This window comes from Euleptes europaea, chromosome 2, assembly GCF_029931775.1.
Source record: "Euleptes europaea isolate rEulEur1 chromosome 2, rEulEur1.hap1, whole genome shotgun sequence".
Classification (NCBI taxonomy): Eukaryota; Metazoa; Chordata; class Lepidosauria; order Squamata; family Sphaerodactylidae; genus Euleptes; species Euleptes europaea.
Window position 1 is genome coordinate 12921218 of NC_079313.1, and position 121896 is coordinate 13043113.

Here is a 121896-nt window from a genome sequence, read left to right on the forward strand (position 1 = left end):
ACCAGAGATTAACAGGATAAGGGAAATCAGTCTCCAAATGCTGCTACAGCCTACGAAGTATCCCGGGAGCAGAACTGTTTTTTTGCTTCCCCTTGTGTAGCTGCATCCAGTCCCACATCTGCTCTGAAAAGGCCCCTGCCCACCCCTCGCCAGTCTTGGAGATGCCTGGGGAAAACACGTAAAAGCGATTTTATCAGTACTTTCTCAGATTGAGATGCACTGTTTCTCATTGGCCGAGCCTGTACAGAATAATTCTAACAAGTCTGTTTCATGGTTCAATAAGGAATGCCTAGAATATAAAAGACAACTTAGAACTTTGTTCAGGAAAGCCTGCATGAATGTTTCTCATGACAGCTGTGGTGATTTTCTTGTATCTAAAAAGCTGTTTCAAAATCTAGTTACGGAGAAGAAGAAAGTTCACTTTCAACACAAATGGTTCCAATTGCTTTCATCACTTAAGTCTCGAGATGGCAAGACTTTTTGGCGGGCAATTGCAAACTATGCTAACAATAACTCTCTACCTGAAGTTAGTATTCCACCCCAAATTTGGGTAGAACATTTTTCTAAGCTATTCAATTCTCACACCAATATAATGTTAAATCCTGAAGAAACTATCCCTTCCACTATCCCTAGATGGCCAGCTGTTGACAAGGAATAAATTATTGAGTTAATAGGTAGCCTGAAATCTGGCAAAGCCCCCGGTCCTGACGGCCTCCCCGTTGAACTGTTTAAGAAATTTTCTGATTGGTGGGCTCCACTACTTGCCAAATTATTTACATCTATTGATTTGTATGGTATTTTGCCAGATTCTTGGCTTAACTCAATAATAATCCCAATTTATAAGAAAGGTGATCCCACTTTACCTGAAAATTTCTGCCCCATTAGCCTTTTATCAGTTATGGGCAAATTGTATGCAAAGCATTTAGAACAGCGTCTTCTTAGTTGGGTAAAGGATAATTCTATTGTTGGCCCAGAGCAAATCGGCTTCTCCAAAAATAAATCAACTCTGGATCATTGTTTGATTCTTGCTTCACTTGCAGAAAAATATATGAAACTAGGCAATAAGAAATGTTATGTCGCCTTCATTGATTTAAAAAGTGCCTTTGATTCAGTTGTCAGAGATAAACTTTGGACTAAGCTGATTAAATTGAAAATTGATCAACGTCTTTTATTCCTTTTTAAAAAATTACATACATCCACAACAAGCCAAGTAAAGTACTCCTCAAGTGGCGGACTTACTGGGAAAATTCCATCTAATAAAGGAGTGAAGCAAGGATGTATCTTTGCCCCTCTTCTCTAATTTATATCTTTCAGATTTGGCATGTGTTTTGGAACCTATCAATGGTCACCCACCAAAGCAGTGCCTATCCTCCTATATGCCGATGACACTGCAATTTTATCCTTTTCTAAAATTGGACTCCAATGCTATCTAGGGGCCTTTGAGAAATATTGCCATCTAAACCTCCTTAAAATTAATTATTCTAAGACCAATGTCTTAGTTTTCTCAAAGAATTGGTCGCCCTCTAGTTGGCATATTGGTAAGGTCAAAATTCAACAGGTTATAAATATCTGGGTATTAGCTTTAATTATAATCTCAAATGGGCAGTACATAGAAATAGGACTGCCAAATTAGGGAGAAATTCTTCAAATCAGTTAAAGTCTTTCTTTTTTTTTAAGGGCAATCAATTTGTCCCCGCTGCAGTCAAAGGATTCAACTCAAAAATTTTATCTCAGATTCTGTATGGCATTCCTATTTGGATCAATGCTTTTAATCGTGAATTAGAATCTGTCCAAGCAAATTTTTTTAGACAAATCTTGGGTTTCCCTAAATGTGTCTCTTACCATGCAATCTGCTCTGAACTAGGCCAAAATTTGATTGAAACCAAGTGTGAGGGTCTCTGTCTTTGTGTCTCTGCTTTCCATCACCTGCGGTGTTATCAGTGAACTCGTAAAAGCAGTTCACACCTTCTGGTCTCAGGCGCCAGGCCTGATGGCCCATGTATCTTCCCCCCCGCTGTTCTTCCTGCCAGTACTCCCTCAGGCCGGTGCGGCCTTGGAAGTGTGATAGCCGCACCAGACTTCCTGGGATCCGTCTGATGTTTTGTATTATGCCAAGCTTGTAACTTCCCATAACAATAAGTGTGAACCCCAGTGCCCCAGTGCCCTGGAGTCAATATATTCTGTAAACCCGTATAGCCCCTCACTTGCAACTTTCTACCTGTGCCTGTCTCATCTCCTGAAGGCTTCAATAAATCTATTGTTTCTGTATCAACGTCTGAGCAACTGATTTGGAGAAGCAAACTCAGAGAGGGGGATCTCTCACATTAAGTTGCAAGTCCTTGCCTCTCGGACTGCAGCTGTACCGCTTTGGACAGAATGTCAGCCGACGAGGACACCACCCCTAACCCCGATGCCCCCAAGGAACCGGACGAGCCGGAGAAGCCGGACCCGAAGGAGGAGGGAGCCAAGCCAAAGAAACCGAAGGGTCGCGCCCCCGACCAAGATCGGGACGGACGTCCCCGGGGGCTTACTTATTGGCTGGACTCTCCCAAGGGCTGGTCGCTCTCGCGGACTGCGGCGAAGGATCGCCGGTTGGCCTTCCCCAGCACGGGACTCGAAGGGGACCCGGCCCGCAAAGAGGCCCTCATGGAGGAAGAACGAAAGCAGTGGCAGGAAGACCGCCGGGCTATGCAGGAGCAGATGGAGATCATGCAACGCGTAATGGGTGAGATGGCCACGACCCTAGATGCGCTGAAGTTGCAACCTCCAGCCGGTGCTCCCCCAGACGGGGCGCCGGTAGTTCCGCCCGCAACCCCTGCCCCCCCGGCCCGTCGGGACCTGAAAGTCACGTATGACGGGTCGGGAGACCAGTTGACCTTTTTTATGGTCCAAGTAGACATTTTTATGCGGGAACAAGGCCGAACCTTCGTTTCTGAGGAGTCCCGGGTGCAGTACGTGGCTTCCTTACTGCAAGGGGAGGCGGCTGCCTGGATGGTGTTGCAGTATGAACTCCGCTCGCCGGTGCTGCGAACCCTGGACGAGTTCATGGTAGCACTCCGAAACCGTTTTGAGGACCCGACTCTGGGTGAGCGGGCTAAAGCCTCCCTGATGCAACTGCGCCAAGGGACTAAGTCGGTGGCGCAGTATGCAAGTGAGTTCCAGTCACTGGCTAGCCGAATTCTGGACTGGAGTGAAGCTACCTTGGTACAATGTTTCAGGGAGGGTCTCAACCCAGACCTCCAACATTGGGCCTTCATGCAAGGGAACCCCCCGGATGTGGAAGGTTGGGTTCGCCATGCTGCTGACATCGAGAATCGCAAACAACTCCTGAACTTGTCCAAGCAACGGCTTGGGCGAGACCCCAGGCCCCGAGGTGACCGTGGCCGGGAACTCCGGCAAGGGGGTGGCGGGGGTCTCTCGGCCGCAGAACGCCGCAAGCGGTTCGAGGCCGGCGTCTGCCTGATCTGCGGGGGAAAGGGTCACTTTGCATCGCAATGCCCCTCTCGCTCAGGCCGTCCGACCCCCCCCCGCCAAACCCAGGCCGAGCCGACGAAACCGGCCGCCGACAGCCAGCCTCGCCGCAGAAGTGGACCACTGAGCCGGCGCTCCGGCGCACCCTCCGCTCTCCACGCGCGCCCCCAGGATGGGGCATCCGACTCTACGGTCCCATCGGGGTCCCGGATTACAAATACCGTCTTTGATTCGGACGGCTCCCCGGAAGCCACCACCCCGTCCCCCTCTTCCAGCGAGGAGGAAGAGTGGGAACAGCCGGCAAAAAACGCCGTCGGTCTGCTGTAGAGGGGGCTCCGCAGCAGACCGTCCCTATCGTTGTGCAAGGAGCTCCACCGATGGTAAGCGCCCAAGAGGACAATGTATTTGTGCGTGTTCATCTGTCCCTACCCAAAGGGGGTCCCCCGTTAGAGGTCCCCGCGTTGGTCGACTCGGGGTGTGCCCGCACCATGATAAATGAGGAAACTGCCAAGAAGTTGGGTGTCCGGCGCAAGCGGCTTCCGGGACCCCTCCGTTTTTCCCAAATGGACGGGAGTGACTTTAAACGGGGCCCTGTGACCCACAGAACTGCAGCCGTGATTATGTCCGTGGGGGAACATTGGGAACGGTTGTATTTCACCATCGCCCCTATTGTAACCCCTGTGGTGTTAGGGATGAACTGGTTAAGGGGACACAATCCCTCCATTGATTGGGTTAAACGGGTGCTTTCCTTCCCCGAAAACCCCTGTGGGTTGCATGACAAGGAACGGGTACTCAGAACTCCAGCCGCCGCACTGGTAGGGTCCCCCGCCCCAGTCTCTCCTCAATTACCCTCTGAGTACTCGCAGTTTACTGATGTTTTCGATGTTAGAGAGTGCGACGAACTGCCTCCCCACAGAGAAACGGACTGTGCCATCGCGATTGTAGGGGAAGGCAAACTGTCTAAGGGAAAGGTTTACCCCATGAGCCCTAGTGAAAAGACTGTATTGCGAGACTATCTGGATGTCAATCTGGCGAGGGGTTTCATACGCCCCTCCAAGGCTCCTTATTCAGCCCCAGCTTTCTTTGTAAAGAAAAAGACGGGAGATTTAAGACTGTGTATTGACTTTCGCAGACTGAACGCAGTCACCCAGTCTAATGCTTACCCCCTCCCTCTTATTCCTGACCTTCTAGCACAATTAAAGGAGGGCCGAATCTTCACCAAACTGGACTTGGTAGAAGCCTACCACCGCATTCGCATCAAAGAAGGAGACGAACCCAAAACGGCCTTTTCCAGTTGTTTTGGGATGTTTGAGTACCTGGTCATGCCGTTCGGACTTTCGGGGGCTCCGAGTGTCTTTATGCAATTAATTAATGAAGTTTTGCATGATTTACTGTTTCGGGGGGTGGTGGTATTTCTCGATGACATTCTTATTTACTCTGAGACCATGGAAGAACATGTGCGCCTAGTGCGAGAAGTGCTCCAGCGGCTGCGGGAGCACAAACTGTATGCTAAGGTGTCCAAGTGTGAATTCCACCAACCTTCTATTACATTTCTGGGGTATGTGATTTCCCACCAAGGGTTGGAAATGGACCCCGCCAAGGTCCAGGCGGTGCGGGACTGGGAAACCCCCACTACCCGCCGCCAACTTCAACAGTTTTTGGGGTTTGCCAACTTTTACCGGAATTTCATTCCCAACTTTGCCCAAGTTGCGCTTCCCCTCACTGCCCTGTTGCGTACCAAGGACAGGGGGGCTAGCGCCGCACTCCCCTCAGCCCGTCTGCAATGGTCTCCCCAGTGCCAGCAAGCTTTTGAACGTTTAAAGCTACTTTTTTCATCCGAACCCGTTTTGGCTCACCCGGATTGCACCAAGCCCTTCGTGGTGCAGGTGGATGCCTCGGATGTAGCCATGGGCGGGGCCCTATTGCAGAGGGATGAGGGGGGACGGTTGAGGCCATGCGCCTACTTCTCCAAGAAGTTTTCCCAGTCCGAAATCAACTGGGCCATTTGGGAGAAGGAGGCAGCAGCGGTCAAACATGCCCTTACCATATGGAGACACTTCTTAGAGGGGGCCGAGCTGCCGTTCGAAGTGTGCACAGATCACAAGAATCTTGAGGCTCTCAAGGGAGCTAGAAAACTCAATGCCAAACAAATTCGGTGGGCCCAATTTTTTGCAAAATTCCGGTTCACCCTCAAACATGTCCCTGGCAAAGAAAATGCCCTAGCTGATGCTTTGTCACGACTTCCCCAGTATCGCAACGATTTCGATCGCCCCGTCGACTCCCTGTTCACTCCCGAACAGCGAGGGGAAGTCCCTGGCTTGGCCGTCACCACCCGATCCCAAGCCCGCCAACCGGAGACCCCCCCTACGCTCAAAGGTATCCCGGAAGCATTCCAACAGCGACTCCGGGACGCCTCCTTACAGGAGGAGGAGCACCATCTCCTCCCCACTGGCTTGGAACGAACCAACACTTGGTGGGTGCAAGGGGGGAAACTATATGTCCCATCTTCCCTTCGCAAAGAAGTATTGGGACTTGTACATGGGGCCAGGCTAGCGGGTCATTTTGGTTTCATAAAAACGCTTCACCTGGTTCGAAGGCAATTCTGGTGGCCCGGTATGAGATCTGATGTAGAGTTGTATGTGCGCAGCTGCCCCACCTGCGCCACAGCCAAGAAACGGATGGGAAAACCCCCGGGGCTTCTCAAACCGCTTGAGAACCCCTCCCGTCCCTGGGAAGTCATCGCCATGGATTTTATCACCGACCTACCTCCAAGTCGGGGGAAAACGGTTCTCTGGGTTATCACAGACCTCTTTTCCAAACAGGTTCATTTCGTTCCATGTGCAGGTCTTCCTTCAGCCCAGGGCTTAGCTAAACTGTTCATCACGCACGTCCTCAGGCTACACTCGATCCCGAGGAAGGTCCTCTCCGACCGGGGGGTCCAGTTTGTTGCCAAATTCTGGCGGGCTTTCCTAAAGTTAATGGGAGTGGAGGAACAGGGCCTTTCTTCCGCCTATCACCCCCAAACGGATGGTCAAACGGAACGAGTAAATGCGGTAGTAGAATGTTATTTGCGTTGCTATGTAAATTTCCACCAGGACGACTGGGTCGACCTGCTGCCATTTGCCGAATATGCGTACAACAATGCGCCTCATTCCTCTACCGGCTTTAGTCCCTTCCAAGTTATATACGGGACGGATTTTGGCCCTTTCGGTTCTGCCCCCGTCTCGCCAGAGCTCCAGTCTACCCCTGATCTTCAGGAGTGGATTCAGGTGGTTAAATCCACCTGGCCATGGTTGCTCAAAAATCTGGAAAGGGCAAAAAGCAAGTACAAGGAACAAGCAGACAAACACCGGTCTCCGGGATGGGAACTCAAGGTGGGGGAGCAAGTCTATCTGTCCACCAAAAACCTCCGCTCTCTTCGCCCCTGCAAAAAACTGAGCGACCGTTATGTAGGACCTTTCCCCATTACCAGAGTAATCAACGAGGTTACCGTGGAACTGAGTCTCCCTAAGACTCTCAAGGGAGTTCATCCAGTCTTCCATATAAGCCTCCTCAAACCTTATGTAGCAGCTCCCCAGTTCCACCCCCCTCCCGCTCATGAGATTCCTACCGTAGTAGGAGGGGATACCCATTTGGAAATATCCAAGGTTTTAGATTCCAAATGGAAGAAAGGGAAACTGTTTTACTTTGTTCGCTGGAAAAACCTTGGCTCCGCTCATGACGAATGGGTGGCCGCACCCCACATGGCAGCTCCTCGCTTGGTCCGAGAATTCCACCTCGCTTATCCCGATAAGCCTCGTCCTCTCGGAGGGGGGCCTTAAGGGGGGCAGAATGTGAGGGTCTCTGTCTTTGTGTCTCTGCTTTCCATCACCTGCGGTGTTATCAGTGAACTCGTAAAAGCAGTTCACACCTTCTGGTCTCAGGCGCCAGGCCTGATGGCCCATGTATCTTCCCCCCCGCTGTTCTTCCTGCCAGTACTCCCTCAGGCCGGTGCGGCCTTGGAAGTGTGATAGCCGCACCAGACTTCCTGGGATCCGTCTGATGTTTTGTATTATGCCAAGCTTGTAACTTCCCATAACAATAAGTGTGAACCCCAGTGCCCCAGTGCCCTGGAGTCAATATATTCTGTAAACCCGTATAGCCCCTCACTTGCAACTTTCTACCTGTGCCTGTCTCATCTCCTGAAGGCTTCAATAAATCTATTGTTTCTGTATCAACGTCTGAGCAACTGATTTGGAGAAGCAAACTCAGAGAGGGGGATCTCTCACACCAAGGCTTGATTATTAACTATTCGATATTGGCTCAAATTGTACTTTAGAACTGAGTGTGGCTCCCTCTTACCATTTTTGTTAAAAGAAATTCACAATATCTCTTGGGACCATACAATTTTAACCAAAATAAGATCCATTGGTGTTTCTTTGGAGGATTTGGTTTTAACAACTAAAGCCCACATTTTAAAAGTTATTAAACAATGTTTGATTCTGGCTTAAATAGTAGCAGTAGAAGAAGAAGAGTTGGTTTTTTATATGCTGACTATCTCTACCACTTAAGGGAGACTCAAAGCAGCTTACAATCACCTTCCCTTCCCCTCCTCGCAACAGACACCCTCCACCGCTCCAAACCACCGCTCTTAACCACTACACCACGCTGGCTCTCAGTAGAGAAAGTAGAAATATAAAAACCAACTCTTCTTGTGGCGCTAGGCAGCTAGAAACCATAATTTAACACATACAGAATAATTTTTTTAAAAAAACTAAAAAATGCCCATAGCCCACACCTTATTAAAAGCCCTAACAATTAAAAAGGCTTTGAAGAGCCTTCTAAAACAGTGCATGCACCCTCCACAGAGGGCCCGTTCCGTAGGGTGGGAGCTACGACAGAAAAGGCTCCGGCTCTGGTTGATGCCAGGTGAGCTAACTTAAGTGGAGAAATGGCCAGTAGGTGGCAGCCTGAGGACGGGAGTTGGCACATGGAGAAGTATGTACAGAGCTTTTAGATATGTGGCTGTTAGACCTTGAAAGGTGTGATGAACAGGTTATCTGGCCTCTAGTTGTCAACAGCCACTCCCCCCCCCCCCAAGGCCCGGGCTGATTTGGAGGCCTCGGTAACATCTGGAGGTAAAGGAAACGTTTGGCCTTAATAAAAATCTGTACTTCAGAGCCCTCCAGTGGTAAATTTTAGAAGATGTGTTAGTCTTGTATAGAATCTAAGAAACTTTTTTTCCTCTTTTGCTGTGAAGTTACAGTAGGGTTACCTGTTGGGGATTAGGTTGCATGTCAGACAGACAAGGGTTAATATTGATTGTATAGGATGCTGACCAGCTGTATCAGGTGATGTAATCTGCAATGTGTTAGTTAGCTATTGGTCCGTGTGAAACTTCATTGAATACATGGTTGTTGTCACGTACACAAGTAATCTGTATTTTACTGCTTTCTTTAGATCCTTTGTGTAGAAGAGGAAGCAGTACCCCAGTTACCTTTTGGATCTCATCTAGAGAGGATGGGGTCCTTTAGAAATACCAAATGCATAGGCTTAGTAGCTGCCAGAAAGCATTCTGGCAAGTATAGGAAACTTAGCTATGTAGAGAGGATTTATTGTTTTAACCTCCCGTGCACCCTTTCCCTGATTTTAGCAAGTAAAGATTGTTTTATGCTAAGACAAAGGACTTGTCTATTTTGTGTGTCGTATGCTTAAATTGACTTTCACCAGCCATAATCACACGATCCTAAACCTCTGATTAAAGATAGGAATAAGGTAGCAGAATCCAACATTACCAGGTCTTTCTTTGCCACTGGCAGGAGGTTTTTGGGGCGGAGCTTGAGGAGGGCGGGTTTTGGGGAGGGAGTTCAATGCCATTGAGCCCAATGGCCAAAGCGGCCATTTTCTCCAGGTGAACTGATCTTTATCATCTGGAGATCAGTTGTAATAGCAGGAGATCTCCAGCTAGGACCTGGAGGTTGGCAACCCTAAGTTACAGCTGACCTATGGCGACCCTGTAGGGTTTGAAGGCAAGCAATGTTCAGTGGTAGTTTGCCTATTCATAGCAACCCTGGTCGTGATGCTGGCAATTGCAGACCACTTCTGAACCTCACTTGCCTTGAAAACCCTACGGGGTTGCCATAAGTCAGCTGTGACTCGATCTTGAATAATGCCCCCGAGCCTTGAAAATAAATTCCATACACTATAATAGACTCGGTTTTTGGGGAGGGGGGGAACCTGGAAATAGCCAAATACTCATTTACCAGTATGGCTATTTGGTTTATTTCAGTTTACCCCCCATGAACCTGAACCCGAAATTTACTGGACAAAGTTTTTTGCACATCCCTAGATGCTACCCTGTGTCAGCAGAGGTTGGGGGGTCTGCTGAGTAACTTAGCTGCAGCAAAACGCATTATTTCTAGATTATAAACCTGCCTGAGAGAAAGTGTTCTTTAAGCAGCTGTTGTTTGAAACCAGAGAACCCACAACTCCTGGTTAATATTTATATTCTTTCTGATTTCTTTTTCCCAAGCAAATCATTCTGTTCCCGTCAGTTTACCTGATTATCCCTCAGTTGTCAGCCTAGGCTTTGGTAGATTTATACCAGGCCCAAATTCCATACCCACAAGCCCCTTTTTAATTCCCCACTGGGAACCACAAGGGTGGAGTTGGCAGGAAATTGTATTATGGGGGGGGTAGATTTTGGGGAACAGTGTCTAGTCCTCAGGTAATCCGAAACTGCCCCTTGGCCATATTAGTATGTCTCTTATTTTGCTGCCCTCACTGCCCTAAGTATACCATCTAAGGGAGCCATTTCCCCTGCTGCAAAAAGCTTCCTCTATGCACCAGTCACAAATAGGGTTGCCAGGTCCCTCTTTGCCACTGGTGGGAGGTTTTGGGGTTGGGGCCTGAGGAGGGCGGGGTTTGGGGAGGGGAGAACCACCATAGAGTCCAATGGCGAAAGCGACCATTTCCTCCAGGTGAACTCATCTCTACCGGCTGGAGCTCAGTTGTAATAGGGGGAGATCTCCAGCTAGTACCTGGATGTTGGCAACCCTAGTCACAAAGTATGGCCTGGATTCCACAATCCACAGATGCAAATTTGTTCCTGGGGTAGTTGATGGGGAAGGAGGCAAAGATCCTTCCGAGGTCGGTCAAATGAGGACCCAGCTTGCTGGGGGTAAAGGGAAGATGACTGGGGAAGACACTGGCAAACCACCCCGTAAACAAAGTCTGCCTAGGAAACGTCGGGATGTGACGTCACCCCTGCTTGCACAGGGGACCTTTAGCTTTGCCTTTTAGATATAAGAGGCAGGAAGGAACTCTTTATCCTTTCCCCCCTCTCCACAGCAGCCTCTGGCCCACACGGCTATTAGATCACACAAAAGGATTGCTGTGGGGAGGGGAATGTGGGAAAAGTCTGCAACCACCAGACCCTTCCACTAATGGATCGTGGGATCCTGCCCTATATGAAGTTCATAATGTTGCACACACACATGCACATGCTGTTGAGTGTGTCTGTTTCTAGCAAATGAAACCGTGACCTTTTTTGGTCAGGAAAAGATTGTGAAGGGTGACGGGAGAATTTTCAATTCCCCCTTCTGGGTTCTAGTAATTGGAGTTTCCCTGCCTGCTTCTTACCAAAGCAAAGCCAGAGAATGTGATAGGAAAGACAGACCTTTTACATGCAAGACACTCTTAAACAATACACCAAAACATATAACAGTGAACCATCCAGTTTATTGAACTTACAAGAGAAATATAAGGCAAAGAAAGAAGCAAATACTTGATTAAATATATAAAACAGAAATTAACATACCCACACACAAGTTGACGTACAGACAAACCGTTACAGAGGCCTCTGGGTCACTTCCAAAGAGAGAGACAGAGATGGCAACCACTTAATGGGTCTGTGGTCTCTCCGTGGAAGGACGATGGGCTGGCATCTGGACCAGCCTTTTATAGCCCAAACCGTGAGAGTCTCAAATGGCCACCTCCTTTCAAATTCTTTCAGGAGATGAGTTTTCATGTATCTTGTTTGGAAACATCCTGTTCTCAAACTCAGTTTCAGAGCCTCTGGCACTGTTTGTTCATCAGCCTGTGTGCATAAACAAATTCCCCCTCTATGCAGATAATTTGTTGCCGGTCTTATGACCTTCCTGTCCTTGAACATGATTTCAGGCACCTAATGTGCTTTTTGGTTGATTAGCTCTTTAGTAATGCAATTTCCTATACCCTCTAGATCAGAGTCTAGTGGAGAGCTGGGGTTAGCTGTTTTTAGAAAAGTCATAACCAGGCTTTCTAAGCTATAGGTTAAAGTGGAAATGTGGTTCTTCTTAAGCCAAATATTAATATGTTTAATATTAAGAATTCTCACCACAAAGGGGAGACAGGAAAATTGGAAATATGCAATTTGTTTTCCAAAACAAGTTTATTGATAAGGAGCGCTCGAAACATCCTAGAAACATGGAGTCATGTGATGCAGGAAACAAGTAATGCAGCCATTTCCCCACCCTCCTAAAACTCAGCCTAAGATTCCTACCAAATGAGACCTTCTCATTAGGACATTAGGAAGAACTTTCTAACATATTGTCAAAGGCTTTCACGGTCAGAGTTCATTGGTTCTTGTAGGTTATCTGGGCTGTGTGACCGTGGTCTTGGTATTTTCTTTCCTGACGTTTCGCCAGCAGCTGTGGCAGGCATCTTCAGAGGAGTAACACTGAAGGACAGTGAGAGACACTGTCCTTCAGTGTTACTCCTCTGAAGATGCCTGCCACAGCTGCTGGCGAAACGTCAGGAAAGAAAATACCAAGACCACGGTCACACAGCCCAGATAACCTACAAGAACCAACTTTCTAACAGTTAGAGCGGTTCCTCACTGGAACAGGCTTCCTTGGGAGGTGGTAAGCTCTCCTTCCATGGAGGTTTTTAAGAAGAGGTTAGATGGCCATCTGTTAGCAATATTGATTCTGTGACCTTAGGCAGATGATGAGAGGGAGGGCATCTTGGCCATCTTCTGGGCATGGAATAGGGGTCACTGGGGGTGTGGGGGGGGGAGGTAGTTGTGAAATTCCTGCATTGTGCAGGGGATTGGACTAGATGTCCCTGGTGGTCCCTTTCAACTCTATGATTCTATGATTCTATGTCCTCTACAGGAGAAGGGGGGGACTGCATATGCCCCATACTGGCCTTTCAGTAACATTATGAGTCCATCTGTGGCTGGGTCTGACATTCCTGTCCTACAACTCCCCATCACCCACCAACACACCAGCAAGGCACTGGATCTCTGGCCTCTCATTAGGGTTGCCAACCTCCAGTTAATTAATAGCAGAAGATCTCCTGCTATTACAACTGATCTCCAGAACTAACACTGGGAAAAATGGAAAACTTTATATGAATGGCCATCTTGCTTTATAAACTCATGGCACTGATGACAGGTAGATGATGTACAACGAATCCAAGCCAAGGACAGTGCCAAGGATTATCAGGAAGGGAGGTAGCAGACTTTTCAAGACATTTAAAACTTTCATAGTGAGGGCTAGAACCTTTAGGACATGAATCAGTAACAGAACGGACACCACACAGGCGCTGTTTTTGAAAACAACAGAAAATAAAAACATTCAATTAAAAATCCCACTAGTTCATAAAACCAGTTCATTTGAAAAAGAGTCCTGAAATCTCCAGTCGATCCTCAGTCTTCAGGCGTGCATTGGCTAGTCAGCTTCCGGAGTGACTAGAGCAGGCCTGTCGTCCCGTTGCCTGTTTTTCAGGAATCACTAGAGTCCAGTAAATTAGTTTATCAAGTCTCAGCAAGTTCGGTAACCTTAAGAGAAGCAGGCTTCATACAAGAGTGGTGGATCCAAAGCTTTAATTTGGCAACCCGGAATGCAGAGGGAGTCATAAGGAGCCACACCCAATCGCCTGGTTTTACAGTGCATAAGTTGGTGTTCAGCACTTCCGGGAGCCCCCCTTTGGGTCCACCTGTAGTAAAGAGATAAGACAATTCTCCAGAGCCATTAGTTGTTTTTACAAAACAAGATTTTCTTCACTTAATATAAGTTCTCCTTTAGGCACTGAGTAAATAAGAGTGATCAATCACATACAAGTTTATAAGGAAAATATTTTACTGACCAGGCAGACAAAAGGCTGCTAAGGCAGATGTGAGTTCCAGAAACATACATGAGTTTGGGACCACTGGGTGTAAAGCCACTGTGGATCTGTTTCCTGGACTGGGAAGTGCTTTTCAGGCACCATTTTTAGAGTTTTGAGAACAACACCCTTTAACCTGGAATAACAGTACAGCTGGCACAGGCCCTTAGGAACATTTAAACTTTCTGCAATGAAGAAGCACAGTTAGAACAGACATTGTTTACAACAGTGAGAAATAATATACCCAATTAGGTACTGAAAACCACATTTTTCAGGACAAACATTTTTGCAGAGAGATCATTGTCTTTGGTAGAGACTCTATGATTAACTGTAACATTTACAGTACCTGAACTGTATACTTCTGGCATTGGAAATTGAATGAAATTATTTTAATCTTATATAGTTTTTCACCAAACACACGATGGTTTTTTTTTTAATGTTGTTTCTGATTCAGGATCCAGTTTTTCCCTAAAAATAGAATTCTAAAACAATTCGGTTATTATATTTTTAACTTTAAACACAAAAACATATTTTTATTTTGTATACTGTGGGTACCTGCTTAAGAAATAAAAGACACCATGTATATTAACGTTTTTATATTAAAACCAATATAACCATTAAAACAAGACAAATTTTTATTACACCGTGGGCATAGGATTAGGAAAACATATTTGGAATCAATATTACTGTAAGGTCTGCAGCCAGCAACAGAGCCCTGGTGAAAATTACTTGGGCTTGCGTTATTATTGCATATTTTAACTTGTAAAGGCTTTCCTACACAAAAATTATTATCGTCAGTATACTTTCAGACAGTCATGGGTTGGTTCCCTTTCAGACACTGGGAGTAAGGTGGCTGGGCTGGGGGTTTATGGGTTTTTAGAGTAAAGCGGGGATTCTTGACCCAACAGCCTTTGATAATTAGCCAGTAATTTTTAGAGTTTATTTATGTTATAACAGAATGGGGCACTTAAATGAACAGAGTTTGCCCAAGAATAAACTTGTTAAACTTTTCCAGAACAGTTTTGCTTCCCTTTTTTAATATAACTTTGATATATACAGGACAAAAGAGGCGGCAGCTAGAGTTCCAACCCAAAAAAGCTTTGTACTCAGAGATCATCTATCAGATCCCCAAACATAATTTTTATTTACCGAGATCATCAGAATCATGGAATTGAGTTTATACCAGGAAGAAGGGAAGGCATAATTGATAGCAGACTCCTTTTGCAAACTGGCAAGCTGTAACCAAAACGGGAAACCTGCCTTTAAATACTGGGTGACTGCAATGTTTGGTAAGCTCGTGCATTTGGAAACAGCTTAACCAGAGGAGGGGCCACGAACTCGGCCAAGCCAAGACTGCCGGTATTTTGTACTTCAGGACTGGTAGATGAACATATTTCCCTCCCTTTTTAAATAAATCTTATAAATAGAGTGCAATTTCAACATGGCCATTTGTCGAAAGTTCACTCTTTCTTTGAATTACAAAATTGCATTTTAAGGAGGTTTTAAATTTTCTGAACGACACATAAAAATCTGAATAAGCTTTTCAGAAACAACTAAATATCAGTTTCACAAAATACTGAACTTCCAATGTTATTTAAAATATTCTTAAACACCTGCATAAACACTTGAGGTTTTCTTTTTTAAACATCACACAATTTGCTTTATCTTAACCATAAAAGATGCTGAAAACACAAGTCTTACAATACATTTTTAACAATCCTATAGGACTGAGCCTGTCTCAGCCAAAGCCAGTTTATACATTTTAACCAGAATACAGGAGAACAACATCCAGCCCTTGTAGTTTCATTATTACTATTTTTTCAGAGCAAAACATCAACTCCCAACTTCAGATATTTTTTTACTTCAGTACAACCTCCTCTATTTCTACCACACTTTTCTTTATTCTTCTGTGCACAGAACATCCCCCTTTTTATCCAACAACCAACTCCTTCTTATTTCACCCGTTTCCCCACTCTTTCAGTTTTCTACCTTCTAAAATCCATTTTTCACACCAATTCATTACAACCAGAATCTGACAAGCAGCTCTTCCCCTCTTCCTTCTTTTTACATCTCTTACAAAATTATTTCATTTGTTTTATACCACTGCACCAAATTACACCTCTTTTCCCCACTTGTCCAACCAAGCCCAGCTCCCTTGACATCCTTGAATCCTCTACCTAATCATAAATATACAGTCACACTTTCTGAAACTCGCTTTCAAGAATTAGCTTCTTGACACCTTAAGAGTCCATATGCACATGAACATATGAAGCTGCCCCACACTGAATCAGACCCCTGTGGGTACCTGCTTAAGAAATAAAAGACACCACGTATATTAACATTTTTATATTAAAACCAATATAACAATTAAAACAAGACAAATGTTTATTACACCGTGGGCATAGGATTAGGAAAACATATTTGGAATCAATATTACTGTAAGGTCTGCAGCCAGCAACAGAGCCCTGGTGAAAATTACTTGGAGACTAAATGATACCCTTCTAAATAAAGAGACAGACCTTAACAAGGGTCGTGAAGAACTTAAGGAATTTCTGCAGAGGAATGAAACACCAGGAATGAGTCAAGCAACGATCTGGGACTGTTCGAAGGCCTATATGAGAGATATCTTTATTTCAATAAACTCAAAAAATAAAAAAGAAAGGGAAAAAAGATGACTTCATTAATTATGCGGGTGACAGGAAAAGGGCCAATGAACTTTTCACTCAGTTTTTTGGAGGGTCGCAGAGATTGTAGATTTTTGGTGGAGAGATACACTTGATCCCCCACCCTGAGCATCTTGCCCAAGTCCAATTTGCCCGGAGACCGATGCTTGTCTGCTTGGGCCTTATACTTTCTTTTGGCCCGTTCCAGGTTTTTAGTTAGCCATGGCCAGGTAGCCTGGATGGTTTGAATCCAGTCTGATAACTCAGCACCCCCCTCCTCCCCTGACACATCTACCAGCCCAACGGGGCCAAATTCCTTGACATACACAATGTGGAAGGGGCTGAAACCTGTGGATTGATGAACAGAATTATTATAGGCATACTCTGCAAAAGGCAATAGATCAACCCAGTCATCCTGATGATAATTCACATAACATCGGAGGCAACATTCCAGGACAGCATTCACTCTTTCTGTCAGTCCATCTGTTTGGGGGTGAAAGGCACTTGACAGACCTAGCTCAACACCCACCAGTTTGAGGAAAGCTTTCCAGAACCTGGCCAGAAATACTGAGATTATTTTGCGTGGGAAGCCATGATATTTGAATATGTGTGTCACAAATAAGTGACCCAGTCTTTGGGCAGAGGGCATACCTGCACAAGGAATTAAATGCACTTGTTTGGAAAAAAGGTCTGTAATCACCCACAAGACAGTTTTCCCTTGAGTTAAAGGTAAATCAGTCATGAAATCCATGGCAATAACCTCCCATGGACCTCGAGGTACTTCTAACAGTTTCAGCAGACTGGTGGGCTTGTTTGTTAAACGTTTTGCAGTGGCGCATACTGGACAGCTGCGGATGAAGGAGTCCAGATCAGAGCGCATACCCACCCACCAGAATTGACGACGGAGCAAATGCAGTGTTTTAACAAACCCAAAGTGTCCAGAAGTTTTTGCTCCATGAGCTAGTTCCAACACCACTGCTCGCAAAGTTTTAGGCACATACAATTTACAATCTTTGACCCATAGTTCCCCCCGCTGCTCAAGTCCTGAAGGCAGTGCATTGTTATTTTTTTTGGTTAGGCACTCACGAATCAAAGTGTCACGGAAAGACTGGGGCAGTCCAGCCGGAATGACAGGGTCGTTCTCTGCTTGGGGTTGGGGTGGAGAGTCTCTGCTAGTATCCTGGGATGGCGGTGGAGGACTAGGAGGGGCGACCCCTTCAGTGGGTTGCGGAGAGTCGCTCTCAACCTGGGCTTGCCGCGCCTGGGCGCGCGTGAGGACTGCTAAGGTGGGGAGAACACCTCTTTGCTCTGGACTAAGCAGGGAGTCAGTGGGCCGTTCCACCTTAACAGGATATTGAGGAAGTCTGGAAAGAGCATCAGCCAAGAGGTTTCTTTTGCCTGGAATGTGTTTGATGACAAACCGAAAGTGAGAAAAGAAGTCTGCCCATCTGATCAGTTTTGCGGTGAGTTTGTGAGTCCCAGTTAAAGCCTCCAGATTTTTGTGATCTGTTAAAACAGATTTGTGAGTCCCAGTTAAAGCCTCCAGATTTTTGTGATCTGTTAAAACCTGGAAAGGAGTTGGGGTAGCTTCCAGGAAATGTCTCCAGATGGTTAAGGTGTGTTTTACAGCTGCTGCCTCCTTTTTCCAAATCGGCCAGTTGAGCTGCGATTGGGAAAATTTCTTGGAGAAATAGGCACATGGGTATAACTGGCCACCGTCTCCCTCTTACAGGAGAGCCCATCCCATGACCACTTCAGAAGCATCTACTTGAATAATGAAAGGGCAGTTACAATCCAGATGCTTCAGTACCGGCTCAGTTGTAAACAAACGTTTCAGAGTCTCAAAGGCTATTTGACAGTCTGGGGTCCATTCTATTTTAGCGGAGGGCTGGGTAGCAGTAATGCCTTTCCTTTAGTTTTGAGTAAGTTGGTAATTGGAAGTACAATCTCTGCAAAGTTTTTGAGGAAATTGCGGTAGAAATTCGCGAAACCAAGAAATCTTTGCACTTGCTTGCGAGTAGATGGCGGCTGCCAGTCAACTACTGCTTGTACTTTGTTGGGATCCATGGTTATTCCTTGGTGCGAGATCCTATAGCCTAGGAAGGTTAGTTCCTTTTTATGGATTTCACACTTGGAAACTTTAGCATAGAGGTGACTAGGGCAATGTGTTCCTCCACATTCTTAGAGTAAATGAGAATATCGTCTAAATAAACAATTACTCCTCTAAATAACAAATCATGGAGGACCCCATTAATCATTTGCATGAAGACCCCCGGGGTCCCTTTTAATCCAAACGGCATTACAAGGTACTCAAACATCCTGAAGCAACTGGAGAAGGCAGTCAATGGTTCATCCCCTTCACGAATTTGTATGTGATAGTACGCTTCAACCAAGTCGAATTTGGTGAAGATGCATTCTTCCTTTAACTGGCTTAGGAGATCTGGAATGAGGGGAATGGGGTAGGCATTTGTCTGGGTGACTGCGTTGAGTTTGCGAAAGTCTATACATAGTCTTAGGTCACCTGTCTTACGCACAAAGAAGGCAGGTGAGGAGTGGGGAGCTGTGGAAGGGCGGATGAAGCCCCGTGCCAAGTTCTTGTCAATAAAGTCTTTCAACACTGCCTTTTCTTTGGGATTCATGGGATAAATCTTGCTCTAAGTCAATTGTTCCCCCCCTCCACTTCAATAGCACAGTCTGTGGAGCAGTGAGGGGGTAGTAAATCACACTCTTTGACATCAAAAACATCTGCAAAGTCCTGATATTCGGGAGGTAACTGTGGGTCAGCATCCTTTACCGTTAGGGCATAGTTTAGGATGGCTACCTCCTTTTGGTGCTGTTCGCATTGCGGTTGGGTGAATTCAAGTGTTTGGGCTGCCCAGTTAATGATGGGACTATGCCACTGAAGCCAATTCACTCCCAGGACTATTGGAAAGTGAATGCCGGGCACTATAGTGAAACGGATCTGTTCCCAATGGTCTCCCACTCCCATGGCAATTATGCCCGTTTGCCTGTCAACCGGGCCCCCCTTGAAGTCACTCCCGTCCATCTGCGAATCATAGGGGTTGTGGTAAAAAGTTAGCTTTTACGTTTAGGGTTTTAAACATGTCCTCACTGATTAGGGTACGTGAACATCCAGAATCCACTAGAGCTTTAACTGCTACTTGGGGACCCCCCTTATAATGTTGTAATATTACATCAAGAAACATTGTGTCTTCTACTTCTCTCACCATTAGTGGAGCTGTGGGGGTGCAGTCACCTCGTTCTGCAGTGGTGCTCCATTCACTGCAGACCTTGCTCGTTTTTTGCCGGTTCTTGGGCGGGAACGAGGTTCAGGGCGGCTGTGGATCCCCAAGTTCCGTCTTCTTCCTCCGATGTATCCACGTCGGCGGGACTAGCGGCAATTGTAATCCGGGGCCCCGGTGGGGCTTAATTTGTAATTCGAGCCCCCGATGGGGTGAGGAAGAGCGCTGGCATTGTGAGCAAACTCGTCGGAAATGGGGAGGGCGATGGGCGGTTTGCGCCCGCCTGGTGTAGTGCTCATGCAACAGTTCTGTCCGCCACCCCGGGGATGGTTCTTGGCTTGCAGACTCGGTTTGGGGTGAGCAGAACGAGTAGGGCAATCAGCAGCGAAATGCCCCATCTTCCTGCATGTGAGGCAAGCTCCTTTTTGGAAACGTTTGGCTCTGTCCGAAGCAGGAGCTGTTGATTTCTGAGGTGGAGGGGCGGCACAGTCTGGCCGTGGACCTGTCTCTTTTGCTCGGTGCCTGGAAAGAGTGAGGGATTGCCGGTGGCTTTCCACTTCCTCCGCAAGTAGGACCCATTCCTCGAGAGTAGGTGGATCTCACTGCATGCAAGCCCAGTATAGGACTTCTGGGTGCAGGCCTTCACGGAAGTATTGCACTCGAGTAGCTTCACTCTAGTCAGTAATTCTGCTGGCTAGGCGTTGGAATTCACCAGCGTATTCCTGGACCAACTTGGTGCCTTGGCGCAATTGAAGGATGGCTGCCTTAGCCTTGTCACTTCTGAAGGGATCCTCAAACCATCGTCTTAGGGCCCACATGAAACCATTTAAAGTTTGTATGGATCTGGCCCGTGAATCAAATTGCTGGGTCATCCAATCCGCCGCCTCCCCCTGTAATAGTAAGGATACATATCGCACCTGGCTATCCTCAGTAGGGAACCACTGCCTCTGCTTTCTCATGAAGCTGTCAACTTGATGTAAAAAATAGGGTAACGCTTCTGCAGCGCCATCAAAAGTCACGTAAGTCTTTTAAGGATGCATGAGGACAGGGCGGCGGGTACTGCCAATGTGGAGGGAAAAATACAAAAAAACTAAAATAATAAAGCAAAATTAAAAAAATATGGTCTTGAGTCCTAATGTAAGTCTGGGTCCACCTGTCGAATCCCAAACAAGAGAACATCCAAAGAGAGTTGTCTAAGAAGCCATTTATTTGGGAAGCATAAGATGGAAAGCAGCAACTTACAGGAAAAAGGGACGAGGACTCAAGTGGGGAAAAGGCGGGAAGGTTGAACACATATACATCAGAAGGGCGCCATTATACATCAGAAAGGCACCGTTAGACATTAGGCTGACTCTGGTTCCCATGAGAGATTACAGCTTCAGTCATAACAAACTGCAGAGCTACTCGTCCTTGACTCCAGCTGCGCTCCCAGCCCGGAGCTCACACAGCTACACAGTTATATAATTGAAGGTGTAGTTACTTTTAAAAAGAAGGAACTAAAGCCTCTGGTTTCATTAAGCTTATGTTTCTGAAATACACTGACAGATGGCAGAAATGTTCCTTTAGCCTATATCAAAAGGCTTAACAGTGAAGAGCTCTACTAGCCTTTTAGTAGAGAGCTTCATCACTGTTTTTAATGAAGAAGCACAAAAGCCCTCTTCATATCTTATCGGCTATAAACAGTCTTCTTGCCCGTCCAATGCCATAAACTGTTTTTTCACCCTTTTAATGGCTGTATAAGTCTTTTCACCCTTCCAATGCCATTATAAGTCTTTTCACCCTTCCAATGACATTATAGGTTCTCCAGCCTCCAAGCCCCAAGGCTTGACAATGTTAATTACTGCAACTTTTGTGTTTTTTGGTTTAAACTAGGGCTGTTGATTCGGTTCGTCCCAAACCGACAAACAGCCGAATTTCCCCCGATTCGGCTGTTTTTCAATTCGAGATGAACTGAACTCAAAAAAGGCGGGAAACGGGGGAGCCGAATTTGCTAACTTCGGGGGTTCAGCGAATAAATTCGGCAGATTCAGCCCCCCGTGCCTTCACGGGGCTTACATGAAGGCGCGGGGGGGGGGGGGCTTTAAACAGATCTGCGCCTCCCTGAAGGCCGGCGGGGGGGCCGAATTTTCCCCCGAACTTTGGATCTCGCCCGAATTTCAGGGATCTGAGCGGGGCAGTTCGGACTTCGGCATGGCCCGAATTCAAAAGGGCCGAATTTTGCCAAAGCCGAACAGTACCGAATTTTTTTTTCAACAGCCCTAGTTTAAACATGTAACCATAATACTATTGCTTCACAAATGAATGTAATGAATGCGTATTATGCTGGAGAGGAGAATGATGTTAAAATTGAGTATATATAGTGCTCACAAAGCTATAAAACTGATTGTTTATAGTTTAGTAAAATGGACTAAAAGGAAGTCCATATAAGGCATGGGTGAAGGACTTTTTAGTCCTAAGAAAAAGGATTCCTCAACCTAAGAAAAAGGAGTCCTCAACTTAATTGAGGAGAACTTCTCAGCTAGCTTTGCTCTGAGTCAGCATTTTTAAGGGGTTTGAAACAGTATAAATACAGGCACAGTAAGACTAGATCAGAGTGTCGCCGAAGAAAGGTGCCGGTATGTATGGTTTTGATTATTATTCTAGAATGTGACTTAGATACTTTATGCTAAATCAGACTTATTTGAAGTTGGATTTTAAAACTGAATGATATGTAAGACTTGCTTGCTTTATTGCATACATTGTAAAATACATTGTCACTGCATACATTGTAACAAAGTGTAAAGATATTGTCGAAGGCTTTCACGGTCAGAGTTCATTGGTTCTTGTAGGTTATACGGGCTGTGTAACCGTAGTCTTGGTATTTTCTTTCCTGATGTTTCGCCAGCGGCTGTGGCAGGCAGCTTCAGAGGAGTAACACTGAGAGACACTGTCCTTCAGTGTTACTCCTCTGAAGATGCCTGCCACAGCTGCTGGCGAAACGTCAGGAAAGAAAATACCAAGACCACGGTTACACAGCCCGGATAACCTACAAGAACCAAAGTGTAAAGACTTTGTATCTTGCATTTACACATTTGTACTGTTAGTATTTCAATAAAAAGACTTGCTTTTTAAAAGTACGTAAAGTCATTGAGTCCTGCTTAGTGAGTGACTGGCTGAATAAGATAACATATCACTTCTCAGGAAGTGGTCCTTTCTAAGAGCCTAACACTTCAACAGCATGACCCGCTTCAATTCTTCTTGGCTTCCTTCTCCTGTGCCGTCTTCTTCGCCCTTCTCGCTGTCTTCCGAGTCACTCCTCACGTCTTTTTCCTTTTTTAAAATAGTAGAGTTTTATTTTTAAACACAAATATAAACAATAAACAGATTATGACATTATATATGGAGCTTACTTTTTAAAATTCCATTTCAATTATTAACTTATTTTAATTACATTGCTCTATGTTCTCAGTATATTTTCATATCGAATAATATATTTATTCTTAAACATGTATTGCCCAAATCTTTCTTATTCTATTTTAATGTAATTCTTTCCTTAGTTTTTAGCCATACAGTTGGGGGGGGGGGGGTAATCTATTTTTCCTGAAATTCTGAAATTGATCTGTTATGTATAATAGATGTTAGTTTTGCCATTGTTGAGTATCCTGTTAGTTTATTCATCCATTCAGTCAAATCTGGGTATTTCTCTGCTTTCTACTTTGCTGCATATATCACTCTTGCTGCCGTCACCATGTACTTAAATAATTTGTTATGTATTTTGAGGATATTGTTTGGCAAGATATTTAATAACATATTTTTCAGGTCCAATATAAACTTAAGTTTTAGTATTTTTTGCATTTCATCATTTATTGTTCCTGGGCGGGGGCTAGTTGTTAAGACCCTTCGCAAGAAAAGTGTTCAACTGGAATCTACAGGGTTTCAGTCATTCTTTATTTTAGATCTGCATAAATCCAAAACAGCTCAGGGTTACTCACAACCTGAATAGATGATATCCGCAGTCCTTTTCTAGGTGAGAGTCCTGTTTATAGCTATCCGTGAAAACATAATGGATTCACACACCTCTCTATTCCTCAGTCTCATCAACAGTAAAAAAAAAAAGGCGCCTAGTTTTCCTGGGCGAATTAGAACCTAACCTCTGACCAATCAGTGAACTAATACAGAAACATGTGACTACTGAGTCCCCCTGACTACAATAACTAGCATGCACCTTTCTTAATGGGCAAGTACTATTTCCTAACATATTACTAATACAAAACATGAACTGCAAACTACACATACTAGAAAGCTACTAATTCTGCCTGGGGGCAGCACATTTATCATTATCATTTTCTTGCTTTCTTACATGTCCACCACATATGATAGAATCTTGCATCTGTATTCTGGCATTTCCAGCTGTTCCTGTTAATGTCTTTTGTTAGCTTTTGCTATATGTTTAGGTTTGATGATACCATCTAAAATCATTTTGTACCAATTCTCTTTCAATAGTTGACATTCTGTAAACTAAATTTCTTTAGTCCAAAGATTCTCCCACTAACTCGTATGTATGTTTCCTCCAAAGTTTTGCATTCAATTCATCATGCAGTTTTTTATTTGCTCTGTTTCGGTATCATACTTAGGGTTGCCAGGTCCCTCTTTGCCACAGGCGGAAGCTTTTTGGGGCGGAGCCTGAGAAGGGCGGGGTTTGGGGAGGGGAGGGACTTCAATGCCATAGAGTACAATTGCCAAAGCGGCCATTTTCTCCAGGGGAACTGAGCTCTATCGGCTGGAGATCAGTTGTAATAGCAGGAGATCTCCAGCTAGTACCTGGAGGTTGGCAACCCTAATCTGAGGGTGTACATCAAAGGGTACCCAGGGGCTGGAAAAGGGTTCTCAACGGTTCTGCCCTGCCCTGGATAGTCCAGGCTGGCCTGATCTTGTCGGATCTCGGAAGCTAAGCAGAGTACCTGGATGGGAGACCGCTAAGTAAGACCACAGTCGCTATGCAGAGGCAGGCAATGGCAAACCACAACTGTTCTCTCTTGCCTTGAAAACTCTACGGGATCACCATAAGTCAGTTGTGACTTGTCGGCACTTTACACGCACACACACACACACTTTTTCCTGAGGCCTCTGCACATGCTCAAAGGCATCCCAACCATACCCCAGAACTTCTTCACAGAATGCATACTTGCATCCACTATTGGTCAAAACATTTATCTAACTATTTTGATGATGACATTTAGCATTGGTGTGGTTCTTTCAGGGTTCAAAGCTGTTCTCATATTAACCTTTGAACCAGCCCTGTAAGGTAGGCCGATATTACTATTCCGCATGTTGCAGTCATGGGTGGGGCTGAGGGGGGGCAGGTTGCTGCTTAAAGTTATTCTCAAAAATTGAACCAGGAAACTGAACCCTCCTGGGAAAACACACTTGCTCTTTCCCAATACAACAATATTAAGCAAAGGACTGAATTTTTTAAATATACCGCAGAAAGGAATTGGGCTATGGAAATCAATCTTTTCGTGTACTAAGGTGTCACAACTTCATAAACGGAATTACATTTTTGGAAGAGAGGTTGACCCCTCCCTCAGTTTAGCATCTGGATTTAGCCCTGTGGAGAGGGGAGAAATAATAACAAATGCTTCTGAGCACATATAGAGAATGTATTCCCATGCGGAGAGTCCACAAACCACCCTTACATATGGTTTTTTTTCCAAAGACCCATGATTTTTTTATTGGTCTTTGATGAGAATCTCCTCCTTTGACAGCTCGCTGCACCTACCAGGCCAAACGCAAGGAACTTGTACACCAATTGGATGATAAGGTAAGACCAGAAGATGTGTAGCAGCTGCAGGACTATCAGGAGAGCCATCATGACGTAGTAGCCAAAAAATGGTTGGTAGAGTTCTATGAAGTAATAGTATGTGTGGTAGAGCAATCTGGGGAAAGAAGGGGGAAACATGAGAGGACAAAGCTCTCTAACACCTTTGCCTTTGTCAGATCTTTGGGGAAGTACCTGCATTTGCCCATCTGTGATGCTCTTTAATTACTAAACAAAGGGACAATATTGTAGAATGACCAATATAAGAAGTCACAGCATGTGCAGCCAAAATTATTAATAATAATACATAATGCATTTCTGGGAAGAGTGTTATTATACACTCCCTTTAAGTAACTTGTGAATCAACTGAGGAAGTCACACGAAATGGCTTATACTGGAATACCATCTTATCTCAAGTTGCATACAATTATATACTTGGGTGCTAGCCCTTTGGAACCTTAGGCTAATTGCATTACAACATGTTACAGCGAAGCTGCCAGTTCTCCAGACAGCACAACAGCCATGTTTCTGCTGCTATTCCTACACTTGAACATCAGAGCAAACTACTAACCTTTCATCACAGTTCACGACTTTAACTCTGGGTAAAGCTGCAGCTGTATTTATTCACTTTAGAACGTTGTGTTGTATTGTTAGTTATTGTTTTGTATCTTGTGCGAGTGCTCAATGTTAAAAGTATATTATATATCAATATAATATTTTTCTACAGCACACCAGTATATTATTATCATTTGTAGTATTATTATTATTGTAGTATTATTGTCATTTGTAGTATTATTAACAATAATTGTAGTATTATTATTGTAGTATTATTATCATTTGTATTATTATTATTAATAATAATTTTGGCTGCACATGCTGTGTGCAGCATGCCAATTACTAATTACTGGCATGCCAAAGGTCTGTGGTTCTGCCCCATTTGGAGGACCTCCCCAGACTTCTTCTCCTCAGCTGAGTTTCCCCCAATTTGGATCTCCCTTTGTAGAACCAACATGTTAGGAACCTCAGTTGATCTCTTAAAAAAAATGTATACGTGCTGTACATGCACCCATTGCCACTAATGTTGGCTCCTTCAGTTCATGTGCTTCTCCCACCCTACACATTCTCAACGCTCCTTCGTGCATTGACAAAGCAAGGCAAGAAAGTAATCTGATGTGACTCTACGTACAAAGGTATCAAGATTCCTTCAACGCTCTATATTTCACCTGTGCCCAAGGGAGGAAGTGTGCATCAGTAAAACACCACACACAGAAGAATCTCAGATGTCATCACATGTACGATTACATCTAGTTGCTTTTTTGCACTGCTTCAGCTTTCAAGTACAAGTACGTGCAAAGCAGTAAAGCAGACAGGGAAAGATGCTTGCATATTGAATGTGTGGCAATTTTGCTCTTAAAACTGGATACTCACACTATGCTATATATATGATTGGAGTAGGGCTAACAAGAAATGTCTATCATATTTAGCTGCCCCATCACATCTAGCTGCCCCTCAGTGCCTCATAATCATGGCTGGTCCTCTCCACCTTCGTTCATCTGTCTGAAACCCACCAAAGGCGGCAGCTTTAATGAGACAGAAGGGGCTCAGCGATGGGACCCAGAACTGAAACTTACTTGTAGGGGTAAATTACCAGGCGGGTGACGAGGAAAATGATGGTGAAAACAATAAACAGAGTGTTACAAATCCAACGCCATTTCAGGTAGTTGAAGATCTTGGAGGGCTAGGAAATGGGGACACAAAAAGCATAAAAAGTTTTTTTTAAAATACCTTTGATGTACAGCAGCTTCCAGACAGACAAAAGAAAGTCCTCCTTCAGACAGGGTGCATTCTTTATTTACTTTTTTTTTACACCCAGCCTTTCTCCCCAAGGGAGACCCAAAATGGCCTTCATCCATTTTATCATTAACTTGGTGGAATTCCCTGCTGTAAGAGGTAGAGTTTCAATCACTTAATGAGAGGACTGGATACGTTCATGGAGGAGAGATGTATACATAGCCATGATCTCTCAACTGAACCTCCACAGTCAGAAGCAGTATACCTCTGAATGTCAGTTGCTGGGAAGAGTTGACAACAGGAGGAATCTTGGGCCTCTGCATCCCAATTTAAGGGCCTTCTGGTACATCTGGTTCACCACTAGGTTTGCCAGCTAAGAGCAAGAGACTGGGGGGGGGAAGGGTCCCATGATGCCATTTCTGGCTGCATGACCAGAAGTGACATCACCGAGTTGCAGGACCCTCTAGGACTCCCTAAAACAGGTAATCTTTAGTGTCCCATCCTACAGTGATGCCAATTCCACTTATGCAGCCAGAAACGGCGTTGTGGGATGCCGTTCCAGGCCCTCCATTTCCCCCCTGCCACTCATCAGAGTTAGGGTGGGGCAACAGAGTGTGGGGGCAGAAATTCCCTCGCCCTCGGAGGGCTCTTGGCAACCCTGTTGGCCAACATGGGAAATAGGATGCTAGAGTAGAACACCAGCAGTGGTGTTCCTATATCCCCCTTGCACATAGTAAGTACCGTATATACTCGAGTATAAGCCGAGTTTTTCAGCCCAAAAAATGGGCTGCCCCCCGGGCCGCGCCGCCACCGCTGCCGCCGGACCCTCGCCGCTGGAGAGCCCTGTAAGGTAAGCCTGCGGGGGGGGGGAGGGGTTATAAGCCGACCCTCGGCTTATACGCGGGTGCCTAATTTTCCCCCATTTTTGGGGAGAAATTAGGCACCTCGGCTTATACGCGGGTCAGCTTATACACGGGTATATACGGTAAGTATAATTTATTTGTATATGGCCATAGGCCGTTACAAAACATCGTGAAAAAATGTCACACATTATAATGCAGATGAACACAGTAAAAGAATAAAATCTAAAAAGGAATTTACAATAATATGAACAGCCTAATAACAATAAATATTAATAAAACCAGTTCGTAATCCACAAATAAAATCATTTTTTGAAATCTGCTCTTGAAGTATCAGCTTTGGCCCTTATTTTCCTTGCTGCCAAGGCATACAGTGATGTTCTATGGCAAAGTTTCTTAAACTGTGGGTCCTGATCCCATATAGGGTCGCGTAACTGAATGTGGGGGTCGCAAAAAAATTTGCAACAGTAAAAGGTTTCTTTATTTATTATCAGTAAATGTTTGATTTGAATACCTATTTTATATACCTATATACCCAGGGTCATGTAAAAATTTCTCAGGCGAAAAGAGGTTGCAAGTGGGAAAAGTTTAAGAAGCCTTGTTCTATGGGAAATATACTCATCATAATCTGATAGCAAGAATATGACTTTCTCCTTCTCAGAATGGAAATTTACACCAGATAATATCCCATCGAGAAACTTAGTTCTAGACTGCACATAAAGTAGTATGTAATGGGGTAAATCCTACCGCACTCACATGTCACAGATACATAAGCATTGGTCCTCAGGAATTTGTTAATACTGGCCGGCCAAAACAGCCATTGGCATGGTTTCAAACCGTAAAGATGTAAAAGCTGCTCTGAGGTTATGGTTAGAAATCTTAATTAAATAACGGGATCTAAAGGGGTCATTTTTAAATGATTTAAACCACAGTGCAGACTGTGATTTCAGAATTAATGTTCTATTTATCAAAGCATTGCACTTATATACCCAGTCTCTAAGTTGAGAGTTATCTACTGAAGGACTTCAAAGGTCATCAGGGATGGAATATCGTGACAGTCAGTTATTGAGAAAGCCTGTTCACGGTGAATCCCTAGAAAGCATAGAATCAAATGATAGTTTACTAAACAAATTTGATTTATCCGTTCTGTTTCCCCCCCCCCCCCACAATAATTTTAAGACAGCAAGATGGACGTGGGCCCTGAGAGAAGGTAAGCCCCCTTGCACATAACTATTTATTCTTACAGTGGCAGGTTTTAAAGAGGTTCTAGTCCCTCGAGTAACTGAAATGAAGCGACATGGTGTGCATTGCGTTAGAGTACTCCATTGCTTCTTGCTTGTAGGCTAAAAAGATGTATACCTCCTGGAATCACTTGCACCTTCTGCTCTAGTTGAACAGGTTTCTCAATAAGGATAGGAGACCCAGGATACCTCCCCTTTTGCAGCGCCAGAGAGCCTCACTCACCTCCAGGAAACAGTCAGAAACATCATGGATAATCATGATCAGGGTGCCACAGCGGAGGAAGTTGGTACAGTATGAGAAGCTGACGAGGAAGATGGTGGCAGCATGGTGGACAATTTGCTCTTTAAAGTCCTGCAGTGGGGGGAAAGGAGACGGCTGAGGGACCGCTGCGGGCACAGACAGTGCAGAAGGAGAAGCAAGCAACATTTGCATTTTGCTTCACTGGGGTTCAAACTGGGCAGGAGAGGTCTGTCATTTATTTATTTATTTATTTATTTCCATCAGGTCGCAGCTGACTCATGACGACCCCATAGGGTTTTCAAGGCAAGAGCCGTTCAGAGGTGGTTTGCCTGCCTCCGCGTCACTACCCTGGCATTCCTTGGAGATCTCCCATCTACATGCTTGCCAGGGTAGAGGCTGAGAGTGTGTGACTGGCCCAAGGTCATCCAGCAAGTGTGTGACTGGCCCAAGGTCATTCCACGGCTGAGTGGGGATTCATACCTGGGTTTCCTAGATCCTAGTCTGACACTTTAACCACTACACCACGTTGGCTCTCAACTATTTATTTACAAAATGTATATCCCACCTTTCTGCCCTTACAATGGCCACCAAGTTGGATAACAATTGCTTGCCATGACTAGGTAGTAGGGAACCCTAACCCACCACCTTGAATTGTGCTCGGAAACAAACTGGAAGCCAGTGTAGATAGCCCAAGACTGAGTGATATGGTTCCTACGACCCATTCCAATCAACCTCTGGCTGCAGGATTCTGGATCAGTTGAAGTTTCAGAACACTTTTCAAGTTTGCCCCACACAGAACTGTAGTTATCTAATCTAGTCATCTCCACATAGAATTGTAGTAATCAAATCTAGATGTAACAAAGGCATGCACCACAGTGAAGAAGAGTTGGTTTTTATATACCAACTTTCCCTACCACTTAAGGAACAATCACACCTGCTTACAATCCCCTCCCCACCCCACAACAGACACCCTGTGAGGTAGGGGGGGCTGAGACAATGTGACTAGCCCAAGGTCACCCAGCTGGTTTCATGTGTAGGAGTGGGGAAACAAAGTCAGCTCACCAGATTAGCCTCCGCCACGCATGTGGAGGAGCAAGGAATCAAATCCAGTTCTCCAGATCAGAGTCCACCACTCCAAACCACTGCTCTTAACCATTACACCATGCTGGCCAGATCTTTTCTGCCCTGAAAATGCCACAGTTGGCTAATCCGTGGAAACTTGTTAAAGACATTTGTGACGAAAAGGAGTTAATCTTCAGCAGAAGCTGAGAGAGATTGGGTGGAAAAGGGCCCTTTCTCAGGTCACAAGGAGGACTTAGTCTCTGGGACAGAGCTGTTCTGGTTGCAGGGTAGTGTGTGGAGGATGACTGCCACTGGTGTGGGGTAGTTCAGTGAGAATTGGAAAAGGGATTTTGGTAAATCCCCATACTTCTGATGTTCTCTAGGAATAGAGATTGAAAGTCTCTTCATTCCTGAAAGCTATGCTGGGGACAGAGTCATATATATATGGTTTTGTGCTTTCCTTCCAATTCAGCCTTGCCCCAAAATCCATCTTGTGAATACTGTTTAATAAAACTCCCTGTTTACTTAGTTATCTTTAAGAAGGCTCTTGTGCCCTATTTCTCTCTGAGGTAAAATCTGGTGAGGACTGGAGAACAAGAAAAATAATCTCCACATAGTACCCTCTGGCAAAATAACAAGAAGTAAGGCAATCCCTCTTTCTCTCCCTCAGCACCAAATACTGATTACTGGGAGCTGGGAGATAATAGGAAGGAGGGGGGGTCGTCATAACACTCCTGGGCAAGAGCAAGAGAAACCCCAGATTATGGACCTGTTCCTTCAAGAGGAGTGCAACCCCCATCCAGAATGGGTGACACCTTCAATCCCTGATCAGGCATTCTGCCCACCAGCGGCACTTCCTTCTTGTTGGGATTAAGCTTCAGTTTATTAGTCCACATCCACTCCTAACACTGTAAAAAGCCACCCTGATGCATTAATAATCCATTACTTCTTGTAGTATGTTTTGCCACTGTAGGCTGTTTTGCAAAGCGCCAGCATCTGGGCACATTTTATTTATTTAAATATTTACACCCCACCTTTCCTCATGCAGCTACAAACCATAATTTCACATATACAGAATTTTTTTTCTTAAAAAAAAACCTTAAAAATGGCCACAATCCACACCATATTAAAAGCCCTAACAATTAAAAAGGCCTTGAAGAGCTGTCTGAAACAGCGCACATGCACACTCACACACCCCTCCGCAGAGAACCCAGTCCATAGGGTGGGAGCTACGACTGAAAAGGCTCCGGCTTTAGTTGATGCCAGGTGAGCTAATTTAAGTGGAGGAATGGCCAGTAGGTGGCAGCCTGAGGACTGTAGCTGGCGCATGGAGAAGTATGTGCAGAGCCTTTAGTTATGTGGCTGTTAGACCTTGAAAGGTGTGATGAACAGGTTATCTGGCCTCTAGTTGCCAACAGCCACTCCCCCTGCTAAGGCCCGGGCTGATTTGGAGGCCTCAGTAACATCCAGTGGAATTTCAGGGAGTGGAGGGAATGTTGAGGGAGGCAGGGAGTTAACCGATGAGGATTAGTTTTTTTTTTACCTCAGTTGTGGAAAACCACCAATTAGAGTGGTCAGAGAAAAGGGCAGCTGAGGGATCAGAGAAGTTGGTTGCCAAATGAGTGGATCCATGCTAATGTTTGCCTGTCAATTTGAGAGACAGGCAGTGTCGAGCTGGGAATCTTGAATGTTCCTACTGCATTCTCTGATACAGAGAAGACTGGGTCACCTGCGATTCCTGCAGGATATTAATGCCAGTCAGAGAGAAAGCCAATACCAAGAGTGAAGGACAAGATAAGCCACAAGCGGGATAACAAATGGAAATAATAAATAAATAAATTCATGAAATACCATCCTGAACGGGGGCTCATACAGGTACATCATTATATAGTTCTGAAATCTGAACCATCTTCCAGCAAGCTAACTTCCCCTTTTTCCAAAGGAGAAAATGAAGGCCAAGTTTTAACATTAAACATCTGTGAACTACGTGATGTATGCCAATGTCAGAAGAAGAAGAGTTGGTTTTTATATGCTGACTTTCTCTACCACTTAAGGGAGACGCAAACCGGCTTACAATCACCTTCCCTTCCCCTCTTCATGTCAGACACCCTGTGAGGTAGGTGAGGCTGAGAGAGCTCTTAATAGAACTGTAACTTGCCCAAGGTCACCCAGCTGGCTTCATGTGGAGGAGTGGGGAAACAAATCCAGTTCACCAGATTAGCCTCCGCCACTCATGTGGAGGAGTGGGGAACCAAACACGGTTCTCCAGATCAGACTCCACCGCTCCAAACCACCGCTCTTAACCACTACACTACACTGGCTCTAATATTATTCATGCTTCCCATCAGAGTGTAAAGGGAGTTAAAGCTTGTAGACTGAGCCACAGCCCTTTGCAACCAAGGTAATTCAAGGCACTGCAAGGAAAAACGCTATTTCCGTCACAAATAAGAGACAGCTGAGGGGGTAATCTGTCTCAAAGGTTGTTAGTGGCCAGATTGCTTCAGCTGCCTGGGGTGCTGTGAGTGCACAAAGGACCAAGGCTGGCACAAGAGTAGGGCACTGCTCCACTGAGATGAACCAATTTTCCAGTGACCTGGAATCCCTTGTGGTGTATGTATTGCAACTTTGGAGTTGAGTCCGGGGGCAATATGAGGTTAACTGGCATCAGACCCCAGAGGAGCAATCAAGTTTTTTGTCCCTGGTAAAAGCTACTTTGCCAGTTTACCTTGTATTAAGAACATATGAAAAGCCCTGCTGGATCAGACCAAGGCCCATCAAGTCCAGCAGTCTGATGTGGCCAACCAGGTGCCTCCAGGAAGTGGCCAACCAGGTGCCTCCAGGAAGCCCACAAATGGTGAGCCTTCCTCACCACCAGTATTACTTCTGTCTCGTCTGGTCAGGAGAAACCCATTTTTGTTTTATCTGGCATTTCCTCAGCGATCCCTCCTTCCTGTCCATTTTAACTGCTGTGTTTGTTTTGTATGGGAAATTTCTGTTTGGTGTCAACCGTTGTAAGGATGGGGCTTTGTTTGGTTTTAAACACATATGAACACACAGGAAGCTGCCTTATCCTGAATCAGACCCTTGGTCCATCATGGTCAGTACTGACCACTCAGACTGACAGCAGCTCCCCTGGATCTCAGGCTGAGGGATTTCACGTCACCTTTGTTGGGGGATCGGGGCCCCAGTTCCTGTAAAGGGAACCCCGATCTTTAATTTATCTGCTACCAAATCAGAGGGAATGGATCGTTCCTCTTGAACTATGAGAATTGAGATCACACACACGCACAAAAGAGGCAAGACGCATTTGTCTTGAAGTAAAACAATCTTTACTCTAACTCAGGGTAAGGAAAAAGTCACTGGGATACAAAACAAATAATATCTGTCTACATTCTATGTTTCCTATACTTGCCAAAAGCCTTTGGCAAGGCACTAAGCTTACTTACGAGTAGGCACCCTTAGCAAAAGGAGAGCCTCTCTCCATCCTGCCTGTTCAGCAGTCAAGCAAGGAGAAAGTGATCAACTACTTTCTCTTCTAACAAAGAAATCGAAAGCAGTTGAACATGCAAAGTAGTTGTATACGTGACCCTCGGGGCACGACTGCAATGGCCACTACACTGACCAAATGGTCAGTTACAATATTAACCCTTTAACTGTCTGACATGTAACAAAGCTCGCTGTCTAATACCCAACAATCCCCTTTTCGAGGTTTAGTTACATTCAGACATATAAACACAATGCATCACGTAAGTATTCAAACTGTTGTCTAGGCAGTGGCTTCGTCAGGATGTCGGCCACCATCTCTTTACTTTCACAGTACTTCACTACTACGAGACCTCTTTCTTGTTTGTCTTTTACTGAGTCCATTTTGAGTCGAAGAAGTCTCTTCCCTTTCTTAGAGTTCTCGCCATTCAGTAGTGCTATACACGATTGATTGTCCTCAAACATTGTAGCAGGTGTCAGTTCATCTAATCCAAAGTCGCGTAGCAGTTCAATTATCTCTTCCAGCTCTGTACATGCGCACTTGGCTGCTATGCATTCTGCTTCAGTTGAAGATGTTGACACAACTTGCTGTTTCTGGCTGGTCCAGGAGATCAGGTTTTCTCCAAAGTAGAACAGATATCCACTTGTAGATTTGCTGTCTGTTCTAGTACCACCCAGACTAGCGTCCATGTATCCTATCAGTTTCAGCTCAGTATTTGGAGTTATCTTCAACTTCAAATCGATAGTTTTCTTTAAGTATTGTGTGAGGTATTTAATTGCATTCCAATCATGTTCTGCAGGTGTGCTGGTCCTTCTACTTAGGATTCCAACTGCTGCACTTATATCCGGTCTACTAACGTTGCTCAAGTATAGAAGTTTTCCAATAGCTTCTCTGTACTTGTGATTGTTAGGCAATAGTTCACCTCCGTCTAGATCCATATATGAAGGGTCAAGTGGAGTGTTCTTGGTCTTGCACTCCTTCATATTCATGAATTGTAGAAATTCCAGTATCTTGTTCCTTTGATTGATTGAAAATCCATTGTCTTGGTCTCTTTCAATCTCCATTCCAAGATAGTTCTTTACTTCTCCAAGTAGTTTCACTTCTACTGATTCATTCAGTTTGTTTGCAATTTCTTTTGCAGCTTCTTCAGTGTCAGAACAAATCAGAAGATCGTCTGCAAAGGCCAAAACAAAGTCCCATCCATCATCCTTCTTCCTTCTGAATAAGCATTTCTCTATATTTCCTTGTTCAAAGCCTTGAGCTTTCAATAATGAGGTTAGTTTGTGGTTCCATGCTCTTGCTGACTGTTTGAGCCCATATAAAGTCTTTTCAAGTTTACAAACTTGATTTTTAGTATCACAGTCCTTTAATCCTGGTGGAAGTTCCATGTATATTTCTTCTGATAAGTCTCCATTCAGGAAAGCTGTTTTGACGTCGAGTTGCAGTACCACTTTATTCCTGGAGGCGGCTATACTCAGCAAAGTCCTTATAGCCGTGTGACTAATCACAGGTGCGTAGGTTTCTGTGTAGTCAGTTCCATACTTCTGGGTAAATCCTTTTGCAACTAGTCTTGCTTTGTATTTGTCAACAGTTCCATCCGAATTTTTCTTGACCTTGAACACCCATCTACATCCCACAGTCCTTTTGTTTGGTGGGAGTTTGGTTAGTTTCCAGGTATTATTCTTCTGCAGTGAGTCTAATTCTTCTTGAATTGCCTTCAGCCATCTCGACCGCTCCCCATCGGGCAACTTTTGCAGTTCGTCCCAACTTGAGGGTTCCACGTGGCTGTCAATTCTAGTGAAAAGACTCAGTTTCTCTGCTGGTATTCCTTTTGTAGTCCTTGTAGATCTCCTTAAGGTCTGAGAGGGTTCCGCTGTTCCATCAGCACCGGGATCAACCCCTTTTGAATCTGCAGTCTCTTGCTGTTCCGCAGGAGCAGGTGGATTGCAATCCCATGCTGTAAATGGAATCTCTATGGTTTCCTCTTCACAAACCTCTGGATCATCAAAGTTATTAATTTGTTGATTATTAATAACATTTCTTTCATCTATATATACTGCATTCAATATTTGTAAATTGTAAGTCTTAATGTCCATTATCCTGTATCCTTTTGAGAAAGGATGGTATCCCACAAGAATTCCAAGTTCTGTAGTAGGATCCATTTTTCCCCTTTTCTCCTTTGGGATGTATGCAAACACACGAGATCCAAATGCTTTCAAGTGTTTCAGACTAGGCTTCCTGCCATTCCATCTTTCATATGGAGTCATGTTGATAACACTTGAAATTGTCCTGTTGTAAAGGTAAGCTGCTGTATTTACACATTCTCCCCAGCAGGGGTAAGGCAAGCCTGCCTGTAGCATTAAACATCTTGCACTTTCCATCAGAGTTCTGTTAAACCTTTCTGACAACCCATTGTTCCTAGGGGTATATGCAACTGAGGTTGCATGCTCTATTCCTTCAGATTCAAGAATTTCTTTCATTTCTTTATTAAGGTACTCACTTCCATTGTCAGTGAACAATAACTGTATACCTCTGTCATGTTTATTCTTCATCAGGGCAACATAAGCTTTAAACTTTTCAGCTACTTCAGTCTTTGATTTCAACAAATACACATATGCAAATCTTGAGGCGCTGTCTATGAAATGCAGAACATATTTTGCCCCTCCTGCTGAAGCCTTGAGTGGGCCAATCAAGTCTGAGTGCACTTCTTCCAAAATCTCTGCCTTAACACTGCTTGGCCTCTGCACGTGCTTAGGCGCTGTTCCCTTTCCTCTGAGACACACTTCACAACGTTCTTTGTCCTTAAAGCATTCCTTAACTGGCATTCCACAATCAATCAGCAGTTGCTTCACTGATTTAAAGTTTTTATGAGCTAGTTTCACGTGCCATTGGTACAAACAGTCCTTGTGGTTACAATCTGCAGCCTTCTGCTCTGCCAATCCTTTATTAAAAGCAACTAGGCATTTTGATTCTTCCTCAACATTATCTTCATTTCCATCAAAATCACTTTCATCAGAATCAACATTGCTCTCAAAATCACTACAAGCATATTCCTCCAATTGACTTGCAACATTCTCCAGGCAATAGTGTGAGCCTACTGATAGCACTGGGTATTCTCTTCCTTTAGAATCAAATAAGCGACATTTGTCTTTTGTTATAGACACTTCAAAGTCTGCATCCACTAATTTATTCACGGACAGTAAATTTTCATCTGAATTAGGCATTAGGAATACGTCTTGTAAGGTTAAATGCATTACATTTCCACAATAGCTTTGAATTGCAATAGAAACTTCTCCTTTCTGAGTGCATAGAAATCTTTCTCCACAAGCCATAACTAATGTTTCATCACAAGGCTCTAGAAAGTCAAAAGCTGATCTCAAGCCAGACACATGTACATCTGCACCACTGTCCAGAACAAATGTATTTACACGCCTTAAATAATCTTTGGTTGAAGCTGTATTCGAGACTAGATAAGCCTTTGGGTGACTGTGCCATCTGGGCTTCCCTTGGCTTGTACTTGGGCTCCCTCTTGTGGACGATTGGGGCTGTTGCCTCCCATTTCCATCCCTCTCCCTTTGTGAGGATTTGGCGGGCTTTTCTTCCCGGCGAGAGGGGGGGGGAATTTCTCCCTTTGTTTCACGTCTCTCACATTGAAACGACCGGTGACCATGCCTTCCACACAAGAAGCATCTGATTGTGGATTTGTCATTTACACGCAGTACAGACACTCCACGAGACAATTCCCTCTCTTGGCTCCTGTCTGCTTCAAACTGTTTAAGTGCAGTCACCAGCTTAGTAAGGGTTAAGTCCTCTCTACCCAAAAGATTCCTTTTTTCAGCGTTATATTTAAAATGCAAACTTCCCAGAAATAGTACAAGAAACTCTTCTTCACCGATTTCCCCTCCTACAGCCTTCAATTCTGATTCCATATCTTGCATTTTCTTAAGGTGTTGCAAGAGGGTCATATCTCCAGACATTTTATTTGCATACAGTCTAGTTTTTAAAATCATTTTCTGGGTTTTTGACACAGTTCCAAATTTCTCATTGAGTGCATTTAGCATTTTCCTGGCGCTATCATTATTCAAAATTATCGCAGTTTCTTCCGGATTAATTGAGTTGGCAATCAAATTCATTGCCTGGGCATCTGCAATCTTAAATTTCTTAAGGGCTTCTCTATCTGTGTCAGCTGGCGGGTCTTCATTCAAAACGTGATTCACCCCAATTGCTGTTAAAGCATTTTCCACCATTCTCTTCCATACTGGAAAGGAGGCTTGGGTGATATGGGGGACAGAAACGGATTGGGGTTGTTTTGAATTCATACTTTCCTTATCGTTGCTCATTCCAGCGGCTCAGGGCTGCTTTCTTCCTCACAGGATCCAAGCGTGGCGCGCGGGGTTAAGTTTCCTGCCGTCCTTTGCAGACCAGGCTGCTGGCTCCGTCACAGGAAAATTCCCTCTGGGCGTTTGTAAATCCTTTCGTCTCCAGTGAAGATCCCAAAAGCAAAAAAAAAGGTGCGGTGTGATCCTATCTCAATAGCCAAAATAAAAACCAACCGTACTCAGCTACCACTTGTTGGGGGATCGGGGCCCCAGTTCCTGTAAAGGGAACCCCGATCTTTAATTTATCTGCTACCAAATCAGAGGGAATGGATCGTTCCTCTTGAACTATGAGAATTGAGATCACACACACGCACAAAAGAGGCAAGACGCATTTGTCTTGAAGTAAAACAATCTTTACTCTAACTCAGGGTAAGGAAAAAGTCACTGGGATACAAAACAAATAATATCTGTCTACATTCTATGTTTCCTATACTTGCCAAAAGCCTTTGGCAAGGCACTAAGCTTACTTACGAGTAGGCACCCTTAGCAAAAGGAGAGCCTCTCTCCATCCTGCCTGTTCAGCAGTCAAGCAAGGAGAAAGTGATCAACTACTTTCTCTTCTAACAAAGAAATCGAAAGCAGTTGAACATGCAAAGTAGTTGTATACGTGACCCTCGGGGCACGACTGCAATGGCCACTACACTGACCAAATGGTCAGTTACAATATTAACCCTTTAACTGTCTGACATGTAACAAAGCTCGCTGTCTAATACCCAACAACCTTCCACCTGGTCCCTTTAACTGGAGGTGCCGGGGATTCAACCTGGGACCTTCTGCATGCCAGGCAGATGTTCTACCACCGAACCATGGCCCATGGTTAAGATGTGTTTTTAATCTGTTTTAATGTGTTAGCTGCCTTGGTGATCCTGATGGGGGCAGAAACAGGGTATACATTTTTGTAAATAAACTGAAAACGCTAGCACATTGTGTAAACTCAGAAATAATAAAAATGGAATATGCCCAGTGCAGTGGTTACATTTTAGAAATAACAGGTTGTTTTCTGTTGCCCAAGAAGGTCGGACCAGAACCAACGGGATGAAATTAAATCAGAAAAGTTTCCAACTAGACATTAGGAAGAATTTTCTAACAGAGCTGTTCCTCAGTGGAACAGGCTTCCTCGGGAGGTGGTGAGCTCTCCTTCCCTGGAGATTTTTTAGCAGAGGCTTAGATGGCCATCTGTCAGCAATGCTGATTCTGTGACCTTAAGCAGATGATGAGAGGGAGGGCATCTTGGCCTTCTTCTGGGCACTGTGTGTGTGTGGGGGAGTAGTTGTGAATTTCCTGCATTGTGCAGGGGGTTGGACTAGATGACCCTGGTGGTCCCTTCCAACTTTATGATTCTATAATTCCAAGCAATTAAAAAAAGTAGCCCCTTTATTCAACGCCCCCTGGACATAGAAAGCTAGCATTTTAGGAAATAGCTGGCTAGAGCAAATCCCTGGATATACTAGTTTTCCACCTGCAGGGATTTTTTAAAATCCCATTACAGGAAACTCCTTTTGCAAGGTGAAGTCATTCAGCCTGGATGCAGGTAGACCACCACACTGAGGGCACAGCGAAGACCCCAACATTCCCAAACAGGTGCTGGGAGTGATCTTCTCCTTGCGCATGTTCACTTCCTAAAGATTTTTTAAAAAGGTAAAGGTAAAGGTCCCCGATGGGTCATTCCTGACATCCCGACATTTACTAGGCAGACTTTGTTTACAGGGTGGTTTGCCAGTGCCTTACCCAGTCATCTTCCCTTTACCCCCAGCAAGTTGGGTGCTCATTTTACCAACCTCGGAAAGATGGAAGGCTGAGTCAACCTTGAGCCGGCTACCTGAAACCGACTTCCGTTGGGATCAAACTCAGGTCGTGAGCAGAGCTTGGACTGCAGTACTGCAGCTTACCACTCTGCACCGCAGGGCTCCGAAAGATACCTGCATTTAAATCTGAATCTTTATGGATGTTTTTTCCATGCAAGGTTGCAATTCCCCATCTCATATCATCAACCAGGAGGGAACCCAGTGGGGCGATACTGGAAAGGCACGTAAAGCCGGGCTTTCCGTGGACCCTGTCTGACGCTCTTCACTCACCTTCCTTTTCACGTCAAACGGGAGGGTGATGACCAGGGAGCAGTAGAAGGAAAGCTGCAGCATGTAGTAGGCAAAGATGGAGGGCAGAAGTGGCTGGAAAGGAAGCGAGAAAGGAGGGGCGAGTCTGAGTTATCCCATCAACACCCAAAGTTCGACTCAAGCGATCACCTGGTTGCCCTCTATGCCACCAGTATCCAATGGCCGTGGCTTCTCCCAAGGCTGCAATAAGGGAAACCTGGTTGAATCCCAGCCTCTTGCGGGGGGGGGGGGGAGCGCACAGCTACTGGCACAAGGAGTAACCCCCTCCCCCAACCAGAGAAGTGCCATGCCAACAGCAGCATAGATTTAACATCTTCACAGGGAGAAAATTTCAACAGGTCCAAGCCAATATTTTCGGGGATGCTGCTCTAGTCCCCTATCTGGCTTCCAGTGCCTCTGGATAACTGAATAGATAACCTCTGTGAGTGGAGGTTCTGTTTAACTATCATGGCTTGAGGGGGGCTTTCAAACACCACAGTCATCCTTGGACTGTCTTAAGTAATCAGAGAAAAACCAGCAGGGAAGGGTGTCAGAAGCAGACCTCTTTGGGAGGTCGTTCCAGAGCTGCCTTTGAAAAGTCCTTCTCTTTGTGGTCACCCACTGTACCACTGATGGTAGAGGACAAGGGTTGCCAGGTCCCTCTTCACCACTGGCAGGAGGTTTTGGGGGCAGAGCCTGAGGAGTGCGGGGTTTGGGGAGGGGAGGGACTTCAATGCCATAGAGTCCAATTTCCAAAGCGGCCATTTTTCTCCAGGGGAACTAATCTCTGTCGGCTGGAGGTCAGCTGTAATAACAGATCTCCAGCTAGTACCTGGAGGCTGGCAACCCTATAGGGGACCTAATACACCGCTTGATGTATCTACATCCTTAAGAGCCCGGCATACAACAGAAGGTGAGACAGTGAAGCCAGGTTTTAGCATATAAGAAATGAAGAAATTCACAGGGAGCTTCACTGTACTAGAAGGGCTTTTAGATATTTCTTACTGCCCATTATGTTATGATTATAATATTAGGATGTGTGATAAGTTATAATTTTATACTGACCACTGAGGAAGGCCTTTCCAGGCCGAAACGCGTCTGGTCGTTTTTGGATCTCATATTGGTCAAAGAAAGATTGTATATCGCAGTTGTTGATGTTTGTATATACTGAATGTGTAAGTTTTTGCCTTTACTAGGAGTTTTATGCTTTTAATCTACATATGCACCTTATTAAAATTTATATATTTGTAATTTTAGCATTTTTCAGCTCAACCTCTTTGGTTTGCAAACCCGATAGGGGACACATAGAAGAAGACCTCTGATACAGAAGAGAGGTCTATCAGTTGCTGGTAGCCATGATGGCAAAAATGGAACCTCCACATTTTGAGGGAGGATACCGAATGCCTGCACGGGAGGATGAGATCCTTCAGACCCTGCGTTCGGAGACTTTTTCGGGATCAAAGGTCATGAATGGGGCTCAAAAAAAGAAGTAAAGCCAGGGCAGATGGAGCAGCCCTTTTCTGGCAGCTGTGCTTTGGAATAGCTGCAGTGCCTGTATGCTTGTTTACCTATTCTCTCCAGGGTCAGAGGAGCATGCTTACTATATTAGGTGCTGGGGAACACAGGCAGGATGGTGCTGCTGCAGTTGTCTTGTTTGTGGGCTTCCTAGAGGCACCTGGTTGGCCCCTGTGTGAACAGATGGCTGGACTTGATGGGCCTTGGTCTGATCCAGCAGAGCTTTCCTTATGTTCTTATGTTGAAGATTTCTTGGCCACTTACCTGCTGTGGGTACCCAGTCCAGCTCTCGCGAAAGTCCCAGAACCAGGATTTCTGAAACAAGACACAACTTGGAGGACTGCATCCCACCTAGGTTTGCCAGGTTGCTTGGATTGGTGGGCTCAGGAGTGGGGATTGCGTGCACGTGCGACCACGCTGACATGATCACATTAGGGCTGTTGATTCGGTAAAAACTGATCTGAAAAAATACCGAATAAATGCAAATTTGGTAAAATTCGGGTTTACTGAGTCCACAAAATCCAGGAGGTTGGCAAAGCCAAATTTGCCATTCCTGAAAAAGCTGGAGGAAAATCTGGCTTTTTTGGGAATGTCTTTCTGCGGCTCCTGGGGGGGTGGGGCATTTTTGCAGGTAGAGGTCCCAAATTTTCAGGGTAGCTAGAAGGGACTCTCCTTGCAAGAACCCTCAAGTTTGGTAAAGATTGGGTCAGGGAGTCCCCTTCCAGACTCCCCTGGAGCCACGGAAAGCCATGAAAAGCCCGAATTTAAAACCGAATTCCTACCTTTATTGGTATAGGAAATTCAGCATTTGGGTTTCCCTGGTGGGGGGGGGGGGAATGGCCAATAAACCTGAACCTGAATTTTACCGAATTTCTTTTCCCAACAGCCCTAAATCACATCACTTCCGGTTTACCCGGATCAAGTGTGCTATATACCTTACAAAATCCCACCTGTTCTGGGCCAATAATCTTGGAGTTGGCCATCCAAGACACAAGTCTACTCAACAAAAAAGCTGCATATATCTTACAAAAAACTAATTGACAACAAACTAATAGGTTGAAAATTCTTTGGGTTATCCTTATCTCCAGCTTTATAAATTGGAACAATTATGCTGGAATGCGATTCAGGGGGTATCACACCAGTAGAATTAACTCGGGTAACCAAAGACACACTGAGACAGCTAAGTAGTATGACTCAATTTAAAATAAGGCTTTTCCTCTTTTAACTATGCTCCTTTTAAGACTGGATGAGGCAACAAATGAGTATCAACATAAATGAAGCTCCTGCAAAAGAACACAACAGCCTTACAGGGAAGCAGCAAAATGCTGCAAAATGAACACGACCAGACTGGTTCAGACACATCTGATCAGCTCACTGAATGATCTGTTTCCTGCTTGTAATGAGTGACGAGAACGGCAGCTGAATCAGCAAGTGGTCAAACACACCAAGATGCAGACCAACTGAGTATATAATTAGTGCGCTCTCTCTCTCTCCTGGCACCTGGAGAAACATCAGTTGTCCCATATATTGTGGGGTGGAAAGTGCCATCAAGTCACAACTGACTTATGGCAACCCCGTAGGGTTTCCAAGGCAAAAGATGTTCAGAGGCGGTTTCCCATGGCTTGCCTCTGCATAGAAACCCTGAACTTCCTTGGGGGTCTCCCATCCAAGTACTAACCAGGGCAGACCCTGCTTAGCTTCTGAGAGTTGTGAGATTGGGCTAGCCTGGACCATACAGGTCAGGGTGTCCCATATATTATACTGTGATATTTTTTCCAGCTTTCAGTTTTGAAACACCGCTGTGACTGGATGGAGACTTTGGGGGCTGTGTTGGGGGGTCTTTCTGGGAATTATGGCAAGCTACATTGCATCACCAGATACTGGGTCATTCCACCTTGCACTCACCAAAATAAGCAGCCCCCCCCTCCCAAGTAGGCGTCCCATCGGAAACACCCAGTTGCGGGGATCATCCACAAACCAGCCGGCTGCCATTTTGAAAACAGTTTAGATTCATTCAGGATATTTCTGTGCCGCCTCGTCAGAGTGCTGCCTGAGAAGACCACAGTCCATTAAAAAAAACCTTATAAAAAACTGGCTGGGGGTCTCCATACTCACATCATGCAGGGCAGCCAGGCCTGTGGTGAAGGATGTGATATAAAAGGCGGTCCTCCAACTGCAAAACAAGCAGAGAAACAGAAGTCAGGGTTCAGCTGGGTGGAAGAAGCCAGGGGAAGGAGCTTCCTGGACTTGGCCAGGGCCACCTCTCAGAACTCAGTCAATCACTAGACTTTCAGAGGGGAATGATCTTTCTCATAACGCATGCATTTAAGGGCCCGCCCAGTAGGGTTGCCAGGTGGCTTGGAATGGCGGGCAATTGCCCACCAGTCCATCGTCCAGCTCACAGCAAGGATCTTGCGTGTGCGGACGTGAACAATGCAATCCTGTCACTTCTGGAAGTGCCTCAGCGCGAAGAGATGATTTACCACTCAAATGGGGGGTTTGAGTGGTAATTCATCCTGTTGCGCTGCAGCACTTTCAGAAGTAAACTGGAAGTGAAGGGATTGCATCGCTCACGGCTGTGTGTGTGTGATCCCCACCCCAAAAATCTCCCACCGGAGGAGAGGCAACAGCTCCTGGTCCACCCTCTCCTGCGAAAGGAGGGGGGGTGATCATCTCCAACTCCTTCCTGAACTCCCTTCGGGCTCAGTGCTTAGCCGAACGCACTGCCCAGGCTCTGCCCCAAGGTGTACTTGAGCAAGGTGGTTGTTGGTACAAAGACTCAAAATTATACGTGCCTAAGATACTTCGAAGAGAAGTCCTGCAATTGGCCCATGGAGCTAAAACTGCGGGACACTTTGGGTTCCTGAAAAACCTTCACTTGTTGCGCAGACAGTTTTGGTGGGGGGGGGATGCGTTCTGATGTGGACTCCTTCATTCGCAGCTGCCCTATTTGTGCCACAGTCAAACGGTCTCAAGGCAAGCCCCCAGGACTGCTGCAACCGCTGGAAATTCCCAGCAAGCCCTGGGAGGTGATTGCCATGGATTTCATGACGGATCTCCCACTTAGTGGGGGCAAAACTGTACTATGGGTTGTTACTGACTTATTTTCCAAACAGGTACATTTGGTTCCGTGTGCGGGTATTCCCTCCGCCCCCAAGTTGGCCCGCCTCTTTGTGTCACATGTTTTCCATCTTCATTCGTTCCCACGCAAGATAATCTGCGACCGCAGAAGTAGTTTCGTGGCTAAATTTTGGAAGGTTTTCCTCAAGTTGGTGGGGGTGGAGAAAGGGTTGTCTAGTGCTTACCATCCCCAGATGGATGGGCAAACTGAACGAGTCAATGCTGTACTGGAATGTTATTTACGTTGTTATGTCAATTACCACCAAGATGACTGGGTGGAACTGTTGCCTTTCACAGAATATGCTTACAATAATGCTGTCCATCAATCTACAGGGTTCAGCCCTTTCTATGCTGTGTATGGTCAGGACTTCGGTCCTATTGCCCCTGTAGAGGTAACCGAGGGGGAGGGGGATCCTGATGTAGCCTCTTGGGCGCATGCCCTCTGCACCACGTGGCCCTGGCTGGTGGGCAACCTAGACAGAGCCAAGCGCAAGTATAAGGTGCACGCAGATAAGCATCGCTCTCCCAGCAAGGACTTCCAAACTGGTGAATTAGTATATCTTTCCACCAAAAACCTGCGATCCACTCGCCCTTGCCACAAACTCAGTGCCAAGTACATTGGACCATATCCCATTGCCCGGATCATTAACCCTGTCACTGTGGAACTAACTCTCCCCAAAACCTTGAGAAGTATCCACCCAGTCTTCCATGTCAGCCTCCTTAAGCCTCATGTCGCCTCCTCGGAATGGCACTCGGAACCGCCTCCCGAGCAGCCCGTGATGGTGGGGGGGGGGGGAGGAACATTTCGAAGTGTCAAAGATCCTAGATTCGCGTATACGGCATGGATCCCTGCAATACCTAATTCGCTGGAAGCACTTCCCCCCTGCCTACGACGAGTGGGTGCGTGCACAGGATGTCTCCGCCCCACACTTAGTGAACGCCTTTCACACCGCCTGCCCGGACAAGCCGTCCCCCTTGCAAGATGGGAGGGGGCCTTAAGGGGGGCAGAATGTCAGGCATGTGTCTCAGTTGGTTTGTTTAGTTTCGTTTTCCCACTGCCCAGACTCAAGGACTGTTGTGCATACCTAAATCTGTTTGAAGCTGTGGGAACCTCAGCGCTGTTTGTGTTTTGTAATCTCTTGCTTTTTTCTATGCTTTTATATTACCAAGTGCAAGCCAGCAAGCTTCATTCCTGTCACCTTTTCTTTATGCTCTGTTAACCTATTTGACCAGTAAAAACCAGCTTCTTTGGACCTGACTGTCTCTGATGTGGTTTTTGGTTCAGATTGGGCCAAGGGCTTACACAACCCTACTGCCCAGTGAAACTCAGGCATTAGATTTAGGATGAAAAGAAAGTCATTATTTACATAAAATTAACTTACAGGACTCTTGGCTGCAAAACGCAGGAAAGGCTTCCCAGTTTTAAAGTGGAACTCGACCACTTCATGGTGGACAAGTGTCTATTAACTGCTCCACAGAACCTCCATGTTCAGAGACATTCTCTTTCTGAACACCAGGTGCTGGGGACATTCAGCAAAGGAGGGCTGTTGACAGAAGTATCCGGCTGGCCGTCAGAAAGAGGATGCTTCACTACTTGTATCCAACTTGTTCTAATCTTATGGGGGCCCATCTGCAGCTACTAGCCAAAGCAGCTGAGAGAATCCCCCAATTCTGGTGCCAGTCTATCTCTGACCTCCAGCTGCTCGTGCAAACTGGGGGAGGGCTATTAACTTGACGCCCCACTTGGGGACTTCCCACAAACACATGTCAGGCCCTTTGGGCTGACACGGCAGTTCACATCGAATACAATTAATCTCACCATGGAAGTAATCTAATGCTCCAGGAACCCCAAATTTATAAAATTATTTACAATCGGGGACAATCAGACAGCTAACAGGTTTTTAAAAATACATAATAAAAACATGGCTTAGAAACCTATCAGGATCAAACAAACACGCATCATTAAAACCAAAGCTAAAAATACACATAGAACGACAACATAAACACAGCAATTAAAACACCAGACAACATTCAAAAATGGCCACAGACGGGGACAGATGAGTCACCCTGGGGGAATGGGGAGAGTACCAGAGTTTTAGTGCTATGACTGAGAAGTCCCTGTCCCGGGTTTCTACCTCCTAATCTTAGAAGGCACCCAAAGCAGGGCCTTGGAGGATGACTGTAGTGGTCGGGTTGGTTTATAAGGAAGTAGGTCCTTCAGGTACGCTGGTGCCAAACCATACAGGGCATTAAAAGTCAGCCTCGGCACCTTGAATTGTGTTTGGAAACAGATTGGGAACCAGGGTAGATGGGCCAAGACTGGAGTTATATGGTCCCTACGACCCCCTCCAGTCAACATCTTGGCTAAAGTATTCTGTACCAACTGTAGCTTTTGGACAGTCTTCAAGGGCAGCCCCACATTGAGAACATTGCAGCAAAGGAGATGTGCCCTCCTCCTGAATTCATTTCTGCTCTCCTTCAAAAGCACACCATCCTTTCTGGCTCACCAGGCTTCGCAGAATTTCTTTGTCAGGCTGGGCCGGTCTTGGATGAGCCGGGATCGAAACCATCTCTCCACCTGCCGGGGCTGCAGGTCGCATTGTTTGGCCAGACCACTCAACTCACTCTAGGAAAAGAGGGCCCAAAACAACTGTGAGAAAAAGTCACATACGTTCCATGAAAAACAAGTTTTGTATGTCCAGAGCATCTAAATGCATCATTTCAAACTGTCCCCCTGCATACAGAAAACTAATTGATCAAGAGGAAAGTAGACCAAAACTTTCCCCCTATCCAAACATGCTAATTTTCTTGGTGGGGGGCATTCAAATGCTCCTCTGTGTTTAAAAATCCCTCCTGCTAGAAAACAAAAATGTCAGAGTGGTGGAAAAAAATCTAGCTCGCTTCCTTGGGATATTCTCAAAGTCTGCTGAATAAATTTATCTGGAAATAGAACCCACTGAACTGTTTCCTCACAGATTTCTCAGGATGTCTTGATCAGATACGTTCGTAGACAACCATCCACCAAATCACAACAGAGCTGTTCCTGAGGAACCAGCAGCTTATGTTCTGGCCTAAATGAAATGCCAATTTAAATATCTTACCTGAGACCAAATTAGTCCAGCCTTTATTGATATAACTAGGTCTGGGAGATAAATGAAGCTCCATTATTATCTGGCTGCCAGAGTCTTTTGGGATGAGCTTGGGGGACAAGAAGAGTGTTCTGGCTCTGGAGCTCACTCCAGGGACCCAAAGAACGCTGGAGGAGCTAGAGGGGAGATTGGGTGCCCCTTATCTGGTTCCTCCAGAGTCCAGCAGGCCTTCAGAGGAGAGGCAGGAGGGGAAGAAGAGGTGGCATAGGAGGAAGAGATGGAGGTGCACCCCAAAGTGCCGCCGTCTCAACCTCTCCTCCCTTAGACATCTCTTTCTGTCCACTCCCCTAGACACAGTGTGCCTGCCCCAAGCTCCTCACAGGAGGCAGCCTTTACGTAGATTATAATGGACCCAATTTTTTTTTTGGGTAACCTGGAAATAAAGCCGAAATACCCCTTTGCTAATATGGGTATTTGGCTTATTCCGGCCCAATAAACCCGAAATTTTCTGATTTTTTTTTTGCACACCCCTAATGCAGAGGGATAGTAGTAGGGTTGCCAGGTTCCTCTTTGCCACCAGCAGGAGGTTTTTGGGGTGGAGCCTGAGGAGGGTGGGGTTGGGGGGGAGGGACTTCAATGCCATAGGCTGGAGATCCGTTGCAATAGCAGAAGATCTGCAGCTAGTACCTGGAGGTTAGCAACCCTGGATAGTAGGCATGGAGAAATCAGCATTGGTAATAAGACAGGAATCCCAGGTGCGCACAGAAGACGAAGAGTTGGTTTTTATACCCTGCTTTTCTCTACTGTAAGGAGTCGCAAAGTAGCTTACAATTCCCTCCGCCGCCCCCCGCAAAAAAAACCCTAGTATCTTGTGAGGCAGGTGGGGCTGAGAGAGTTCTGAGAGAACTGTGACTGGCCCAAGGTCACCCAGCAGGCTTCATGTGGAGGAAGCAGGGAATCAAACCAGGTTCTCCAGATTAGAGTCTGCCGCTCTTAACCACTACATCTTGAGGGCAGGCGCGAGTGGAAAGGGAGGTGTGACCAGGGGGACCTAGTGGTAGGCAGAGAGGGGGCCCATGGGAACTCTCTGCCTGAGACCCCCCAAAACCTGGAACCAGCTATAGATGGGACGGTATATAAACTCACCTCTTCTGGTCCCTTTCGGTGCCTGCTGTAAAAGGCTTCCAGAACAGCATTTGGAGCAGGTTTCCTGCACACTTTCTCCCGAAGTCCCATTTTTCTGCTAAGGGGCAGAGCAACTATCCTGTGTGTGAGAGAAGAGAGGGATCCAGTCGGGCACCCTTTTCACAGCCTGCTTTCTGGGCCAGCATTCAGCACAGGAAGTGAACTCCAGGACCAGCATGTGATTCTGATAGTTAGGGAAATTCACCCCCCCCCATTTTATTTGCTGATTATCCCCTAATTTTTCTTGTTACTTTGTCCCACTCTTCCTAAAATCCAGTTAAATGTGGGGAATATTTGTAATTGCTTGCAGAAGTCTCTTGCACACTGTATGACAGCTTCCTGGATTTGCAACTTTTGCAACATTTGCAAGTTTTGTCTGCTCTACATAGGGTTGCCAGGTCCCGCCTCGCCACCGGAGGAAGGTTTTTGGGGCAGAGTCTGAGGAGGGCGGGGTTTGGGGAGGGACTTCAATGCCATAGAGTCCAGGAACGAAGGAGGGTCCTCCTGGTTGTTCCCTCAAACAATGCTGGCCTCAAGAAAGACGCCATCAATCGCTCTTCGAAACCATTCTTTACTTCAGGGACCCTGGATGTCTCCCCTCCTCCTTCAGCTTCTACCTTCCTTGACAACTTCTCTGCCATTCAACTGCAGCCCCCTTATGGCGACCCCTCAAGGAGTTTTCAAGGCAAGAGACAAACAGAGGTGGTTGGCCATCGCCTGCCTCTGCATAGCAACCCTGGACTTCCTTGGTGGTCTCCCCTCTAGGTTCTAATCAGGGCCAACCCTGCTTAACTTCCAAGATCTGACAACATTGGGCTAGCCTGGGACAACCACGTCAAGGCAACGACTTCTCTAGATGTAAATCAAAACAAAAACACAAAAACACATAGGCCATTTATGCTTGGTAATTAGCAGCGCATTCCAGGCTGAATTGCCCCACATATTTTTTGTTCAGGATGTGACTGTGAAGCTGGCGCATACCTGCTTGGCATTACTAAAGAGCCCCTTTAACGTGACCTTTTGTGTAAGCTCCGCTCTCACGGCGAAGAATCCTCTCAAAGAACCATGCAAAATCACAGCTGCGATTGCTAATGGCTATGCAAACCAGGAGCAGGCGAGTGGGGTGTGTGGAATTTCTCCTTTTGCATCGGGACCGTGAATAGACATTTTAAAGGTTGCATTTAAAAAAAGAGCTTTGAGCGAGCTTGAAAACTGACCCTGCATAAATGGCCATAAAGACCCTTTCGCCAGAGTTCAGTTTTATGCTTTTAAACTTAAAAATCCTTAAAGCCAAGTATGGATGTGAGGGCGATCTGGCTGCGACATCTGTCACCCCATTGATTGCCAGGGTTGATTCGGCTGATGTGGCTGGCTAGGCGGGTGTCCCCTAACTCCCTCACCGCTCCATGTGCGTCCCTCCCGAAACTGCGCACTCGGTGGAAGAGGACGACCATCCCAGATAGCAGGATGGTCAAGGGTATACGATAGCTGCGCTCCCCTGCTAGAACCTCCAAACAAGGCCAAGTATGTTAAGTAGGGTTTCATCAGCAGCTGTCTAACCTGGATATCCCAAGCTAGCTCAATCTCGTCAGATCTGAGAAGCTAAGCAGGCCCTGGCTGGTATCTGGATGGGAGACCTCCAAGGTATACCAAGGTCGTGACGTGGAGGCAGGCAAATTCAGATTCAAAAACCTTTATTGGCATATAAGATCGTTCCAGATATTCCAGAATTAGTCAAAATAACAAAACATCAATATCAAAGTCTATCAATAGACATGAATGAAATGGGGTATGCTGGAATACAGTGGATATAAGGTATAGATAAAAAAACGAGAGTCTACAAGTAACAGAAATAGCAGCTATTATCTTTTTTGTTTAATTTTTATCATTAAAGCTTGCTTCAGAAACGTGGCTACTATTTCAGTAATTTCTGAATCATACCCATTCATTAAAAGTCTAAACAAGGAGTGGAGGGAAAAATTCCTATCCAGAATTAATGGCATTAAAAATTTAGATCGTAGGTCCACTAGCATTTTGCATTCCAATAAAATGTAATAGATGGAGTCTATCTGGTTCAAGCCACAGCCACAAATTCTCTTTTCCAAAGGGGTACCACTAAATCTCCCGAATAAAACCGCCGATGGGAAGGCGTTTAGTCTAGCTAACATAAAAGTCCTGCAGAAGGAGGGCTCACTTAAAAAATAAAAGTAACCCTGAAGTGATCCAAAATTGGGAGAAAGATCTAATTTGGATGGAGAACAAGACAAAGGAGTTGTGGGCAGAATGGTTTGTCTTTCATGGTCAAGTAGTCTTTGCTTGATAACTCGGAAAATGGTTTGTCTATCCAGCATCAATAAAGTGTCTATATCTAATCCCAAGATTTTCAGTTTGTGTGGGATAAGCGTGAACCATTCTGTATCTGCAGCTTCTTTTAAGGGAAGAAGGGAAGAAGACAATTTTTATTTGGAGAAAAGTGAATCTTAATCCAAGATTTAAAAGTTAAGAGCCAAGCTTTGGTCTCTAAAGTCATCATTCCCATTTCACTAAGGATAGATTGGAATGGGACGCAACTAGGAAGTCCTAGTATTTGCCGGAGGAAGGAAGTCTGTACAGCTTCCAAATTTTTATTCAGTGCTTCTATCCAGACAGGTATTTCATACAGAAGTTGCACCAATATCTTAACTGGAAAAACGTGAATAGCTGCGGGTACATATTGGTTTCCTTTTAAATAAAAAAAAGTTTAATCTGTGATGCTGAATATTTAGCTAAGTTGATGGCATTATTTCTGTGATTTGTCCAAGTTAAGTTGTAGTTAAAAGTGAGGCCCAAATATTTAAAAGAATTGACCTGCTCTATTGGTACATTATCGATGGACTATTTTGAAAGGTGCCATCTTTTGGTGAAAACTAAGATTTTGGTATAATTGATTTGCAATTTGTTTTGTTTGCAATAATCAGCGAACAGTTGTAGATGTCTTAATAGGCCGACCCTTGTAAAAGATAAAATAGCGGCGTCATCGGTGTAGAGTAACAGTGGGATTTTCAAATTTCCAATCTTAGGGGAATGATGATCAATTAGGTTAAAAATCTTTGGAAGATCGGCTAAAAATAGATTTAAAAGATGCGGGGCTAAAACGCAGCCTTGTTTTACTCCTTTTAAAGTGGGAATTTTTGGTGTCAAGTGGCCTTCATCCGAGAATTTAACCTGGCAAAAGGTTCCTGTGTGGAGTTGTTTAATGAGATATAGAAGACAGGGGTCCATATTCAAGGACTCTAATTTGTTCCGGAGGCAGGCAATAGCAAACCACCTCCGAACTTCTTTTGCCTTGAAAACCCTTAGGGTTTTCAAGGCAAAAGAAGTTCGGAGGTGGTTTGCTATTGGCTGCCTTAGGGTTTTCAAGGCAAAAGAAGTCAGCTGTGACTTGACGGCACTTTTCCACCACTACTACGTCAGCAGCTGGAGCAGTCAAGCTTTTGACAATTGTTGACCTTGTTTCTGCATCAGAACATGAGCGCTCAGGTAGGATCTTAAGAAGAATAAAAATTATCGTCTCCAGGTAGAGTGGGGACATTGCTCCCGAATGGAGGCAAACTCTTGAAGCGGCTGGTCTCCTAGCGTAGTTTTATAAAAGGTGTCCGCAGCCTTTGTCAAGACAGCGAGGGAAGCACTCTCTGAAAGGGGGCCCCCTTTGGAACAAAGCTCCTGACCAAGGAATACTCGACGCGTTGAGATGCTCGCAACGGGACACCACTTGCCTTTCAAAGGCCAGCCGCAGACCGATGAGGAGGAAAGCGAAAGGGATGCCGAGGAGGAGATGCTGGGGCTGAGGGTAGCAGATCTTGTCGGTCTCTTTCATGTCCTCCCAGGTAAATCCCGGAGGGAGCCAAAACTCATGTTTCAAGAACCACTGGGTCACAAACAGCGTCATCCTAGAGGCAGGGAAGAAAGGAAAAAACCTGGTGAAAATCAATATAGTTCCTTCGAACCGCCACCAAATGTTCCTGGAACATTAGCAGTGGGAGAAAGTTGGGGAGGCAGACATAGCCAAGGAATTTTGGAATATTCAGTGGTGCTGGCGAGCGGGCCTGCTTTTCACAGCTCTAAGCAGCCTGTCAGACTATGACTGTTTTACTTTTGATTCTACCAGGTGCCTCTCAAGGCCAGACTTGCTAACTGCTAAATTCCTGTTCCAGTGCTATCTCCTGTGGGAACGACTCCTCAGTAGAAGGGGGGCCGCCTTGATCTGTTGTGACTAATACTTTCCTTCATAGGCCTACCCCGTGCTCCCAGTTGCCATTCGTGCCAATGTACCTGTAAGCTCTGCATACCTGTATGTTTTCCATTAAATCAGCTCTCTTTTGGACTCTTTGTCACTGGATGCTGTTTGTGGGATAACCACGGGACAAGTGCTCACAATTTGGCATGAAATCCCTTCTCTATTTTTCCCTGCCTGGCTGGAGCCCTGGAGGGTTCGCCAGGGCCTCGGATTGGAGCAGGGGACGTGCTCTCCGAGTGAATTGCCTGTGGCTGGAGCCCCGGAGGGTTCGCCTAGCAGAAGCACCGCTCCCCAGGTGGAGAGTTTCTGACCAAAACCCTGGAGGGTCCTGAACCTTGGTACCCTCCGTTGGAACCGTCGGACGAGTACCCCGATGACCCTTCTTTGCTAGATGACATTCTTGCTGAGGCGCTGCAAACGGATGCTGAGATCAATCGCCTGATTGTACTCCTTCGAGCTCAGTGGCGTCGTCTAGCTGACACAACCCCCTGGACGGACCCTGACGCAGACCAAAGTGCCCACCACGAACTCTGCGTATTGGACGGCTTGGTGGAGGAAATTCGACTGGCGCAAGAGGATTTAGTAACTTTGACCCGTTTGCTAGCGGGGTTAACTATATGTGAAGAACAACCAGAACCGGTAGCGGCCCCAATCTGCCCCATTCCGCCCCGATCCATGGCGGGATCACGGGCGGAGGAGACTCCGGCCCCAACCGCTCCAGACCCCAACTTGTGCTTGAAGGAAGCACGGGATATAGCGGCCCGAACAGCCTTACTGTTTGTGGGACTGACCTCGACTACAGCCACGGTGGCTGACCTCACGAAGCTCCTAACCCCTGAGTTTGGAACAGACGCTGCTGCTCTGGCAGTTCGGGTTTAACTGTTATTGGACCTATCAGATTCCTCTGAACTCCTTCTGCGCTTCGTTGCCTCCCTAATGACGGGAAAAGCAGCTGACTGGATGGTCCTCCAGTTTGACACTCGGGCCCGATCCATATGGTCACTCAACGAGTTCATGCGAGCACTATGGCGCCGTTTTGAGGACCCTTTCCTGGGAGAAAAGGCCAAAGCAGCCCTCCTGCAACTTCGACAAGGCTCTACGCCAGTGTGGGAATTCGCAGATGAATTCCAAAGGCTTGCCAGTAAAATAGTAGACTGGACTGAGGCTACCCGAATACATTATTTCCGGGAAGCCTTACATCCTGAGATATTAAACTGGGCTTATATGCAACGAGACCCCGACACTCTTGAAGAATGGATTTTACTGGCCGAGGAAGTGGAGAGTCGCCACCAATTCATTTCGCTGGCCTGCCGCCGAGCCAGGGAAGGGTGCACTCAAAAGCCCCCGACCAAAGCCTCAGCGCCTACACCGCGGAGACCAGCTCTACCCTCGCAAGACCACACATCTCGGTTTCAGAGGAGAGCCTGTCTCGTTTGCGGAACCATGGGCCACTTTGCAGCCTCCTGCCCACTTCGGCTGGACCGAGTGGTCCCTTCTCAGCAGGATGGACTGCCCCGGAATTGGGGGTGACCTCAATACAGAGGCACTGCGGCCAACCGTAGCGCTGCTCCTGGATGGACCGCGCCATCAGCTCTCCACGTTGGAGAAGCGCCCCACGATCCTGCACCAGCGAACCCATCGGGGTCCCGGATTACAAGTGCCCCACTTGGGGACAACTCGCCATCTTCAAATGAAGACAGAGACTGGGACTCCCCTGCTTTGAACCTCGAATCTCCTCTGGATCTGTCAAAAACGGACAGGGTCTGCGGTGAGTGGAGCGACACTGCGGACCCTCGCAGCTGTTCCTGCAAAAGCCAAAGCTCCGGTGAAGGTGAGTGAGGTCGAAGAGACTGTGTATGTGGACGTAGTATTACAATGCCATAAAGGGGGCCCCCAGTTACAAGTTAAAGCACTCATAGACTCTGGGTGTGCCCGCTTCCTGATCAACGAAACCACTTTCAAGGCGCTCAAAGCCAAGTCAGTGCCCCTGCCTGCTCCCATCCAGTTCACCCAGATGGATGGCAGCGACTTTAAAGGGGGTCCAGTGGATCGTCGCACTCGCAGGTTGGCAATGGGCGTCGGTCACCACTGGGAACAAATTGACTTTACCATAGCTTCTATCAGATACGACGTGGTATTGGGAATTAACTGGCTCAAAGGGCACAGCCCTTGTATTGACTGGGGGGTTGGAACTATAAAATTCTCCTATCCTAATTGCGATCAACACCGTCTCGAGGTAGCTGTTACACCTCCGTCGGCCTCGGCTTTAGTCTTAGACCCCCCTTGTCCTTTCCTGTACCTGTTGAATATCAAGACTTTACAGACATTTTTGATGTACAGGAATGTGATGTACTGCCCCCCCACCGCCAGACAGACTGTGCTATTGAAGTGGTGAAAAATGAAAAACTGCCCAAAAGTAAGATTTACCCCCATGAGCGCTACCGAACGTACCATGTTACGTGAATTCTTGGACAAGAATTTAGCAAGGGGTTTCATACGGCCGTCTACCCCTTCTTCAGTCCCAGCCTTTTTTGTGCGCAAAAAGACGGGTGACGCGCTTATGCATCGACTTTCGAAAACTCAATGCAGTCACCCAATCCAATGCCTATCCCATCCCTCTGATCTCGGATCTCTTGGGACAATTAAAGGAAGGGCGCATTTTTACGAAACTTGGGTTGGTAGAAGCCTGCTACAGAATCAGGATTCGAGAGAGCGATGTGCCTCTCACTGCCTTTTCCAGTTGCTTTGGCATGTATGAATTCTTAGTGATGCCTTTTGGATTAAAAGGGGCCCCGGGGGTTGTCAGCCCTTGGCCCAATTTGAACCAAAAACCACATCAGAGACAGTCAGGTCCAAAGAAGCTGGTTTTTACTGGTCAAAATAGGTTAACAGAGCATAAAGGAAAAGGTGACAGCAATGGCTTTTGCTGGCTTGAACTTGGTAATATAAAAGCATGAAAAAATGCAAGAGATTACAGAACACAAACAGTGCTGTGGTTCACACAGCTTCAAAGGCATTTAGGTATGCATAACAGTCCTTGAGTTCTTGAGTCTGCTCAGTGAGAAAACGCCAGGAAACGAAAGCAACTGAGATACAGGCCTGACAGGGGTCTTCATGCAATTCATTAATGAAATCCTACATGACTTGTTATATAGGGGTGTGGTGGTTTATTTGGATGATATTCTTATTTACTCTAAAACTATGGACGAACACGTTGTCTTGGTGAGAGAAGTATTGCAACGCCTCAGAGACAATCAGCTCTATGCTAAGGTGTCTAAATGTGAATTTCACCAAAAACAGTTAACCTTCCTGGGCTATATAATTTTGCACCACGGACTTACCATGGATCCTGACAAGGTGCAGTCGGTAACCGATTGGGACCCACCCTCCACCCGTAAGCAGGTTCAGCAATTTCTTGGGTTTGCTAACTTCTACAGGGGGTTCATCCCCAACTTCGCTCAAATCTCACTCCCCATCATGGATCTCCTTAAGACTAAGGGGAAGGGCACCGCCGCAGCACTGTCCTCAGCTAAAATCAACTGGACCCCCCAGTGCACTTTTACAGCAGGGGAGGGATGGTCTTCTGCATCCATGCGCTTACTTCTCTAAGACGTTCGCGCAATCTCAGCTCAACTGGCCAATCTGGGAAAAAGAAGCGGCTGCCATCCACCATGCCCTTACGGTGTGGAGACAGTTTTTGGAGGGGTCTAAAGTCCCTTTTGAAGTGTGGAGCGATCACAAGAACCTGGAGGCACTCATGGGGGCCTGGAAACTGTCCGCGAAACAAGTTCGCTGGGCGGACTTCTTTGTTCAGTTCCGTTTCGTATTGAAACATGTGCCGGGGAAGCAAAATGTCCTGGCTGATGCTCTATCCAGACTTCCCCAATATCCAACCAAGGTTGAACGCTCCACGGAGTCCCTGTTCACTCCTGCCCAAAGGGGTTTGCTGCTCATGCTAGCAGTCCAAACCCGAGCGCAAACCCGACTCCCACCGCAACCCCCACAAGGGGAGGGCACTTCAGGCCCAACCACACCGGTCAAACCGACTGCGCCACCCCTCGCCTCCTTCGCCAGTTCCGTCGGCGCCCAGTCACTCTGACAATCCAGCCGTCCAACCCCCCTCAGGGACGTCCCCTCCCTCCACTACAGAGCCCACACCGCCTGATGGATTGGATCTCACAGACTCTTTTGTAGCCTCGCTTCGTTCCGCTTGCCAAGCCGAAAACTCTGCGCAGACCCTCCCCTCCGCTCTAACTGAACATAGAGGCTTATGGTACAAAGACTCTAAGCTGTATGTGCCTAAATTCGATTCTACCAGGTGCCTCTCAAGGCCAGACTTGCTAACTGCTAAATTCCTGTTCCAGTGCTATCTCCCGTGGGAACGACTCCTCAGTAGAAGGGGGGCCGCCTTGATCTGTTGTGACTAATACTTTCCCTCATAGGCCTACCCCGTGCTCCCAGTTGCCATTCGTGCCAATGTACCTGTAAGCTCTGCACACCTGTATGTTTTCCATTAAATCAGCTCCAACAGGTGAATTACACATTCTGATTCTGCCACGTATTCAACTGTACATAGTCCCCCAATTTGCCCTCACAGAAGTCCTTTAAGGTAGGTTAGGATGAGAGAGAGTGGATCTGACAGCATGTTTTCCTTGGGAGGAAGCAATTTGGCTAACAATGGAACATGACTTTCTTACCTACTGCTGCAACACAAAACATTCCCTGAAATACTGTTCATGGGGGTTACCTGTCCCCCCAGAAGCCACATGTTGAAGGTATCTGGGGCTGCTGCAAGAAGGCAGAAGCAAGAGAGTTGTACTCTCCATCGGATCCAAGGCAGTGACCAGTCCAACGTCGACTGATGGGTTTCATGGCTGTCTGGAGAACTGATCTCAGGAGGACCTAGTCGGACAGACTATATATCACCGGATTTACCCATCTTCCTGCATGTCCCCCCACAACGGCTTACAAAAACCGTTCAAACCCAGAATGAAACCAAATATAACGTGAAGAGTGGAATGGATCTGCTCTGCTTTTTGTTCCCCTGAATTCCAGTTGAACTACAAGAATCTTAAAAATGCATTCAGGAACGCATCCTCCCAGGTCCAGTGCCAGGTTTTGAGGAGTAGTCGCACATTGAAGTTTCAGAATAATTGGGACAACCCTCAGAGGTTACATGGAAGATTGGAGGCTGAAGAAGACTTGTGGTGAAACGTGAGACCGAGTACCTAGGAAACACGTTCTGTTGCCTTGGCCTGAATTATTGGTTGGCTACCCCGTGGCGCAGAGTGGTAAGCTGCAGTATTGCAGTCCCAAGGTTTGCTCACAACCTGAGTTCGATCCCAATGGAAGTTGGTTTCAGGTAGCCAGTTCAAGGTTGACTCAGCCTTCCATCCTTCCGAGGTCGGTGAAATGAATACCCAGCTTGCTAGGGGTAAAGGGAAGATGACTGGGGAAGGCACTGGCAAACCACCCCATAAACAAAGTCTGCCTAGTAAATGGCGGGATGTGACGTCACCCCATGGGTCAGGAATGACCCGGTGCTTGCACAGGGGACCTTTATCTTTTTACTTACCCCCGGCCAGTCTTGCTTTTGCCCGAATTATTGGGTGGCTATCCCGGCCAGTCTAGTATGGTCCGTTTGAACGGCACAGTTGCTGCAACGACATGACTGCTTTTTGAAACATTGGACCGTGCATTATCCAAGAGCTAGTGACACCCTTTACTAGCTGAAGATTCCTCTTTTGGAGATTGGGGACAGTGTTCCTTTAAGACGACCAGCATCAATTCAGTAATTGTTCTGGACTTTGAAAAGGGGTGTATTTGTCATCACATTTTGGTTTGGGGGTTGTTTTTCTTGTATCGTGTTACTAGACAGTTAGAATGAGGTTGTTGCTTGTATTGCATTGTATGACATTGCATGTTTATTCAATAGAGACTAAATTTGAGTCGTGCTGTTATTTTTTGTGAATGGCAGCATGTGGCTTCAAAGATAATATAATGTGAAATATACCCACCTTGGACCTTTCTTCGTCTCTTCATGATTTTTCATGGACTATAATTTTTGAGTATACATGAGCCACAGAAATAATTCTTGAATTTATGTTGTTCATGTTTTGTTGTTAAAAGCAATCTGTATATATACATTTTTTGTTATTTCAGACCCAGTGAGGTTTCTGTGTGGCTTTCAACACAGTGTTTATGAATATATGTTTTGGATTTTCAAAAAAATAGAATTATTCTATTCTATAATATTGTTTTCTTTTCCAGTTGGTATATTTCACATTATATTATCTTTGAAGCCATGTGCTTCCATTTATTATAGTTTCTACTATTTCCAGCATAGGTATTTTCTTCTTCCAGTAATTTTTTGTGAGCCACACTCAATACAGCATAGGGTTATTTTGGATTTCAGGTTTTGGGGAGGCATCAGGCACAACGTTCCCAGGGTGCCTCAACTCAGCTCTGCCCACCAGAAGTTCCTCCTCCTGCCCCCTCCTGCCCTCCTACCTGCTGGGGATGCTTCTTCTACTGGATCGCAAGTCCTCCCACCACCCATGCTCACAGCAGTCTCCACCATGTGTGGCCCTTTCCCAGGTGCCATTGGCAGTGCATGCAGCTGTGGGCATGGGTGGTGGAGCAAATAAGTGGGTGAGCAGTCAACAGCCCTGGGCCCTGCCAGAAGCCCTGGGCTTTAGCAGCTGCCCTGCCTCATGGTATGCTGACACTGGCCCTACATGTACTCCCAAGGGGCAATTACTTAAATGATAGTGTGTCCTACTGTATTCAGATTCTTTTTGTGGGATGTTTTACCAATGCAATCCTGGGCATTGGTGGTACAACACCCTACAAAAAGAATCTGAATACAGCATGACACATACATCAAGGTTGCTTTTAAAATTATTTAGCAGTTCTTTATGCCAAATATTGTTGTGCCTCTCTGCCAAAGGTCCAGAGCTAGTTTACACAACAAAATACAACATTCAACCCTTGGACAATATACCAAATCCTAATTTGAGAAACCTGAACAAAGTAGGGCCTCCCCACCCACACAGAGACATCCAACTAATTAAAAGAAAACCCGCAGCATTCAATTAAAACCAATTCAAAGGGCAGCAGAGGACGGTGGAAGAAAGCAAAACCACTCAATCAAGGAATTAAAAACCAGCTGAGAGCGCCGATACGCACATTACAACGGTGCCCAGAGCAAGGAGAGCATTCCAAAATCTGGGGGGAAATAAACGAAGGCTCAAGATGAAGAACATAGTCCCTAGGAAAGGCTAACTGGAGGCAGGATTTTATCAATCTGCATAGACACATTGGGGTATGGGCAGTAAGAAGACACAAAGGAATGGACCATGTTCTGTACAATGTTTAGAACTCAAGAATGAAAAAATGGAAGATTTCTCATGGTTTGGTCCCTATTTAGAAATAAGATCAGGTCAGCTCCAAAATACAGAGAAAAGTTTGGAGGAAGAGAATTTTGGAAGCATTTATTAATTTATTTATTTACATTTCTACCCCTCCTTCCCCAGCCAAGGCTGGGCTCAGAGCAGCCTTGATACAGACTTTGGTTTTCAGCTAAGGTTGTGCATATCGATAAACCTGAACCGAAAATAAACTCGAAATTAGCTGTTTCCATAATTTTCAGGATTTGGGTTTCCCTAATGCAAAAACCTGGGGTTAAGGCCGAAGCCGAATGGGCAATTCCTGAAAAAGCCGAATAGGTATTCAGCTTTTCGGGTTCGTCTTTGCTCAAAGGCACGGCTCTGTGCTTTCTCCCCTTTTTGTTTCTTTATTTTTTTAATGGTTTTGTTAGGGCCCCATAGTTGGGGACCTTTTGAGGTATTGGTTGTGTAATTGGAGCCAACTTGATCTGACCAACTGACAGCAGTGAGCTGACCTGATCTGCACTTTAAAAGATGGGTCTCACCCAATCCGAAGAACGTTATTTTCCATCAGCTGCTCATGGCCCTTCTGAAGAAGACTCCCTCAACCACGTGGATGAGCAATCTCCTTAACATGAGCTGCCTTAGTCATGACTTTGGCTGGCTCCGAAATCGTTTCCCTGCACGGAGACCATCTCTTGGAATTTTTCATGTCCACAATATATGGACTGCTCACAGATGTCATTTGCCACCAAAGGGAATGTTTTCCATGCCTTATTTCTCTTGCATTTAAGCCTTTTCCCTCCATTTGGAAGCTCATTTGCATGGACATCATGCAAATGAACCCAGAAATGCAGACCCCAGACTTTGAGGCACCAGAAGGAATTGCCTCTTTCCTCCAGTCATCAGCAACGCTGAATTTTTGAACCTGATAACAAGCTCGGCTTGTAAATGCCTGGGGGATGGGAGTCACCCCTTTGCATGCCCATAAAATTGGATCCCATGTCCAAAAGTTCACCAAACCTTGGTGACCGTCGAAGGAGAGTCCCCTGCAGCCATGCTAGAAAGTTCGGGACATTGCCTCCAAAAATGCTCCCCTAGGAGCTTCAAAAAAATCCCCATTGACTATAATGGGCCTGAATTTTTTGGGAATCCCAGAAATAAGCCGAATATCCATATTTACTGGTATGGGTATTCGGCTTATTTCGGGTTTACCGAAAAAAAAAATCATTCTGAAAAAACCCAAACCTGAAATGTAACGATTTTTTCTTTTTCTTCTTCTTTTTGCACAACCCTATTTTCAGCACACCTAGTCCTGGGAACAGCCCAAGACATTACAGAAGTGTAGAAATTTTAGGGAAGCGATCAGGGGAAAACTAGCATATGATTCAGAGAAACGGACTCCTGTCTTAGGATTGGAGCAGAGGTGGGGAGATGCCCACACTCTATTCCTCATCCCAACCATGTGTGTAACTCGTAAGCTTAGCCAAGACACTCAGCAATTTCTGCCTCACCCAATTTTGATTTGGACTTACAGCTATTTGGCACAAGGACGCCGTGTCTGAAGACCACAGCTCTGCCATGTGCTTGTGCAAGCCTTGGGGAGGACAAGAAGTCTTTACCAACCAGTTTTTCATGGCTGAAAGCAACAGGAAAGAGAAAGGGCAGAAGCTGGAGAGAGAAAAGTGTGTCACACAGCAGGACTTTCCAGGGGAATGTTGACCGATGGGGTAGTTTTGTGTGGGTCAAGGAGCCAGCGTAGTTTAGTGGTTAAGAGCGATGGTTTGGCATGGTGGACTCCAATCTGGTGAACCGTGTTGGTTTCCCCACTCCAAACCGAAAAGGTTGAGCTAAAAAACACTAAAATTACAAATATATAAATTTAGTGCTCAGTAAAGTTAACAGCATAAGGCCTATATCATAGGTGAGTCATTCACAATCAATAAATACATGAAACTCATACACAGTTGATGTGAAACCGTACAATGACCAAAGTAGGACCAAGTAAGGACCAAACGCGTTTTGGCCTCAAAAAGGCCTTCCTTGGTGGTCAGACATAGAATTAGTCTAGTACACATCTTAACAGTATGATATCATAATGCACAGTAGAAAATACATAAAAGCCCTTCTAGTATTATGAGGCTTCTTGTGAAATGATTTATTCCATGTAAACGTGAACATGGCCCACATGGCCCACCTTGTATTTCATGCCGGGCTTCTAAGGATGTGTATACATGAAACAGTGTGTTAGGTCAAAATGAGTTACAGTGTGCTAGGTCAAAAACAAATAATACATATACATATAATACCCCATCAGATGACATCAGTTGACATCAGTTGAGGGGTCTGGAGACCAAATCATATGAGGAAAGGTTGAAGGAGATGGGTATGTTTAGCCTGAAGAGGAGAAGACTGAGAGGGGATATGATACTTGACTGAGAGGGGATATGATAAATCTTCAAGTACTTGAAGGGCTGTCACATAGAGGAGGGTGCTGAGTTGTTTTCTGTTGCCCCAGAAGGTCAGACCAGAAACAACAGGTTGAACAACAGGGCCTAGTATTAGCCTCTACGGATGACTGATGAAACTCTTAAAATTGCTTAAGATATACAAGAAGCAGGGACTTCCGGTTGGTCAAGATGGCGGAGTGACCGCACCTTGCAGTAGCGGGATTGAAAATACCTGTTTTGTGGCTAAAAACTACTCTTTTTGGCCCGGGTTAGAAGATTTCTTCAAATAACCCAACTCTCATCAGAGAGGAGGAACGTCGCGACTCCACAAGAGTTTTAGGCGTACCAGCAGGCACTTTCAGGTGAGTCCTCGCAACTCCGACCTACCAACCTTCCCACCCCTTCCTTCTACTTTCCCTTCTGTCCCTTCCCCTTCCCTCCTTAACAACATTTTTCTCTATATTGAACTATATTGAACATCAGAAAATAAAAGATATTATGCAGAGAGGAACATTATTAATTACTGTTTTGTGTTTTTTTGAGGACTGTCGTTCAACCGAGCAAGACGAGGCGGTGGACCGCGGCGGCGGCGCACGGAGACCGAGAGCTTGCGGGGGGGAGCGACGACCAAGGGCGGCTGGACCCGGCTTACGGAGGAGGCAGAGGCGGCGCCACAGGCAATCAGTGGAGGAGACGGCAGCTTGGAGCAGCTTGAGACGGCCTGAGACGGCGGCCTGCAAAGGCTGAAGACTGGCGGAGCAGAGTCGAGCAAAAACGCCGGTCTGAGGAGAAGACTTTCGGCCGAGGCGGCAAAATAGGGGGGAAGTAGACGGCCAGGAAAAACGCTGGTAGTGTCGACCCCAGGACTGGAGTGTACTACTCATGTGCAAGCGAGTGCCGGCCTCACTAGCCCCTCGATCTCCCCCCGGTGGCGCAGAACTTCCGGTGACGTTGCTATAGGAAGCTAACGCCAGAACTACAATTCCCAGGCGGCATTGCGGCATTGGAGCATGAATGAACAGTAAAAAACAGAACCTGTCTCTACTTTAAAAACTGTTTAGAGACCGGGGAGTCTGGTGGGCTAAAGAGTGGTCTTAGGAATTTGTGTGCTGATATAATAATTGAAGGAGTAATTAATCAATGGACTTAATCAATCAACTAATTAATTAATTAAATTAAATATTGGAACTAAAGACTACACTTTTTACTCAGACAGACACCAAACGTATTCAAGAATCGATATGTGCTGGGCTTCAACATCACTTCTAAGAAATCTTGATCATGTGGAAATATTACCAAGAGTTCTCTCAGATCACAACCCTGTTGCGGTTACCTGGTTTAAAAAACGTAATGGTCTATTCAGATGGAGGCTGAATGATGCTCTATTACTTAGAAAGATAGACTGTGACAAAAGTCGTTTAGAACTTAAAGAATTTTTTCAGAGAAACGAAACACCAGGTATGAGTCAGGCCACAATCTGGGACTGCTCAAAGGCGTACATGAGGGGAATATTCATTGCAATTAACTCTAAAAATAAAAAGGAGAGAGAAAAACAACGATTAGATCTTCAAACGAAGATTAGACAACTTGAAAGGTCCCACCAAACAACGGGTAATAAAAAACTTCTAAAAGAAATTACAGAAGCTAGACACCAAATCGATCTCTTACATACAGAGGAAATGGTGAAAAAACTTAAATTTATGAGGCAAAAACATTTCGCTCATGCAAACAAACCGGGTAAATATCTAGCGTCTTTACTTAATAAAGAAAAACAAAGAAGAGTAATATCATCTACTAAAGTAGACGGACAAATAACTCATAAAGAAGAAGAAATATTACAATGTTTTGTAAACTACTATAAAGAACTTTATAAGGGGAACGTGCAAAATACGCCAACTGAAGAAATTAAGGGATATATCGCGCAAAATCATCTGGAAGAGTTATCTAACGAAGAAAAAACTGCATTAAATCAAGAAATCTCAATGGAGGAAATACAATTGGCAATCGATAACCTAAAAATTGGCAAAGCACCAGGACCAGATGGTCTGACGGCCAAATACTATAAATGTTTTAAGGAAGAATTGACTCCCAAATTACTTACTGTAATGAATGAGATACATAAAACCTGCAGATTACTTAATACATGGAAATAAGCTTACATAACCCTCATTCCTAAAGAAAATACAGATCCCTCATTACCATCTTCATATAGGCTGATCTCCTTGCTCAATGTTGACTATAAACTGTTCACTTCAATAATTGCTCAGAGGATTCTGGCAAATATAGACACACTGATTAATGAAGACCAAACAGGATTTATCCCAAGAAGACATATGAACGAGAATATAAGATTTTTGATAAACGCTAGAGAATTGGTCAATTGGTCAATTGCAGAAAAGAAAAATGTGCCTTTATATTCCTAGACGCAGAAAAGGCTTTTGACAATGTCTCTTGGGAATTTATATTGCAAGTGATACATAGTATAACTGATAAAGGAAACTTCTTCAAATGGATTACCAGTATTTATTCGGAGCAGTGCGCAAAGCTGCTCATAAATGGAAACCTGACACTGAACTTCAATATTGAAAAAGGTACCAGACAGGGATGTCCTCACTCACCAATATTATTTAATCTAACCCTGGAAATACTCGCTAACAGAATTAGATCTAACTCAAAAATTACAGGATTGCAAATAGAAGGAGAGGAATTTAAAATAAGAGGATATTAAGATGATGTCCTGTTAACAATTGCTCAGCCACAACTAGGTATATTGGAATTAATGGATAATATACAACAATATGGCAGAATGGCCGGTTACAAGCTTAATAAATCAAAAACAAAAATCTTTCTAGAAAACACAACACAAGAAGAAGAGACAATTATTGTGGCACAAACTAGTTGCATTATATCCAAAAAGCCGATAAAATATTTGGGAGTATTTATTCCAAAAAACAACCAAGATATATTCAAATACAATTACGAAGTGGTTTGGAATAAAATTGAAAAGAATATTTTTATGTGGTCTAAATTAAGAACCTCCTGGCTGGGCAAAATAGCAATTGTAAAAATGAATGTGCTACCCAGATTAAATTTCCTATTTCAAACAATCCCAATAAAAATTTCTGATACAGTGTTAGCTGGCTGGCAACGAAAAATCAGCAAGTTCATATGGGATAAAAAGCGCCCTAGGATTAAGTTTAAAATTATGACAGACATCAAGAGAAGAGGAGGATTGGCTTTACCGAATCTAAAATTATACCACCAGGCTGCAACTTTGGTTTGGATAAAGGATTGGATACTGTACCCTAACAGCAAGAGCATTAAACTAGAACTAAGCAATTGGCAAGTTGATCCTCACCAACTCTTATGGGGAAAAGCTCCCAAAAAACAACTGATTGAAAAAAGAAATCACCCAACAGTGGACAACATGATTGCGGTGTGGAAAAGAGTAAAACTAAGATTAAGTCCCAATCCTCCACTAATGATGGCACCATTTCGCGTCTATGGCTCCAAAATAGATAGACAAATGTATGGATACATAAGATATGGTGACATAATAAGAAAAGATGAAACATTTAAATCTTTAACGGAAATTCAGGATGAACATCCACAGATATCTTGGATGACGTATCATCAACTAATATCAAGATTTAAAGAGGACTGTACAATCAGAGGTAAAATCAGAAGGGAGACTGATTTCGAGTTATTACTGAATAAATCGCCACAGCATATCTTAGGAAAATTTTACAGACTCTTAATATCACTGGATACAGAAGAAGAACAAGTTAAAGTATGTCAAATCAAGTGGATGGAAAATCTAAATGAAACAATAACGACTGATGAATGGGAACAGATCTTTCAGAAAAACTCTAAGTTCACCTTATCCCAAAGTATTCAAGAAAATTGTCTGAAGATGTTGCATAGATGGTATATAACACCCAGTGACATCCAGAACATGAACAGCAAAGCTTCTGGATTATGTTGAAAATGCCATAAAACTAAAGGAACCTTCTTTCACTGCTGGTGGACTTGTGAGAACGTCCAAAAATACTGGAAAAAGATTCATAAGAATCTTGAAAGCATTACAGGACAAAATATACAATACGATCCTAAACTCTTTCTACTGAACAAAGCACCAAATACCATGAATGAGGATCAACAGATTATAGTTAAATATCTTGCGACATGGCCCACATGGCCCACCCTGTATTTCATGCCGGGCTTCTAAGGATGTGTATACATGAAACAGTGTGTTAGGTCAAAATGTGTTACAGTGTGCTAGGTCAAAAACAAATAATATATATACATATAATACCCCATCAGTTGACATCAGTTGACATCAGTTGAGGGGTCTGGAGACCAAATCATATGAGGAAAGGTTGAAGGAGATGGGTATGTTTAGCCTGAAGAGGAGAAGACTGAGAGGGGATATGATAACCATCTTCAAGTACTTGAAGGGCTGTCACATAGAGGAGGGTGCCGAGTTGTTTTCTGTTGCCCCAGAAGGTCAGACCAGAAACAACAGGTTGAAATTAAATCAAAAGAGTTTCCGTCCAGACATTAGGAAGAATTTTCTAACAGTTAGAGCAGTTCCTCAGTGGAACAGGTTTCCTCGGGAGGTGGTAAGCTCTCCTTCCCTGGAGGTTTTTAAGCAGAGGCTAGATGGCCGTCTGTCAGCAATGCTGATTCTATAACCTTAAGCAGATGATGAGAGGGAACGCATCTTGGTCATCTTCTGGGCATGTAGCGGGGGTCACTGGGGGTGGAGGTAGTTGTGAATTTCCTGAATTGTGCAGCGGGTTGGACTCGATGACTCTGGTGGTCCCTTCCAACTCTATGATTCTATGACATCTCCCTGGAAGGTCCTGCTGTGTGCCCTTCAGAGGCAGAGAGATCCAGTGGGCATGGTCATGGAAGAGGTTAGACCATGGATTGCAGTATTCTATTACTGGTTGAAACTGATCTTCTCCAGAAAAGGTATTGCACAGTTAATTTTGCAGGATAATTTCGTCCCCCCTTGGCAGAGATTGCTCAGAAGCAAAATGGGTTTTTATGGCTTTTCACAAGAATTCCTTGTCTCGATGAATTACCTCCAGACTAAGGCTCTGGTAAAACAGAGAATGTTCGACGTTGAAAGGCAACATGACTTGAATAGGATGAAAAGCAATTGATATATTACAGCTAACACAGATACATTCTGTCTGTATGTGTGTACATCTGTTCGTCAATGCACATGCACTTTAAGAATGAGATCTGGGACCAGTACATGGATAAATGTGAGGTATCACACATTCGGCTGTACACAAGTGTAATGTGAGAATTACTCAAAGCACATAGAAAGAACGATCGAGTGTACACACAATCTGTACACAGATTGTATGTACATTCACTGTAACTTGAACAGGGCCTAGTATTAGCCTCTACGGATGACTGATGAAACTCTTAAAATTGCTTAAGATATACAAGAAGCAAAAGTAAAAGGTGGCAGAAAGAGAATCATAATTCTTAATGCAGCTTTTCAGCGACTTGCATACAGAGACAAAAAGAACCACTATAACAACCAGTGCAAATAAAGAGAACAAGAAAAAAAGGAACAACAAGAGATCTGTTCCACATGATCCAGGGAATCAAAGGGAAATCCAAACCACAGCTAGGGATATTGAAAGACCAACATGCAAATACATTAGCTGATCAACACAAAATCAAGATGGCAACAATGCACTGAAGTACTATGCAGAAGAGATAAAAGAATGGCAGATTCCTTCAATTTTAGAAAGTGAAGTTAAAGCTGCACTCAAAGCAATTGGGAGAAACAAATCACCAAGAGTAGATGGGATATCAATAGAGCTGTTTCAAGCCACAGAAATGGAGTCTATCAAAATCAACAATATTATGCCAACAAATATGAAAAACAAAACAATAGCCTCCAGACTGGAAACAATCTACATGCCAATTGCAAAAAAGGAATCATCAATGGCTGCAGCAACTATTAGACCATCACATTAATTTTTCACGTGAGTAAAGTGATGCTCAAAATCTTATAACAAGGACTGTCCCCATATATGGAATGAGAATGCCAGATGGCCAAACTGGAATCAGAAAAGGAAGAAAAACCGAGATCATATTGCAAATTTACCTCGGTTACTGGAGCATACGAGATAATTTCAGAAGAAAATCATCTGGTGTTTCATAGATTACAGCAAAGCTTTTGACTGTGTGGATCATGAGAAGCTATGGTTGACTTTAAAACAAAAGGGTGTGCCCCAGCATCTGATTGATTCAATGTGCAACCTGTACTCTGGACAAGAGGCTACTGTTCGTACAGAATATGAAGAATCAGGACAGAATATGGAGAACCAGAATGTTTTCCAGTTGGCAAAGGCATCAGACAAGCATGTCTTTTACCTCCCTATCTGTTCAACCTATATGTAAAACGTTATCAGAAAGAATACTGGATTACATTTAGGTGAAGGTGGAGTGAATATTAAAAGAAATATTAAAAGGAATATTAACAATATTAACAATTTGAAATATGCAGATGACATATCATTACTGGCAGAAAATAGGGAAGACTGGGTCTCCAGACCCCTCACCATCTTCGTTGCCCTCCTCTGGACATGTTCCAGCTTGTCTACATCCTTCTTCAATTGTGGTGCCCCAAACTGGACACAATAATCTAGGTGATGTCTAACCAGAGCTGAGTAAAGCATTACCATCATTTTATGTGATCTGGACACTATACTTCTGTTGATACAGCCCAAAATCGCATTTGTCTTTTTAGCTACCGCATCACTGCTGACTCATGTTCAGTGTATGGTCTACTAAGACCCCAGATCCTTTTTGCACATACTATGCCAAGACAAGTCTCCCGAATCATATAATTCTGCCGTTGAAATTCATTTTATTAGTTTTAGCCCAGTTTTCCAGTCTGTTAAGATCCTACTATATCCTGGCTCTGTCTTCTACCATATTTGCTACCCCTCCAAATTTAGCATCATCTGTAAATTTAATAAGCATCCCCTGTATTTATAAAGATGTTGAACAACACAGGTCCCAGGACAGATCCCTGAGGTACTCCACTTGTCACTCTTCTCCACAAGGATGAGGAACCATTAACAAGCACTCTTTGGGTGCAGTCTGTCAACCAGTTACGAAGTCACTAAACCAACTTGGAATGTCTCTCGGATGCGAATTGATGGCACTTTCCATAAAGTCACTATCGACAGAGTCGCCAAGCTGGATCCCTCTCCTCTCCCTAAAATTGAGAATTTATTTGCATGCTTAGTGGGAGGGACTGTATTTTCCAAACTTGATCTTAGTTATGCCTACCAACAACTGCTTGTTGATGAAGAGTCTAAGGCAGTGGTGGCGAACCTATGGCACGTGTGCCAAAGGTGGCACTCAGAGCCCTCTCTGTGGGCACGCACGCCGCCGCCCCAGCACAGAGTTCGCCTGAGTTCGTTCCCCCGGCTGAGGAGGCTGGGGACCAGCGGTGCCTTCCCGTCTCCTCCGGGAAGCACCGGGCTCCTTCCCAGCGCCTTCTCCGCAGTAGCCGCTGAGCGCTCCGGAAGTGAAGACAATGATGAGCCTTCTGCCGAGGACTGGAAGAGGTGGAGCCGGGACGGGGCTGGACCGGGAGTGGGATGCCTGGGCAGCCGTCTGCGGCAGGCTGGCTGGTGACTGCAGCACGGGGCCCCACCTGGCGTTTGTGCTGGAGCTGAGCCCTTTGCTTAGCTCAGGTTTCCACTCTGCTCGTTCATGCAACCGAAAGTGCCTCTGAGCGTGCCCACCATCAGCCCCCCCCCGCATAACAGTCTTTTTAAATTTGTATGAAGATAACAGTTGGAAAAAGAACCAAACTGAAGGGGTGGGGGCTATGCTCCAGCTGCTTTCCTTCCCCCGCTCAGCCGCCCATGCAGGGTTGCCAACCTCCAGGTAGTAGCAGATCTGCTATTTCAGTTCACCTGGAGAAAATGGCCGCTTTGGCAATTGGACTCTATGGCATTGAAGTCCCTCCCCAAACCCCACCCTCCTCAGGCTCCACCCCAAAAACCTCCCGCAGGTAGCAAAGAGGGACTTGGCAACCCCTAGCCCCATGTGGACTTCTAGCTGTGTTGGCACTTTGCGATAAATAAGTGGGTTTTGGGTTGCAGTTTGGGCACTCGGTCTCTAAAAGGTTCGCCGTCACTGGTCTAAGGATTTGCTTGCAATTAACGCCCACTGTGGGTCATTTAGGTATACACACCTCTCATTTGGTGTGTCTTCTTCTCCTGGAATTTTTCAAAGGGTCGTGTGGGGGGGGTGTTACAAGGAATCCCCAATGTTTTAGTCTAGAGCCAGCATGGTGTAGTGGTTAAGAGCAGTGGTTTGGAGCAGTGGACTCTGAGTGGAAGAACCGGGTTTGATTCCCCACTCCTCCACATGAGCGCTGGATGCTAATCTGGTGGATTTGTTTCCCCACTCCTACACATGAAACCAACTGGGAGACCTTGGGCTAGTCACAGTTCTCTTAGAGCTCTCTCAGCCCCACCTACCTCACATGGTGTCTGTTGTGGGGGAGGGGGAGGGAAGGTGACTGTAAGCCGTTTTGATTCTGCCTTAAGTGGTAGAGAAAGTTGGCATTAAAACCAACTACTCTTCTTCTTCTTCTTCCCCCCCCCCTCCAAATTTGGGGTTGTCAGCTGATGAGAAAAATCTACCTGCCTTGCTCATTTGCACTTAAGTGTAGCCGAGGGTGCAGAAAGAGAGCAGGGAGAACTGGGAAATAATCACAGAGCATACCAGTATCTGTGAATCAAAGCTCTGCTAAAGGGGTTTAGAGTGGGGGTTGGTGTAACAGTTGGCAAATTTGATGAGCAACGAAAGCAGAAATACCGGAAACGGTTTTTTTTTGCTTTCCCTTGTGTAGCTACATCCAGTCCCACATCTGCTCTGAAAAGGCCCTGCCCACCCCTTGCCAGTCTTGGAGATGCCCGGGGGGGGCGCACAAAAGCCGCGTCTCCCGCCCCCAATCTATTTTCTGCCGAGCAATCCGCTTTGCCAGCCAACCTTTTAAGTCTCGGAGGCTCTTTATGCAAATTGGGCGCAACACCAGTGAAAGAGGCTTAAGGGCTTTCAAGCTTGGGGGGAGAGCGACCCTGCAAGAACAGCCGGCAATTAATCTCACCCAGCTTGCATGTGGGAAGATTCTCAGGCAAGGAGGTAGGGCGGGGAAGGAGTTCGAGAAGAGCAAATCTTGCCGAGAAAAGATCCTGAATGGTTGTAGGAAGGTTCTGTTGATGAAGAGCTTTTGGCCCATGCGCGCATGGCCCCTCCTGCACATGGAGGAAACACCATGAACACAGAACCTTCAGGCAGTCACAAATACAATGACATCAAGGCTGGGGGTTTCTGCTTGCGCTTTATCAGTGCGCTTTGGGAGCGTCGCCGTGCAATGGAAGCCACAGCAAAGCACACGCAAATCCATTCTGCAACCAATGCCACACGTTCTCTGGAATTCAGACAAAGCGGATGACAGGGAAGAGCAAACCCACCACACAATAAAGGAATGGAGCACGTGCTGTTTGAACATCGCAATCCTCCTGCAAATCGTTTAGAACCAGAAAAGACCCCTGCCGGATTGGACCCCAGCATCCTGTTTCCAACAGGCAGATGACCCTAGAATGGCCATAGACAAAAAGTCCACAAACTGTAACTTCCTTACACCAGTTTTTCAGAGGTATACTGCATCTGTACAGAGAGGTTCCATTCCATTAGCTGGAGACCAAATAATCTACCTAAGAGCCAACATGGTATAATGGTTAAGAGAAGCGGCCTCTAATCTGAAAAATCCGGTTTGATTCCCCACTCCTTCACATGAAGCCTGCTGGGTGACCTTGGGCTAGTCATAGTTCTTGCAGAGTTCCCTCAGCCCACGCAGAGGCAGGCAATGTCAAACCACCAGAAGCAACAGCAAGATACAAGAACAATACACACATCTTGGGAAGCGGCACACTTCTGGAAAGAAAAGGTTTGTGTTTTCCCCACGTTCTCAATTCTTTTCCCTTTGATGCAATGTTCCAGTTTATTTCTGGGCTTAGGCTCCCCTCTAGTGGCCACATGCAGGATTGCATGAACATAACACGAACGCTCGTGAAGTGTTATGATTCCCTTACCCACCCACTCTGGAGTTATTGTATGGATCTGTTGTATGTTTATCCTGCCTTTCCTCCCCAAAGCTCGGGTTGACACACGTGGTTCTCCCCTCCCCCCTTTTATTCTCACAACCCTGCAAGGTAGGCAACACTGAAAGAACAGGACTTCCCAATTCAACCAGTGTCATGGGTCAGCCTGCTGAGGCTTCCTCAGATGAGGAGGAAATAGAAGGCAATGTGCCAACAGAGGAGCAGCAGCAGGCAGGAGCAGTTACAAGTAGAGGAGAACTCGCCGTGCCTGCAGCCTTCCACCTCAGGAGATCCAGCTGTGTCTGAGGCTCAGCTATGGGCATCGTCAACGGAAGGCTCACTAAGGCCCCTGGAACAGAGACGCTGAAAGCTCAGAGTGGAGATGCAGGACCAGCGATGAAGCGCTCGGCTGCAAGCCCAGCATAGATCACTATCCGACAGTACTAATGAGGCTAATATGCTCCACCAGGCTTGGAATGCCGAAACAGCTTAATGAACAACAGCTGCTTTGCTACCAGATAAGGGCCTATGTAAGCAGGTGACGAGACAGGCCTGGTGTGGGAGCAAACTTGTCGCAACCACCTCATGTGTTAGCAGTGTCTTCTGGTTATCCTCTGAACTCCGGCTACCCTGACCTTGGAACCAACCCTAACTCTGGATTTGGATTGCCCTTCTGGTACTAACGCCTTGGACTTAGGCCTGAACAACCCAGTGCTTGACCTTGGACTAGTGCCTAACTAGACTCCCCACCTCTGGCCCTCGTATCTGTCGGCATTCAGGACAACCAGCTTCATGGCAGAGTAGAGAAGGGAACCTGGGTGTCCCCAGTTCGAGTCAGACACTGTAACCACTGCACCACACAGGCATCATTCTTGGATCCCGTGACCAAACCAAACATCACAAACTAGAGACTGGTTGTGCAGGACTCTTCATCAGGCTGGATGTGCAATAACAAAGAAAATGAGAGCTGGGGGTAGGGTTATCAGGTCCCCCCTGACCACCGGCAGGGGATGGAGGGGTAGGGTTGCCACCTGCAAGTTGGGAAACTCCTGGAGATCTGGGGGTGGACCCTGGGGAGGACAAGGACCTCAGTAGGGTACAATGGTACAGAGTCTACCCTCAAAGTATCCATCTTCTCCACGAAAACTGATCTCTGAGCCAGCGTGGTGCAATGGTTAAGAATGGTGGTATGGAGCAGTGGACTCTGATCTGGAGAACTGGGTTTGATTCCCCACTCCTCCACATGAGCGGTGGAGGCTAATCTGGTGAACTGGGTTGGTTTCACCACTCCTACATAAGAAGCCAGCTGGGTGACCTTGGGCTAGTCATAGCTCTCTCAGCCCCACCTACCTCACAGGGTGTCTGTTGTGGGGAGGAGAAGGGAAGGTGATTGTGAGCCGGTTTGAGTCTCCCTTAAGTGATAAAGTATGCATATAAAAACCCACTGTTCTTCTTCTTCTAGTCTGGAGATGAGCTGTAATTCTGAGTGATCTCCAGGTTCCATCTGGAGGCTGGCACCCCTAGCTGGGAGAGGAGCAAAAGGAGAAAAAAAATGTTTTAGGGCAGGATGGGATATCCCCTCCTTTACCATCTAATCAAATGCCCGGGGAATGTTTAGATAATGATCACTTTATCTATTCTAATAATTAAGAAAACAAAGTCCTCCCTCCACAGACAGACTTCAGGCCAAGGACTCTGCTTTCTGTGCCACCCAGAACTCCATAAACGCAGCCTTTGGTTAGGTGATCAGCAGTGGGGTGAGATGAGGGCAGCTCCCTGAGATTGCGCACTCCTCCCCATTTTCAAACTGCAGTGTTCATAGAGGAGAGAAGACAAAAGTAATAACTACAGGAGACTTACACAACTTTAAGGTTGACAATGAGGAAACTGAAATTGTTGAAGACTTTCTGTTCCTTGGCTCCATCGTCAACCAAAAGGGAGACTGCAGCCAAGAAATCAGAAGGAGATTGAGACTGGGAAGGACAGCCATGAAGGAGCTAGAAAAGATTGTGAAGTGTAAGGATGTGTCACTGGCCACCAAGATTAAGTTAATTCATGCCGTCGTTTTCCCTATTACTATGTATGGGTGCGAAAGCTGGACAATGAAGAAAGCTGATAGGAAGAAAGTAGATTCCTTTGAGATGTGGTGTTGGAGGAGAGTGTTATGGATACTGTAGACTGCCAAAAAACCAAATCAGTGGGTTCTAGATCAAATCAAGCCTGAACTGACCCTAGAAGCTAAAATGACTAAACTGAGGCTGTCGTACTTTGGTCACATTATGAGAAGACAAGAGTCACCGGAAAAGACAATCATGCTAGGAAACGTTGAGGGCAGCAGGAAAAGAGGAAGACCCAACAAGAGATGGATTGACTCTATAAAGGAAGCCACGGCCCTCAATTTGCAAGATCTGAGCAAGGCTGTCAAAGATAGGACATTTTGGAGGACATTGATTCATAGGCTTGCCATGAGTCGGAAGCAACTTGATGGCACTTAACCCACACAAAGTAAAAATGGATACTAGTCATGATGCGTATCTATTCTCTCCAGTCTCAGAGGAGCATGCCTTTTATATTAGGTGCTGTGGAACAGACTTCCTCAGGAGGTGGTAAGGGCTCCTTCCCTGGAGGTTTTAAAGCAGAGGCTAGATGGCCATCTGTCAGCAATGCTGATTCTATGACCTTAGGCAGTTCATGAGAGGAAGGGCATCTTGGCCATCTCTGGGCATGGAGCAGGGGTCACTGGGTGTGTGTGGGCGAGGTAGTTGTGAATTTATTGCATTGTGCAGGGGGTTGGACTAGATGACCCCGGAGGTTCCTTCAAGCTCTGATTCTATGAACACAGGCAGGACAATGCTGCTGCGGTCATCTTTTTTGTGGGCTTCCTAGAGGCACCTGCTTGGCCACTGTGTGAACAGACTGCTGGACTTGACGGGCCTGGGTCTGATCCAGCAGGACTTTTCTTCTATTCTTAATTAGCCACTATTCAGTTTCTGCAGAGGATGCGTTAGAAAATCAGATGTCCCCCAGTAGCAATGCCTGTTTGTTCAGGAATGGAACACCCCACATGTCAGATCTAAAAACTCAGGATCTGAACACAGCAGCATTCGGAGTGGTGCAAAGCCCTCCAGAGCCAGTGGTTCCACACCCCTGAGGAGACATCTCCTTCCCACGCTGCCAAAGATAAATTGGCATGCAGGAAATGTAACAGTTGCACCTCAGTTGCTTGGCTTCTTTACAATGCCAGCCCCAGCAGTAGGGTTGCCAACTCTGGGTTGGGAAATACCTGGAGATTTTGGGGGTGAAGCCTGAGGAGGGCGGGGTTTGGAGAGGGGAGGGACTTCAATGCCACAGAGTCCAATTGCCAAACTAGCCATTTTCTCCAGGGGAACTGATCTCTGTCAGTAAGCACTACAACCAATTACAAAGCAGCGTTTTCAAGGCGCAGGGACTCAGACATTTCCAGATTTGAGCTTGGTGACTTTGCTGGTGCATAGCAGTTTTTTGTTTCGCAACAGAGGAGTGTGGGTCGAGCGAGAATTGAACCCCAGGAAAAACTCCCATGCATGAATTACCTAGGTTAGAGGACTCAGAGCTCCAAAATCTGGGTGCAATATGGATTTGCAGGGGAGAATTGTGGGTGCAGGAACGGGAAAGCGTGTCCACCTTCCTCCTGGTGTTGCTTCTCATTTACACATGCTTTCCCCGCCTGTATCTTTCTCCCACCTTTGCCATTGCCAGTTTAGGAACATGGCTTTAATTGATGGCGGAGGGAGGGAAAGCAATTCCACAGCTGGGAGGAGGAAGAAGAAGAAGAAGAGTTGGTTTTTATATGCCAATTTTCTCTATCTTTTAAGGAGAATCAAACTGGTTTACAGTTGCCTTACCTTCCTCTCCCCACAACAGACACCTTGTGAGGTAGGTGAGGCTGAGAGGGTTCAGAGAGAGCTGTAACTAGCCCAAGGTCACCCAGCAGGCTTTATGTGGAGGAGTGGGAAATCAAACCTGGCTCTCCAGATTAGAGTCCACCGCTCTTAACCACTACACCACACACCTAGGGAACTGCTTCCAGTAAGGAGTAGGTTTTGTAACGACTAGGTGAGCTTTTCCTGCCTCGATTTCACATGGGAGGGAGGCAGTTGTGAGAAATATCTGGCTTTCTTTTCTTCAGCTTTGATAACTTCAGTGCCCCCCCCCCAAAAAAAAGGGGTAATAAGAGCAAAGAACAACTGGTCATACGATGCACTAAAGCACCTTAGAACTAAAACAAGAAATCAACAGATAAAATAATCTCATCTCGGAGCAAATCAAAGTCCATTAATAATAACCCTGAGGAGACAACAAAGAGAAACCCCACCTTCCCTCCATGGAGTTAGGGCAGTTTATGTGGTTCTCATCCTTACAACAACCCAGCGAGGTAGGTCAGGCCGAAAGAGAGCGATCAGCCCAAGGCCACCCAGTAAAGGTCATGGCTGGGCAGAACCCGTAACTCCATAGTCTGAGGCTCTGACCATTGAGGGAGGGGCTGTGGCTCAGTGGTAGTGCATCTGCTTGGCATGCAGAAGGTCCCAGGTTCAATCCCCAGCATCTCCAGTTAAAGGGACTAAGCAAATAGGTGATGGGAAAGACCCTCTGTCAGAGACCCTGGAGAGCCGCTGCCGGTCTGAGTAGACAATACTGACTTTGATAGACCCAGGGTCTGATTCAGTAGAAGGCAGCTTCATGTGTGTTCATGTGGATCTCAGCCTTATTTCCTTACTTCTCCATTTCCCACAAGAATCGACATGTCTGAGAAAGCCAATGTGGTGCAGTGGTTACAGTCAGGCTGAGAAGACCCGGGTTCAAATCCTCCCTCAACCAGGAAATTCATGGGTTGACCCTTGCGCCAAGCCTACCCTTCCTTGCAGGGCTGTTGTGAAGACAAAAATGCAGAAGGCAGAAGACCAGGTGCTGCTCTGAGCTCCTTAGAGGAATGGAATGATCAAAAAGCAAGAGACGGGCCAAGAACGAAGAAGAAGAAGAAGAAGAAGAAGAAGAAGAAGAAGAAGAAGAAGAAGAGGAAGAGGAGGAGGAGTCGGTTTTTATACCCCACTTTTCCCTCTACTGTAAGGAGTCTCAAAGCAGCTTACAATCACTTTCCCTTTCCCCCCCTCCCACAATAGGCACCTTGTGAGGTAGGTGGGGCTGAGAGAGTTCAGAGAGAACTGAGACAAGCCCAAGGTCATCCTGCAAGCTTCATGTGGAGGAGGGGGAAACAAACCCGGTTCTCCAGATTGGAGAGGGGAGTCAAACACTGTTCTCTAGATTAGAGTCCGCCGCTCATGTGGAGGAGTGGGGAAACAAAGCCGGTTCTCCAGATCAGAGTCCACCACTCTTAACCACTACACCTCGGTGGCTCTCAGCGTGAGACCCCTGTCAGCGATGGAGGCTTATAGCAAGTGCAGCCACGAAAGAAAATGCGAGGCAGCGGAAACCTGCCTCAAAAGTGAAGATCTCTGACTCTCTTCTGCCCAGCACTAACTTGTTGGCCCCTCGCCCTGTGGCGTCAGACATTGACCTGCTGTTGAGCATTCCTCTCCCCCCCCCCCGCAACAAAAACCACCGGTTCATAAGTCCCTCCCGTAAAGCAAGCAAGGTCAAAGGGTAGCCGATTTGCTCTAAGTGCATTCCCAGAAAGGCCTGGGAAGGACGCAGCTGAGACAGCGGAGGCGAGGCCAGGTAAGACAGAAGCAGGTAAGACAGAGTCTTCCTCGATGGTCGGGGGAGTCTGGCCTCCCCCGCTGCTGTTCGAATGGCACAGTCCGCCACCTGAAAATGTTCGCTTTTTACCAAATGGTTCGGAACGGTCCCAGATCGTATTGCCAACGTTTTGTCTACATGCGTTTGCAGATGGACAGGAAGCTACGAGCATAGGGTTGCCAGCTCCGGGTTGGGAAATGCCTGAAGATTTGGGAGGCGGAGCCTGAAAAAGGTGGGGTTTGGAGAGGGGAGGGATTTCAATGTCATAAAGTCCAATTGCCAAAGTGGAACAGATCGGCGGGAGATCAGCTGTAATAGAGGGAAATCTCCAGCTGCCACCTGGAGGTTGGCAACCCTATATGAGCACGATTAAGAAATGTTTATTTAGGTACGATTACTACAGTACAATCTGTAGAGCACAATGTGATTGTCCTATCCAGTTTGCAGGTATCCTTCAATCTGGTCAGCTTTCTAACTACTGCTCATATTTGAGAGGCTGTGGCTCAGTGGTAGAGCCTCTGCTTGGCATGCAGAAGCTCCCAGGTTCAGTCCCCGGCATCTCCAGTTAAAGGGACTAGGCAAGTAGGGGATGTGAAAGACCTCAGCCTGAGACCATTGCCTTCCTCTGAAGAATTTTCATTGGCGGTCTCCCATCCAAGTATCGACCCTGCTTAGCTTCCAAGATCTGATGAGATCGGGCTGTACCATACTGCTTTCCCTCCCATTTTCAAGATTAGCCTGCGTTTCAATTTCTTTCGCTTTCTGCCTAAATCAGATTTCCTCCTCCCTCCCACCTTTCCACGAAAGATCGAAAAGGGTCTTTTGGGCTTTCATACGGAAGCCTGAATGAGCCCCGTAGCGGAGAGTGGCAAGCTGCACTACTGAAGTCCAAGCTCTGCTCACGACCTGAGTTCGATCCCAAGGGAAGTCGGTTTCAGGTAGCTGGCTCGTTGACTCCGCCTTCCACCCTTCCGAGCTCGGTAAAATGAGTACCCAGCTTGCTGGGGGTAAAGGGAAAATGACTGGGGAAGGCACTGGCAAACCACGCCGTAAACAAAAAGTCTGCCTTGGAAACGTCAGGATGTGACATCACCCCATGGGTCAGGAATGACCCGGTGCTTGCACAGGGGACCTTCACCTTACCTTTACGGAAGCCTGAGAGAATTCTCTTGGTACTAAGACTTTAACAGCAGTCATTTGCAACTCAAGGGACCATTGGTCCCATCCAGATGTTTGCAAGAGGCAGACACAGAATGTCGCCTGAACCCCAGGGATGCAAAATGAATGCACCTTGGGACTTGGCACATGGCGCACGAGGCAATTAAGGGCCTGCTTTTTTAAGAGCATTGGTGATAAGCAAGCAGAGCTGTACAGTGCTTAAAATAACATTAGTCATGAGAGAGAGAGAGAGAGAGAGAGGAGAGGTTTGGGTGTGGGGGGTTGTTTTTTGCTCTCTGCCTTTGTGGCATCCTGCTGAAATGACACAGTCCAGATAGGGTTTCCCCCCCACTGTGGTGTCAGGAAATGGGGCAGACGACAGTGCACGGAAAGCACAAGACAGCTGAATCTAACTGCCAAACTGTACCTGTAGCCACAGACAGACAGTGTTATCTTTGCCCTTGGGGCAAAGAGCTCTTGATGTTTCGAGCCAAGGCCTGTGCCGTGCACCAGAAGAAGGCAGAATTTCCCCATGTGAACTGTGGGGCGGGGGCCCCGCCCACCTTGGCAGGCTTAAGCAAAAGCAATCTGTTCAGCCTTGTTGATCTTGCTTGTCATGACCAAGGCTTCCCACAAAGAATCTTGGGAATTGTAGTTTGGTAAAGCCGGGGCAGAGAACTCTCTGAGATCTGTAACACAAACACTAGGGTTGCCAGTAGGGGTGCCAACTGCCAGGTAGTAGCAGGAGATCTCCTGCTAATTCAACTGATCTCCAGCCGATAGAGATCAGTTCACCTGGAGAAAAATGGCCGCTTTGGCCATTGGACTCTATGGCATTGAACCCCGCCCTCCTCAGGCTCTGCCCCAAAGATGTGTTGGCACGTGATTGGTCAGTCGACCGTATTAATAAACTTGAATCCCTGGAGATTTTGGGGGTGGAGTCTGAGGAGGGCGGGGTTTGGGGAGGGGAGGGACTTCAGTGCCATAGAGTCCAGTTGCCAAAGTGGCCATTTTTCTCCATGGGAACTGATCTCTATCGGCTGGAGATCAGTTGTAATAGCAGGAGATCTCCAGCCACCACCTAGAGGTTATGCAAAATCCCAAAGGAAAAATATATCAGCACACTGCCACTAACTGCTATAATTTTACTATTCTCAACGTTTCTTATTTTATAACATAAAATATACCAACTTACAAAACAATGATACAGTGAGTTGTCATACATACAATACTTGGAAGCCAAAACGGACCACTATGATCGTATAATTTCTTAATGTCCGTATTTTTAGATGTTATAAAGCTGTGTCAAGATGTTGGACGCCTATCCCCTCCGTATTGTAATCCACTGCTAGAGGTTAGCAACTAGGGAGAAAATGGCCTCTTTGGCCATTGGTAGGGTTGCCAGGTCCCTCTTTGCCACCGGCGGGAGGTTTTTGGGGCGGAGCGTGAGGTGGATGGGGTTTGGGGAGGGGCTTCAAAGCCTTAGAGTCCAATTGCCAAAGCGGCCCTTTTCTCCAGGTGAACTGATCTCTATCGGCTGGAGATCACTGGTAATAGCGGAAGATCTCCAGCTGGTACCTGGAGGTTAAAATCAATCCACAGCACCACAGCTCAAAAATAAATAATAAACGAACACTTTTCATTCAAGAACTCACTTAAAACTACAATGCAGATAATAATGTATTAAACAATAAATACAAATTCTGTAAAGAAAAGCATAAAGACTTATGTACTCAGCCTAATTAACAAACAGAAGGTCCACAGACACCGGTTGCTTCACCATCAAGGTAAGTTCCAAAGTTCCAAAATATAGTTTTTATAAGGGCAGTGAGTTCCTACTGCCTCCTTCGTGTCCAAAATAAATATGCACCAGGACTCCAGTGGCCACGCCGTGTATATCCAAATGGAAAAGCGGAGAAGAACAAAGAACAAAACTGAACAAAACAAAACGACACTTCCGGATATTGTACTCGTTTCGCATTAGCTTCATCAGTTGTAAATTTGTCTTAAGATGCAATTTTCATCGGGTACAGAGACCTCTGAAAAAGATTTTTTACATGAGGAGCCCAACTGTTACATCATTATACATAGTTTACTACAGAAAATTAAAGAACAAGTGTGACCGCAACTTACCAATAATTGACCAGCCGTCCCAAAGGGCGTCGTTCTATCTCTGAAGGCTGGTAATGCAATCTATGCTCTTTCATTTTTAACTACAATACACCCCTAACAGCTGTAGGTGGTTAGGTCCTTAAAGGAAACTAAGCAAAAATTTCAGTTGTAATTCTAACCCTAGTGGCTACCAAATTAAGGTCCTTAAAGGAAACTAGACAAGTCGAATTCATTGTTCAATCCTGAGGGGGACAGTGTTTTAAAAAGATAAATGTATCTTAATTCTTGCTGGTGTAGAATTTTAATGACGTCCTCCTGATGATGTGGTCATGGTCGATATTGCCAATGGCGATATATAATGCGTTGTATCTCGTGTGTCAAATGAGTATATTGTAAAGATGCATAGATACTCTGGTTTCTCTTCAGATCATATAAATCTTTCGCCTTTTACCATTGGCACATTCTTGACAGCATTCCTAGCTGCACAGAACGGCCGACATTTGGACTCAAGAAAACCAAATCTCTCTGCAATTTTTTAGTTAGAACGGACAGGTTATCCGATAAACCAAGGCTTAACATCCGGGGACATTTTAAGTGTGGCACATGCGCACTGTGGCAATGAGTCTCCCTATTAAGGAAGTCAGTGCCTCACACACGAATTTTAAATATACACTCCAACATTTCACTAATTGTTTGTCCAAAAATGTTATTTACGCGATTCTTTGCCCGTGTTTAAAAATGTATATTGGGTCTACGTCACGCCAATTAAAAATTTGTATTAGTGAGCATAAAACTAGAATTCGCTCCAAAACTCTAGAGGCGCCACTCACTGAACATTATTTGAAATTTGGTCATTCTGAAAATGACATCCGATTTTTTGCCTTATGGCAATATCGACCACGACCACATCATCAGGAGGACGTCATTGAAATTCTACACCATAAGGTGTAGCTAATGCGAAACGAGTACAATATCCGGAAGTGTCGTTTTGTTTTATCCAGTTTTGTTCTTTGTTCTTCTCCACTTTTCCATTTGGATATACACGGCGTGGCCACTGGAGTCCTGGTGCATATTTATTTTGGACACGAAGGAGGCAGTAGGAACTCACTGCCCTTATAAAAACTATATTTTGGAACTTTGGAACTTTGGAACTTACCTTTGATGGTGAAGCAACCGGTGTCTGTGGACCTTTTGTTTGTTAATTAGGCTGAGTACATAAGTCTTTATGCTTTTCTTTACAGAATTTGTATTTGTTTAATACATTATTATCTGCATTGTAGTTTTAAGTGAGTTCTTGAATGAAAAGTGTTCGTTTATTATTTATTTTTGAGCTGTGGTGCTGTGGATTGATTTTAACTAACGTTGTTCAGCACACGTATCAATAGTTTGGTACCTGGAGGTTGGCAGCCCTAGCCATTGGACTCTATGGCATTGAAACCCCTCCCCAAACCCTGCCCTCCTCAGGCTGGGACTGGGAAACTCCAGGTGATCTAATCTCTGCCGCCGGGATACCAGTTGTAATGGCGGGAGATCTCCAGCCACCCCCTGGAGGTTGGCCACCCTATCCAGGCGTGCAAAGGGAGACCTTCTGGGCCTCCCGCGGGAGATTTTTTTGTAATGGCGTGTGTCTCCTTCCCAAGGAGAAGGCATCGCCCATTTGGCACTGGAGTCTGTTTTGGTCTGATCTGGAACATGAGTGCATTTTTGAATGGCAGATTAGGAAAAGAATGCTCGGATCTCTCTCCAACGTGCTGGCACATGAGAGAGAGAGAGATTGCTGAGTGAGCCTTTGTTACTGAGGCTCCGGAACAGACAACATCTCTTCTCAACAGTGCTGACACCAGATCTCTGTCTCAGAGTTCTTGGAAAGGAAATCGAGGGGTGAGCACCAGAACAGGCCGATAGAAAACAGTGGTCCCGGAAACCTTGTTTTGCTAAAGTGAAAGCTCTGGTAGGAATCCCAGGAGGAGAACCTTGCAAAAGACACAAACGCAGTTCACCGTTGATTCCTGAACCTTTCCCCTCCTTCCAAAGTCTATCCCCTAATGCTAGATCAGTAAGGAGGGGGCTACCCTTTGTGCATGCACAGAGGCAACCTTTTTTCTCATTGAGGTGTTTATTAGTGGTTCAGTCAGAATAATCCTTATCATTTCAATGTTCAAACCACTTGGCACTGGGGTTGCCAGCTCTGGGTTGGGAAATACCTGGAGATTTTGATGTGTTGGCACGTGATTGGTCAGTCGACCGTATTAATAAACTTGAATACCTGGAGATTTTTGGGGCGGAGCCTGAGGAGGGCGGGGTTTGGGGAGGGGAGGGACTTCAGTGCCATAGAGTCTAATTGTCAAAGCGCCCATTTTCTCCAGGCGAACTGATCTCTATCGGCTGGAGATCAGTTGTAATAGCAGGAGATCTCCAGCCACCACCTGAAGGTTAGTAAACTTAAGTTAGCGTGCTGTAGAATAGTTAATAAATCAAAGACAGTCACAAAACTGCACAAACACTTAGTTTTTAAATAATAAAGCATAGAAAACGCCAAAGATACATCCAGTATCTGTATAACCATAAACAATTTTTCAAAATGACATAAATGTTAAACGAAAGTTTATACAATCCTGGCGTAGTCACTAGGAACTCATCCTTCTCATAAGGAGGTTCAACTTGACGACCATACAAGAGGTAAGATGAAATGCAACAGACTTCCGGTTCTTTTTCTGTTTCGGCTTAAATATAGCCTTCCTCAGGGGCCACTATATTGATAACATAAATAAAAAAATGCAGTACAACGGCATAAACATATGATATAGAATTAAAATATATATATATATATACTATATACTGTAAAGACAATTACTTACACGCTTGCTGTTAATAACAAAGCTTCCGCGTTGGCAAAATAGCCATGTCACCGCCCCAATTAAATACAAAATATCCACGTGATACACTGATTCAGTAATAGACATATTCTTAAAGGTACAATGACCCAATGTTACAAGGCATGATAGAACATATACAGAATTACAATTATAAATAGCAAGACAAATCTAATGTGGTATTTAAACCTTTAGGATGTACAGTGTCAAAGAGCTGGATGTATTTAGACTCCTGAAGGTTGGCAACCCTACTTGACGCACATGCCATTTTGTAATCCATAAAATAACCTTTTATGGTGGGCCGTGGTGGTTTATCCCCAAGTAGGGATGAAAGGATATTTAATGCTTTTGTTCCTTTTAATTATTCCGCATGGTTGAGAAGAGCAGGCCCTGTTGTCAATCGACTCAGTTTATGTAAAATTGGCACAAAATGCCGGCAGCCATTTTATTATTTTGATCGAATTTCACTGATGAGGTCGGGGTGAGCGGGGGGGAATAACTGTTTCAGGAGAGAAATGAGCCTGTTTGCAAAATTCAGACCTGTTTTCTGTAAAATTTGGTTAAATTATCCCTGCATTAGGGGCTGGGGTAATGAGATTGAGGTCACCAAATAACTTTGTGGCAGAATCAGGATTTGAACTTGTGACCTCCTAGAGGTCAGATTTGTTCGTTCAGATTCCAGATTAATGCCCTCAATCAAAATGTCATATTCCCCCTATCGAGATAATAAAGTAATCATAATAAGGATGGCTCCCATAACCCAACCCGTCCCTCTTTCCAACCCTGGCTCACTCTGTTTGGCAACAAAAGAACCAAACATGGGAAATTCTCAAATCCCAGTGTGGGGAAACAGTGTCGTGTAGTGGTTAGAGTGACAGATTGGGACACAAGAATCCCAAGCTCAACTCTTCCCTTCATCCTGAAGCTTATTGGCTGACCTTGGGCCGCTCTAGGGATGCCAGCCTCTGAGTGGGACCTGGGGATCCCCCAGAATTATAGCTCATCTCCAGACTACAGAGATCAGTTCCCCTGGATAAAAAGGATGCTTTGGAGGGTGGAGTCTATGGCATGGTACCCCACTGAGGTCCCTGCCCTCCCCCAGGCTCCATCCTCAAATCTCTCGGGGTTTCCCAACCTGGATCAGGCAACCCTAACCCACCATCCCCCGCCAGTGGCCAGGGGGGACCTGGTAACTAGGGTTGCCAGGTTCCTCTTCACCACCGGTGGGAGGTTTTGGGGGGTGGAGCCTGAGGGGGCGGGGTTTGGGGAGAGGAGGGACTTCAATGCCATAGAGTCCAATTGCCAAAGCGGCCATTTTCTCTAGGTGAACTGATCTCTATCGGCTGGAGATCAGTTGTAACAGCAGGAGATCTCCAGCTAGTACCTGGAGGTTGGCGAGCTTCCTAGTAACTCTAGGCCAGTTGCTCTCAGACTCACCTACCTCACAGGGTTGCTGTGAGGATAAAACGAGGAGGCATGCATGGGATAAACAGGTGGATAGAAAGATCTCTACAATTGGAGGCCATGATGTGACTTGACAGCTATTTTACATGCTGCTACTTATTGCCAAAATGCCCACACTGACGCCTGCTAGCAGGAAACAAGAGTACATTGGCATTTTGGCCAGCCTGGCGTCGTTTAGTCCTGGCAATTGGCCACTGAGATAAAACCCTGTTCTGGCCAGTATAATTCTCGTTAGGGTCACAGCAAAATCAGAACAGCAAAGATTAGCGCTTCAGGATCTTTGGTTCCACGTAGGCTTGCTCCTGAATTTAATTTTCATTAAAGACGCAGAACGTGTCACCTTTAAAGCAGTTTAGTTCTTAAACTCAAATCCTGGTCAGCAGTGAGGAAACAGGCAGGGCTTGACCACTGATTTTGCATTCCATACAAGCTTCCCTTTTTATCTGAATCCATAACAAAGAACATCGTGCCTCTGAGTGTGCACAGAATACCCATGCCTCTGAGATTCTCCTCATCCCAGTTTCTCCCCAGATTTTGGAGTTCCATAGTATCTGGTCATGTCCGAAGTATACAGCCTCAGTTTTTGTTTTCATTTTCAAAAGCTCCATCTCTAGGGTTGCCAGGTCCCTCTTTGCCACCGGCGGGAGGTTTTGGGGGGCAGAGCCTGAGGAGGGCGGGGTTTGGGGAAGGGTGGGACTTCAATGCCATAGAGTCCAATTGCCACAGCGGCCATTTTCTCCAGGGGAACTGATCTCTATCGGCGGGAGATTTGCTGTAATAGCAGGAGATCTCCAGCTAGTACCTGGAGGTTGGCAACCCTACTACCAGGGCAGGGGGGAGGAGAGAAAAGATGAATCGCAGAAGCTTCAAAATGGTACAATAATAACAACTGAGGAAGACCAGAAATTCTGCCACAGATTTGCAGGGGGTGGGGGAGAGGAGGGTATTTGGTTAGCCCTTAAAATGCATTGAATGTCTCTTGCTTTATAGCAACTAAAAGCCACAACTGGAATGGTCTCTGTTCAAATCTTGCTGCTGTCGTGCACTTACTAGGTAGCCTTAGGCAAGTCACTGACTCTCGCCCTCATCAACAATATGCTGGCCTACCTTCCAAGGCTGTCTCTCAGCCTCATCAGCAATATAATGTCCTACCTTGCTGGGTTGTCTCTTGGCCTCATCAACATGTTGGCCTACCTTGTTGGGCTGTCTTCATCCTCATCAGCAATATAACGTCCTACCTTGCTGCGCTGTCTCTCAGCCTCATCAGCAATATAACATCCTACCTTGCAGGGCTGTCTCTCGGCCTCATCAGCAATATAACATCCTACCTTGCAGGGCTGTCTCTCAGCCTCATCAGCAATATGTTGGCCTACCTTGCAGGGCTGTCTGTGAGTCTCATCAGTGATATAACGTCCTATCTTGCAGGGCTGCCTCTTGGCCTCAACAGCAATATAATATCCTACCTTGCTGGGCTATCTCTTGGCCTGATCAGCAATATAACATCCTACCTTGCAGGGCTGTCTCTCGGCCTCATCAGCAACATGTTGGCCTACCTTGCAGGGCTGTCTCTTGGCCCTATCAGCAATATAACATCCTACCTTGTTTAAGAATTACACCAAGTGGTGAAGTGCTTTGAATACTGAATTCACTATGTAAACGCTGAGTATTTGTTGTCTGGAGAGTTCAGTTCTCTCCCCAGAGCCCCCTAGAAGTTCGGTGTGAGTGGGCGCATGACGCACAAGCAAGAACACCGAGGAACCACACAGCTCAGTTCTGCCATTTCATGCGCTGTGGTTGCGGAAGTCGGTTTTGAATGGTTGCTAACCTATTGTGGGACAATGCTTCCCCGCCCCCCAAAGGCTATTTTTAAACCAGAACAAACACCCATCTGGCTTTTAAATCAGTGAAAAACTGCCAGTTGGAGAGCATGTGAATTCAGCATAATGAAATAAGAAGACTTTCCCATCATGTCCAGGGTTGGGAGGTTGAAGCCTTCAGAAAATGCGGTGATGCGACTGTGGCCCATTTTCACCTGGGAAATGCTGGAAGGACACCAGAGCTGGGTTGCCAACCTCCAGTTGGCACCTGAAGATCTCCCACTATTATGATTGATCTCCAGACGACCAAGATCAGTTCCCCTGGAGAAAATGGCTGCTTTGGAAGGTGGACTCTATGATTTTATAGGGTTGCCAGCTCCGGGTAGGGAAATACCTGGAGATTTTGGGGGCGGAGTCTGAGGAGGGCAGGGTTTGGAGAGGGGAGGGACTTCAATGTCATAGAGTCCAATTGCCAAAGTGGCTATTTTCTCCAGGGGAACTGATTTATATCGCCTGGAGTTCAGTTGTAATAGAGGGAGGTCCCCAGCCACCACCTGGAGGTTGGCAACTAAGTTTGCCAGCTCCGAACTGGGAAATACTTGCAGATTTTTTTTGGGGGGGGGAGCCTGAGGAGGGTGGAGTTTGGGGAGGGACTTCAATGCCATAGAGTCCAATTGCCGAAGCGGCTATTTTCTCCAGGTGAACTGATCTCTATCAACTGGAGATCAGTCGTAAAAGCAGGAAATCTCCAGCTAGTTCCTGGAGGTTGGCAACTCTGTTGGCTACCTTACGTTATACCCTGCTGAGGTCTCTCCCCTCCCCAAACCCCACCCCCAAAATCTCCAGGTATTTTCCAACCCAGAGCTGGCAAACCTACACCAGAGGGAGTTAAGAAATTCAGTGCAAATGAAAACTGCCGTGTGCATTTAAAATCTTTTCTATTTCAGTTTAGTCATGAATAGAACAATTTTATCAAAGCATTTCTATGGCCTGTGTTTCAATATGTGCAGGAAAAATATCCATTTTTCAACTATCGATAAAGGAAAAGCATGACCCCTATATGGATAGAAATGTTAGTTCCGGTACACAATTCAAATCAATACCTGTTTCTCTATATCCATATCTAACACATACATTTAAACACCCAATACGTGAAAGAGGATTTGCCTCCCTTTTCACTAGCACTTCCTCCTCCTTCTCCTGTCAGGAAGTTTCCAAGGCTGTTGAGCGTGGCAGCTTTTTGCTCTTTTGGTTAGCCTGAAGGAAGAGTAGGTTGCAAGGTATGCAAATAGGTGTGAGATGCAAGACATTTCAATGGCTGATCTATCCCTGCGGTTTAGAATTCCCTGACGTTATCAGATTTGAGAGTTATGTAAACCAATGCAATAATCAAATTTCACAGTTACCATCTTTGCTTTCAAGGAGTACTGCTTTTTAAGCCTGATGTTCTTTTCTCCCCCCCCCCCCCCGGCAAATGGAGGCTTCCCAACAAACAAATGACATTTACTCAGCTCAACTGTCCATCAAAGAGTTGCCAGCCTCCAGGTACTAGCTGGAGATCTACTATTACAACTGATGTCCAAGTCCAGCCGATAGAGATCAGTTCATCTGGAGAAAATGGCAGCTTTGGCAATTGGTATTTCCCAACCTGGAGAGGGGAGCCCTATGCCTGGACCAGCCTGACAGGCAGGGTTGCCAGGTCCCTCTTCGCCACCGGTGGGAAGTTTTGGGGGCACAGCCTGAGGAGGACGGGGTTTGGAGAGGGGAGGGACATCAATGCCCTGGAGTCCAATTGCCAAAGCGGCCATTTTCTCCAGGGGAACTGATCTCTCTAGCCTGCAGCATACAAACAAGGATAAAAGATCATGAAAGATACTGCAGACTTGGCCAACCTGAGAAATCAGCAGTGGCTGAACATGGACTGACCCAAACAGGACACAGGGTCTTATTCCAAGACACTGAAAGACCGGACAATTCTACCAACTATTTTGTCAGATTGCACAGAGAAGCCATTGAAATTCATAAACATCAGCACAACTTTAACAGAAAAGAAGAGAGTTTAAGAATGAACAAGGCTTGGCTTCCTGCCCTGAAAACCTCCAGACTAACAAAGACTACAGTCCACAATAGCCATGCGGATTAGCTTTGGATTCCACATGTTAACAGATCACTTCAGGATACAATGGTTCCACATTAACATACCACACCCTCATTAGCACATTATCTTGATACTTACAGGACAATGGTTAGCACATTACCTTTGATACTTTTGCAGGACAAAGACTCAGCTCAAACCCAACCCCCTTCTGACTATATATTACTCTTCCTACACACTTGACACTGAGAGACACTGTCCTTCAGTGTTACTCCTCTGAAGATGCCGGCCACAGCTGCTGGCGAAACGTCCGGAAAGAAAATACCAAGACCACGGTCACACAGCCCGGATAACCTACAAGAACCAATGAACTCTGACCGTGAAAGCCTTCGACAATATCCATACAAGGTTTCGTAATTATGTCCTTGTTTCGCATCAGCTTCATCAGAAGTCTGTTGTTTTATACCTTGCTGTTTACAGAAGAATCTTGACCAGTTCTTTTACATTTGGAATTATAAACCACCTTTTTGAGATTATATAATTTATCACATTCAGATGTATAGTGGTATTTTTTCCTGTATATATGAACCTTCAGGTGGTGGCTGGAGATCTCCTGCTGTTACAACTGATCTCCAGCCGACAGAGATCAGTTCCCCTGGAGAAAAATGGCCGCATTGGCAATTGGACTCTGTGGCATTAAAGTCCCTCCCTAAACCCCGCCTTCCTCAGGCTCCGCCCTCAAAATCTCCAGATATTTCCCAACCTGGCAACCATCCTTTAACCCAATGGGGACCCTCCCCATCCCCAATCTTTCTGTACAGAGGAACTGGACTGCTTTAGGGAGTCCTGAGGGCCTTTGTAAAGCCAGCAGGCCTTAAAGTAAGGTCTTCCTCTCAGCCCTATTTGCATTGCCTGCCTCCAACTGGCAACTCCTGCCCACTCCAGAAAGAGGCCTCAGCAGGTCAAAAGTTAACTTGGCGATGCAAAGGAGAACAAATCCGAGAGAGCTGCTTAGTACACCGTATTCCTAATATGGAGCGAGAAGGGGGGATTTTTTTGTTTTTGGCTAAGAAAAAGCGCATTTTTGGCTGTCAAATGCCCACGTCAAGCCACACAGTGGTGCCAGCGTGTCAGCTCTGCCAGCTTGGCCACAAAACAGGTTTGGAAAATGTGCTCCAGAATAGGATTACAAAGGCATTTTTGTTGGCTAAGCGACGGCCACAGCTGCGTGGGAATTACCGATTCCGGCGCAGATTTACCTCAGGGTTGAAGCATCCAGAGAGGGACGCTCTTACATGCGCCCCAGGTGAACTAGGCTCATTCCTGACAGAGCAAACAAAAAGAGGACTGTTTTTTCAGGATTTGGTGTTTGTTTAATCATTTTTGTGCAGGTCAGGATGACCAAAGCATCGAAGCGTGAGGCAATGGCACAGGACAGCCATCTGGGGATGGCTGTCCCCATGCTGCTGGAAGGAAGGAAGGAAGGAAGAAGGAAGGAAGGAAGGAAGGAAGGAAGGAAGGAAGGAAGGAAGGAAGGAAGGAAGGAAGGAAGGAAGGAAGGAAGGAAGGAAGGAAGGAAGGAAGGAAGGAAGGAAGGCCGGCCCTGCTGGATCAGACCAAGGCCCATCAAGTCCAGCAGTCTGTTCACACAGTGGCCAACCAGGTGCCTCCAGGAAGCCCACAAACAAGACGACTGCAGCAGCATTATCCTGCCTGTGTTCCACAGCACCTAATACAATAGGCCTGCTCCTCTGATCCTGGAGAGAATAGGTGTGCATCATGACTAGTATCCATTTTGACTAGTAATGCTGCTGCAGTCGTCTTGCTTCTGGGCTTCCTAGAGCCACCTGCTTGGCCACTGTGTGAACAGACTGCTGGACTTGATGGGCCTTGGTCTGATGAACATATGAAGCTGCCTTATACTGAATCCGACCCTTGGCCCATCGAAGTCAGTATTGTCTGCTCAGACCGGCAGCGGCTCTCCAGGGTCTCAGGCTGAGGTCTTTCACATCACCTGCTTGCCTAGTCCCTTTAACTGGAGATGCTGGGGATCAAACCTGGGACCTTCGGCATGCCAATCAGATGCTCTACCACTGAGCCACAGCCCCTCCTCCAGCAGGGCTTTTCTTATGTTCGTATCCTTGAAGCTTCTGGACATGAAAACAGTCGCAATTCTGCAAATCTGTCTCCCCCACCGTCTTGATTCCCAGTCTCGGAGTTTTTAGGTGTCTAAGGTGCCAAGTGGGATTCCACAGGAAACAAGATCCATCTTTTTTGCATTGCTCCATGCCCACTCAGCTAGCACTTGGAACAAAATAGGTGCCACAGATCAAAAAGGAACACTGCGGGGGGTGGGGCTGCTTCTTCCTTTGCCTCAAAGTAACACCCGGGCTAGCTGCCATTCACACTTCCCTTCTCACTAACAGCCTTGTAACATATGAAAGACGATCAAAGAAAAGAGGGCAAAGATTTCACTTAGGCTCTGACCCAAGGCTCATTTCTGTGATGCATTGCCGAAGAAGACAGCACTGTCGAGCATACACAGAGTGCATTTTCTCCCTTGACGTTGGGTAATTGCATCTGGAGCCCCCCAAATCGGAAATAATGTTGGTGGTTTCCAAAAATGCAGGGTGCGCGCCAGATGTGATTATTGAGGAGGGAGAAATTGTGCTCTGTGCATGCTCAGAGGCACAGCCTTCTCATGCAATTCAGTGTAGGACTGAGCTCATAGAATACGATTCCTAAATCTCCACCCTCCCATAGATGAAGAAGAAGCAGAAGAGTTGGTTTTTATATGCCCAGTTCTCCACATTAGAGTCCGCTGCTCATGTGGTGGGTAGGAGCCCTGTGGCGCAGAGTGGTAAGCTGCAGTATTGCAGTCCAAGCTCTGCTCACGACCTGAGTCCGATCTCAACGGAAGTCGGTCCCAGGTAGCCGGCTCAAGGTTGACTCAGCCTTCCATCCTTCCGAGGTCGGTCAAATGAGTACCCAGCTTGCTGGGGGTAAAGGGAAGGTGACTGGGGACGGCACTGGCAAACCACCCCGTCAACAAAGTCTGCCTAGTAAACGTCAGGATGTGACGTCACCCCATGGATCAGGAATGACCTGGTGCTTGGCCAGGGGACCTTGGCCTTTGCTCATGTGGAGGAGTGGGGAAACCAACCCGTTTCACCAGATTAGAGTCCGCCTCTCATGTGGAGGAGTGGGGAATCAAACCCAGTTCTTCGCATTAGAGTCCTCCATTCTTAACCACTACACCATGCTGGCTCCCAGCAAAGCCACTGTTATCCGTTTACTATATTTTTGTCCCACAGATTAGCCACAGGCAGGTCTGAAATCATCCTGCTGTCTAGCCGCCATCACGTACATGGTGGTGCTGCTGAGACCTGGTGCTCACGTTTGGCCATCACACTGTGAATGATGTGACAACGGTCCAGGCTTGTGAATGATAAAGGCGCATACTGTCTCTGTGAGCAGTATACCGGTTTGTCTAGCGCCTCCATTAGTGGACGTGAGACGCCTGTCCTTTTTTCTATGTCAATCACTTCTGAGAAGCTGCAGTCGGTTGGGAACATTATGCCTTCGTGCGCACCACAGTGAAGTGTTGTTCCTGTGAACGGGGTGCAGGAAACCAAAGAGAAGGCGACAGATTGACAAGGTGACGCCGCTCCTCAATACGAACTTGATTAACCACCACGAGTGTGTGACATTGGCATATGTGCTGAATAAATCAAGTGTGCGACATTGGTATTCTGCTAAATGAGTCACAACACAGGGAAGTGAACTCTGCATGTGCTGGCAAGTCGCAACCAACTTCTGGCAACCCAGCAAAGGGGCTTTGAAGACAAGTGAGAAGCAGGTTTGCCATTGCCTTCCTCTGCAAAGTCTTCCTTGGTGGTCTCCCATCCCAGAATCCTAGTACCTATCCTTCTCAGTTTGCAAGATACAACAGGATCAGGCTATACCATACAGCCTACTGTTGGTGGCAAAATACAGCTGTGAAAATCATGTTTCCCCTCCTTTTAAAAAGGTGTGCATGTAGAACAGGGGTGGGGAATGTCAGGCCCGGGGGGGGCATTTAAGGCCCACGAAATCATTTGGTCTGGCCCTTCGTGGGTCCTGGCAGATCTCTAGCTCAGAAGGATCTAAGACTGGGGATCCGCCCCGTCCCGTGGACAGGAATAGCCTCTATTTGAGGCGGATGTGTGTTTGTTTTACCGAGAAAAGGAACCTTTTCCCCCCCTTGCAGAAGAGTCATTAGCTATGGAGCTGCTAGGACAGCCCAAGAAACTGCGTTAACCCTTTTCCACCCGGATCGTGGAGAAACATATTCCCTCTGTACTACAAGAGGGCTGGGGGGCGGAAGTGGCAACAATGGAGGGGTTAAAGGGGCAGGGCCAAAATGTGTGTGTGTGTGGGAGTTCTTAGCCAGTGTGTCCTCATTTCACCCCTGCAGGCGGAGGTAGCAGGAGCCGGCTGTAGAATCTGGCCCTGACCATGCGGAGCAGGAGCAACTCCGGAGTGTAGCTGGACGGCTATACCCGGCTGGTGCAACAGACCATCCTGTGCCACCAGGTGGGCGAGTGCACCACCGGTTGGATGCCTGCCCCCTTGCCCATGCAGGGAGGGGTCATCTGGGGCAGTTGCCTGCTTGGGGCTTGGTCGGCTAATTTTTAAGTTGATAATTTTGTATGGCCCGCGAATGATGTTATAAATATCCAAATGGCCCTTGGTGATCGCCAGTCTTAGATCTTTCTGAGCTAGAGATCTGCCAGTACCCACGAAGGGCCAGTCCAAATGATTTCGCGGGTCTTAAACGGCCCCCAGGCCTGACGTTCCCCACCGCTGCTCTAGATGCACATTTTCCCCATCCAAATTCTGAAAACTCTGCATGAGGGCTGATTGTTGACTTTGAAAATTTGGGTGGTGGGGGGGGAAGTGCATCTAGAGTAGGGTTGCCAGGTGCCTCTTCGCCATCGCTGGGAGATTTGGGGAGCAGAGCCTGAGGAGGGCGGGGTTGGGGAGAGGAGGGACTTCAATGCCATAGAGTCCAATTGCCAACGCGGCCATTTCCTCCAGGGGAACTGATCTCTATTGTCCGGAGATCAGTTGCGATCTTCTGCTGTTACCTGGAGGTTGTGAATTCAAAAAATCGAACACTTATGGCATAGCAAAGCTGTTAAGCCTTTCTTAACAGCTTTTCTATGACATAAGCGCTCACTATTTTTGAATTCACCGTTTCCTTTGGGGCACTAGTTGCTTTTGTTTGGTTACCTGGAGGCTGGCAACCCTAACCGAGAGAGAGGCAAATCCAAGGCTAAAACCTCCCGTGCATAAAGGCAGAACAACAACACGTTAGAGGACCCTGGGGGTCCCTTCCAACTCCTACGATTCGATGACTGCGCTCTGTGCATGCTCCGAGGCACAGCCTCCCGATGCAACGCAGCGCATCTCCAGACGGGAATGGCAAGCGGCGCATGTTCAGAAGCACCATTATTGGTCACAGGCCACAGCGGCTCGGATGAAAAAGCCCTCCGCACGCGCTCAGAGGCCCCGTCCCCCCCCCCCCCCGCCGCCCGGAGGCAGGCGAGGCGCGCCGCCGCGAAGAGGCGCGGGGGCTCGCGGCGCGCGCGCGCCCCCTCCGGCCCGAGCCGCGCTCCGCCCCGCCCGGCGCGGGTGGGGGGGGGTGGGGAGGGGGAGGGGGAGGGGGAGCCGCGCCTCTCCCCGCCTCCCGCCTCCCTGACCCGGAGCGCCGCCGACTCCGGAGCGCCGTCAGCAGAAGCAGGTCGGATCCCGGGGCGGGAGGGAGGGAGGGGGGGGGGGGATCGAGGCGGCCGGGGGTGGAGGGGTGGTGGTCAGAAAGCCCCCCCCGGGGGGGGGGCTCACCAGGATCAAAGCACGCCTGCCAAGGGGGGGGGATAGAGGTGGCAATGCCAAGGGGCGAGAAAGAGCTGGGCATCTGGATTGGCACGGCGGTTCCCCCCCCCCTTCCCTGCCAACGAGGGCTGATCCGAAGCGTTTCCTTAGCGGCCACATGTTGGCAGTGCCCGGGGGGGGGGGGACAGTCACCGGGGGGGGGCCAGGTCTGGATGGGCACAAGATGGTGCCAACCAGGGAGGCTCAACAGAGCGGAGTCTGGAGAGTCCCAGGAGGGGAAACTCGGGCGCTGAGGATCCCTTTCGATGGGCAGGAGGTGATAAACGCCTGTGAAGCCGTGCCTTTGGGATTGGGTTGGGCACCTCTTGGGGCAGTGCCCGGGAAGAGCCAGGGCTTCCGGCGGGTATCCGGGGCAAGGAAAGCTCCCCGGCACGTAAAGCTCCTCTGGGTGGGCAGTGGGCGGAAAGGGCTTTGGTGTCTGGGCCGGGCACCGAGTGGGCACCAGAGTGTGGGCACAGACAGGCAGTGCTGGAAGGGGGCAGAGCTGAGCAAAGCGGAGAGGTAGGGGTTATGGGGGGTGCAACAGGGACAGATTGGATTATTGGGCTCTTTTCTTCCCCCCTGAATTTTTGTCTGGCATTATTGGGCAAGGGGAAGGGGGGGGGGAGTGAAATGCCACCCCACCCCCACTTATTGCCGATCTCTTTTCACCCCCCCCAAGCCCCTTCAGTTTATCCTTTAAATCCTTGTTTTTCGGTGCCACGTATTCCTCCAGCAACCTCCCCTCCTCCCGCAGTTGTCTGCTTGAAAATGTAAGCTCCTTGCGGGCACAGACCTCCCTGGCGTTTTTGCCCATGGAATTCCAGAAAGGGCCACATGTATATTAGGAATCGGGAATGTTTTTCGGCCTTTCTGAGAATTTAATCTTGTCTCTCCGGTGTGTTTGGGACAAGGATATTAAGTCATGCAAAACACGTTGTCAAAAATTCCTATGGGTGGAGGCAACGACCGCATCAGGAAAGTGAGTCAGAAACCATCTTTAATCATGAGAACGCTTGTCAGGGATGCTTTGGGCCAATCCTGCATTGAGCGAGGGGTTGGACTAGATGGCCTGTAGGACCCCTTCCAACGCTGCGATTCTGGAAAGGGCCAGAAGGAGGCCGGCGGGCCAGAATTGCTCCCGACTGGGACAGGTTGGACATTTCTCGGAAATTTCGTAACCCGCTGGAGAGTTAGTCATGGATGGGAAATTGGAGTTTGGCTCGGGGGTTGGCACAGAGACAGAACCAGAGACAGCTCTTGCAGCATCAGGCCTGTAATTCAGCAAGCCTCCTGGCGCTTGGCACAAACCCTCTGGGCGAAACGCTTTCCCGTCTGATCCCCGAGATCCTTTTTTAAAATGCTGGCTACCGAACCCGGGATCTTCGGTATGTCACTCGGCTATAGGCCCGACTGCTAGGCCTCCTGGCCTGTTGGGATCTCTCCCGGCCCTGCAAGCTGGCCTTCTTTTACTGGGGGTTGAACTTGGGACTTTCTGTATACAAAGTGCGCACTCAGCCGCTGACTTCTGTCCTTCCAGTGAAAAGATCACAGGAAGCCACAATGTGGATGAGTCAGACCGTCGGTCCATCCAGCCCTGGACTCTCTCCGCGGACTTGGCAGAGGCTGGTTTAGGGCAGAGGGGGATCTTTCCTGGCCCTTTTTGCTCGAGACGCTCGGAACGGAACCACCCTCTTCCCCTGTCAGCTACGACCCCCCCGCTCCGTGCTTGGCATTTACGCTCCCTGCAACCAACTTGGGCATTGCCAAGTTTCTCTTGCTTCCTTCCTTGAAGCGCCTCCTGTGGCCCGAAGAAGAGTTTTTGGCCCTGAGTCAAGATGATCTGCTTGACCTTAAGAAAAGAAAGAAAGAGCTCAGTTTTCCACTCCGGTGTCTGACTCCATGATTCATCCCTGTAAGGATGTCAATGCCTTAAAAAAATAATATCAGACCCTATGCCTTCAAGGGCGACCCAAATTGCAACCCCCTGCCAAGAAAAGTTATATTTCCTCAAGGTAGGGTTGCCAACCTCCAGGTACTAGCTGGCGATCTCCTGCTATTACAACTGATCTCCAACCGACAGATCAGTTCCCCTGGAGAAAATGGGCACTTTGGCCATTGGACTCTATGGCATTGAAGTCCCTCCCCAAACCCCTCCTTCCTGAGGCTCCGCCCCCAAAACCTCCCACCGGTGGCAAAGAGGGACCTGGCGACCCTACCTCAGGGTCTGAGATTGATGTTGAAGGCATGGGAGCGTGGCTGAAGAAAACGCAGCGGCATCTTGGCACAGGCTTGCCTGTCCGCCGCAGTCAAAAGGGCAGGAAGAGCACTGGAGGAAAAAGGTGGCAGCCCTACAGGGGCAAAGGTCGAGGGGGAAAATAGAGTGGATTTAAACCCACTGAACGGTGTAGCAAACTGGGGCCATTTATGTATGGGAGGTTTTGCCTTGGATTTGCCTCTCTCTAAATGCACATTTCCCCCCATCCTAATTCTCAAAACTCCAAAATAAGCCCCCATGCAGAGTTTTGAGAATTCAGATGGGGAAAATGTGCATTTAGAGAGCGGCAAATCCAAGGCAAAACCTCCCATGCAGTTTCAGAACGAATTTTCCAAATTCTCTTCCTTGAATATAAAGAAAGAGGGATGGAAGGCCAGGCAGAGAGAAATCCCAGATCTCTGAAGGAATGGACTGGGCTCCTCTGTGCTCGGATCAGGACTCAGAGCCTCAGTAGGGAGTATAAGGGTGTGCTGGGAGCTTCCTTGTGCATTTGTGGCTTGGCTTGCTTATGTGAGCAATCCGTTTAGGGATCTTCTTGGGCTTGGCGTTGTTTGGTTCCGAGCAACTGCTTTCGGTGCCTGGAAGTTATGCACACTGGGGAGAGTGAGATGAGGAAACCTCTGAGCATGTGCAAAGTGCCATTCGTCATGGAGTACCTACAGCCCAGCCACGCCACCTAGCATGTGGAATTCTGTATTGGGGCTTGCCATTTTCTTACATGTTTGAGCTCCCATACATTTCGTGGAGGCAGCATGGTATAGTGGTTAAGAGCGGTGGACTCTGATCTGGAGAACCGGGTTTGATTCCCTACTCCTCCACATGAGCGGTGGACGCTAATCTAGTGAACTGGATTTGTTTTCCCACTCCTACACACGAAGCCAGCTGGGTGACGTTGGGCTAGTCACAGCTCTCTCAGCCTGACCTACCTCACAGGGTGTCTGTTGTCAGGAGGGGAAGGGATGGTGATTGTGAGCCGGGTTGGTTCTTCCTTAAGTGGTAGAGAAAGTCGGCATATAAAAACCAACTCTTCTTCTTCATTAGATAATTAGGCCCTACTGTGGACTGAATCTCAAGGCATATCTATAAATGGGGTGCGTTGGAAGGGACCCTAGAATCTATCTCAGTAACCCTTACAACTGCCTGGTGAGGCAGGCCGGTGCTGTTCTCTGTCTGCCTATCCCATTTGTATCCCATCCTCCTTCTAAGGAGCTCAGAGCAGGGAGCATCATTTGCCTCTTCCCTTTTGTCCTCACAACTACCCTGAAAGGTAGGCTAGGCCAAGAGATAGTTGCAGGCTTTGAGAATCATAGTAGGCTATCTGACAAGGTGAGATTCGGGTAAGGTTGCCAGCTCCCTCTTCGCCACCGGCAGGAGGCTTTAGGGGCGGAGCCTGAAGAGGGCAGGGTTTAGGGAACGGAGGGACCTCAATGCCATAGAGTCCAACTCTTGGCTGGAGATCAGTTGTAATAGTAGGAGATCTCCAGCTAGTCCCTGAAGGATGGCAACCCTAGATTCAGAGCAGGAAATCTCATCAGCTGAAAAACGTTGGTCGGCGTTCTCATGGGAAAGAGGAGGCCCACCTTTGGCTAGACTGCTCATCTGCATTACAAATGGCTCAACCACCACCATAGCTTCCTGCACCCCTGAAACCAGGAAGGAAGACCCTGAGCAAAAAAAGGAAAACAGCCAGCCCTTCGCCCCTGGCTTCTAACAGCTGGTTCAGAGTAGCAAATTAGTAGCTGATCGTCTTTATCTGCAGGCCCTGAAAATAGCCTTAGTCAGGTGATTTCTGTACCTCAGACAGCTGTGAAAGGCACCGGAGAATGCCTGCCCACCGTTCTGTTTCTGTTTCCCTGGCTCGTGGGCAGTCCAGGAACCAAATAGATTTTTAGGAGCAGCCCTTAGGCTGCTGGTCTGAGTCGTCTTTCCCTGTAGACGGCAAACAAGGTGGGACCAACCTTTTAAAAATCCTAAATAATGAGTCTGTATGAAGCATTCTGTAGGGTTGGGAGGAAATTCGGCATAAGCCAGGGTTCCCTCCTGCCTCTTTTCCTTCCCCTGTAGGAAAGTACTCCCCATGTCAAGAACGTCTGGCTTTTCAAAAGCAGCTTGTGGTAGGATTGCCAAGTTCTCCCCCCTGACCGGGCTCCTATGCTTTTACCAGGACCGGCAGCAATTTGGGAGGCAAGAAGCATTTCTTCTCTGCTTGCTCTGCCAGAACATCTCACCTGCTGAGTTTTTAGCTTGTTGTGTCGAAGTAGCAAGCAGAGGCGCCTTGGCTGAGGGAAAAGGTGGTAATTATTGTTTGGAGGCTGTGCGCTTCTCCTTTCCAGGGTAGGAATATATATGATTTCTGTTTTTTGTGGGGTTTTTTTTTTTAAAGCTAACTTTTCCTAACCTTTCCTGGTTGTGTGTCAATGGTGGAAAAGGCAAATTCCAGGCAAGGGTTTATTAGGAAAAGAACTGCGGACAAAACCAGCTGGTGTCGGGATGCAGCTGGATTTGGAATACTGTTCTGGTCACTGTGTCTCAATACGAATATCCCGTAGGGTTGCCACGTCCTTCTTCGCCACCGGCAGGAGGATTTTGGGGCGGAGCCTGAGGCGGGCTGGGTTTGTAGAGGGGAGGGACTTCAATGCCATAGAGACCAGTTGCCAAAGCTGCCCCTTTCTCCAGGGGAGCTGATCGCTTACCGGCTGGAGATCAGTTGTAATAGCCGGAGATCTCCAGCTAGTACCTGGAGGTTGGCAACCCTAATGTCACAGAACTGGGGAAGGTGTAGAAAAGGGTAGTCCAAGCAATCCAACGGGTGTTGTATTTTCCCTACAAGGAAAAGCTGCCAAAGGAGAAGGGAACCTGAATGAGGGTGCTTTCACACATGCCCAAGAATGCACTCTCAATCCATTTTCAATGCTCTAACGATCATTTACAAGTGGATTTTGCCGTTTCACATAGTAAAATCCAGATACAAAGTGCATTGAAAGTGCATTCTTGGGCATGTGTGAAAGCACCCTGAGTCTTATAAAGGAATGCACGAGGGTGAGAAAGTGGGGAGAGAGACCTTTTTCTTTCTCTGTGTGTGCTAGGGAGTCACCTGATGAAAATGGACAGTAGCTTCAGGTCAGACCAAAAAAAAAAGCCCTGTCACAGCATGGGGAACTCCCTGCCACAGGATGGAGTGAGGGTCATCGGCAGAGAATGCTTGAAAAAACGGGGGCGGGGGCTGATAAATGAAAGGAGGAGATCTCCATTGAGAGCCATGAGTAAGGAGGGCTTAATGGAACGTCCATGTTGAGAGGCAGTCTACCTTTGAAAGCCCGTTGCTGAGGTGGAAGGTCGGCATCACGGGAAGGCTGTCTTTTTGTGAGCTTCCTGGCAAAGCGTCTGGCCACGGGACAAGAAGGATGCTGTGTGGACCTTTGGTGTGGTCCTGCAGGGCTTGTAGTGGAGAGGCCTGTCAGCTGCTACTGCCCATAACTGCTAAACGGAGCTTCTTTGTTTAAATGCAGCGTATCTGTGGATAGCAGATGCCATGCATGGAGGTCTACCTTGCTTCTGGGGTTCCTAGAAGCATCTGCTGGGCCACAACTGGGAACAGGATGCTGGACTAACTGGACCTTTGGACTGATCCTTCAGGATTTTTTCCTTATCTCCCCTGGGGATTATCTAAATTGCACTGTTATCTTTGAATGGGGTTAGGGGGCTTGTAGGCCTGAAACGTAACGGGGGATGCTTTATCAGTGGGAAGACCTTCGGAATATCTGTTTCAATGCGTTTGCGGTATTTGCGGAAGCACAGCTTGTGTGGCCTTTGCTGAGTGAAATAAAGTTCAAAGTGCCGGAAAGGGGGATGCCATCTGAGGGGGGGGGGAATCCACCCTGGCCTGCTCTTGTGCTTAAAATCAGTATCAGGTGAAACTATTTGCAGTGTGGAAGGGTGTGTGTGTTAGGTTGGAATCCAAAGAACAATGCCCTGGGAGTTGTGTGTGTGTGTGTGCTAAGTGCCGTCAAGTCACTTCCGACTCATGGCGACCCTATGAATCAGTGTCCTCCGAAATGTCCTATCTTTAAAAGCCTTGCTCACGTCTTGCAAACTGAGGGCCGTGGCTTCCTTTATGGAGTCCATCCATCTCTTGTTGGGTCTTCCTCTTTTCCCCCTGCCCTCAACTTTACCTAGCATGACTGACTTTTCTAGTGACTCTTGTCTTCTCATAATGTGACCAAAGTACGACAGCCTCAGTTTAGTCATTTTAGCTTCTAGGGTCAGTTCAGGCTTGATTTGATCTAAAACCCACTGATTTGCTTTTTTGGCAGTCCAGGGTGTCCATAACACTCTCCTCCAACACCACATTTCAAAGGAATCTATTTTCTTCCTATCAGCTTTCTTCATTGTCCAGCTTTCACAGCCATGCATAGTAATAGGGAATATGATGGCATGAATTAACCTAATCTTGGTGGCCAGTGACACATCCTTACACTTCAGAATCTTTCCCAGCTCCATCATGGCTGCCCTTCCCAGTCTCAGTCTCCTGATTTCTTGGCCTGGGAGTTAGCCCCAGTGAATAAAGCTGAACTTACCTTTGAAGTAGACCTGCTTAGGTTTGCTCCTTTAACTGTCTGTAATTTGATTTTATTTATTTGAAACATTTCTTAGTTGCCTTTCTTCCTCACAAGAACTTAAGGCGGCTTACGAACATTGATAACACATAGAATAAATACATTTTTTAAAAACCTAATTTAAGAAGAAGAAGAGTTGGTTTTTATATGCCGACTTACTCTACCACTTACTCAAACCGGCTTACAATCGCCTTCCCCTCCCCTCCCCACAACAGGCACCCTGTGAGGTAGGTGGGACTGAGAGAGCTGTGACTAGCCCAAGGTCACCCAGCTGGCTTCACGTGTAGGAGTGGGGAAACAAATCCAGTTCACCAGATTAGCCTCCACCACTCATGTGAGGATAAAGTGAGGTCTTCCTTTACTGTGCAAACGGAGCTGAGCAGAGATAGTACAAGATTCAGAAAGAAAAGCCGGAGAGTTCCTTCTGGACATAAGGCCGTATAATCTGGAGCTCTAGGGAGAAGAGCAGAGGGAGAGAGTTTGGGAAGCATCCAAGTGTCAGAACATGGACAGAAGCAGGAAATGTGCATGCAATTCCCTCTGCGTTTCCTCTCCGTTCCTTGTCCTCCAGAGGATGGTTTGTTTCCACCACAAAAAATCAGGAAGCATCAACAATTTTGATCACTGCTCCTCTCCATCTGAAAATGAAGAGTTAGAAATGTCCCGTTTGTGCTGAGTGCAGAATTTGCTGTGCAAATCGACAGGCAGACAGCTTGAATATACCTTATACTGAGTCAGACCATTGGTCCGTCGAGGTCAATATTGTCTTGAGCGCATGGATTTGCCTTATATGGTATCAGACTGTTGGTCCACACCTAAGAAGGATATTGCAGAGCTTGAGAAGGTGCTGAAAAGAGCAACCAAAATGATCAGGGGACTAGAGCAACTGCCCCATGAGGAGCGGTTAAATTGCTTAGGGCTGTTTAGCTTGGAAAGAAGGCGGTTAAGGACCCCGGTGGTCCCTTCCAATTCTATGATTCTAAGGGGAGACATGATAAGAGGTCTATAAAATTATGCATGGTATGGAGAGAGTGGACAGGGAGATGTTTTTCTCCCTCTTCCATAATACTAGAATGCAGGGTCATCTGCTGAAGCTGGAGGGTGACAGACATAACAGATAAAAGGAAATATTTCTTCACACAACTCATAGTGAAATTGTGGAACTCCCTGCCCCAGGATGTGGGGATGCCTGCCAACTTGGATGGCTGTAAGAGGGGAGTGGACATGTTCATGGAGGAGAGGGCTATCCATGACTGCTAGTCAAAATGAATACTAGTCATGATGCATACCTATTCTCTACAGTATCAGAGGAGTATGCCTATTCTATTAGGTGCTGTGGAACACAGGCAGGATAATGCTGCTGCAGCCGTCTTGTTTGTGGGCTTCCTGGAGGCACCTGGTTGGCCACTGTGTGAACAGACTGCTGGACTTGATGGGCCTTGGTCTGATCCAGCAGGGCCTTTCTTATGTTTTTATGTCCACCATGGTCAGTATTGCCTTGAATGTATGAATATGTGTTATGCTGAAACAGACCATTGGTCCACCGTGGTCAATACTGTCTTGAATGCATGAATGTGCCTCATTCTGAATCAGACCATTGGTCCACTGAGGTCAAGACTGTCTTCTCAGACTGGCAGTGGTTCTCTGGTGTCTCGGGCAGAGGTCTTTCACATCCCCTGCTACCCGATCCTTTTAATGGGGATTGAACCTGGGGCCTTCCGCATGCCGAGCAGTTGCTCTACCACTGAACTTGGTAGGGAGTGCTTTTGATTCCCTGGCAAATGCAGCCCCCTCCTCCCCATGATTCTTAAAAGGAAGAGCCTTTGGGTGGGGGGTTTCAGCTGGTCTTGGGCACATGGGTGCTGGTTCTGCCTTTGGCTTGAGTCGCCATAGGATGCAATTCCCAACGGTGCTTTAACGGTTATAGGTAAGATGTCCAAGAGGGCTGGAACGGTGGCCATAGGGAGCGACTTCCAACTGGGCTAGCTCAGCCACGGGTGCCAATTCCAGCTTGGAAGCTGAGCATGGCACAGTACTTACCCACAGCAGTTGGAGGTTGAGCAGTTAGGGAGAAGCCGTGGCTCAGTGGTAGAGCATCTGCTTGGCATGCAGAAGGTCCCAGGTTCAATCCCCAGCATCTCCAGTTAAAGGGACTAGGCAAGACGGTGATGTGAAAGACCTCTGCCTGAGACCCTGGAGAGCCGCTGCCGGTCTGAGTAGACAATACTGACTTTGATGGACCAAGGGTCTGATTCAGTATAAGGCAGCTTCATGTGTGTTCATGTGAGGTTCCGGTTCTAGTTAGCCGGAGCTGTCATGGGCGATTCTTCCATCAGGGCTTGAGTAACCATAGGGTGTGGCTCTCAGCTGTTCTTGCTATTCAGTCGCTATTCTTTTTCCGAAATTAAGCCGCAAGACTTCCAATAGTTGACTTGGACACCGCTCAACTTAAACACTTTCATGCTGGTATTTGCAGAAGATTACCAATGAAATGAATGTCCCTTTTGCTGTCGAACAGGGGATGTTTGCATGCTGGGTTTAAACAAGGAAATCGTAGCCCAGGCGAGAGAGAGGGTATCGTTTGCTTGTGGGCATCCGTTTAACTTGCCTGGCAGAAAAAAGAAAACTTTATTTAAATGGCTAGTTTTTTAAAAGGTCTGGGCGCTGGGGCTTGTTTCAAACAAGGATAGAAAAGGTGAGGTGCCTCTAAGCATGTGCAATGAGCATACAGTGTCCCACCTGGCCAAGAGGCCACAAGCCAGCCATTTCTCATTAAGATGGGAGGTTATGGTTGCCAACCTCCAGGTGGGGCCTGGGGATCGCCCAGGAGTACAACCAATCTCCAGATGGCAGACATCAGGAGAGCCAGAGTGGTATAGTGGTTAAGAGCAATGGTTTGAAGCGGTGGACTCTGATCTGGAGAACCGGGTTCGATTCCCCACTCCTCCACAAGAGCGACGGAGGCTGATCTGGTGAACTGGATTTGTTTCCTCCTACACATGAAGCCAGCTGGGTGACCTTGGACTATTCACACTCTCTCAGCCTCACCTACCTCACGGGATGTCTGTTGTGGGGAGGGGAAGGGAAGGTGACCGTAAGCCGGTTTGAGTGTCCCTTAAGTGGTAGAGAAAGTCGGCATATAAAAACCAACTCTTCTTCTTCTTCTAAAGAAAAAGGCTGCTTTGGAGGGGGGACTCTGTGGCATTATACTCTGCTGAGCTCCTTCCTCTCCTCGAACTTTGCCCTTCCCAGGCTTTGCCCCCAAATCTCCAGGATTTTCCCGACCTGGGGTTACCAACCCTGGGATAGGTCTGTTTGTTTTAGTGAAAACAATTCTATCCTCCTCACCGGAGAGAGCCAGCGTGGTATAGTGGTTAAGAGTGGTGGTTTGGAGCGGTGGACTCTAATCTGGAAAACCAGGTTTGATTCCCCACCCTCATGAGCAATGGACTTATAAACAGGCACAGTTTGCAACTGTCTATATATATTTAATTCAATTATGAAATTAAAGCCTGTATTGAACCTAGCTAGCTAACAAAAGCTGCAAATGTAAACAGCCAGCGTGGTGTAGTGGTTAAGAGCAGTGGTTTGGAGTGGTGGAGTCTGATCTGGAGAACCGGGTTTGATTCCTCACTCCTACACACAAAGCCAGCTGGGTGACCTTGGGCTAGTCACAGCTCTCTCGGCCCCACCTACCTCACAGGGTGTCTGTTGTGGGGAAGGGAAGGGAAGGTGATTGTAAGCCGGTTTGATTTTCCGTTAAGTGGTAGACAAAGTCGGCATGTAAAAACCAACTCTTCTTCTTTTTCTTCTTCTTCAATTGCATACCCAGTCTTTAAGGCTCACCTTAGGACAACCGGCTGTACAGGCTTTAGTTTCATAATTGAATTAAATTTGTATATACTGTTGCATACGGTGCCTGTTTATAAGTGGCTCGCTGGAAATACTTTCTAAGTGGTCGTAGTGCTGTCAATTTCCCACAATACCCTTTTACAGCACTACTATTGGGCCTTGGTTGTCGTTACCCACCCTGGAGGACGGCCACCATACATATGAGTATAAGGGAGCGCTCAGCTTGAGAAAAGACAGGTAGTCTGCAAAGTGGGCTAATTCGATTTTTCTGCCCGTTATTTGAGTCACTGATAGCCGGATCCCTCCTGTCTAAGGAACAGCGTAGGCGGTGAGTCATCCAGAGCCGGCAAGTGCCGCTCCGGGCCTCTGACTGCTCTGCGCCGAGCGGCAGAACCCGTGTTTCGGGGGGGTCCTCGTGTCGGAGGAGGCGTTTCTGGCACTTGTGAGCCGACCGGCTGGTTGGGAAAAAAGCGAAACACCCCCCCCCCCCAGACAGAAAAGGAGCCGGCATCCCGGGTTTCCTTGAAACAAAAGAGCAGGTTGGCGGAGCACTCTCTACCGCAAACAAAGGCTCATCCAGTAATCTAATATTTAAACAGCGTCCGAAGCGTACACTGATCCCGGCACGGTGTATTCGCAAACAAGCGGAACGCTGCCAACGGCGTTTCACAGGAGGGTGCATCTAGACCAGCAGGAAATCGGAGGTTTCACCTCTTTGTTAGCTGCGTAAGAGGAGAGGGACATTGACGGGGGGACTTTGTTAGAAGCACACCAGCGGGTGTAGTGGTTAGAGGCAGGCGAGGATCCAGGAGATCCGGGTTCGCTGCTCTGCCGCCAAGGCACCCGGTGACCTCTAGCCAGCCATGTTTTCTCTGTCTCGCCTTCCGCATAACGGGGTTGCGAACAAAGACCGCTTGGAATTCTTCGCTGCTTCCTTCTTATCAGTGTAAATATCTCTGGGGCTGCAGAATAATGTGAAGTGTTTACCGCTGGGATCTCCCCCCCCCCCCATTAGAGCAGGGATGTACAATCTTTTGGCTTCTCTGGGCCACATTGGAAGAAGAAGAATTGTCTTGGGCTGCACATAAAATACACTAATACTAACGACAGCTGATTCATAATATTTTAAATAAGCTTACGATTTTGTGTTGGGCCGCATTCATACCCGTCCTGGGCCAAATGCGGCCCGTGGGCCGCAGTTTGGACATGCCTGCATTAGAGAGTGGTGGTGCTAGAAAGTGCTGTCGGGTTACAGGTGACCCCAGAAGGGTTTCAAGGCAGGAGACCTTCAGAGGTGGCTTGCCATTGCCTGCCTCTGGGTAGAAACCCTGGACCCACGAGAGCCAGCGTGGTGTAGTGGTTAAGAGGAGTGGTTTGGAGCGGTGGACTCTGATCTGGAGAACTGGGTTTGATTTCCCCACTCCTCCACATGAGCGGCAGAGGCTAATCTGGTGAACTGGATTTGTTTCCCCACTCCTACACACGAAGCCAGCTGGGTGACCTTGGGCTAGTCACAGCTCTTTTAAAGCTCTCTCAGCCGCACCTACCTCACAGGGTGTCTGTTGTGGGGAGGGGAAGGGAAAGGTGATTGTCAGCCAGTTTGAGTCTCCCTTAAGTGGTAGAGAAAATCGGCATATAAAAACCAACTCCTCCTCTTCTTCTTTCTTGGTGGTCTCCCACCCAAGAACTAACCAGGGCTGACCCTGCTTAGCTTCCGAGATCTGGCTAGCCCAGGCCATCCAGGTCAGGGCAATTGCAGAGTAGAGAGGTCAAATTGGTAGAGGTGAACACATGAAGCTGCCTTATACTGAATCAGACCTCTGGTCTATCAAAGTCAGTATTGTCTACTCAGACCTGCAGCGGCTCTCCAGGATCTCAGGCAGAGGTCTTTCACATCACCTACTTGCCTAGTCCCTTTAACTTGAGATGCCAGGGATTGAACCTGGGACCTTCTGCATATCAAGCAGATGCTCTACCACAGAGCCACAGCCGCTCCCCTAACTTCCAAGCAGTTTCTTCCAAGCAGGCGTGAGTCCCCGCCTCTCAGTTTAGTGGGAAATAGGGGTGTTGAATTCTGCTGGCTATTTTATCTCTGCCTCAGTTCCCCCATCTGCAATATGGGGTACTGGCCCACCTTTAAGGGTTGTCACAAGGCTTACAACTCTTAACGTATAGGAAGTGTTCTAAAGACTGACAGTGTCACGAGAACGCTAAGCATATTTGACGATGTAATAGTAGACCAAGGGGCATTTTTCACGGTAGATTTTGCTTCTGTTTTGCCACAGACTAAAAAAACACGATTTAAATGTTTTTTTCATGGCCTCAATTTATCCCTGTCAATCTCGATGTAGTTTTGGTTTTTCATGGGAACAAAGCACGCTGTATTTGACAACGGTTTGGTCTGTCCCTTTTGCAGGAGGCCTCCCCTTCCAACAGGCTCATTGTTTATGCCTGCCCCCAGCTCCGCCCCAACTCCGCCCAGCAGGTTATCTCCTGCGGTTCACCAGCCCCAGCGCAAAAAACAACCACCAGTCCCTCTGGTCTCCTCCATTTCTCTTCCACCCTCGCTCTGTTCTGCTTTGGGAACAGTCAGATTCCAAATTGGGGGGGGGGGGCGCAAGGCAGCGCTTTCCTCAAAGCTTCCCTCTATTTTCTATAGGTGTGGAACCCATTGCCCTGTAATGATAGACAGGATTGGGGGGGGCAGGAATTGCATCCATGTGCCAAGAGAAGTGTTTAGCTGAAAGTGGGAATGGCGGGGGGGGGGGGGAGGAAAGAAGGCCTCTAGATTGCGTGCCGGCCATGATCCGGCCACAGTGCATCGAGAGAGAGGAGGGAGATAAGAGCAGGCTGGCCGCCCCTCTTCAGAAGAGTGATGGGAGGGAGTTTTGCCTTGGGTTTTCCGCTCTCAGGATGCACATTTTTCCCATCCGATTTCTCAAAAATCCCCCCTCCCCTCTGGGGCAGAGGGGACATCAGCCCCTTCCCTTGAACATCCCCCCCCCCCACGGGTCCAGCTGCCCTAGACTGAGCTGCCACCACCCCCAGCGCGCGAGGAGCACATGGCGTGGCCCCGCCGGTCTCCCCCTGGAGCCATCTGTCCGACGTCCCCCTGGGCTTGGAGGTGTGGGCCCAGCTCCAAGGCCCATCCCGGGTGAGGGGCGGGGAAGGCGTGCAGGGACGGAGGGAGAGAAGTGCCAGGACTCTAGGCAGGCAGGCAGGCAGCAAAAGGGGTGGTATTCTTGTCTGAGCGCGAAACTCCCCCAGCCAATCACCGTTCTTGGGGGAGGAGAAAGGAGACGTCACGGGGAGCGAAGCAAACATTTTTTCATGGGCATCCGAGCAACAAAACTCGCTTCTACTGGAAAGTACGGCTCAGAAGTGGTTTGGTTTGCCGCTGACATAACACAGCTTTTATACCTCTATCAGGGAAAAGCCGGATCTGCAGAGAATAACCAAAATTTGACTCTGACGCAAATCAGCGTCGAAACAGCAGCAAATCTCTGTGAAAAATTCCCCCAAGAGCAAGCGTGGTGTAGTGGTTAAGAGCGGCGGACTCCACCCTGGAGAACTGGGTTCGATTCCCCACTCCTCAACATAAAGCCTGCTGGGTGACTTTGGGCCAGGCACAGTTCTCTCAGAGCGCTCTCAGCCCATGCGGAGGCAGGCAATGGCAAACCACCTTTGAACATCTCTTGCCTTGAAAGCTTGACAGTTGCCATAAGTCAGCCGTTGCTTGATGGCACTTTCCACCAACAGTGGTGGACCAGTGCAATTATGCATCGTGTAGAGAAGAAGAAGAGTTTGTTTTTATATGCCGACTTTCTCTACCACTTAAGGGAGAATCAAACCAGCTTACAATCCCCTTCCCTTCCCCTCCCCACAACAGACACCCTGTGAGGTAGATGGGGCTGAGAGAGTGACTTGCCCAAGGTCACCCAGCTAGCTTCGTGTGGAGGAGTGGGAAAACAAATCCAGTTTACCAGATTAGCCTCCGCCACTCATGTGGAGGAGTGGGGGAATCAAACCCAGTTCTCCAGATCAGACTCCACCGGTCCAAACCACCGCTCTTAACCACTATACCACACTTGCTCTTAAAGAGCCATGCTGGCTCTTAAAGAAGGCTGAGGGTGCCTTGAACATGCACAAAGTGCCCCCAACAAAGGGCACTTAATGAATTTGCTGCTGCTGGGTTATCCTCTTCAGACATCTCTTCATATGTCCCTATATATACTCTTCTCAAGCAAACCTAGCTGCGTTCAGTGGTCAGAAATCCTATCCAAAGCTCTGCCCTGCCCAGGTGATGGGTGTTGAATTCTTGTGTTGTTTTTGGCAAAAATGTGGATTTTGCCCTCTTGCAAGCAATGACTTGTTTGAAAAACGTCCGTTTTTCGTGCCTGGGAAGTGGGGGATCCCCTTACATTTCCTTTGATCGTTGCAGATAAAGGAGGGAAATTCCCAAAGAACAGTGGCCAGCTGCAAAGATTTATAGCTCTGACTCTAGGTTCACACTTCAGCGTAGTGTATTTTTATCCCACTCTTCTTCTGAAGGAGGGCATATATATGCTTCTCCCATTGATTGCTTTCTCCTCCAAAACAGCCCTGTGAAGTAGGCAGGGCTAAGTGGGGAGCGGGGGTGTTGGCCCAAGATCTCCCAATGCACTTTGTGGCCGATCGGGGAAATGAGTCTGGGTCTTCCAGAGCGATTATGCCAGAGGTGTCAAACTCAATTGTTACGAGGGCTGGATATGACATAAATGTCACTTGGCGGGGGGAAGGGGGCTGCCTTGGCTGTCTCGCGGGCTGGATAAGAGCTCGCAAGGGGCCGGATCCAGCCCACGGGCCTTATGTTTGACGCCCCTGGTCTAGATGGTAAGACATTTAGGCGCGCCAACATAAAGGCACGCCTATACCAAGGAACAGTCACATGGACATTTTCTTACAGTTAGAACAGTTTCTCAGTGGAACAGGATTCCTCGGGAGGTGGTAAACTCTCCTTTCATTGAGGTTTTTAAGCAGAGGCTAGATGGCCATCCGTCAGCAATGCTGATTCTATGACCTTAGGCAGATCATGAGAGGGAGGGCACCTTGGCCATCTTCTGGGCATGAAGTAGGGGTCACTGGGGGTGTGGGGGGTAGTTGTGAATTTCCTGCATTGTGCAGGGGGGGTTGGACTAGATGACCCTGGTGGCCCCTTCTAACTCTATGATTCTATGAACACATGAAGCTGCCGTATACTGAATCAGACCTTTGGTCCATCAAAGTCAGTATTGTCTACTCAGACTGGCAGTGGCTCTCCAGGGTCTCAGGCGGAGGTCTTTCATGTCACCTACTTGCCTAGTCTCTTTAACTGGAGATGCGGGGGATTGAACCTGGGACCTTCTGCATGCCAAGCAGGTGCTCTGCCACTGAGCCTCAGCCTCTCAAATATGATCTGTAGTTGGAAAGCTGGCCATATGGAAAAATATTAGCAAACTGGGTAGAACAATCACATTGTGCTCTACAAATTGTACGGTAGTAATCGTACCTAAATAAATGTTTCTTAATCATGCTCATATTGGGCTGCCAAACTCAATTGTCAAACTCAGTTGTTACGAGGGCCGTATATGACATAAATGTCACTTGGTGGGGCCAGGCCATGCCTTGCCGCCCCAGTTCGAGAGTGTGTGTGGGGGTGGTTGGCTCGCGGGCCTGACAAGAGCTCTCAAGGGGCCGGATCCGGCCCGCGGGCCTTATGTTCGACACCCCTGCATTACGCTATGATGGCTCCTCAGATCTGAAAAAGCAACCCGGGGAGCAGGAGGCTGGTCTGGATTGGGGCCACGATACTGGGAAAGTGGGAGACCCCCCCAAATGAAAATGCCCCCCCCATGGCTGTATGGTGAGAGAAAATTAGATTATCAATTTATACTACTGGGGCTTACGGCCACTGAAGGAGGCGGGGTTAAGATCTGGGGATTGGTACGGGGGGAGAGAGTGGGCTCTGATCCATATAGGGCCCCCCATGACTGCTTTGTAGAACTAAATAATACAGGGGTATCAAACATAAGGCCCACGGGCCGGATCCGGCCCCTTGAGAGATCTTATCCGGCCCGCGAGCCAGCTGAGGCAGCCACACACACCCAGCGTGGTGTAGTAGTTAAGAGCGGTGGTTTGGAGTGGTGGACTCTGATTTGGAGAACCCGGTTTGATTCCCCCACTGCTCCGCATGAACGGCAGAGGCTTATCTTGTGAACCGGGTTGGTTCCCCCACTCCTCGACATGAAGCCAGCTGGGTGACCTTGGGCTAGTCACACCTTTTCAGCCCCACCTACCTCACAGGGTGTCCGTTGCGGGGAGGGGAAGGGAAGGCGATTGTAAGCTGGTTTGAGTCTTCCTGAAGTGGTAGAGAAAGTTGGCATCTGAAAACCAACTCTTATTCTAACTCTTGGTCTGGGCACGTCACGGCCTGACCAAGTGACACTTATGTCATATCCGGCCCTCGTAACAATTGAGTTCGACACCCTTGAAATAATTTGCCTCGGATGTAGTTTGGCCCAGGTACGGGATTGTGACAGACTTTACGGAAATGCCGCATTGCGCGTTATGGTCTGCCTTTTTTTTTTTTGGATCTGGGGGGGGGGGCAGTGTTTTGCATTTTTATTTGATAGCCCAAACGCTCTGTGCGGTTGGAGAGCATGTCTAGGCTGGCCAGGCAACACAATTAAATATTAAACACAATAGTAACATGGGGAGGGAAAGTTTTCCCTCCCCCTTTTGCGAGGCTGCAGCCGTTGATCGGCCTGGCTTCAATCTGCTGGCTTCTGAAATGGGGTTTTGAAGACTCGGCAAAGGAGGGGAAGTCTGTCGAAGGCCACTAGCCAGGATTGTCGGTTGAAACCTCCAGGTTCAGGGGCAGTCTACCTCTGAATGAGTAGATGCCAAAGAGCATCTGATTGGTCACTGTGAGGGAAAAAGGATGCCGGAGTTAGAAGGGAGTGTTGGAGTGAACCATCACACCTCTTGTTTACAGGAAAAGGGTTTTAGATATATCTAAGGTGAATTATTTATGTGTGTGTATGTGCACACCGTCAAATCACAGCTGACTTATGGTGACCCCCTGGCTTCCAAGGCAAGAGACATTCAAAGGTGGTTTGCCATTGCCTGCCCCTGCCTGGGCTGAGAGTGTTCAGAGAGAACTGTGACTAGTCCAAGGTCACCCAGCAGGCTTCATGTGGAGGAGTGGGAACCGAACCCGGTTCTTCAGATTAGAGTCTGCTGCTCGTAACCACTTATACCACGCTGGCTCTTAGATGGATTATTTGGTGTCCAGCTAATGGAATGGAACCTCTGCGTACAGATGCAGTATACCTCTGAATGACAGGTGTAAGGCAGTTACAGTTTGTGGACTTCTTGTCTATGGCCATTCTAGTGTCATCTGCCTGTTGGAAACAGGATGCTGGGGTCCGATCTGGCAGGGGTGTTTTCTGGTTCTAAACCATGTGCAGGAGGATTGCGATGTTCAAACAGCACGTGCTCCGTTCCTTTATTGTGTGGTGGGTTTGACCTTCCCTGCCTTCCTCTCTGTCTGAATTCCGGAGAATGTGTGGCATTGGTTGCAGAACGGATTCGCGTGTGCTTTGCTGTGGCTTTCATTGTGCGGCGGCGCTCCCGACGCACACTGACAAAGTGCAACTGAAAACCCCCAGCCTTGATGTCATTGTATCTGTGACTGCCTGAAGGTTCTGTGTGCATGGTGTTTCCTCCGTGCGCAGGAGGGGCCATGTGCGCATGGGCCAAACACACATCAACAGAGCCTTCCTGCAACCGTATGTACAGTCTCTTCCCGTCAAAATTTGCTTTTCTCGAACCCCCACCCCCTTGCCTGAGAATCTTCCCACATGCAAGCTGGGTGAGATTAATTGCCGGCTGTTCTTGCAGGGTCGCTCTCCCCCCAAGCTTGAAAGCCCTTAAGCCTCTTTCACTGGTGTTGCGCCCAATTTGCATGAAGAGCCTCTGAGACTTAAAAGGTTGGCTGGCAAAGCGGATTGCTCGGCAGAAAATAGATTGGGGGCGGGAGACGCGGCTTTTGTGCGCGCGCCCCCCCGGGCATCTCCAAGACTGGCAAGGGGTGGGCAGGGGCCTTTTCAGAGCAGACGTGGGACTGGATGTAGCTGAACAAGGGGAAGCAAAAAAGGTTCTGCTCCCGGGATACTTCGTAGGCTGTAGCGGCATTTGGAGGCTGATTTCCCCTATCCTGTTAATCTCCGGTGCTTTTGGTCTTTCAGCTCCCGCTTGTAGTTTGTGCACTTGAAGGAAAAATGTGCTGTCAAGTCACAGCTGACTTATGGCGAACCTGTAGGGTTTTCAAGGCAGGAGACGTTCAGAGGTGGTTTTGCCGTTGCCTGCCTCCGCGTGGGCTGAGAGTTCTGAAAGAACTGTGATTGTCCCAGAGTCACCCAGCAGGCTTCATGTGGAGGAGTGGGGAATCGAACCCAGTTCTCCAGGGTGGAGTCCGCTGCTCTTAACCACGCTTTCAGTTTGTGCACTTGAACAAAAAATGCGCATGCATGTGCCGTCAAGTCACAGCTGACTTGTGGTGACCCGTAGGGTTTTCAAGGCAAGAGACTTTGGGAGGTGGTTGGTCATTGCCTGCTTCTGGGTAGCTTCCTTGCCTTTTTCTTCTCTTCCCAAAGGGCTTTTATATATTTTTCTCCTTATATTATGAGATTGAATATGTTAGCATGTGTACTGGATTATAATTTTATGTATGACCACTGAGGAAGGCCTATATGAGGCCAAAACGTGTTTGGTCCAATTTGGTCATTGTATGGATATACATCAATTGTGTATGTCATATGTATTCATCTATTGGGAAAAGTTAGCCTACACTATAGGCCCTGTGTTTTTAACTATGAACACATGAGCACATGAAGCTACCTTATACTGAATCAGACCCTTGGTCCATCAAAGTCAGTATTGTCTACTCAGACCGGCAGCGGCTCTCCAGGGTCTCAGGCAGGGGTCTTTCACATCACCTACTTGCCTAGTCCCTTTAACTGGAGGTGCCAGGGATTGAACCTGGGACCTTCTGCATGCCAAGCAGATGCTCTGCCACTGAGCCACGGCCCCTCCCTATGGCTCTCCAGGGTCTCAGGCAGAGGTCTTTCCCATCACCTACTTGCCTAGTCCCTTGAACTGGAGGTGCCAGGGATTGAACTTGGGACCTTCTGCATGCCGAATAGATGCTTTATCACTGAGCCACAGCCCTTTCCCCAAACTATACTGTGCACCATATTAAAACTTATATATATTTGTTGTTATTTTAGAACTCTTACTGGGCCAAGGTCACCCAGCAGGCTTCATGTGGAGGAGTGGGGAATCAAACCTGGTTCTCTAGATTAGAGACCGCCGCTCTTAACCACTACACCACACTGCCTCACAACTGAAATAATGTACCATAGATTCCAGTGATCTGTTGTCCTTCTCTTGTTGCAGAGAGCGAGAGAGGTGTGGAAAGGTGTGCTTCCAAACTTTCCATCCTCCAAATTTCTCTGGTTCGGTTTGTTTCCAAAATAGCATCGGTGGGTTCAGAATCCTCCGTCTGTTTTTTATTTCCAAATGTCGTACCATGCACATGCGCTTTGCCGCAGGTTCCTTCCGCTCATTTACATCTCCCCCTCCCCATGTGGCCAGTCCACAGATGCACATTGGTAATGCATTCCCAAAGAGCATGTAAGGTTGGGTCCCAATTCCTTTTGTGCGGCTTTGGCCCGTGTGCAGGGGTGCATGTGAGCATGAGTGAAACACCGCGCCAAAGAGTCTTGGCTCCGTCGCATGTACGTTCTCATTAAAGTGCGGAGAGGAGATGACTGAGAGGTGATGTGATAGCCACCTTCAAGTATCTGAAGGGTTGTCAACCAGAGGATGGAGTGGAGTTGTTTTCTGTTGCCCCAGAAGGTCGGACCAGAACCAGCGAGTTTTCGGCGAAACGTTGGGAAGAACTTCCTGGCGGTTGGAGCGCTTCCTCGGTGGAACAGGTTTCTTTGGGAGGTGGTTAGTCTCTCCTTCCCTGGAGGTTTTTAAGCAGAGGCCAGATGGCCGTCTGAGAGCAATGCTGATGCTGTCAATTTAGACAGATCATGAGACGAAGGGATGAGTCAGTGCTCAGTTCTCCTGGCCCTTCCTTACCTGCCCAGGGTAATGCCAATAACTAATTTGGGGTTAGGAAGGAATTTTCCTCCAGGCCAAATTGGCCAGGGATCCTAGAGGGGTTTTGCCTTCCTCTGGGCCTAAAGCAGGGGTGGGGGCGTCACTGGAGGAGTGGGGGGGGGAGGTAATTTCCTGCGTTGTGCAGGGGGTTGGACTAGATGACCCTGGAGGTCTTTTTCCAGCTCTGTGTTTCTCTTTTTCTAAGGCTGCCTCGTCGTTGTGTTTCGCTAAAGGCCACGCGCAAGTTGGCAGAGCAGTTGTTGAAAGTGATGTCCGGAACCCAACCGAAATGGCTCCAATTCCAGAATTAATTTTCAAAATTATTTTTTTAAAATAATTTTTATTGAAATTTCAAAGAAAACACAAACACACATAACAAACTCAATCATTCCCATACGTACAATATAGTCCAGGGGATTCATTTTAAATTTATCAGTTCAAGCTTACAAGAAGAAAAAAAAGAGAAGAGGAAAGGCCTATTCAGCTGTCTTTTGATACACTGCTTAATCTTAAACGATACCAATAATATTAATCATTTCTACCTATTCACTTAATCTTCAATTGGCTAATAATCTCTATTTTTAAAGAAAGGTAAAGGTCTCCTGTGCAAGCACTGGGTCATTCCTGACCCATGGGGTGATGTCACATCCCGACGTTTCCTAGGCAGACTTTGTTTACAGGGTGGTTTGCCAGTGACTTCCCCAGTCATCTTTCCCTTTACCCCCAGCAAGCTGGGTACTCATTTCACCGACCTTGGAAGGATGGAAGGCTGAGTCAACCTTGAGCCGGCTACCTGAAACCAACTTCCGTCGGGATCGAACTCAGGTCGTGAGCAGAGCTTGTGACTGCAATACTGCAGTTTACCACTCTGTGCCACGGGGCTCTTAATCTCTATTTACCATTCCTTATAAGCTATATCATCCATTGAATAAATAATCTAATATTGCTATTCCAGTTATTTTCCCCCTTTTTTATTTTTTCAAATAAGCGCAAATATACCACAGCCCCTCTTTATTTAGTTACAGAATTTTCTAGCTAGAATTCTTCTACATGAACCACGGTTTCAGGCAGAGTAGAGCAATATGCGGCCGGCAAGAAACTCTAAAGTTGAGCAGGGGACTTTTGCTCGTCTTCAAGCGTGGAGAGTATCTGCGTGTGATGGCGTTGTGCTTTAGGTTTGTGCTCTGGGTTGTTGGTCTGTCTGCCTGGCACAGCAACGTGATGCCTGGCTTTACATGGCATGGAAAAAAATCACCCCACGCCAACGTTTTCCAGCCCTCTCTGCAGTGTCAGTCAGAAGGCACGGCACTCTATGCATGCTCAGAGCAAGCCATGTCTTCAACCATGGACCTTTCCTGGGGCCTGCGTTGCAGGTCGTTTGGCGCAGCGTTATCCCTCTTCGTGGCTGGTTTTATCCTCAACAATAGAAGGGGGGGTGGAGAAGGGAGGGTGGCTACATGAACACATGAAGCTGCCATTTACTGAATCAGACCCTCGGTCCATCCTGGTCAGTATTGTCTACTCAGACCGGCAGCGGATCTCCAGGGTCTCAGGCAGAGAAGAAGAAGAAAGAAGAGTTGAGTTTTATATGCCGACTTTCTCTACCACTTAAGGAAGAATCAAACCGGCTTACAATCACCTTCCCCTCCCCACAACAGACACCCTGTGAGGTAGGCGGGACTGAGAGAGTGTGACTGGCCCAAGGTCACCCAGCTGGCTTCGTGTGGAGGAGCTGGGAAACAGATCCAGTTCGCCAGATTAGCCTCCGCCGCTCATGTGGAGGAGTGGGGAATCAAACCTGGTTCTCCAGAGCAGAGTCCACCGCTCCAAACCACCGCTCTTAACCACTACACCACGCTGGCTCTCTCCAAACGTGGAGAGGTCTTTCACATCACCTGCTTGCCTAGTCGGTTTAACTGGAGGTGCCGGGGATTGAACCTGGGGCCTTCTGCCTGCCAAGCAGGTGCTCTACCCCTGAGCCACGGCCCCTCCCCTGGTCGGAACACGCTTCGGGGGAACGCTCGTGCCTCGGATGCAGCCCCAGGTTCTGACTGAGGATAGGACTCACCCGTTGCTGTAGGCCCCAAAATCATCTCTCTCCTGGCGTTGAGCAGCTTTCTGTGCATGGCTGGCCGAGCAAGGGTTGTGGGTGGGGCGTGGCCGTCCCAGGTTAATTGACATAGCCTCAGGGGAAGAGAAGGCAGATGGATGCAGATGGGTGTTGCTCGCCCAGATAGAGTTTCAAGGGAAGGTATCGGGGAGGAGGCTGTTACGCCCAGCTCACAATTGCCCCTTGCGAGTTACCTTCTGGTATAAAAGGTCCCGTAGTTCAGTGCTTGCTGCACTGGGCACGGACTCGCCATCTCTGCGAGCTGCTTTGGGTTCCGTTTAAAGCCCTTTCTCCTGGGTAGCGCTGGCCGTCTCAACAGGGTAAGCACCTCCGTTGGCTGTACGGTGTGTTATTTTGCACAACATGGAGTAATAGAGAGCCAGTGTGGTGGTTAAGAGCGGTGGTTTGGAGTGGTGGACTCTGATCTAGAGAACCAAGTTTGATTCCCCCACTCCTCCACGCGAGCGGAGGAGGCTAATCTGGTGAACTGGATTTGTTTCCCCATTCCTACCCATGAAGCCAGCTGGGTGACCTTGGGCTAGTCACAGCTCTCTCAGTACCACGTACCTCACAGGGTGTCAGTTGTGGGGAGGGGAAGGGAAGGTGATTGTAAGCTGGTTTGATTCTTCCTTAAGTGGTAAAGAAAGTCGGCATATAAAAACCAACAACAACAACTCCTCTTCCTCCTCCTCCTCCTCCTTCTTCTAATAGATGAAGCTGAGCTGTTATGTCTGGGTTCACATCACCGCTCGATTGTGAAATTTGTTGTCTCTCGGCCTCACCTACCTGGCAGGGCTGTCATTGTTTCTGTCTGGGAATCAAGTATGCCCCCCTCCGCCGAGTGTCCAGGATTCAAATGTCCTTCCCCAACTCTGATACATAGAAGAAGAGTTGGTTTTAACATGCCAATTTTCTCTGTCTTTTAAGGAGAATCAAACCGGCTTACAATCTCCTTCCCTTCCTCTCTTCACAACAGACACCTTGTGAGGTAGGTGGGGCTGAGAGAGCTCTAAGAGAACTGTGACTAGCCCAAGGTCACCCAGCTGGCTTCGTGTGGAGGAGCGGGGAAACAGATCCAGTTCGCCAGATTAGCCTCTGCCGCTCATGTGGAGGAGTGGGGAATCAAACCCAGTTCTCCAGATCAGAGTCCACCACCCCTAACCAGCGCTCTTTACCGCTACACCACGCTGGCTCTCTCATAGCGAAACTGATAGGTTGGAGAAAAGCATTATTAGTTCCTCAGACCTGGATTGGGGAATGGTTCTCAACCTGTTCTTTCTTTCTGAGGATTACCCTTTTCTGCAGCGTGGGAATTGTCTTTGGCAGTTTCCCATCTCCCTCATAGATGGGGGTGGGAGAACTGTGTTGATTTCCTTAGCGTGTCTTTTTGCAAGGTGTGTATGCGTCTCAGTACTGAATTCCCACACATCGATTTCTAAAACTAAAGCCTATGGAGACATCATAGAGAGATGGACCAGATTGTCTCCCGACTCTGACCATTTCAGAAAGCCAGCGTGGTGTAGTGGTTAAGAGCGGTGGTTTGGAGCGGTGGACTCTAATCTGGAGAACCAGATTTGATTCCCACTCCTCCACATGAGTGGTGGACGCTAATCTGGTGAACCAAGCTCGTTTCCCCACTCCTACACATGAAGCCAGTTGGGTGACTTTGGGCTAGTCACAGTTCTCTTAGAGTTCTCTCAGCCTCACCTACCTCACAGGGTGTCTGTGGTGGGGAGGGGAAGGGAAGGTGATTGTAAGCCAGTGTGATTCTTCCTTAAGTGGTAGAGAAAGTTGGCATATAAAAACCAACTCTTCTTCTTCACTGGAGTCATCAGAGAAGGCTGATGCTGTAGAAACGAGGCGTAGACTCGGTCACCAGCTGTGCTCTGACAGAGTCACATCCAAGTCCAATCAGAAGGGAGTATTGGCCAGCATCTGGAGTGGGCAGGTGGGGGACTGACTTCTCCCATGCTAGGTGTGATCACGCTTGAAGCCCAAAACAGGACTTGCCAACGGTGTGCCAGGATGCATTAAATGACA

The 121896-nt window shown here is 47.0% G+C and overlaps 1 protein-coding gene across 1 annotated transcript; it reads right to left on the bottom strand.

Annotated features, from left to right (window-relative positions):
• Nucleotides 1-22705: 22705 nt before the first annotated feature.
• Nucleotides 22706-120109, bottom strand: LOC130473127 (ceramide synthase 4-like). The gene is made up of 16 exons (XM_056844658.1): nucleotides 120051-120109; nucleotides 119815-119874; nucleotides 99106-99160; nucleotides 98566-98661; nucleotides 97133-97314; nucleotides 53117-53290; nucleotides 49323-49440; nucleotides 47595-47713; nucleotides 44083-44140; nucleotides 42232-42282; nucleotides 40435-40527; nucleotides 29417-29545; nucleotides 26933-27039; nucleotides 25273-25419; nucleotides 24769-24781; nucleotides 22706-22813 (listed from the first exon to the last, which is right to left on the bottom strand). The coding sequence occupies exons 1-16, from the start codon at nucleotides 120107-120109 to the stop codon at nucleotides 22706-22708; spliced, it is 1569 nt and encodes a 522-aa protein (XP_056700636.1).
• Between the last annotated feature and the right edge of the window lie 1787 nt (nucleotides 120110-121896).

Excerpts from the sequence above, each read along its gene's own strand:
- LOC130473127 (XM_056844658.1), bottom strand. The coding sequence starts at position 120,109 with ATGGCGAGTCCGTGCCCAGTGCAGCAAGCACTGAACTACGGGACCTTT. Across the intron at positions 98,662-99,105 it reads CTTTTGACTGCGGCGGACAG|GTCAAGCAGATCATCTTGAC; the intron begins GCAAGCCTGTGC and ends TCTTTTCTTAAG. Across the intron at positions 44,141-47,594 it reads AAGAAATTCTGCGAAGCCTG|TTGGAGGACCGCCTTTTATA; the intron begins GTGAGCCAGAAA and ends CTTGTTTTGCAG.